The sequence below is a fragment of the Melozone crissalis genome, unplaced genomic scaffold (genome assembly GCF_028551555.1).
Source record: "Melozone crissalis strain CALT ecotype California unplaced genomic scaffold, PUWL_Pcris_2 ptg000023l_1, whole genome shotgun sequence".
Classification (NCBI taxonomy): domain Eukaryota; kingdom Metazoa; phylum Chordata; class Aves; order Passeriformes; family Passerellidae; genus Melozone; species Melozone crissalis.
In genome coordinates this window covers 16,981,038-17,085,947 of record NW_026535801.1, presented here as the reverse complement: position 1 = coordinate 17,085,947, position 104,910 = coordinate 16,981,038, and the positions used below count along the sequence as shown (strand labels likewise).

The following is a 104,910-nucleotide window of genomic DNA, read 5'->3' as shown; positions in this document are numbered from 1 at the left end:
GTTCTGCTACTTTGGAAAAAACCCCATGCATGTATTTTGTGTAATCTTCAGCCAGTGGAGGAAGAGGTTTGGGGTTTTTTTTGGTACTCTAAATGTACTAACTTTATTAGCACCTGTGTTTATTACAAGACATATTACAAGACAGTGATGGCAGCAGGGGCCTGCTGTCCAGAGGTAAGCCTACACCCAGGACCCTCCTGAACAGAGACATGGGGACCCTGCTGAAATGGGTGCAGTTAAGTTTATTCTAGTTTCTCCTTACACCTCTGAAGAATCCTACCACTACTGACTAATAGGAAGAGCTATGTACAAATTTATTTCCATTACAGCGCCTCAGTAAGTGCTGACATGTCCAAGATTTTTTTGTAAAGAACAAGTGCTTCTTTTCACATTTGAAAAAGTGTCTTTTGCAACTTGCATGGACAAGTAGTTTCTATGGATTCTCTGGAGATGTCAGTGTCTAACATGGATTTTGTCCATGCACTTTTTTTCTGAAAGCAGATTACCCCCCCCCCCACTTTGGTTTGCAGTTGGAGCAGCACACTCTGCTTTTGCTTTTGGCACTGCTGCTGCAGTGGATGGATGCAGAGCCCACTGTAAATGACCAAGCCCACAGGACTCTGGGGAGCTGTATGCCGCCAGTAACGTTTAGTGTGTGTGCCATTTGAACCACCTTCCAGTGAGTGCAAAACCCAATTTTTAAATTTTTTTAATTGTACTTGGAATTAATTGTTGCTGTGTACTAAACCCTCTTGTTATGAGCCCTAAATAAAAAGAACAAAGCACACCTCATGTGTTCTGTGAGTGTGCCACAGCGTGTCACATTTCTTGTCTTTGGCTCCACACTTCAAAGCACCAGGGCCAGGGATGGTGGCTTGTGCGTGCAGGAGCCTGTCCCCGAGGCTCTCTGAGCACAGCACTGCCCACAGCAAAGGTACAAACCTTGGCCTCTGCTGCCTTCAGCAGCTCCTTGCTCTCTGTGGGACTGCCCCTTGCCTGCACTCATTACTGTCATTCTCAAACCTCTGCTGCTGAGGGCCGCAGGCTGAGGCTGAGAGCATTTCCCAGGCAGGTTCCCACAGCCCCCAGAGCGGGGCCAGCAGCTGTTCTGTGTGAGCTGAGCTGGCCAGCACTCTGCAAGGCCGAGCAAGGAGCAGATGGGAAAGGGGAGCCTTCCCACGGGGTCCAGTTCAGCCCTGGAACTGGTGTGCAGTGCCTGGCTGCTCCAGCCAGCTCTGAGCCAGCAGAATGAACTGTGCAAAGGAACAGCAGCAGTTTCCTTGGGAGTGAGCACAGGAACGGCACACGGCTGTAGGCCATCACCTACCTGACTCACACCGAGAGGAACCACTGATGACCTGGAAACACAGTGTGGCTCTGAGCTCATGAAAAAGGAAAATTGCAAAACAGAGGATTAAAACAGAGTATTAAATTTAACTACATCTTTATTGAATTGTGCATATTCCATCGTATAATGCTCTATATTGGGTACTCTATAATGTAGTATTTCTTTTGTCCTCTCTCATGCTTAAAAAAGTATATTTATACATATATTTATATATATTTATAATATGGCAAAGCTCCCCCGAACCTGACACTATCAGTCTAAAAGAGCTTTGATTTTTTTTTTTTTTTTCCTGTTTGGAAAGGGAAGAAGAGGGGAGGCAATCCCATTGAAAGATAAAATGTGCAATCTTCTTTTTAAAGCAGTAAACATGAATGTATTTACAGCACTCAGCACAAGTTTGCTGCACAGACAAATCATCATTGCAAAGACACTTCTTACACTTGCATCTCCAGTATCATACAGAATATTCCCAGTGACTGGTAACAATTAGTGTAAGCTATGAACCAAACTGCTGCTCCAGTTCATTTCTGGTCCACTGCAGTCCACTAGGAGGCCTAAGATTTCCAATTAAAACCTATGACAAAACATTTAATTTTTCTTTTAGAAGTACAAACATTATTGTGCTGCACCAAATCAGCCAGCAGGGTGCCATGGGCACAGCTTTGTTTGCTGAACTGTCCCTTGCAAGTGTGTACCCAGTTCCCAGTGTTGGTTAAAGGCAAGGGACACACAACATCTAAGAGTGGCACCCTGTTGTCTCACCAGACATGTGCTAGAGATCAGCAGTATGAGACCCCTGGCAACAAGAGATTGGTATACACACGTCTGCATACCTGGAATTTAGCTCAGAATGCATCTTTGGCATCTTGGGAAAGGTGGAAGGAAATTATTTTCCACTGTAACAACCGGTAGAGTTTCAAAATCTCCTAAAAGACAAGCTGCCTTCAAGCATTTAAATAAGGGGGTGTAGTGTCCACAATCTGTTACTGAAGGTCCTTCTCATTCATTTCTACAGCACTAGTTCCTGTTCCTTCAAGTCTTCTACCTTCTCTACCTCCCCTTTACCCAAGATCCATCTGCTGAGCAGAGAGCTCACTGAGTCCTTGCCCCACCGACTGCCTCAGAGCACCCAGTGATCATCACCCAAGTCACTGTTTCCCCTGTGGTTGGTTAGTAGCAATCAGAGTAATTAGCCTGTGTTTTTAGTGTCTTAAACTTCTCACAACTAGACCAAGCCTGTGTCACAGTATTAGTGAGTGCTGCCCCTGCAACAACAAAACCCTGTTGGTTTGTTTTTTTTTTTTTTGCCCCTTCATGGGTGTATTTTAATTAATTGAAGGAAAGAAAGTTCAGAAAGGAAAATTACTCTGCTTAGACAAACTCAGAATTCCAAAATAACGCTTAAAACGCCATCAGCATTTGGCAAAAAAAAAATCCAAGAGAAACTATCCGTTGTAGTGTTAAAATCCTCTCTGGTCTGGAGTCTGTCCCAGTGGTACAAGGGAATAAATGCAGAGCTCGACACCAGGTGCCACAAATGGTCCCCAAAGCAGTAAGACTCACCTGCAGCTGAGGAGCACTGTGTGACTGAGTACTTAATCTACACCTTAGTAATGCTATAAGGAAAAAAAACCCAGCAACCAACCAAACTCCCATGTTCTGGCTTCATCCTCACTACCTTCTGCCAGGAATTCATACTGCTTTTCTGGCATGCAACTGATTTTAACATGACACTAGTTTAACTAATACTCATATTAGGACCCACTTATAATCTTATTTTGAATAAGAAATAAATTTACCTGCGATAGTACCACTGTAGCAAAACAATTTGGTTCTATGCTGTTTTCTGTAAAAAGCAGAAAATTTCTTTTTGCCCTTCTGCTGTTGAAATGGCACTTTTGGTTCCTTAAACTGTGGAAAAAAAAATTTAAGTGAGAGGAAGACTGGCCACACTTTATCTCTGAGCTGATATGATTTATCTGGTTACCTAAGGGCACAGGAAGAAGGAATTAGAAAACCTTTAAATGTGCAAGCCCAGAACAGTAAATGTTAAAATGCACTTGTTGAAAAAACTGCTTCCTCTCCCCTCAGACCTGAAACCAAAGAATCCAGGTACCAGCACTTTGTTTCCTTGACGTGTCCCTCACTGTTGCCCTGCAGACAAGTGCAGAGTAAGCTCAGGAGAGGAGCTCTTTGGCTTTGAGGTCATCACCAAGTCAGAGCAGTCAGGGGTGGTTTGCCACAGGAGGAAACCACTGTGCAGGGTGAAGCAGGAAACTTCCTCTTCCACAGAAAATAAGAGAATGATTCAGACACTTGTGCCTAACTTCCTATCCCAGCTTCAGATGTTAAAAGACTAAACAGCCCCAAGCATGGCCACCTGAAACGTTACCTATGGTTTGTTTAGATCCTGTGGTTTCTTTTAGTTTTAAAAGTAATTTCTCATCGAAGCTTAGTGCTGCTAGAAGAGCCTAATTTTCCCTTTCAAAGCAACTCCCCAGCACTTGAATGGTGATGTAAGCATCTGAGAATAGCTCCCTGCTTTCTACACCTGGGCTGTGGGCACAGACACCTGGCTGAGCTGGGCTTTGCTACTCAGAGGTGGATGCTACCTACGCTGCAGAGCAGAGGGGAAATGAAGACTGAATGAGGAAAAGAGTAACAAACAAGCTGAGCCCTCACAGGTGCCCCTGCAGCAGCAGGGTCCCCTGACAGCCACCTTAACAAGTGGCCACCCTGCGCTCTGCCTCATGAAATACAACTCCAGCTGTACACTCTGTGTATTTTGAGATCAAAGCACTTTTGTGTCTGGAGTATGAACACTCAGCCTTCACATGCCCATTTTAAAAGTGCCAAAAGTATTACTGCCCATATATGTAGCAGGAAGCCTCTTCCTGGGTGTCTGAAATCCAGCCCCTTAGTTTTCTGATTTAATAAATATTATGGTGCAATTATGAGATGACTGCACATGGGGGAAAACAACTTACTTGCAAAATAAGGTGTAAATATTCACTGTCACAAAATCAGTAAATATACTGGAAAAGCAAGTTACAATGGGGGGTATCTCATAACCTGAAAAGGCAATCGGGTTGTCTGAAGCACACTGTAGGCAAATTTCCATGCTCAGCTGAGAGAAAACAAGCAGCACCACTCGCTGGATCACCACTGCCTTAGGAAGGAAACCCTAACTAGAAGCAATACAGAGTGCCACCTTTGCAGACATTCATTCTTTTTGCTGCAGACTTCAGAGTTGCACAACTGTCTCCCAGCACCTGTGGGCAGCCTGCAGCCTGCAAGGATTAATTGTCTAGGGAGAGATACCAGGGAAATAAATGTGGTCACAGGAAAAAGAGAACAAAGCTGAAATGCCTCTGAAGAAACTGCACTCAGAACATTGATGTGCCAAGTCCAAAGCCCAGAGGTACCCGCACTGAATGAGCTACAGTAAAAGGGCTGGAACTGACACACACCAGTGAGGCTGTCTTGGGAAAAGAAATGCAGATGGGGCAAGCAGAATTCTCTGACTGCTCTCACCTGGGAGCACATGTTGCCAGGAGCAGGAGAATGTGCCCACCTCCCCATGATGGCTATGGGCACAGCAGTTACAGCTGCAGCGAGCACCTTTTGCCCTCTGGTGTGTTTGAGCCCCAGGAGCTGCACACAGGACACAGCAGCAGGAGGAGCAATGTGAAAATTACAGCACCCATGAACTGCAGTATAGCTTAACAACCGTCCTGTGAAGTTAGTCACCAGCTACACTGAGCATGCTTAAAATAACAATGCAAATGCTTTTAAGGACACTTTGTAAGCACAAAAATAGTAGAAACAAAACTTGGTGAACAATTTGAAAGATACAAAAAAGTGCCTTTCCATAGCAGTGCTTTAAAAATGCACATAATGGTATATACTCTTATTGCTCAAAAAATCTAGTCTGAAATATTAAAACAATTTCCAGAGGTGCTGAAACAGATTTTAAAAAAATCATATGAAACAGTTCAGCAGAGACAGCACCACTAATTTTTCTCTTTTCATGATGCACCTATTTAAAACTATATAGTTATAGATGCGTAATTTTCCAGCTCAAATTAGCAAAACTTCTTTTCCTATTCATAAAATATTCACAAAGACAATTGTTTCATTATTTGGACTTTAGAAAAAAAAGTCAATAAAAAAAATGGAATGGGGGACACTGTCACAATATTTCTTAAATGTATCATCCTGAATTACTTTAATGAAAGATTAATTTATATTGGTTTTACACATGTGAAGATACTGCCAGGTCAAGCTGCTGTCTTTGTTTCATTCTTTGGGAAATAGAAAGCATTTGAAGTTTGGTTTTGGAGAAAAAGTAGGCAAACAGTGAAATTATTTGCCCTATGAGCCTGTTGATACTACGTATTGACAATATCCCCATGCTGACAAGGGAAGCTGTAACAGCTGAGGATGGGGGTAGTTACAGTCCAAGTATTTTAGTTGTTTTACAAAGGCTGTGTCCCACCACCCGGCAAGGAATGTGCAATGATACATAGGACCACTTACACTGCCTTATCACAAGGTCTGAACATGTGGGTAAGATGGTACAATCAAGCTACTGAAGTAGCTACTGAAGAAAAAGGACTGTCATTCATGCTTGATGTGGTGACCGACTGTGAATCGGTGACTAACAAAAACCAAGCAAACCAACAGTCTACTGTCTAATCATACGGGCCCTTAGATGAAATTCTTAGCAAATGTTATTGCCTCTTCAAGGTTGTTTTTTTTCCAGTCTTCTTCCTCGACTGCTAGAAGTGCAACTTTGTAATACAGGTTAATGCACTGGTCACAGTCTCTGGCAGGCCAAAGAAAAGAGAGAGAATTCTTACTCTCCTTGTCCCAAAATTGCTGCTCCCTTCTCTCTTTCCAGAAGGGAAACTTTCCTGACAATTTCCAATCAATGACAACACTTTCTTCACACATTTCCAGACACTTGTTTTTGTGAAGACACTACATCTTACCAGGCCCAGAGCAGGTGAGACTGGACCCTGTGCATGCCTGTGTGAGCACACAGCACTTTCTACAGAAACCTACCTGTTCATTCAGGGTAAGAGTTACACGGACAGCTCACGGATCGGCGTGGGTCAGCCTTGGGGGTTGGCAGGATTTTCAATTGCAGGAGTCCTGGCAGCTTTCAGAAGGGGTTAACACAAATATATTCATCTTGAGCCATAGAAACAAATGATGGAGCCTATTATCAGTTAGAATGCATAATGGTTTGGAATAATATATATTTATCCTACTTAACTGCATGGACAAGTAAGTCTGAAATAATTTCTATCAGCGTATATTTTTAAACTATTTGAAAGGAGGGGGAGGCTCTTTATAGTATAAATATATTTCACTCCAGCCCACTATATATAAAATCTATTTCTTTCCTCTGAACATACTAATTTTCAGTAGTATTATGACCAGAATGTTTTGGTATGTTGCATCTGTACTTTTCAATCAATGGACAACATACAGTTACCAGCCGAACACCTCAGCTTTGCAGAATTTACCCACCACAAACTGCTGAGAAGTTTGTGGGTTTGGGTTTTTATTTCCTTTCTTTAAAGTGCCCCCTACATCTCCATCTTTATGGTAAGATTTGACCAGTTAGAGTCCGATTCCAGATAATATACTGACTGAAACAATAAATACGGTTCTACAAAAACATTCTGGTTATCTTCTATAATTGCGACGAAATATATCACAATATATTATATACCTACACTTATTATACATGCACAAACATGTCTCACGTGGACAGACACTACAAAAAAATTATCTCCCTCCCCCTCCCCTAAATGCAGAAAAAGTAAGAAAACGGGGGTTTGGTCCAATCCATAAGAGGGGTAAAAGAAACTGAAAGAATGAAGCCAACACCTCTCTACCCACTTTTCCCAATAAAGTATCAACACCCCTAAGCCCCCATCTTTCTTAATCTAGCCATGAAAGGGGAATGTCTTTACATTTAGCCACAGCTGCAGTTTGAGATCACCTCTTTTAAGGGGGCTATCATCCACATCCCCACATCCTCTCCACATGCACGGAATCATGGGCTGGCCGATCAGAGCAGCCCACAAGTCACGGAGAGCACTGGATCTGGGGACTGACTACCAGTCCCGTGACAGCTTGGTGTTCTGATCCCTTTTGGGGGGTGCGGGGGGCGGCCCCCTCCGTAACGTTGCATAGCCAGATATATGACTGCCCCCAAAGCTGCTGGTCTTCTGCTGGTCAGCCAGCAGCTCTGGCGGGGGGGGAGGCAGGGCCATGTCGTCCATGGTGGCCGTGGGCTCCGTTCTGGACATGCGCGCGGAGGAGAGCGAGCCGTGCCGGGTGATGGATTTCCGCTGCAGCGTCCGGTTGAGGTCTGCCAGGAATCCCGGCTGAACGCTAAGGCTGGACTTGGGTGAGGTGGGCACCTGTGGGCCAGCTGACCCCGGGGGCTCCGCAACCTCCGCCTGTGTCAGTCGGGTGCTGTCGTTCCGCTTGGGCCGTGTGGGTGGTGGCGCTTTTTTCACAGATGGTTTTGACCACGCCTGCGGCTGGGGATTGACAACAGCGACTTTTGGGGAGATGCTGCCTGAAAACACAGATGGAATTTCTACTGGAGGGGGAGGCAGATCTATTTCAGGGGGTGGTGGTGGGAAGTCTGAATCGGATGGTGGTGAAGGGAATTCAACCACAGGTTCCTTTCCAGATGCACTCGGAGCAGAAGCCTTGGCTGGCATTCCCCCTTGTGGAAGGACAATGGGCAGGCTCACACCAGAAAGGTTGAGCTTTCCTGGCTTCGGAGGGGCTGGAGGAGGCGATGACTCCTTGGAAGGAGATCCTGACGGCTCTGGGGAGTGTGCAAATTTGCTGACAAGGCGGTCCACTGAAGGCCTCTTGGACTCATGGTACTCAGCGGAGCTTGTGGACTTGATGCTGGAGTTGCGTTGAGGTGTTGGAGGTGGTTTCTTCCCTCCGGGGCTTGATGTCTTGCCGGCCTTTTTTACTGGAGACCCTGATTTGTCAGGCGGGGGAGAACCTGCAGAGGAAGCTGGGGAAGGAGGTGGAGGAGGAAACACTAAACTGCTCTCTGGTGGAGGAGGGGGGAAATCTGGTGAAGGAGCAGCAGCAGGCTGCCATTTGGGCTTTGCCTTCACTGCTGGAGGCGACTGTGGAGCCACACTCAGCGGAAGGGGTTTCAGAGGCTGGGGCTCAGTGGCAGGTGGCGTGGGAGGAGGGGGGAACTGGCTGACTATCTGCTTCACCACCGATGGCACTGGGGACTGAGGGGACGGAGGAGGCTTTACTGAGAAACTCTGCTGCTTTGGGAATGTTGCAGGGGGAGTGGGGCCAGGAGGGGCTGGGGGCAGAGGAGGCACCTGGGGAGAAGTGATACTTGGTTGTTTCTTTATTGCAAGGGGCAATGCTGCAGTCACAGGGGGAGTGACATGTGTGACCCCTGGTGATGCTGCCTTCCCGCTAGGCTGAGGGGGCAGAGCTGCCATGACAGGCTTTGGGGGTGCCTGGGGTGGTGGTGGGGCAGGCACAGGAGGAGGCGGCGGTGGCAACGAGGAGGCAACAGCGGCCTGGCTTATATTTGGTTGGACCTGATGTATCTTGGGGGGCGGCGGTGGTGGAGTGAACTGTGGCACGGACGGGGCACAAGGTGCTGGCTTCAGCTGTGCCATGGCCGAGCCCGGTGTTGGGGGCGGCGGTGGAGGCGGGGGGGGCGGCATGACCCCGTTGGGGGGCACCAGGATCTGAGGCTTTGCCGAGGGCGGGGGCGGCGGCGGCGGCTGCTGTGCAGCAGGGGCTTTGGAAAAAGGGCCGCCGTGCTGGGCCGCGTTCTGCAGCCGCGTGATGGTGCTGTACTTGACGAACATGGTGGCGGGCGAGCCCGCGGACGGGGCGGCCTGGCTGGGCAGGGGCGGGGGCGGAGGGGGCGGCGGCGGCGGGGGCGGAGGGGGCGGCGGCGGGGGCGGTGGCAGCGGCGGGGACGGCTGCGATGCTGTGTAGGGCGTCACCGCTTTCGTCTGCGGGGACACGGGGGCTGCGACAGACACGAAGGGCCGGCCTGCAGGCTCCACTCGGGCCTATGGGGAAGGGATTTTTAGTGAAAGTGGAAAGGGAGAAAAAGGAGAGAGAGGGAAGGAGGGAGAGAGAGAAAGAGACAAAGAGATTATAAAGTGAAGGTCTAAATGTGCCCAACATTAAAAATTAAGTGGCAGATTACAGCATGCAAGAATTAGTAGCAAAACACTGGAGCAAGAGACAATTCCATACACTGACAAGCCGGGACCATGCAAGGGGATGGGGCAGGCCGGGAGGAGAGCCGGCAAAAATCAGCGGAGCCAGTTCTGCTCCAAGCAAAGCTGCTGTCAGAGGGAAAATACACCAGCAGCCTTGTTAGTGCCCTGGGGCAGGCAGTGGGACCCAGTGAGAATTACCAGCCTGCTTTGGGCAAGTGTAATGACCCAAACAGAGACCCCCAGGCCATGACAGAGGCAGAGCCAGAGCCTCTGTAGACATCTCGGCGCAGTATGACTGGAATCAAACCACACACAGTCTCCAAGAGCATGTCAAATCCTTACATCTGTTAGTTCAGGCCTTACACTGTTCAGTGTTACAAAATGCAGAAATCCTGAACTGCTCTAAAACACATTGAGAGCAAGCTCTGCAGGAATAGTACTGAGATTATTTTTCCTTCACATGCTCTACTATCCATGACTGGCAAGGAAAAAATAAGGAAGAAGAACCACCAAGTTTTCCTAGAAAATTTCCCCAGAAGGAAATGTTTAGACAACTGCAAAACAAAGTAAACTTGAGAAAGGAAAGTTACACATGCAACTCATATGTTAAACAGAAAAAATAAGGAAAAACAGGGAAAAGCTGACTAATGGAAGGATCAATGGGAAAGCAGCAGGCAGTGTTTTAGTCTACTCGTGTTGTGCTCAAGTTAAGTTGTTTCTCAAAAACTGTAAGCCTACATTCCTCTTAAAATTTAAAACAACAATTGCATTACTCAAATTTATAAACATCCTCCTAATACAAAGTGTTTTGGCTACAAGCCCAGTTGTGAATTTCACAGTGCACAGCACAGAAACATGCATTAGAAATACACCACCACCATAGTGACTGACCACACTGGGTACCTATACCTCATTAGTAGATACTTTGCAATAAGTAAGCCCAGTTATGCTCATCTACACGGGAAGAGCACATTTGCACATTGCTTTGTTCTAAGCACAGGTGTGCAGTGTCTGCATGTGCAGAACTCCATCAAAAGGATTAGAGTCAGAAGCAATAAACAGCGATTTTACAACAAACATGGGGTGTGCCTCTGCCTGTCACATTAGGTCTGGAACTAAATCAAGGTGTTCACATTACAAAACAGAAATCTTGATCTCTTGCAAGTGTTAGTCTGTAAATTACCATTCTCCCAATCACCCAGGTTAATGAATTTTCAATTAGCACCACCTGACCTTAATTGTGCCCTGTATAAGGCACCATGGGTGTGCTGCCCTTAGTTGTGCTGAGCTTCACTTTTGACACCTGAGACAGCAAAAGGCAACAGGAAAAATAAAGGCGGCATAAAACAGAGAGAGAGGGAGCTGAAGGCATAACAGAATAGCTATTCCTGAATGGCAAGACCTTGGGGAATCTTGAATTTGTCCCTTAAAGCAGACACAGCAGGCATGCATTTGGATACTTGTAGCATAACGTTTGAAATAAGGTGTTCAAAATCTAACAAGCAAATGAGACTCAATGAGCTCTTCACTGCCCAACTGGGAACAAATGAAATAAAGTATTCTTTGGGCAAAGAGGAATCTTTCAAAATATGAAGCAGATGGATTATCTGCATTTTGGAAAAAGTTTTTCTTAATCTTACATATATTTGAAAGACAGTGGTGTATATTTTATACCCATTGAAGACAGTCATCTTCACAGTGAACAAATGAAACACTCAGGACAGAGAAAAGACTATTGGGCATCTCAGGAGGGGGAGCCCCTCCCATCTCCACAGAATCAAATTAATTTCAACATCCAGAAACATAGTCTGTGATACTTTCTTTACAGAAGAACCTTGAGAGAGATTCATTTGTCCTTTTTTTTTGTCCTTGTAATTATGTGATGATGTCCTTCTGTGTATCTTGACAAATTACTTGTTGCACACTGGCAATTCCTATTTGTGAACATGCATCTTCATGACTATTTGGAACGCTTAAAAATGCTATAAAAACAACAGTATCTCTTTTTATATAATCTGTGCTTTTTTTAGCTATTTTTTCCTGAGAAAACAAACTTTTGCAATTGAACTGTTTGCCATCTCTTTTCCCATGCTTTTGGCCTGGTTACCAAAAATTAAGTCAAATATGACAGATCTCTAGCAACTTCAGTATGTTTTCGACTTCAAGAAATTATTGGGAAGTTACGGGTAAATGAGGGCAAAGTGGGCAGAGCTCACCCATGATTAATTTGCTGAGGCACCAGTACAACACCCTGGCTGGAAAGCACACCAATGCCATCTGCCTGTTGAGACACAGCATGCTCTGTGTTCTGCCCTGCCTGCCCAGGGGAAGGAGCCAAGGCTGCCAAGGTGGGAGAGAGCTGTTGCACAAGGGGAAGGGACATGCAGGAAGTTCTGCCACTTGGCAGCAACCTGCCCACCTGGACTTCTTAAGCCAGCTTTGACACCAAAGCACTGTAGCAAAGCTGCCTCTGAGGTAAATGGAGACTAATCTGACTAAAAGCACATCTCAGTATCACTGGTAACACCTTCCCATGTAAATTACATTTCTTGAACACTGCTGTTGCCTTTCTTGCCACACAGTTTAACATTTTTCACTGCCAGTCTGATTTCCTGGTTATTCAAGTTCCCCGGGCCAGATTTACACTGTAGTTTCACTGAAATTAACTCAATTGTTTAAACACAGCTTCTTTAAGTTTACACAGTTCATTTCATTTGGATTCTTTGGAAGTTTTAGGGCAACCCATTTACCTGTGTTATGCATAAGGTGAAGAAATATACCTTTTCTTGGATTTGCAGAAAGGAATTCAAATTGATGAAATATTGATACATGTATAGCTTCCTCAATGCAGGAAGCATTCTGAATATTTTATTTTTACCATGGCTTTAACCATGTAGCATAAAAATTTTTGGGGTTTAAATAAGCAATTGCCAGCAGCACTACAGACTTGATAAAGAACAATAGTAACCCCAAGATAGTGAACTTCAAACTTTTGCTTAAAATCTCACAGCAAGTATATGTAGCAGCAGGATTTACACTGAACCCAAAACTTGAGGAAACGGTAACATTATCATTCTTACAGCAGTACTTTTTCACCACTGTTGGATACCTGCTAGCAAATGCCCCATCTCGTGCAGCTCACTCCTGCAGAAATGATGCATCCTATACCCACACAGAAGCCATCTGCTGATGGACATGCATCATGTGTTGCACTCGTGCAGTAGGAAAACCTGGACCACAACTTAGCAAGCTACATTCCTGGACTGAGTACCACATTACTATTAGAATCAGACAACCTCCAAGCCAGCAGGCATTGAACAACAGTTACGAATCCCAAAGGATGCAGCCATGTCAGCTTTCACACCGTCATATGCTTTCTCATTTGAAAAGGAGATGTGTTATCTTATTTTTAGTTATTTATCTGAAGCACCAGTGCCAGGTATATTGGCCTGTGGTTTTGGTTTTAAAAAGCTTCCTTCTCTAGCTTGAACCTGGGGTCTGGGGAAGATTCAGAACTGACAGAAGTAATGACAGCTTCTCATAGTGCACTTCCACATGTAGCTGCTACAGTTAATGACATCAAGGCTGTTCAGGAACCTGGAGATTCCTTCAAACCTGACAACAAACAGCTTCAGCAGAATTTCTCCTGTGCATGCAAACTCTCCCCAGGAACTACAACAGTTAACCACAGAAAGAACAGAAAACTAACCAACACACAGAAAACTAACCTCAACAGACCCGAGCCCCAGCCTCAGTGGGTTAAAGTCTTCTGTAACTCTCTACCAGCAACAGGAGATACTTCATCTGCCTTAATCCACAACTCCTGACAATGTCAGTACTTTTGTTTTGACCATATCTGAGGTTACTGGTTCCATTCCCACCTAACAGAACACTTTTGAGTAAAAAATACTGAAGTATTTCAAAACATATATACCTGCTTTCAGGCCCCAGTTATTCACATCTTTACAAAGGAAAGATGTGGCTACTTAACTGGAGAAAGATCTTAGTGAAAGAATTTCATTCAACTTGTTAACAGCTTATCTTTTTATTTTGTCTTCATTCAACATTAGTAATAGGACTCTGTGAGAGGGGCTGTATAATGCCTTCAAAGAACAAAAAGCTTCTATGCACACAAATAAAAGAAAGAACAGAAAGTTGCAGGGCTTAATTACCTGAAAAAGTGAATCCTAAAAAACAATTATATAGCAGTGTAAATTAACCACGTAAAACAGAGAAGAAATGCCACTCAAGACAGAGGTGGAAGAAGTACAACACTGTCTCATACATTTTGTTGGGCGCTGGTTCTCAAATTAAAGTCTTCTTGTTACCTTGCTGGATTCCTCCAGTTGAGTGCCTCGTTTCCAGGCCTCAGAGAACATGGAGCTGACAATGCTTTGGGAACGGACATGGCCAGCAGTCTGGGTGTCAGAAACTCCACTATCAGACTGATTAGAATGATTTGATTGAGATTCTGTTCAGAAAAAAAAGTTAAGGAACAGTTAGCATATGTTTTTGAATGTAAGAGTAATGTCAATACAATGCAACTTTGTTAAACATGTCCCCAGGGGCCACTGCTCCCAGTAAAAACTGTGTAAGCTCTAGCTCACATCCAGGCCATTACAACAGATGCCTGGTATCAACCAAACCTGAAGCTGCACAAGGATGAGAGTATGTCAGATACATTTCAAAGTAAAATCACTGCAGCTGTGTGGGTTCTGAACCATGCCACATCCCTGCACTTTGGGAAAAGCCCCATTTCATGCAGTGCATGCAGCCTGCTCTCTTCAGCACTCCCTCCCAGCACAACCTTAAAACTGTACCCTGGGCACAGGCTGTGGACAGACAAACTGCACCAGCCAAGGCAGGACACTGCTTCCAATGACCCATTCCTCAACACAAGAGAAGGGCTGGTGGGCATCCTGCAAGTAGCCAACATAAATGATGCTCTGGGTCTACATGGTGACAAGACAGCAGCAGGCACGGTCAGACCAATTTATTCAGCCTGGCACCTGCTTTCTGTGTAATCCCAAAGTGTCCTGGCACAGGCTGGAATCCAACTTTGGCAGAACATGCTTGGCTAGTGAGCTGTGGCTCAGCTCCATACAAGAATTTACACTTGATCAGAAAAATACCCATCTTGGAGATCAAGAAATTATAAGTGACCAAGAATTTACTGCTTTGCCACATAGTTGAAACAACAAGTGTCAACTTCCCAGTTAGGCTGCATTTGCTTAGCTCATTCTTACAGGCTACTTTCTGAACCTGTCCAATTCAGTAGCATTACTTCCCAATCCGTATCTCAGGCAGACAATACACCTTCACACAACAGCACACTTTCAATGAAGAACATAGCCCCTGAAGGTTCTGAATAATCCACCAAAGCATCAGTCAGCTCTGAACAATGAAATTACACTGTATAAACTATTTATCAATTTTTAAACTGTTACACGCAACAAGAAACCAGCCCCAGCTCTGCAGAGAGATAAATGGGAGCACATGAATGCAGGCATGCACAATTTGACATGGGAACAGAAACAGGATTTTCAAAGTTTTCTCTAAGGAGATTGGATCTTTGCCTTTGGGCAGGGGATGGTTCTCATTTTCCAATTTCAAATATTTCAGTCCACAAAGCAGTTTAAGAACTACATATATATGTTCTATGCATCATTATGATATAAATTTGATTTTTCAAATAGGTGAACATACAGGCATCAGGAATTTGAAAAGATGTTTCCTCCTCTCAGTATAAGAAAATCATTAGTTTCTGGAGGTGAACAAGAAACTGGTGCATATTTCAAACACAGACATCGCTGCAAGTAATACAGCAAAATGGGTTTTTACCTGTATGCATATATATATATAGATATACACATACAGAATGTTATAGATAAAGTCTGTGTTTTAGACTAAACATAGCATAAAAGACTTTGGAGAAACAGTCCATTTCCTGCAACAGTCTCTCTTGAGGCATCCAGACAGCAGATTGACAAAGACAAAGGCAATTGATTCTTTGTATCATGAGATAGATCACATTGTTACCTGGCAAACTAGATGAGCTGGAGCCTGACTTGATACTGGAGCTAGACAAGGAGGTCCAGTCATATGCTGACTCTGTTCTCTTCAATGCTTCCTGATAGTTCATGTATAGCTGCTTCCCGTACTAAGCAAAATCACAAACAAGTTTAACAACTCTATATAGGCTGTACACTCTTTTCAGACAGTTGAGCTCCACCTCTGGCTTCTCTATTATGCCGTTCCTCCTGCCAGTCCCCCCAAAGCAACACAGGCTCTATGTTAAGGAATATTAATGGTATTATGAATTGCTGAAAGAAAAACAATTTATTTGTGCTAGAAGAGACAGTGTCAAGTAAGAAATGGCCCAATGAATAAACTAAGACAAGCTGAGGGTCTTGAAAATCAACTCTATGTTCTAAATTATCTTTTCCCATAAGCCTTCTTTTCTGAAATCTGAACGGAGCTGGCTAAAATCTATCTATGATTTTCTATATTTCTGACATCTATGATGTCAGAACTGTGTCATGTGACAGGGATGCAGCAGAAACAAGAAGAAAAGGCCCAATTACTGAATTACTATAACAAAGCCTATAATAATTTTGCTGAGGAAAGAAAAATGTCAGAAGATTTAACAGTTCATGTTCAGAATTGTAAACAGAGGGAAGTTAGATTTACCCTGTATTTTGCTAAGTAACTGTAAATGGTTTTAAGCAGATGATGACAACTACTCATGACAGCAGTGTAAGAGTGCCCAGGGGTTACCTTAGCAATGCGGATGCCATTGATCCACTGGTGTAGAGTTCTTACATCATCACAGCAGAGATATTTGATATACTGGGACTTCTTCTGGATCTGAGGATGCTGCAAAAAATTGTGCATTCTCATCAATGTTTTCACAGCTAGGAATGCAAGGAAAGCATTTATTTGTTGATGTTTATACAGATAAACCTAATGCTGGAAGCTCTTCAATAGTAGTGTGTTTTTAACCCCACTTAAAAATGTTCCAGAATATTTCAGGAGGAGAATTTCAATGGAGATTGCTTGACACACACATTTGAAAGTGTGTCCAGCACAAACTGATTTCAAACACTAAGAAAGGGCTCATCTTTCACTATTCTAGGGCTGTAGTACTTTCTACCCACCAGGAGTCTTCTGTACCTACTGACTGACTCACCACTTGACAGAGACAACCAATATTTCACCTTTCTCTCACATAAAATACCCCAAACTAGAGGAAAACACACTGGTCTTCTCTGTCTTTGCAGGCGTGAGACATTCCCCAAGTGACATGCTGTTAAGCACAATTCTATTTTCACCTTGTAGAAAGCTTCAAGGTTCCCACATTACTGATACAGGGTTATCATCTTAAAAAACCCTATACTTGCTGCTCCCACATATATGTATAAAAAATGTAAAGGCACTGTATTTATCAATTCAACAGTCAAGAAACAAACACATGTTTTTCAAAAATCAGACAGTGGAAATCATTCTGGATGTGCTATCCAGTTGTTTCCTGTCCATACTATAGAAATTACAGGTTTCTCAGCTGTTGGGGTAACTGAACAGCCCAGTTCTTACCATTTCCTTTGTTAGCTTACAGCTCAGTGACACAACAGAGTTTTGCTAGAGGATTGTAGACATTTAAGTTTTACTGAAGACTGTCTGAAACATATATCAAAGAACTTCTAAGCTTTTTCAGAATATTCTATTCTGTTGCCTTCCAACACAATTATTTTAAAATGAACATAAGATGTTTATGTCCATAAAGAGAATATATACAGCATATTTTCTTATGATAGTAGATAGTTATTTTCATTTTTCTCCTACACATACATGTTGTATAACAAAGAAGAGTCTATAGAAGCAAATACAATTACTTTGCTAACAAGCCAGCTTCTTTCTGGACTTGTTCAAAACTTTTCTTATGTAGAAATAAAAGAATTTCTCAGTGTATTTAGGACCAAGGAGTTAACTTTATAAATTAGCACACAAATGTTACACTTAACAATAGCACAGCACCTGATGTGAGCACACTAAGTTTTGATATAAACAAAGGAGTGAAGATAAAGACAAATCCAGTCTGGACATTAGTAGAGAATTGGGCCTTCAGTCTGTACTTGCCATTTACCTGTCCCAAAGGAGATACTTCCTAGCTTAGTGAGCCTTTGTGGCACAAAACTCTATTTCTATTTTTAAAACTGTGTGGTTTCTATACATTAGTACTAATTGAAAATATTGATGTAACATTATAAGAACTGATGAAGGCAGAACTGAATCCTACTTAATATAATAATTTGGTGATTCATCAGTTCCACATAGAAAATACAGCCTCACTTGGTGTAAGCTACTCAACTAAAGCTACCCCATTAATTTACTTAGGGACAATTTCTACACATTTTTGTGTCTTCAGTAATGTTACCATTAAATCTGATTCTCAGAATGGCAATAATTAAAAAAAAAAATCTACTTTGTGCCGTCAAAAAGTCTGAAAATGAAATTTGCTATAACCTGTCCAAATGATATAGACAAAAGTGACATGTAAGTAGAAAAATCAATTTACTTCAAGGAATTTATATATACCTACAAATACTGACATTTTCATTTGCATTCAATGACCTATAAGAATATGGAAAATACTTCCAGTTTTAGCCATGTACTTTCTTAACTAATATCATGTCCCATATTTAATATTACTTGTCTCCTCAGTGGGCTCAAAGACATGTTGCCCTGTCCACTGGAAAATGAAATCCTTTTTCAGGCAGTGGACAGGCAGGCACACACTCCAGGCATAGTAAACAGTCTAATGTACAACACCACATGAGCTCTAGAGCAGGGAGGGGAAAAATGCAACTGAAAACATCTCTTGTTACTGGCACCATTTCAAATCCATGAAGACATGTTATTTGCCTGAACACAGAGTGAAAGTTTGTTTTTAAAATAGCTTGGTGCCTAGCTATCTTGCAGGAACTGACACCATTCTGAACACTATGTAGGACTCTCAACAGAAACTAGGAGATGCGTTGATTCAATTAAAATAACTTTATGAACTCAAGTCATTAGATGCATTTAAGATCAGGTCACTAGTTTTATAACAGTTTTTGCTACTCGTTCTTTCTACCTGTCATTTATACTCAGAAGATGCCTCCTTTGCAACATCCCTTTCTCCTCAGGTTGGTCCATAAAGGGTAGACTTGAATCTTTAATATTAATTTCTCTACTACTCTGGACCTACACTGAGAAGATAACTCCCTGCAATTAGCATTTCAAGGAGTATTATCTCTTTGAACCTAAACAGTTGTAAGGTATAGAGTTGCCAAATGGAAAAGAAGACTTTAGTGTATGTTTGAGAGTGTAGTCAACAATTAAATAGACTGGCACTCATAAGTCTGGAAATAAAACAATTCAGGGCAATATGAAAATGTTTATGAAGTCATGACCAGCTCAGAGAACAGGCAACAACTGTTCACACTGTATACAAGAACTAGAGGAAAATTAGATTAAAAGCAGCTGACGGCTGAGAACAAGTAAAGTGTATTCAAGGTATAGCCAAGTGCTGCAGTGTTACCTTTAGCACTAAACAATAGTCTGTGGGTGCCTTGTATTTGTTCCGATAGTCCTGTCCATAGTAAACACTGACATGGTCCAGCTGGAGAAAGCACACGAGATCCCGTGAGACCTAGTAAATACAAAACCAGTCATGTACAAAGTATCTTTATAAAAATCCACACACATTGGCACAATCAGCCTAATGCTATGATCCAATACTAATATAAGGTCTAGTTAAGGTCAAATATTAGTTTCAATCTGATTCAAAAACTACCAACACAAGAAGGGGATACAGCTATGCATAAACTCTTTTATCACACCTTCATTTTAAATCAAATTCAGTCTGGTTTTTGTGTTATGTCTGCATTTTGCCTTTTGACAACATTCGACACTGGATACAGCTGTTTACTCAGAGCAGGTACCAAGAGAAAGCAAGTACGATTGGTTGATCAGGAAGTTATCAGCTGCTGGATATATTTCACCCTGGTAATAATCAAGGTATCCAAATTCCAGTGTGACTGTAAGTAGAATTCTAAAAATGTTTGGCATTGAGTGTAGGGCAAAGAATTTCAACAGGCTACTTGCATACAGATTGTTTTAATGAAGCAAAAGATTGTGGAAAGAACATCTGACATGCATTCAGCTCTAAAGGGAGCTGTTGTGCTGATAGAGATTTCCTCTTCATTCCCAGATGTGGGAGGTGGACTTCCTGCACTGGGAATCATCTGATGCTGTCAAGACTGATGGATTCATGGATGACTTGAAATCACAGTAGTTCAGCCTTGAAGCTGTAATGTATCTGTAGTGTCTTTCTACATATTTTGCATTACTGATACAGGGAACAGCAGTAAGTGATCCTGTAGAAATGGAATTACCTATACCTGTTTCAAAAAACGTAGCACCAATTGGTCCAAAAAAATTCCCCATTTATATGAACTAACTAAACATAATGAAATTACGCAGACATTGTGGAGTTGGTCTGATACTTCATGATTGACATCTGCAGAGCAATTTGGTCCTCCATCCAAATTCTGCTTCAGCAAAGACCAGCTTCTTAGCTCCACCAAAAGCTTTTTCTCAAGTATTTCTGAACAACTAACCCAAGAAGCAGTTCCCTGCATTCTTGTATTTTTAAACTGGGGTTATACGCTTCATATCAAGTGCTGCCACAAAAATTCACACAGTATTTCCATGATAAAGCCAGCATTTTAATTAAGGGATATGGCACTTGGAAAGGCACAGCTAAGCCAAAAGTTGAAGTCAACTCTTGTGTGCACTGTTTACCAGCAATGAACAATTCAGAGCAACTGCTTTAAATAGCATACCTTGGCCTTCCCTTTAGGGACATAGTAGATTCCAGAAGCCCGGAGAAGGAAGTAACGTTTCTTCCAAGATTTCTTACCATCCTCTTTCAGCCACAAAACTCCCTCAATTTCTGGCACAGTTACAGAACTTCCACAGAAGCATTCCTGCCAATAAACAGAGCAGTTTGGGAAACAGACAGAACAGAAAGCATGCAGTGGTTTGTTTTGAATGACTGAAATTTTTTATCCAAGGAATGCACTCGTAGCAGGAACAGATCTTTTTTCACATGAGATATGAACTACAGATAAATTACAGAAGCAATAAGGTAATTCAGACAAGCATGATAGGATGTCTCAACATTTGCTCAGTGCAACAATGACAGAAAAATCATTAGCAGCTACTGTAAAGATTTTCTGACCATTGTTTCTCAGTAATAGATCCCCCATGGCTTTACTGGCTTTCAGGTCACAAGGTCACCTTATATAGCCTCATATGTATAAGCACACACAAACCTAACTGTGCATCCATCCGACACAGCTGCAATTCATTCAAGGAGTACTTCACTTCTTCTAACTGCCCACAATACTGCAACTTCTGCTAATGTTAGATTTATAAAGAACTAGCAGAGAAAAACAAATGCTTTAAATACACTCCAGATTAATATGCAGCAGAGACTTAGAGTTAAGCAGAATTACAATTCCCTGCATGTTGTGGCTTCAAACAATTTTTTCAACCACACATCCATACACACACACTTATATGTATATATACATACATAAGTATACCTACATACACTTATTAAAACCCATATTAACAATACATTACTAATATGCATAGCCTACTTTTAAGTTCAACTGTCTCATGTTTAACTCAAAATTAAATACTCCAAATATTTACCTTTGGGTAACTACGTAAATCATAGTCATTATTCTGGAAATCAAGTGGAACCTATGGCACTTCAGCCATGCCACAGAAGTATTTAGTTTTCAGCTTATGAAGACTATATTTACTATGTGCTTTATTTGTTCCACACTTTTATGCCCTTATTTCTGTAAACTGGTTAATGTGTTTGATAATAATTTCTGTCACGCATTTCTTAAAATTCAACAATTTGGTTTTTTTTAAATTTTAAAATGTAATTGAAAAAATTTTACTTAAAATTTTACTTAAAATTTGCTTCGCTTATTATCAAAATTTGAAATATTAACTTAAACCAGTCTCCAGACCCAGGCTCTAGAATTTTGTAGAAATGAAAGTTTGGAAAGTGCTAGTAAAAATTCTCTAGCACCACAGGTCAAAAAAATGGTCACAAAAAACAGGTCACAGGTCTGCAAATCTCAACTTGAAATTAATGGTTTTAGCCATAGCTAGAGGCAATCTCAATTTGATTATCACTGTGTATGGTATTTCAGATACTAAACTAAGTGCAGAGACTTTTTTAACTGATCACATCTGAAGCAGGGTTACATTAAAACAGCCATTTATCTCAAAGAGAACACATTCCATTCACAGAGTTCCAGAATTCCACTCTGCTCTGTCCATCAATTCCAATCACCACAACCTTTAGCGGTTTGTCTTCATGCTCCAAAATGATTACTTTGTCATTTCCGGTTTGACATTCTTACCTCTAGTAGCACCTCTTTATTTCTGTCTGCCATCTCAGAGGTTTCTTTCTTCCCCAGAAGATAGTTCTGTAACAAAATAAAGTTTAATATTTCTTTAGGCATTCTGAAATCAAGCCAAATGACGTTTCTTGTTTACTTTTCTGTAGCAGTAAGAACAAAACTTTGTAGACTAACTGAAACTGTCAGACTGCTAAATAATACACTGAAGTAACTTATAATCACCTTTACCAGAAATATCAATCAGTCCATACTCCTACCTAACAGCCTCATAACAACATCATCCTGCTTCTCTAAGGATCAAACAGCTGTTTGTTACAATGCATCCAGATATAAAAACACTATGAACTTGTAAATACCACAATAAAAATATAAAAAACCTCCTGAGATCTGTTACATACTGTCATTATTTCTGCATTCAAAGAAGCATACATCGAAGCCATTAAATAAATAATAATAAATTCTAAATAAATTACTTGTCAGCTTCTTAAAAGGAACTTAATTATGCACAGGCACCATATGTTATTTAATAAGTTTTTTACTCTTATTCAGTTTGGAAAAGACTGGGACAATGAAAAACATCTTCCTAACCCTTAGGCTAATACTGGAAAAAACCCAAATATTCATTTGGGCTTTGCCAAAGTTTTGCCAGTTCAATATTTTAAAACAAGGAGAAATATTTGGTTTATGCTGGTACCTCACTCCTGTGACAGTGCCTACTATATGTACTGAGAGTAAACCTATAATTTACAAACTTTTAAAAAGAATGTAGAGTTTTTCTGCTTCAGTGCAAAGCACTTGCATAAGACCTGGGTTTCAGATCTTGCGTAAAAAGAAATAAAATCAAGTAAACTGATGTCCCATAGGATGAACATGCAAAACTGATACCCAGCTGAAATCCAATAAATTAGCACATAGATGCCATACAGATATAAAAAAAATTTATAAACTCAAAAGGGAATACTTTAGGTAAGAGTTAAAACAGAGATCAAGTGATATTACAGACAAGAGATCAAGTGAATTTTCAATGCAAATTCTTCCAAGAGCCACCTTCTGTTTTTCTTGTTTCTTTTCCTCCACTCCCCTACAATACTGCAGCGCTGGCAGACATCAGGTCTGTAGCTACCATTTGAGAGAAGAGAGGTCTCTGAGGCCAACTGAGAGGAAGAGAAGCCTTTGTTTTCCCAGCCAGGAGCAGGAAACACAAGTGAATATAGGCAGGTCCCAACTTGCAGAGAAGGAGCACATGCTGTCTTCCCTACTCTTGTCATTTGACCACGGAGTGGCTGTTCTCTTAAGATTTTGTCTTCCCCTTCTTGCCAGCAATGCAAGAATGCACAGTGGAGAGACATTACTATTAGCAATATCTGTCAACACCTTTCTTGCATGTTTACATAATTGAGCAGCATTAAGCATGGGTGTAAATCTCTGGAAACTGCCTGCCTTCATGTGCATTAAAACTACTCACAAACTCATTAGCAAACAGATTGCTTCAGCTCATGGTTGCCTCTTAAGGATTGACTCTGTGCCAACAACACTGTGGATGTACATAGTGCTGAAGTGTAAAGTTGCCTGGCATTTTAGCACATACACAAATACCAAAATGGAAAGTATGGAAATAAATGCTATCACAAAAGTAAGAAACTGCCATCAGCCACACACACATTCAGCACAAATCTCAGGCTTACCTGTGGATTCTTGAAAAGTGCATATTTCTCTATACGTTCTACGAACATTAGTTTGTTTTGACTGTCTCTTGTCCAGTTCAAGAGATTTTCAACTAAATTTTCATGATCTTCAAAGATCCGTTCTGGAACAATAACATGTGAGCAAATACATTGGAATCTGTTGCATTTTGTGATAGAAACTAATCTGTAGTCATTTCTAAGAGACAAGGCATATATGCAGAGAAAATAGAGTTCAAGATCTACTACAGTGGAGAAGAAGTTTATGCTAAGAGACTAAAAGAACTTGGTCCACTTCCAGACATGCCTGGAAGCGGTATTTTTTTACATCCAGTCACTCAGCATGGACTTCTATCTTCAAGTTTATAGTTCCATCAATATATGGAATGTTTTAATTTTTTTTTATCTGAGAAGGCCTATCATCCTGCAGGAACACTGCAGACTCAAACGATAACATTTCAAAGTTTATGAGCACAAATAAGAAGGTTATCACATTTTTGTGTTCTCTGGTCTACATAATTCCCAGAGGAATGGATCAGGCACCTTTTTTGGCACAATACTTCTTTCTACATCCCCAATGATTATCTCACTCATAAAGTATCAAAAAGTAGTAGGCAATGATCAGAAGGAAAAGAAAATGTTTCTGAAATGCAGAATATCCATAGCTAGTACAGGTATTGTAAAGAAGTCTAAAAACTGACACATCTACTTCCTATGATCTCTGTCACTCAATAAATGACATATCAACACCTCTGAGAACTCTGGTTCTCAGTCAAACCTCTGAGCTTTGAAAAAGTTACCACTAGTGCTAGATCTTCAGAATACTGAAAATAGACAAAAGAGAACAGCATAAAGAAAAAGAGGAAAATTTACTGAAATGGTAGAAAATAGCTGAAAATCCTCATTGCAAAATAAAGAAGCAGAAATCTTTGGGAAACCACTGGACCAACTTTCTCATCCTTTTAAACACCCTGAAGCAGAATTTTCAGATCATTCTGAAACAAGTTCAATCATGAGCTTTATTACATGAATTAGCATTTACTACATTAATGAACATGATGATGAACATTATGAAGACAAGTATTTAAATAATTCTGAGAATGCAGACTACTGCTGCATCTATGAATAAGAATTAGAAATGCTTATAATTATTACTTACCCATTTGCAATTCAGAGATGGTTTCCACTAATGACCAATCTAAACTGTAGCCACAATGTGATTTATCCATCAGATTGTCTAATACTTGTCTCACTGTTTGCCTCTCATCCACCATCATTGTTTTTGAGCTGTCATCAGACATATGGACTCTGATCACCAACTGTTAAGCAGAAAAATAAGAAAACAAAAAGAAGATTAATCTGTCACATTTCAAATAAAAATAAGGTTTCTAAGATCTTGTTTATTCCTCTAAGATTTTCTTACAGTAGCATGAAATTCAATCAAAACACTCCCTGAAAATGTAAGATGTCATAAATGATGGGTAGATATTTTTACCACAGACACTTAACAAGATACTGTTCTCCTACAGCACAAGTAAATAAATATAAAGGTCTTTCCAACACAATGAGAAAGTCCTTCAGTTGTGTGTTAAGAAGGAAAAAAATCCTTCCTGCTGAAGTGTCCTGATAATAAAGTGTCTTTCAGACAATATCTAGGTGGAACAAACATAGATATAGGGCTCTGCACAAGCTTACAAAGAATCAGAATTTTTCAGATGTGCAGTTTAAGCTTTCTGCCTGCTTCCTACAGTATTTTCTAAAAATGGTTATTATGTAAACAATACAGCAATACTAAACCTTACTTTTCTGGGGAATATGAAGCAGTAGTGTGAAAAAAACCTGCTTTTAAAACACAACAGTTTTTCATAGGCAGCCGTTTTTTTAAACCAATCAAAAGACTTAAGACAACAGATTCTTTTTGCCAATCATTATTTTTTCCATTTTTCAGCTGGAAAAGATAAAACCTCTAGCTGTAATACATTGGTACAATTGACTTGTTAATTTCCATCTTCCAGCAAAGAGTTTTTCAGCTTTTGATCCAGAAACAATCAATGAAAAAGGCATTTTAAGCTACTGAAAAACTCCTGTCATAAAACAAAAATTCTAAATTTGAAGGGCATTCTGTATTCTTTGAGAGTACATCAAGTAATGGCAGCAGGCTTTCTCCATTTGGTAATCTCTGTCTTTAGTCTGGAATACTTCTCTTCCATTTAGCACTGGGAAATCCTGCTATGCATAATGAGAAAAGGCTTGTGAAGAAAAGGCTATGAAGAAAACAGGTACAAATTTTAAACATGTGACTGCAGAACATACAAGAACAGTCTCAGGAGGCTGGACCTTCATTTCAGTTCTGGGTGGAAGTTGGTAAAATCTTCCCAATGAGCACTAGCTGAAAAAGGCTTCTCCTGATTAGGTCCAGTCTAGATGCGAAAGCACATTACCACTAAAGATTAGAACACTATAGTGTTCTGATTTTATAAAGGGCAACTTAAGGCTAATAGATACAAATGAAGTTTGCCTGCATTTTCCAGGTGAAAAAAAAAATAAAATAAGGGTTTTATAAATGGGTATAACTAACTCACCTTTTTCACTTGTGCTTCTTTAATCTTCTCTAATGCAACCCTAATTTTCTCAGCTTTCAGTTTAGCAGCCTGTTCCTCCTATGGGGACACAACACACAATTCCAGTTAACACAGACTTCAGTCAGGTTTAAGTAGCTTTGAGGCTACCATGCTTTAAAAAGTGAACTGAAATGCCGATTTGCTCATCTGTAAATGTCCAACTATTTCCTAGTGATGATAAAAAGTATTACTTTTTAAGACAGAAAGTGTTCCTATATTTAGAGATACAACTGCCATTAACTCCAAAGGAACATAGTGGAGGTATATATTTTGTATAGACATTTCTCTGTTCTCCTGTACTGTAAATACCCTTATTCTACTAAATGCTTTGGCATATTATATATTTACAGTCATAGCTTGGGACGATACATATTCAGTAAGAGTATACAACGGAGTACAGCCAAGAGAGTTTTGGTTGATCAACATAAAACACAAACAGCATGCCAAGAAGTACCTGAATTTAACAGCACACAGAAAGAAGGGAAACAAATACTATAACTAGGATTTCATACTACACGCATTAGTTTGAAAGATTTTAAACTGCTAAATCCATTTGCAAAAAGAGGTTTGAATTTACTAAATCCAAGTTGTATTTCTCCTTGTTTTAAGTATTTTAAGACACAAGATGAATAAGCATTCTTTTGCTCTTCTATGTAATAGATTTTTACTACAATTGGAAAAGCATTAAAAATTCAGGTAGCTTAAATCTATTTGCTGATGCTAAAGAAAACTGTGTCTAAGACTAGCAATAAAGTTTCTTAAATTCTGGAGATTATAGATATTTCTGTTGAAATTGCATTTGAAACATGCAGCTAAAAAGCAACCATTGTTTCAAAAATGACATATGCAATTTTCAGACTTTCAAAATCCTAAACTGTGGATCTTCATGGTAATTAATATCTAAAACCATAATTAAAATCTCTAGCACAAACAAGTCTACTAAAAACCACACAAATCCCTTCCAAAATATTCAGTGTCCTTAAAAAAGAAGAATTAATATTTTCTCCAGGGCCAAAGTACCACATCTCACCATAACATTCAGCATACTATAAACAATTAGTTCTCTATTGCTTTCTTCTATGGATGTAATTCATAGTTTCTTTACCATGTGTTTATATAGTTGCTTTTATTGTAAAAGATTCAGCTATTCTGAAATCCAGAGAGCTTAAGTTGGCTTCTCAATAAATTATTAATATTCATATCAACTGCTAAAGGACATTCCCTTGTTATTTACTGCACTCTTAGTAGCTTTTGGTTCTTCACATCTGTGACCATCCTCTGCACCATTAAAAAAACATCAGCTGGACAGACTAGTATGCTGCCTTGAAATATAACTCTTTGCAATAAAATGAAGCAGTAAGTTGACATGAGCAGAAATAACGTGAGCCTGAAACCTTATCTGGGCACTGAATTACACTGGAACATTGCATTTATGAGTCTACAGGGAACTACGGCTTTTTATTCACAATAGCAATGCTGTCCTATAGCTTAGAAAGGCCAAATCATATTAGCATTCTATGAAAAACAAACCATGCCACAATAACAAGAATCTTCTATTCTTCCTATTTCTTACCATTAACAATTTCAATCTGTAGAAATAAATTGTTACTAAAAAGTGAGGCCTCACATCACCAAGCCTGCCAGAGCTCAAGAAGCACTTGGCCAATGCTCTCGGGCACATGGGGGGACTCTTGGGGTTGTCCTATGCAGGGCCAGCAGTTGGACTCAATGACCCTTGGGGGTCCCTTCCAACTGAGCTTACTCAGTGATTCTATGAAAGACTTTCCAGTTTCTAAAAGTGATGCTATGCACCTGTTCATCATGAAACAAGCAAAAGCAAAAGACTCATTTTATCATGTATTTGGAGAAACTCTAATTCATGGTTTTGAGAAGCTGCTCATTAACCCTATCAGCACAATTTTCCAGCCCATTTCACTGTACACCAGTGCAAAGCACCAGGAGCACCTGCTCACCACAGTGCACAGGCAGCAACACCAGGGCAAGCAAAAAGCAGCTGAGACCTCTCATATACCTGTGCCAATACAGCTAAAATATCTTTGGTGACCTTAAAGTTTATAATCCATCATTACCTAAAATGCTTTGGAAAATAGATAAATATGCAGACCAAAGAAGATTTTAAGGACTTACTATTTTAATATGTACCAATTACTTTTAATTTTCTACTCAATTTAATGTGGGTCCAGAGATTATGATTCCTTATACTTTATTAGTTCAACATAATCAGTTTAAATTAAAAAACCTCAAACCAAAACAGAATTACAACTATCAAAATAATAACTGGTTCCAATGAGCAAAAAATTATAAAAAGAGGTCTGAATTCACTAACTGGAAAACACAGCAAGGAAAAGAAAGCAGAATTCAGAATGTCTGAAAGCATATAGTAGTCAAAGGTTTTAAACTATTTTGAGCAGTAATAAACTAAGCTCAAGCCACTGCTGCATCACTGCTGATGTGGCAAACAATGTTTCATGGGAGAAGGATGAAAAACTATGCATTCTGATTCCTTAATAAAATAATTTAATAACTCCCCAAAACTGACAACCAGGCATTCTGTTTCTCTCCTAATGGCCCAAGAAAACAGTCCCCTGCCCATCAAAGTCATCTGAGAACAGCACTTAGACACATACACAGGTCTCTCCTCCCCCTGTACATGAGAACAACACTGCTTCTATCCAGGAGGAAGCACATGTCGTCCTTTAGCTTGTACTAATAAGCTAACAAGTCTTTTCACTGCACAGGGAGACAGGTGACAGATGGCAAAAACACCTGACTGCAACTGCAAACTATTTAAACTGTTCAGTGCCACCAACCAACAAGGCCAGCACATGCAGTCCAACCACATCTACCTTACGCATTTATTTCCCCTTTGCTAGCAAATGCTGCCAACAGTGATGGAGCTGCTGAAGGATGCCAAAGAGGCAGGTAAAGGGCAGGATGCTGTGCTGTCACAGCCTCATAGGTGGTACAGCCATCAATCCCTGCCATGGCCACATGCATGTGTCCCCTGCACTCAGCGCTGCTGGCACACGGCTCCGTCACAGACTGACCTGGAGAACTGGCACAGCGGGCAAGGTTCAAGCAGAACCCACTCCCTGCTTGGACTGCCTTACAGGCACAGGCAAGCCTTGGAAACACACCAAGGAGATGCACACACACACTTTGTAAAAACACAAAACATAATGGAGAGTCATTTCCACCTCTGGCAGGAAAATCTTATACTAGCAATATGCAACATTGTCCAGTTGTAACAAAGTCCTCACTTAACAGGACCATTCTGGGACTATTGTTACACTTCTATTTTAAAGCTTTCAGCTAAGATTACTTTTGGTTATGGAAAACATTGCACCTGATTTAAGGAATACTTGGCAACATACTTATGTATAGAATCTGTTAATCCAAAATATTCAAACTTATTGGGAACCAAAATGGAAAATGCATATGCCTGCAGTGCAATGGTCTTAAATTAATGATCTTCTTTGCATTTATATACCAGAACTAAGTTCTGTATAATTTTAGCCTACATTGAAATATCAGAAAGAAAAACACAAAAAAAAAAAATAAAATTAAGATTTCTGTAATATAATGAAAAACACTGCTTCTTGCCCCAGTTTCCAACTAAATATGCCGTTTTGCTCTGATATTCCAGCTGTGTTTTAATAATAAAGACGTGCAAGATGCATTCAGTGGCAGAGCTGACCTTGCTCAAAAATTTTTTTGCCTTGCATTTCTAGGTTGAGGTTTTATTTTTTCTTTCATTTTACCTTTTTTTAAGAGTCATTAACTAATCTCTTTTACAGAGATAACAAATGGAATGGAAACAAAATGGGAGGGGGGCATCACTTAACAAAGGTACTTAGAAAAGCCAGTAATTAAATGGTAAGAGGTAAGTAACTATGTCTACATTTCATTTAAATCAGCAAGGCAGATACACAACCTACAAAATGCATAAAATTAAGAAATTTCTTCTCTGTTTAGTATTTGCTTTTTTTCTCTGAATTTTTTCTTTGGTTGCAGATAAGAAGATAATAAATACACAAGTAGCATTGACTTCTAAAGGACTAAGATCAGGTATCTACTGTTTATTTTCCCAACTACAGTCTAGCCTTGGGTAGAAAGGCAATCATGTTTTGCAAGGAATCTCCTCCTTGCAGAGCTTGAAACAGAGGTTCCTGCTACCAGAGAACACCATATTAACATCTCCATTTGCACCAAATCACCCAAAACTTCAAGAGAGTGCGTGTGCATGGCTGTGATGCAGAAGGCATCTAGTCCATGGCCAGAATTTTTAGAATTAGTTATATTAGCAGAGGACAAAAATGGTTCTAGTTTCAATATAAGATGCAGACACACCAGAGAAGGGGAAGAAACAGAAATAGGTGAAGACAGTAAGAAACAGGTGACACACCAGAGACACCAGCACAGACCTGCAATATGATCCTACAGTCAAATGATCTAACACCTTGGTACAAGGAAATGCCCCATTTCTTGGGATTGCTTCACTCATAGAGAGCCTTATCCAATGTTACAACAAGCTGAAGAGATCTAAGCAGTAACGGGGACTTCCATTCCATCATTTTGATAAAGGTATTTCTGCTTGCAGGAGGTCAGAAGAGAACCAGTGCCATGCCAGCCTGTGTGCTCAGGAGTCAGAAGAGGAAGGCACAGCTGTACTGAAACAGTCACAAGCTGACCAACATTACCCTCAGGAAATCAGAAGACTCACCAAAACACCTGAATCAAAGAGCTGTGAAGCCTAATTAGCCAACACAAGGATTTATAAATACATTTAACTGTGGAGTGTATTAGAATACCTGAGAGGAGCTACTCCATGGACATATGACACAAAGGGATAATTTAATGTACTTTTTAAAATTAAGTTCCTCTATGGTAACTAACACTCATCCCACATATAAACAACCAGAAGGGAGGATCTGCAGACACATGGAGATGAAAGAAAATTGTGGTTTCTTTGTGCCACAGCTGTTGTTAATCTATTTACAATCAAGCCGATTGCTGTTTTGGTGGCTGTTTGTTTTGTTGGGCAGTGCAGGGGGGCCAAGAGCTATTGGGGTCAAGGCAGAGGTATGGACTCAAAATTTAAGCAAAACAATCATGAGAGCAGAAGATTACTTGCTTTTGGCTGTTTGTACTCCTCTGGAAGACAGCCTGAAAATCTCCTGTCAAGATACATGCTGAGCATCTTGAGAAGAATATTAAGATATTTTTAAAAAAGCAGTAAACCAGTACTAAACTTTTATTGCTAAATACAGACTACTTATGCCCAGTGAACATTATCCTCATTGTTTTGAGATCACCAAATTGCATTTTGTTACTTCAAGCTTCCCTGAGGTCTCTCCAGTAGAATGTCTATGAATTAAAAAAAAACCCAGACAGATATGGTTTTGGAGTATGTATTAGCATCAGCAACATCTGACACCACAGCTACATGAAACTGTCAGCCCTTCATCCCAGCCTGTATTTTCACCAGAGATTTATAGCTTGCTCCATCCCTTGTCCTCTAGTTTCAAAAGGAAATACATATAACGGATACAATTTTTAGCAAATTGAATGACAATTTGTGATCACTTAGTACATTAGTGACCTCCTTGCTGTGAAGAAGATTAATTTACAATAAAGATTTGTACATACCTGGCTCATTAGACCACTGTCTTACTACAATATTCTCCCCACATTATATTCAGTCAACATTCAAAATGTTAAAAAAAAATCCCATTACTTACTAGTTCGTCTTCAATACAGCAAGAGAACTTATTTTAAGGCTACTAACGGCTTTTTAAACTACTAAACACTCCCACATTTTTAGTAGGATCTTTTTTTAAAACTAGTGAATGGCAATAGGAACAAAAGAACTTTGAGCTCAGTACATTTCCTTTTCAACTAAGGCATTTCACCTGCTAATATGGCTATTAAGTATTTAAGAACTTGAACACTTCGATAAATCTGCAGAAACAAACAATACAATTCAATCTTTTAAAAGCCCCTGGATAATCAGGAAAATCATGTAAGTATAATGCAGAAGTTGCTGGAAAGGGCAGGAGTGGAGAAGCATAGCACACACCAAAAGCATTCCTTCTACACAGCAACAGTCACATACAGTCGAAAGAAGCATCATCACCTTGGTCAGCAAATGAGAAGGCTTTCCTGCAATGTTTCTCAGAAGAAGGGAGGTTTCCCTGTCCAAATAGGAGTGCTTGTGCAGAAAGAAAGAGAAAGAACATAAGTCAAAGGAAGTCAGTATAGTAATTTTATGGTGTCTTGATTACAGAAGATAAAGCAGAGTTTAAAAGAAAAAACCCTACATCATCACTTTTTCCCCCTCCCATAAAAACATGAACATTCCCAAATACTATGAGCCTGAATCACTGATGTAAAAGCAATTGTGCTTTTACACAAGACACTAATAAAAGACACTATTTTAATAATCTTCTGTACAAAATGTCACACAATAGAGTTAAGAGAACTTTTGCTTACCTGCCACTGGTCTCCTTTCTGCAAGAGAAAACTTATTTGTAAAGACATTTAGAACTCTAAAAGCAAGAAAACACACTCTTACAATGCTTTTCAAAATCCTGTCCAGTCCTCTAAAACGAAACATTCCACTTTCACTACACAAACATAGAGCCACTATAAATTGGTCATCTGGGAGACATCCTAGTTTTATGCTTTCTATGTGGGTTGCTGTCTCATTCTTAAAGAAGAAAGATACTTCCACAACAATAAACCAACCTAACTTAAAATTCATGCCCTTTTTTTAAAAATGACTTAAGCCACTCTTCTCTTGTATAGTCCAAATTATAAAATGACAAATCCCCGTGCTTCCCTTGGGAAGATAAATTAGCAGAAAATATATTTCCATCTGTTTTCAAAATGGGAAGCAAAATCAGTAAAGGGGAAGCAGCAAGTAGAGAAAGACAGAAATCAATTAATGACAGATCCCAGTGATTATCTTCTCCAGCACCTGCTACAGGCAACAAAACCATCATCATGCAGTGATCTGCAAAACCACACAGTCCACTCTGCTAAGGGAATTAGACTAGTACTGTGGCACTTAACAAGAGCATTTAAACAACTTAAAAGAGCATAAAGTAAACCTGTCTACCACCACCATCCTGCAAGTTTTGTCTCATGTGGTTACAATTGTCTCAGCCCTATTTGTTTCAACACTATACAGAACAAGGCATGACAACTATCATGCCTACTATACTCTTGTTTAGTAATTAGCAATACAGAATCTCACCTCTTCTTCAGTGCCAAAATAAGGTATAGTATAAAAAAAAATGAAGAGCCCATGTCCAAAACTTCCTGCAAGGCAATATCAAATACTTTGGAGAATACAGTTCCTGCAGGGAGAGTTTACTTATGTGACTGCCACATGCTGGGATGAGGAATTAGGATCTCAAGGAGGCTTTAAAAGTTACACCTCAGGGAAGACTCTACACAGCATCTGAAATTAAACCCAGGCTCCAGCCAAAGCTCCACCTGGGTGTTTAGCTACTAATATAGACACAGGTTATGTTACAGAGTAAATTATTTTTCTGCTTGCATATTAAGTACTGTCTGTATTTATATCATATGTTTTAGACACACAGCAGTGCTGCCTAGCTCAAACCACACTGAGGGTTTGTAATACCTGGTATAATTATTCACAGTCATGCTGAATTGTATCCTTTCTTACGCAGAGGCTCTAACTTCCCACAGAGTCAGTTTAGGATGGTCTCCTTACAACATACTGCTATACAACTTGCAGAATAAAATGGGCTGCCTCAGTCCAAACCCCAAAAGTATACATAAAAACCCAGTGACAAGTTCAAGGAAATTTTTTTAAGAGTTTCTTCATAGAGTTCTTGTCAGTCATCATGGACTGATTAATATGGATCACTTTCTTGGTGAATGGAGCACTGCAGTAGAAGGAATACAACAATGTACACTTGCAGCCTCTTCTTAAAGAGTTTAATAACTTTTGTCTTAGCCTGTAAGTCAACAATAGTGTCAATAAATACAGGATATTGAATCTCTCCTTAAAGGAAATGCTATTTGCTGGAGAATATTTCTCCAACAGGGAAGGTCAAGGTAGGCCAATTAACCTTCTCAGTCATCTTGGCTGCCGCTATCTTGTATTTAACAACATTATCTTCACCCCAAGGAAATTCTACCCAAAAATGGGAATGTCATATCCTTCTTACAACACAGTAGCCACTTGACACTTTGATAATGATATTTTACGGGAATAGGGGTTGGCCAGTAAAATGTGGAACACCAGTGTGATGACAACTGCCTATGTGAATTGGAGCTGCAGATCTCACATGCCTAGAAACAGGAAGGCAACAGCTCTTTTCCAGACATTTTTTGTGCATGGCTTCTTCCTACCCTATAACAAATTCTGCAGTACTGCACATACCCAAAAGTTAGAATGAGCAGAACCAGCAAAGCAACAGGAAAGCCCAAGTTCTAGAAATTATAGCCCAGCTAAACAGTAACTACACACACATAAAAATGTTTAAATATTTGGCATGCACAAAGATAAATTAAATTTCATTTTAGAACATCACAATCCAATTTTAAAGCATTTAGTCTATTTCAAAGAAAGACTTCAGCTCAAACATCAAGCTTTGAGGCAAACAGATGTTGCTCCTAGAATATTCCATTGTTTGGGGGAAAATAAATATTTTATTATTTTGTTCTAGATGGTACAATCACAATGGTTCACACAGGGGGTCCAAATAGCCCACTTTTCCTCTCTACGTAAGGACTTGAAATATGTATCAAAGCCCTGACAATATAAATGCCTGATCTTGCCAAACAAATTAACCTACTTCTCTGCCCCAGGTACTTCACTAGACTAAAAAGAACAGCAATCAAATCCAGGAAAACCAAAACATTAATTACTCCTAGGGAGACATTTCTAGTCTTCCACCATGAAAAGCATCTGTTCTTCCACCTGCTTCTGCCACAACAAGAACTCAAGCTCTAACAACAAAGTTGTCTCTCCCCCAGTGCCTCACCTAATATTCACCTAGGATATAAAACCAATTCCAGTTCTATAAACTAAACTATCACTGGATTATAGAGCATATTAGATTTATTTTTTACAGAAAAGAGCTGATGGCTGGATTTTAAGAAACGCCTTTAAGAAGAGGTGATGAGTTGAGCTGCCTAGCTAAGATCTGAAGCATGAATGCCATGTAGCCCATCTTGCCATGGCAGGAGCCCACTGGTTCACAAGTAAGATGCTGTATATGCATGGTCTCCTTTCTTCAATTCCACTTGCATATTTTTGCAAAATCTGAACACTGATCTATTTTCTTGTAATGTTTGATGATCACTTAGTACAGAAAAGTGGGATCAATTTAGAAAGACTAAATCTCATCGCTAAGAGGCTGAGCTGCATCTAATTCCTCTGATTTTATGGTAAGGGCTGAGAAAACAGGCATCCAGAATTTAAAAACAGTACAATACAGTCTCAAAGGTCTCACATACGTTATTTATACTGACAGTTTACAAATAATGATCAACAACTGGGGTGGGAATTATAAGGAAGATGACCTAGTGATCTTTTGAAGTATTTTATCTTCCTGTTCATTTGCCTTAAACATGTTAAATAAAAAACTTCCTTCCTTGTTAAGCACTATCTCACATTCAAAGACACAATTCACTCAAAGTTTGTACAGCAGAATAACTTACCTTAGTAGCAAAAAAAAGGCAGTAAGAGCACACTGAGGACTTGTGCATGTAATTATCTTGCTACGTTTCTTGCAAAACTCTAAGTTTAATAAATACACATGTTTAATTAAACCAGCTGGTGGCACTCTTGTGCCACTATTTTGGATTTAATATCAGTTGAGAAACATTACAAAATCCTTTTAAAAATGCATTCTGTCCCTAAGAAAACAAACTAAAAACCAGGGAAACTGAAGTATACAGTGTTCAATTGAAAGCTATATGCTTGCAAAACTTTGTTGAAAAGATTACTATAGCTTCCATTTCAACTACATCCCTACACTGAATTCTACAGACTCCAGCTTCAAGAATTAGAATCCACTGTTTCCAAAAGAGAACTCAAGAATTAAAGATTTAAAATTATTTTTGTCATTTTGATCCAAGGATGGAGAAGGAGCACTGAAAATGTTTTTCCAATCTCTTTATGATTATGTATTCATCTGGAACTTACTCATATGGACACAATATGATAAGCATCTAGCTAAACATATCCGTTTTCTGCTCTCCTTTGCAAAGGGGGTTGTTTAACCTAGCAAAAAAGAGGCTCAGGGGACACCTTATCACTCTCTACAACCACCTAAAAGGAGGTGTGGACAGGTGGGTGACTGTCTCTTCTTGCAAGTAACAAGAGATAAGACAAGATAAAAGGCCTCAAGTTGCACCAGAACTGGTTTAGATTAGATATTAGGAAAAAATTGTTGCAAAAGGGGTTACAGTTTACTCTTATTAAAACCTCAGAGCAGGAAAATAAGCACTGAGAAACTAAAGCAGCACCAAGATAATTCAGGAAAACAACAAATTCTTTCCTCCTCTTAAGAGTTTAATGTTCCACAACTGGTGGCTGTCTTCTTAATTTTTGTCATCTGTCCTAAATTTCTTTTTTGGCAATCTGAAACAATGACAAACAAGTAATCTGTTTCTAACTTCCTACAGCTTTAGTATTTCAGATCTCTAATCTAATCAAACATTGCAGAAAAAGAATGGTGTATCCACAAGGAAACTGGCTGTTTTAAAAGCTCCATAATTAACCATCACTAGTAGAGTGATATCTTTACTGCAAACTGCAATCAATACATACAACTCCCTTGCAGCACACTTTCAGCAAAGTTTGGTAACATCATATAAAGCAAGACTTCTGATTTCTCAATCCAAGTCTAGTGGATATTTCCAAGAGTGTGCTGCCTAGATTTATTTCGTCATTCATCTATGGTATTTTTCCTCTTGCAGACAAATCTGGAAAGAGAAAGAACCTCTGAACAACCATTTCTTGGCTTTTCTGTATTAATGGTACAATTTTTTTCCTCAAAAAACATTTCATAAACACAAGTATTTTTCTGAAGTGCTATGGAATAGGCCTAAAAACAAAGAGATTAATTTTTAAGTGTGCTTATTTACCCAGCATTTGGTATAGCAGAATGAGTCATTCAGCTGCTTGTCCACAGAAGACTCCAACCTCACAGAAAACCCCAAAGAAACAGTGCATTTAGGTGCATTCAGAGCCAATGCCTTTGGTGTTCACATTTACACTAACAAAGTACACCCTAACTGTAATTCTGAGTGAACACCAGCCTTGCCAGCCAGTGGTGTCAAAGAAGACTCAAGCATACATTACACTGTCTATTTTCCTGTTCCTTCCCAGGAGAGAACTTTAAAGCTTTTTCATCAGTGTGAGGCAAAGCTGACTGAAGAGAAACTATTCTTACATGTTTTGTGGTTTCTGCTACACTTCAATTAGTTATTTCCTATGTGGAAAAGTTAAAGGATAAATTTTGGGTCCATAGCTATAAAATAAGTCAGATACACTGAGTGGAGAATCAAGATTTACCAATGCAAGGATAGTGTTTAAATTCTTGTTTCCCTTTCATGTATTTTAAATCTATCTACCCCAATTTTTGAAACCTACCATTCCATGATGTGCAGTAAACAAAACTTTTAGAATGCCTCCTTTGGATCTCAACTGAAAATGCTTTAAAAAAATTAAAATTATCCCTTCCCATCATTTGCTTTGCAGATTCCGTAAGTATAATATGAAAAAACATTTATGTGCTGGTTTGCAGGCATTGCGAAGAGTGTATTAGCAATCCTTGAGTTCTAGTGCAATATATGGTGATTATGCATAGCCAAGCACATTTGATTATTTACTTGAAATACATAAATATTGTTTACATTTTATAAAATCATATGTTTATCTCAGAGAATGCTTTGAAAGCTTCCAAAAATCTGGCAAATGAGGAGTCATTTTACATGTATTTCAAAAACATTTGAAAAATGGATGGTTCACACTTCTTATGCCAACAAAACTGGAAGCCAAAGTAATGTTTCAGGATGACAGATAAGCACAATTTTCCCTTGCTTTTGACTTATAAAAGAACACTTTGTGACTAATAATTGGAAAAAAAAGAAAGAGGAAGAAATGGTCTAATTGTGTTTCAAATTAAGTCTTTCCATTGACTATTTTCAGCTTAGGAAAAGCGGAACTGGAAAAGCTCCAGAACAGACTTTGTTTCTAAACTAAGGACATAACACAACTGGCAGAAAATGAATTTTTTTTTAAGTCTTTAGAAGAAATACAAACCAAACCTCTGCCATGCCTTGTTTGCTGCTTATCTGTGACTACTCTCACAAGTTGGAGTCTAACATCCTTCACATCTGCTAACCACACAACATGTGGGCCATAAGGAAAAGTACTCAAACTTCAAGCTCCCAAAATACAAAAGCCAATAATGCTCTATTCCTGCAAGAGCTAAAACAGACCACAGCTCTTCTTTCAACCACCTACAAATAACAGATGAGATTCAGCAGTCCAACTCTATTTTAAGACACCGTTGCCTAACAAAGACCATGTATATCATCAGTTTGTCTGCATACATTAACAGTTAACTGCCTTTTCATACATAGCAACGTTTAGTAATCCCACATAAAACAGGACCCTCAATAATTTTAAATGGGTAGCAAAGCTTCTGTGTTACATTGCTGCACAGGCAAATGAAATGCTAGCATGTCTATGTAAGAACTATAACAAAATTGCTATGAAACACAGACTTTGTTATTCCCTTATGTCCATTTCAATTTTTTCATTTTATCCCACAGGATCTTTTAGCCAGTACAGATTTATTTATGTGTGCTGAGCTTACATGACAATTGCTACTAACTGTCATGCCTCCAAAGCTCTCTTTTTTACCCTGAAAGAAACATTAATGTTTACTCTACACTGCCTTTTCTGTCAAGTGAAGCAAAACCATGTGGCTTTATTGCACTGGTCACTCTCTCCTTCTCATGACTTTTACCCCTCATGCATCAAGTATAAATCTACAATGAGTTTAAGTAAAAGCTAAAAAATAAAATGCAATTAAATCATGTAGTGTTACCAGCTAAATTTTGCATTATCTTTGTATGAGCAGAATCTCTCAGCTGTGCAAACTGGGTTACAGACATAAAGAGGGGTGGGGGTGATGCTGAACTGTGCCAGACCAGATGGCAGACTTCAAACTTATCTGCAACCTCTTCACTGAGTGTGTGCAGGACAGTAACAATGACTGCCCATGAATGGAGCCTTTCACTCTCCAGACACACACAGCTACATAAGCATCATCAACACAGTTCTCTATTCTCTCCCCTCCACTTTCTTCTCCTTCTATTCCAGCACAGCTCACTGAAAACAGAGACAACTTCTTGCTGGCAGAGGGACCAAAGGAAGAAGAAAAAGATAATATGGGTGGAGGCAACAAGTTAGTCACAGAGACATCATTTCCCCTACCTTCAACTGATGCATGCTATTACTTCACTAATTTAGTCTACATACAAGTAAAGTAACTCCCCCACAGAAGCAACATTTTAAGGTGCATGCCACTCATTACACAAGTAAAAGCAAAGAAAACAAAATGCAATATACCAATTTCAGAAAGAATACGGTTCAAGCAAGGATCTGTGAAGTCATTGTGCCAAAGACAAACTTCAATTTAGCAAAAAATTATGAAGTTGGGGTGGGGTGGAAACAATTTTTTATTCAACAATACTTAAGGGGAGACTGAAGACAAGAACGAAGTGCAGTCAGAAAACACTTAGTACCATCAAGACAAGGTCTTAAGACTACAAAGTGATAGTCTTTGAAAACATCAACACTCACAATGTCTAAAGACATAGCGCTAAGAAAGGAAAGGAGGAAAGGAAGAAAATAAACCATGATGACAACTAATAAACCCACCACTTTAGACAACCGAGGGAACTCCAGTCAACTCCCCTGAAAGCAATCTAAAGACAAATTCAGAATGAGTACAAGGATGGTCCTGGCCAATATGACCACTGAGAGTTATCATCTGTCATCATGCTGATACATCTGCATATAGGAGATATATCTGCCCAGGAGTTGCCTAGAGCACAGGCTGCTAGGAGGAAGAGGAAGACAAGACACTAAGATGTCTGTCCAAATACTCAGGTAAGAAGTTCTGAATAATCAATTACCACCACCAAGTGAGTTCCTGCTCTCCCTTCCAGCCTCCAGTCCCTGGCTATACCCCTCCCTCATGTGCATCAGTCCTCTGAGCCTCTGCAGTTCACCTAAATAACACAGAGTGAGATGCAGAATAGAAGCACAAAGTTTTGGGGTACTAATTACCAGTTAAGTGCCACAGCTGGGACAAGGGAGGAGATGAGAGTGTAAGCAAAGAACTGTGAGGAAGGAAGGATGAGAGGAAAGTGAAGTCATATCCTCCCATTTCTGGTGGCTGTGGAATTGCAGCCTTTTCCTATAATATTGGTCCCTGTTACCAGCCAGAGTATATTAGACTACACACACCTTCAGTGGGCCAGTACATGACTGCTCTTCTACAGGATTTTCCTGCACTGCCAAGTCAGAGAGCTCTTAAATTACACAGCAGAAGTATATTTTAAGATAGAATACTGAAGTTTAATAAGTGCAAAGCCTATTATTTTTTTTTTCAGACAAGCATTTCTTCCCATCAGAACTGTCCTCCATTTTACTTAGAGCATAACATGAAGTAGCAGCAGAAAGGATGACTTTTTAAAGTACCTATACTGCCTGAAGAAGACAAAGTATCGGTCAAAAGGGTAGAGCTGCCAAGACACTGACCTCTTTCAGAAGAGCCACAGCAGTAAATAAAAATTTTAAAGGTCAGCTCACCTACAGGCAGTCTCAAGGAAGACAGGCAAAAGAAAAGAGCTAACTTGAAGCACTACATCAGAATAACAAACCTCAAAACAGATCTGCTGTGGCCATGAATAAATTGCCTCTCCCACTTTTTGCATAAAAACTGTTGAGTTTTTCCCTATATGGACATTAGGACTTCTTCAAAGGCTATTTCCTCAAATGGATGTTTTCTATTAGAAGCAGCACCATTGAGTCAACTGTGGGGGTGGGAGAGTACAATTCAGCCCTACCAGTAAAAGGTGTTTTGGTTCACAACCTAGCCAAGAGGATTAATAAACAAACTAGTTTTTGGGCACTAAATGAATGACATAGGAAATAAACATCTTTGTTGATACCCAATGATTCTTCCAAAGAATCCATTTAAAAGCTAAATTAATTTTAAAAATGCAACCACTAAATCTGTCACAAATGCAAAAACAAAGTGATTTCCCTTTCCTTGTTCACCAGTGTTGAGAAAAGAAACTTCTCTGTAAGAAGTCCCATCCCATCATATAACAACTTAAATACTGGATAGCTGAATATCAATTTTGTAAACCTAGGGACAGTTTCTCAGAATTGAACACCTTCCTCAGGCTACTGAAATGAAAAAGAATGGAGCCAAAGCAAACAGCATGGTCAATGAGTGCAGAGGTTTCTGCTCTCGAGAGGAGAGCACAATCTGGATCTCAAATTACTGACACTTTCTGGTTACCTCCTTCAAAGGAATCAATCATTCTTATCAACTTATCTGGGCAGAGAAACAATAGTCACATTCTTATATGAGAAGCAATCACTGCGTTTGTACAAAGGCAGCCCTCACATGTCTTTGAGAAAAGCTTTTGGGGATGATTTTGAGCCTTGCACTCAGCGGCCAAGCAGTCAGAAAGCAACTGAGAGAGCAAGTGCCACACTTGCAGCAATACAGATTAGCTTCCTGTGAAGACAAAGCAACTTCTTGACCTCTATCCCTTGATTCACCAATATCAAGGTAATTTAGGGCAGAAGGTGGTTTGTTGATGACTCATGGCACAAAGGATTAAAAAACTTGGGAGACAAGAAGGGCAATTTTACTGATGCCTCAAGCTTATAACCCCCAAAGGAAAAGAGAATTTAGAGGGAGACCTGAAAGATCAACTGCAGAAAACATCTTGCATTAAAAAATCAAAAAATGCAATATTCATGCTTCTCTTATGCTATGCAAGCTAGAGCAACTGATTGATAAAAGTCATATTTTCAGCCTGAGAAGAGACAAAAATGCAAGATCACCTAACTTTCTACATTAAACACAGATGTATAATCATGAATAACAGCTGGAGATGCAAAACACCCCCCCCCCCCCAAAAAAAAAGAAAAAAAAAACCAACTCCACCCAAAAACAACAACCCAAATATAAGCCTTATCATGCCATAAAAAGAAAATGATTCTCAAACAAACAATATAATCAATGACTGTCATAGGCTGGGATTGAACACTCAGGCCTACAGCAATAATGCAAAGGTTTGCACTTTAACTTTCCAAAGAGCAAAGGGCACAGTTCTATCTGTTTTTCTTCACTCAATAGGAAATCTCCAATAAAAGTATACTGAACGCTAACTTTTTATATGAAAAGAAAGTTGACCTAAACTGTCACTAATTTCTCACTATTTAAAATTAAGATTTAAATCCAAGTGTGACCTCAATGAGTTGATCATAAGACTGACAAGCCTGCATTGTTCACTTTACATCAGATGAACTTCTGTTGCAGATGTGCAGAACCATGCTTTCAGTACAGCCCATTCAGAGTAGTTTTAATTATTGATCAGAATAAACTCAGTTTGTTCCAGTTTTCTCTCATGAAAGAGAACATGCATATTAGTACAACTGACATGTTAACAGGTCAAATTTCTGTTTCAGAAAGTATTTCTACGAGAGAACTTCTAAGTTTAAGTTCTCAAAACTGACTGGAACATTTTCCACATTTTCTTTCAATTCACCAGCACTTGCAATGTTCACCAAACTGGCTGTTCTTACTGAATTTCCTCTCTCATTAATCAATCTCAAAGCATCAAAATCCCAAATTAATATCTGCTAATGCCATATTGCAGCCTAGTTATTTTTCTGCATTGTGTATTGCTTCAAAGAGCTCCTCCTGTCATACATCAAACAAGAGTATTAAACAGCAAATTACTGGTATAGTATAGCCCCAGATAGACACCTGTAGATTGCTCCATGTGTTTCAGGTATTAACTGTACTGTAAGAAGAATAGAATTTTGTCAATTGTGCTTTCTTTTTTCCACAGCTGTGCACTCCTCAGATTTAAATTAAAGGCAATATGTGATATTTACTTGGAATAAAAATATTAACTACAAAAACATTAAAATGCATGACTGGCTTGAGAGGAGGAAGAGATGGGGAAAGCTCCTAAAAATCCCAAAACCTAGACACATTCTTTATAAGAAGTTTCCTTGCAGACAGAACCAAAACCAGAGAAAGAAGTAACTACAACATGGGCAGTTCAACCAACCCCACTGCACTGCAGATGTTTACCTATGTCAGCATGGGGAAAGAGGTGTAAGTTTGAAGAGAAAGATCCAAACCAAACAAAAATGTTGAATTAGTGACATCCTACCTCGGTGATTGGTTGCCCTTGTGATGTCAAGTCCAGCTCCTGAGGTCTCGTCACCTTATCGATATCCAGGGAGTCCATGCTGGAAGCTGCTGAGGTCACGCTGGAACGGGAGGAGTTACTGATGGAGCGCACCTCAGCATCGCTCACTGTGCCAGCAGATGCTGTCCTCCTGTGCTGGGCAGTAACCACTGGCTTGGTGTCTTCTGCAACAGACTGCTGGGCTGCTTCATCCATGCTCAAAGAGGCCTTCTCTAACTGTGCAGTGATGTCATCCAGAGACACGTTGGCATGTGATGGTTTAGTCACTTTAGCAGAGGACAATCCTTTCACACTGCTGTGCTTAGTGGAAGGTCGACTAGCAGGTGGTTTCTGAGTTTTGGGCTCCGTGGCAAGGCGTTTCACTGCAGCATTGTTTGCTGAGTGAGAGCCAATGCTGCTGAGCTCCTGCTCTATGGAACAGAGATCAGCCATGAGGGCATCCAGATCCACAGTCTCCCCCTGATTCAGGGCTTCTGCAACAGATAAGAGTAGTCAGCATGTGCAGAGTTATTTTATTTGCAATGTCTCACTTTGTGTTATCAAACCTAATAGCTAAGAGAGCAAAGGAAGTAGCATTTTCTTTTCCCATCTGTAGTGCAAAATATCTGTGCACTGCCAAAACAAAATTCATTTGCACTACCCTTGACCACTGCAACTTTCACACTATTTAGGTTAAACTCATTTGTCAGCAAAAGAAGCCCATGAATGTTCAGATTACATCTGAAAAGTTTAAACTGCTTTCCTGTGAATGGAATGCAAAAACGCACAATATCATGCCTCACTTTTCGAAAAACTGTAGATGTTTTGCTAAGCATTTTTTGCTAAAGTATTGCAACAGCTTTAAAAAAACAAAATCAAAACAAAAATACTACATACATACTCAAACCTTTAAATTAAGGTTTCCTTCTGTTTATCCTGAAAGCATTCTGTAGCTATATTCCTGCATTCTGTTCCGTAAAGCAAGATGCTCTTTCTTCCTGGTTAACAGATACACATTAAGTCATTCTTTCATGAGATCAGGTCCCCAAACAGCTTTACACAGTTTTTTACACAAGTACTATGCTAAAGTTCTCAAATACTAAGTGTTGTAAAAGATAATGCTTTAGGAGACTCAAATACTTGGAAAAAAAGGACACCAAAAAGCAATGCCTTCAGCAAACATGTTCTCACCTCAGCTATAACTGTATTTAAATGTTCTTATATTTTACAATATTTTAATTTATAGTTGGAATAGTTTTTTTCTTAAACTAGTATTTTTTAAACTATATGCAGTAAATAAGTCAACAAACCATTCAAATTGTACATGGAGAAGCGATATGAAAAGTTGGCAAGATTGGTCTCCTGGCGGAGAGGTGACCTCTTCACTGGTGCCACAGGCTTGTCTGCATCCAAACTCTGAAAAAGATCAAAAAAAGGGCAAATATAATTTGACAAAGATTTGCTTGTCCAGTTCCTTAAGATGAATGAGAATTAATTTTCTCTAAGAGAAAATTTTCAGAAGTTACTGGTATATATAAAAGCACCCCTGTTTTTCAGGCTTTAGACTGAAAATAAACATCGTCATACTACAGAGATTTAACTTCAGATATGCAGTAAAAAAAAGTTGTTAAACACATTCTGCTTTTTTTCAGAATCAAAAGGATAGAAGCATTTTCCAAATGCTTTTTTGAATGGTGTTAGACACTAGCTCATTTTAAAACAGACAGCTGACTTAGCTGTAACTACCCCTCTGCATGAAACTGCATAACATTCAAACTGGGATAAGAGTCTGAAATACTGCCTAAAATATCCATCATTAGCTCATGAGCATAATCATGGCATAAGTGCTTAAAAACATTCAATGAAGAATCGTATTTTATTAACAGGGATTTAAATTCACTAAATTCAGAATTTTTTTTCATTAGTCTTTCCTGTGAATAACATTAAGTTATGAAAACCAACCCTAGCCAGTTTATGTAGGGCACATTTTTTTTAGGAAAACTAGCATAGGTTAAAAAAAGAAACTCTTTCTAACCAATACACTGAGTTGTTATGTTATGATGGCTAATATGGGTATAGTACTGTAATAAATACCAGGATTTTGTAAGTAGCAAGCAGTAGGGCACTGTGATCCAGCTGCTGAGCCAAGAAGTACAGGGTCAGGAGCTGCTGGCCCTGGACTGGAATGTGTTACATAGGGAATCCAGCTCTTGCTGTCACTGAAACTCAACAGGCCTGCAGAACATCTGAAATTAGGCAAGGCTTGTACTGATAAAAAGTTCCTGAAGATATGCTTCAACAGAAAAAAGTTTCTCACCTAAACTTTTTATGTTCGTTTTCTACACCTTTACTCAAGCCTTTGTTAAAAAGATCAAATGCACTACTTTTTCCCTAATGTTTATTCTTCCTGAGCTCCCATCTCTCCTCAGCTTGGCCTGAACAACAACAAAAAAAATTTAAAAAAATTAAAAATCTATAACCCTAGAGACCATCAGGGAAACTGGAGACAGAAGAGGCAAGTTAGGCCCCATTCCTTCAGACTGAATCCACAGACTACTACAAAACATTTCCTGTGAAGCAAATATATTCTGGTTAAAAGCACCCCAACCATGCTTTGCTGGCTTTATTCAAGTTATTGCAGATCACTGGACACACATGTGATATGCCCTCACCATTATCTGAGCACATTCTCCATAACTGCTAACCCAGCAGTTTGGAGAACTGCTAAAAACTACAACAGCACCAAAAGCTTAATTCTAAATAATCATGAGAAGCATGGTAAATTGCTTTTCATTTAACTTGCATCATATAGAATAACTTATGCAGAATAAATGTTAAGACACCAGATATTCACAGAGAAAGCCAATTTATAAACCTTTAAATATTACTGAACTGGTCACAGGCTACTGTCTGACTTGCTGCAAGTGGCAGAGTCAAGCAGTTGGTATTCAACTGAAAAGAAATGTAATATCAACAAAAAATTATTCTGTGAGATGACTGAAGCCTCCCTCACCTGTGTGAGTTTGTCCAGTTCACCCAGCCAGGCCCCAAACATCTTGTCGAGATCCTGATCTTCCTTATCACTATCTTCTTCTGCACCATGGTCAAGCTCTTCATCTGACAATTGCTCCATCTGGAAAAAAAAACAAGAAAAAAAGTTTTGATACTCAAACTTTCTTGTCACTGTCTAAGAAAAATGGTGTCAGCTACCATGTTTCTGAAACTGTTCATAAATCAAAGCAAATGTCCATCGATAAACTCCATAAAAACTCCTGCTTACTAGTAAAGACTTAGTATGGAAGTTGTGATAGATAATTGCAAAGCCATTTTTGCAGCTCACTTTTGTCAGATGATGCAGAAAATGATTAAGAACAAAGTTCACAATATGTAATATACCATCAGAAATTCATGCTAGCCTTGCATGTGCCTTCATTGCCAGTTATTGTTGGCAAAATCTATTGACATTGCATTAGAAAAATTCAACTCCTGTTCCAAGGAATTCAGCTGACCACAGTTAAGCAACACCATTCAACCACAGGAAGTGCAGCCTCACTGCACTGCAAATAGATCACTACAGATCTGTAAACAGAAATGCCTAAACAGGCCATAGAGAATGTCAGCAATACATCCCCTGAGACAGTTCAAATCTTGGACACTGACCAGATCACTTCAGTGATACTGCACAATTTTTATTCAACAAAGGAACTTCTCTCTGGAAGTAAAGAGTCACCATAGCATCTCTCAAGATCCTCCTTCATTCAACAAATTTGTGACCAAGAAAAAGACAATGTTCTCCAAAGTTTATCTGTTATTATCTCACTGAAAAATAACCTTTTTTTAAAATTTCTTTTCCAAACATATCCTCCAGCCTCTTTTATGGAGCTAAGACACACACGCCTTTCTATGTACACTCATACTGGCAAAGACAGGATCCAGCTCAGGAAGAGAATTCACATACTTGCGGGGACAAAAATCTAGGTAATAATTTGAAAGGAATCAGGCAGTACAGAAGCTAAATTTCAGAGATGTGCCACAGAATGTCCACAAACACATGAGAACAGATCCCCAGCAAGAGCTTCACAAAAAAGCAATGGTGAGTTGAACAGCTGGATTTAGGCAAGTCATGGGCTACACAGTTACTTGCTGCATAGCTTTCAGAAATCACCAGTTTACATTTTGTAGATTTAAAAATTAACTAAGTGTTTCTCTTCAGGAAAAGACAAATCTTGGTCTGAAAGACATCAGTGTCCAACATTGCACAGTCAAACTCATAAGGGATGTTAAGAAAAATGACTAAGGCGATCTCAGAGAAAAAAACTGCTCAATCCATTTTTTCTTTTATATGACAGTTTTCATGCAAAAAAACTCTCCAAGATTTAAAAATAGTCTTTTCTTATTACTATATATTGCTTTTATTTAATTTTAACTTGATAAAATAGGTCAGAGGACACTTCAGAGGTGATCTGTAATTCTGAGGTCAGCAGGAGCCAATGTCTCCCATGGATGCAAGACACTGCCACCCAATTGCTGTAGGCAAAGCTGCTTCAGTCTACTACCTGAACTTCTACTTTGGTAGGAGAGCAGAATGCATGTGCCTACCTTAAAAGAAGCAATAACATTAAAGCTAACTTTAAGGTCATGGCACACTGCACTGCAAAAACACTGAACAGATTAAATTCATCATCTGAATCTCCTTTCTTCCTCTACTTGCTTTGAGTCCTGCACTCTAAGAAATGAAAGGAAGCACTTCCTAAAATCTAAGGGTCACGATGAAATTAAAACAAAACCAATATGCTTATGTAATACTGCTGCATCCTTCCACCAAGACTGCAGCAGTTTTTAGAGTCTGTAAGCCAGGCACACCTTCCCCAGCAAGATTCCTCTCCATGATGCCTCCTGAGGCATCATGAAGTCCTCCCACACACAAAACTGGAGACAGCCTGGTAGCAGCAACTCATACTCTGCTTGAACTTCTGCAAAGCAAACCTAAGCTGTATTCCACTTTTATCCCCCTTCAAAGCTTTGCCTTACTATTTCTTAGGCTCTAATATGGACCAGAAATACTGTAAGCTCAAGACAAAACACATTATACTTAAGGTGACATGGTCAAACTGCTGTAGAAGTGCTCACACAGCATTTCTCAATGTCTAGATACATTTGAAGAAAAAATTTTTCTTTGAAATCTAAAGGAAGCTATTAAAGGGTGCCTTATGAAATATGACTATGAACTAGCAAATCAAATAAATTGAAACTGTGATATAAATCCCTCAGAGCACAGTATTTACAGAGACTTCACAATGCTAGCTTTTCCCTCTTTGAGCTGTTTCTAACACTCACTCTAGCTAGATGGACTTGTTTTGCATGCATTCATTATACTCACACTGTTCATAACTCGCCCTTTCATTAAGAGAGAAGCTTGCTCTTTTTACTAATATTTCTGAAGATCTAAGACGTGGAAGGCATTCTCAATTTCCTATAAAGTGTTACTTTAGCTATTTTAACTTGGCATCAGAGACACTGCTTTGGTTCCAGTTACTCCGAAGAAAACTTTTACAAGTGAAGTACTGTTGTGTCAGCATGTCTGGCACTGAACCCTGGAGTACTTGCCAGCTCCTTGTAGTCCCCACCCAAGCTTCCTAACGTCAGCTGCATTTCCTATGAGCCTGTCAACATTAACTTGCAAAAGGCACACAGAGGTTAGTGTCTTGCTTCAGAAACAGCTAAAATTAAGTCACAAGTTCTGTAAAAGGAAATCTTAGTACAAGTTCCACAACTGGAAGACATCCCAAAGGACACTAATTAAAGAATTAATTCAATAAATGAGGGCAGAGACAAAATGCTCAGAAAGCAGTATATGAACTTATTGGCATAAGAACTCAAAACATTAGCCGCTTCAAAAAAGAGTGCACATTCCAATTATAAACTTCAAATTTTCCTTTTTATAGCCATTTTTTTTCTCTCTGTTGTTGATCACAGTAAACATGCACTGCACTTTAGCACATTATGAGCTAAGTGGGAGTTATCACACCTTTCTATGGATACAATATCTTTATTTATAACAAGAAATAAAACCAGCATAAGGGGCGAGGGGCTGTGTGTTTTGTTTAGTTGGGTTGGAGTTTTTTTTTCTTAAAGGAGTCATTTAGAATTGAGTTAGATGTAAAAAATGGGGAAAGGATAATGGTTCTGATGTGATGCCATAAAGTAAACTGCTTACATTCCTAAAACATTTACAGGGGAACAGATTTTAAATAGCTTTTATTTCTGCCTAGCTCAAACCAGATGATATACCAAAGTAACTTCAAGATTCAAGTTATTTTTCAACACCTCACGTTCTATTCTCTTAGAGCATATGTCAAAGTGGAACATAAAGAAAATGAGCAGCATCATTCTGGGATACTGGATAAAATACAGTATCAACACAGTGTAGTCTTCTGGACGTGAGACTTCCCGCACTAAATAGTGGTGTACGTATCATTTCCTTACCCACTATGGACTGTGACAGTCTCTTCTGTCTGTCTGAAATGCTGTTCAAACACTGCACACTCATAATCACTGTAAGTCAACGATCCAGTTTCCAAAACAGTTGATTAGATTTTACCTTTAAGTGCATGGAGCACAGTATTCTAGTATAAGGTTATGAAAAATTATTAAGGCTTTCATTAGAAGTTACTAGCTGTAACATGTAATCATAACCTACTATTTTAAATTACAGTGTAAAGAAACAAAACTCACCAATACCTTAGGGGAATAAATCAGAAAGATTTACTCTTTCAAGATGATTTTTATATTCTTAGTATGCCAGGACAAGCGTGAGATATTAAAACACATGAGGAAAGATGGAAAGCCCAAGAGAAATGCTTCAGATATACCATATCAACATTTTCAAGAAAAGACACCACCACAGAATACTGAAATGAAGAAACAGTTTTCTTTATATCAACAGCTTTGGGACAGAGTTATCAAAAGTGTATCTTAAGTATCTTTTACTGAGACCCTGGCATGAGGGAAGGGTCTTTCACTGAAACCCTATCCTGCACACTTAACATGTTCAGACAGTAGTTCCTACCTTAAATTAACCAAGTTGATTGAGACAAATGAATTTTTTATTATATGGTTAATATAATAAAGAAAGAGTCTTTCCTTATAAAGAAAAGACTGCACTGAAAAAAAAAAAGCAGTTGTAAAATAATTAAGTTGCAGGTTTTCACCATAACACAATTCACTGATGATGCAAAGACTAAGAGAAAGAAAAACAGAATTCTGAGTTCAACTGGAAACACTAATGTGCATAAAGGGTTAGCAACAGAATGTGTTTATTCTCTACAATTTCAGAAGCAGTATAGTAAGGATTTTGAACTATAGATGCTTAAGTATGTTCAAAACCAACTGACAGCATAAAACCCCAAAATGAAAACATACCGTCTATCAGCCAACTGATGTTTCTACCTCCAACCTTTCTTATTATTTAAATACAAGCTTGCACAAGGTTGTGCCTGGTCCTGAAAACAGTAATTTGCCTTCTGAAAACAACTACTGAATTTGTTACAAAGCTATTTTAGGGATGCACTAGACAAGACACAAATGTTTCAAACACTATCTCAAGAAATAACTTTTTCTGCATTTTAACATCTAGCCTCAAGAACTACATAGCATGCCCTGGTTTGGGAAACACACTCTCTCTAGACCTCATCTGGACATGTAAGTTCCTTCATTAGTGATAATTCCTGTGCTATTATGCCAATACCCATTTCTGTTAAAAAGCTGTATATGATATAACACTACACTAATATACCATATGAACACATAAGCAGAGAGTGCACACATAAATATAAGATTCTAGCAGGTTTTCATCTCTAATATTCATTCACCTGACTGCTTAAAGAAACAAGGCTACTTGAACAGAAAAAAAAACCTAAAATGCTTTCACAAAACTGACAGGCAAAGCCCACATCCCTGTTCCATGTTTCTAGACATTTCCATAATTAAAGTCATGGAAACAATGACAGGTACTTTGAGCACATATATTCATTTGTATCACATTAATACTCCGTCCATGTGACAGGGACCAGTCAGACCTGGCACACTTTTCAGTCAGAGATTCTTATGCCATAACTGACATTGACACTCTTCCCTTAAATTTAATACTGCAGCACACTAAGCCAGTGACAGTGCAGATCACTTGCTTTAGTACTTCTGTGTTACTTCTTAATAAGCATAAAGTATTCTGAAAATAATTACTCCTGAAAAAAAATATTTGGAGGGGGATTAGAAAGTTATAGGAAGCCCTTTGTGCATTATCCAATGTTCTATAACCCAGTTTATGTTAAAAGTAATCTAAATGAAAACCTGAACAAAAAATTTGTTTTCTTTAAGCTTCAAATAGCATACTAATAGCTGAATACCTCCCAAGGCTTCTGCACCAGACATTCCAATGCCTCTCAAATTCAAAAACTAAGATACAAATCTGTCAGCCAAAAAATTAAAATTCAGAATGTTCCAAATGAAAAAATCTAAAAAAATCTGATTTCAAGTGAAAGTCTGTTTCAATATGCTATTTTTAGCCAACTTTGAGTTTCATTTTTGTTTTTTTTAAACCATGCTTCAGGCAATAGTTTTCCAGACTTGGCACTAACAAAACAAGGTGAAAACATGCTGAATGTCTGATAAAAGACAAATCTTCAGACACTTCATTAAAAGCAAAGAGACCTTTCACAACCAATACTCTGAAATACTGTTGGTGACCTCTTGAAATCTGTCCAATCTCGGACATCAATATATGTTTCACAAAAAAGCAGTCATATGTCAAGATACTGTAGATATAATTAAGGCGTATAAAGCATTCATTATTACTGTGACAACCTTGGATTTAAGTCTACCATCTATTTCATGTCTTTCTTCCCTTACTCTCCAGCTGATAAAGGTGGTTTTCTTCACATCAACACATTATCTGCCACAATTCAACTTATCTGTCCTTTCCAACTCAACTACATTCCAATTATTAAAGAAGAAAGGGACTCAGCATTGCTCTCGAAAATTTTTTTTATTTAATTCCAGGCTTATTTTTTAAAACAAACTAATTAGTAGCAATTTGGAAATAGCATTGGCAAAAGAGAGAAACGTTAACACATAGGGGTTCTTTAAGCTGTTCTTCAAAATTAAAATAGGTCATTGTACTTCAGCAAAAACTACTATTCTTCAAACAGAGCAAGTCAAGAGCAGAATATGCAACATACAAGATTTATTCAGAGCAACTAGGAGAACAAAGACAATTCCAGAATACACTGAAAGAGTTTAAAAGTGATGTACAGTTTGAGTATATTTCCTTTCAAGTCTTTTACTTTTTCTCAGGCAGTTGGTCTAGACTGCAGAACTCCCTCAAGTCTGAAAACCAGGCATCCTCACTTTATGGTCTTATTTTCAGGTTTAACTGGGAGATGCAAAACAGGACAGCCCACAATATTCCCTCCTTTGCCCACTGATCCGTGCAACATGCAAGAATGTACCTTTGAAACCACAGAAAAGAAATCTGCTGTCTGAAAATGCATGTTTTGAACTGCACAGGCTACAGTTTTAATAAAAGATCAACTAAGGCTGCTGAAAGTAACAGTTATTCAAACATTCACAGCGCGATTTCTAATGCTCCTCTTAAAATCAGGCACATGCCCGTGCAAGAACTTGCCTTTGCCTCTAGCTGTTTGTATTTCAAGCCCAGTCAAACAACAACCTTTTTCACTAAGCTCATAAAATATTTTTCTTTACATTATTTATGAGTTTGTTATATAAATATTTATAGCACACAAGTGAACACATAACTTACATTTTAACAACTGCTAATGAAACAATTGTTTGAAAAAGCAACTGGAAAAAGAAAAAAATCTTCATCAGATACCAGATCGTAACATCAAAGCAAGTTGTCTCACTGCTTCTGGAATCCCCCAAAACACATCAATGCTGTATACAGCAAACACAGGTTTTCTGAAACTTGGTGCTGTTCATGACAGCACTCTTACCCCTCTCACATTCTAACAGACTGTTTAACAACCGCCCCCAGAAATTCTAACCAGGAAAGTCACACATATCACAGTTGCTCCCTGGTCTTCCACAGATTTAATACCTAATCTTTAGGAAAAAGCAGACACAGATATGACAACTCAGTATTCTTCACAGACAATATGAAAGAATCGAGATCTTTTTGGCTAGCAGCATGAAGAAACAGAAAAACAATTTTCATATTCGCATCCTTTGCAGCTCCCTTTGTATTTAAGCAGAATTTGTACAGTCCCGCTCTAAGTTTAGTTCACACTAGCACATACAGTTTCCTGAAATAAACACACTGAAGATACCAGAATGTTTACTTCATCGTCTTGATTTGGGAAATCATTCTGATGTGCCACAGCAAAACCACCCACAGAATACCCACCCATCCATCCCTTCTCTGCCTGAAAGCTTTGAGAGGTAAAATGGAAAGTGCATCAAACAGAACAGTCATAGAGTTGGTTTTTGGTTTTAAGCTGCCTTTGCATTATTATTACTTTATATTGACTCTACCTTTCCATAACTGCGACCTGAAATTTTAATTTAGTCCCCAAAGTGTGCCTCCTCGTACACTGGAATACATTTATAAGGTCTTCTTTCCTGTAGAAGGGAAGCACCAAATTACAGAGATGCCACTACAAGAATCTAACTGCATTTGAAATTAGCGCTGTTGGGAAGGCACACAGTAAAACCTTTATTCCCTCCAATACATTTCAGTGCCTGACTCACATCTAGCCAGACAGATGCTGCCTTGAAAAGAAGGGGCTTTATCAATCATTGCATCCTATTTCCTGAACCAAGATTCCAGCCAGAGTACCCAAGTGGACATTAAATTAATTCCCATAAAAAGAGCACCCTAGATTACATCATGTCTCACTGAATAGTCTTTATGAAGACAACCTGAAGATGACTATAAAAAAATATTTAGATCATACAAACATACTTTAGCTAAGGCAAGTTATTTTTCAAGTAGAGAGAAAAATAACCCTGTAAAATAACACTCATTAGTTGCAGAAGCCAACATCTTAGATTCACCAGCTGAGACCAGAGAATTTTCAGTGTTTAGCCTGTCTTCAGTAGGCAGATAAATACTTAGAAACTACATTAGTGCCAATTTTCCGGAATCTTCATCATGTGGTTATTGTAACGCAAATACTGCTGCAGCATCTGTTTGCATTCAGTTTTATCTTTGGAATGATGCATAAAAAACAATAATAAATATGAACAAGCAGACTAAGAATAGGTATGAATTTTGTTGTAATATTTGGCCTTATACACAGATCTCAGGGAATACCCAAATATTGCTGTAGCTGTGGCCCAGTAATAACAATCACCAGGCTAACAGCCGCACTTTCAGGATCACCCCGCAGTTGAGAGTAAGCATTAGCCAACCAATCACTCAAAATATTCACATCCTTTTACAGACTGGTCTGTTGTGCCTGTAAAGGGTCTCTTTCCACCAGGAATAAATATTGAAAGAAACTAATTTTTACACATACACTAAGCTGTCTTTCAACGATAAGAGAGCAAAATAAAGAAAGCAACTGTCCACTACCCATAAAATTGAACATCTCAACAGTGCTTACTGTTATAAATGGTATAAATGAATGATTAAACCAACCAGAAGGGAAACGTAAGAAAATCACTTAGGTCATAGGTCAAATTACAATGCAGGTGAGAGTACCTCCTCATAAGGCTGAGCTACTCTATGCTTTAGTACAGTTAAAAACTAATTTTTGTTCAAAGGAACCCCTCAAAGGTTAAAAATAAGCATCATGCCAATGCTCACATAAGATACCACAGCAGACACTGGAAATCTGTATGATGTGGGTACTATCTAGACTCAGAAGTAGTTGCCAAATCCCTTTCCACAAGGACCTAGTGGCAGTCTATGAACCATGGCTCAAAAAACAGATGAGTAATGCTTTAGCTATGATAAATAAACAACATTCTTCACAGGTTGCTTTTATGACAGGGTATATATTTTTTATGCTAACCTCAGCTGGAACAGGCTGGAAGGCAACTTAGGTTTCCTGGTAAGAATTAAGACTACATTGTGAAGAGATGCATTTCATTATAGCCAGAACTACCGTCTCCAGAAAAAAAGGTGAAAAAAAATCCAAACCACAATTGCCTATTTTTCAGAAAACCCACAAATGAATGTTTGATGCCTCCAAAGAACATAGTTATTTCACTGTTAGCATTTATGAATCACCACATTTTGTTGTTTACAGCTAGCCATGACAAAACAGCGTGACACTGAGAGACACCACGTAGAAAAATATTTAGAGGACGAACAGGGGAATAATCTTTTGGCTGGAACATTTCTTTAAGAAGGAGTAAGTATATTCAATTTATAAGACATGTGATTCACTTTAAACCCACCTCTAACAAACTGAGCAGAACACTGCCATAAACCAAAAATAAACACATCTAAACAGGCTACCCCTGCCCAACTAGTTTTATATTTTATGCCACTAATAAGATCAGCTTTAAGTACTGCAATTGGCAGTCAACTTTCATCCTCCAACTTCATAGCAAACTGTAACATAAAACCTCCCCTCTATCCCCATTACTCTTTTGCATCACCAACCTCTGCACAGGACATGTGTTTATCAAAGTGTGAGGTAGATGACAGGGGAAAAAAAAAGAGGAAGTACATGCTGTACCATGAAGTTACCATGAGAAATGGAATTACTATGTAAGGAGAGGTTTTTTCCATGCAAGAGCTGCGTTCTTGTGGGAGGCTTGGAAGGACTGCATTGAGGGAGCAGAGGTGAGAGAGAAGGGCTCAAGAGAGCCTTGTACATCTAGAAGAAAGAGTGATGTGGGGCTCTGGACAGAGATGAGTCGCAGCAGTCAAAACTGGAAGGAAAGGCTGGAAGTCAGCAGGAACAGGGCAGCTTTCTGAGAAAGGACAGGGGAGGGGATCATTTGGCAGTAAATCAGCACTGCTCACTAGGCAGAGATGTGAGGCACACAGGCTGAAAGGATCCCTGCTACACAATGAGACTTGGCAGCAACTATGTGGCATGAAAAGGAGAAACTACAGACACGTTCTTCATTATATGGATATAGGTGAAAAAATATGTTTGTGAATGTCAAAACTGAAGCAGAATCACTGCTTCAATAGAGTATTTTATCAGCATCTTCCCTTGAGTCTTGCAGGTGATTAAGCAAAATTTCAGATACTCATAAGACTCATATGCAATAGTAAAGAAATAGAAAGCCAACATCCTGCTGCATGAACATCAATTCACCATTTTCCTTGGTGATATTTCAAGAATCCAAGTTGTATTTTGAGAATTCCACCAGCTGAGAGAAAAAAAAACAAACAACACCTGAAGGAAGTCCTACACTTGCTCAATTCTTCTTGTTTTTCTCCTCAAAAAGTAAAAGAGAAGCCATTCCAGAAGTGAAGCCAATCCACAAAGCAGTTTTTGAGCAACGTCTGGTTGAGCAAGATGCCAAAGCTGGATGCCACCACCACCTTTCTCTAGTAAAGCCTGCACAAATTCCTGAAGAAGAGAGTCTTGAGCAGATTTAGAAAGACATTCTCATCACTGATAAAAGCTGAACATACAACTTAATTCTTATTTGTCATTTTATCAGATTGTCACTGAAGAAAGAACTCTCTCCAGAGCTTCTGACCGCTCCCCCCAAAACCAAGCCCAGGAAAAGAAAACAAAATAAACAACACTCCACCCTCAAAAATTAAACCAAACAAAAAACCCAGAGAAAACTGACAATAGTTCTCCTGACAGTTTTTTCTTTTTAGTATTTTCTTCTCTTGGGATTTTTCTTCTACTGTTAATTCAACATCCTTTCTCTCAAGGGTGGTTTAATGATCTTAAAGCAAGAAGTCCACACAATAGCTCAAACCAATATCAGTAATTGGAGGTACAGAGCTATGAAATTTGTCACACACTGCCAACAGGAATCTAAACATTGCCTATTAAGCACTGACCTTAATCTCTAGCATATAAGCCTTCTGAAACTAATTAAAATTGTTTTAAAATTAATTTTGTCTACTTAAGATATTCTCTAAAGATATATGTTCATAGTGAAAGGCTGCATTACTTCAGTTTCTAAATAAATCTTGGCACCAGAAAGTGAGGGAGGGAAGCAGGGAGAAACACTACAGCTGGGTACCACTCCCTGGAAAAAAAATATTTAAAGCAAGAAAGCAGCCTCAACATAAAGGCTATGTCAAAGGTTAGAGAAGTCTAAACGCCACTTAACACCAACTGATGCATTGCACAAGACTTTATCTAGAATTTAATCGCCTCAAGATTAAGACCAAATGTAAATATTTAACACGGAATCAATATTTTAAAGTGCACATTCCCGAAAAAGTAAGGAAATTACCTTCCATAACAAAAAGGAAAAAAATACAGTGTAAGTTCTGCCACTGAGGAAGCAAACATGAAATTTTTATACAGTAAACAAATCATGAAGATGGGGCTGACAGCTGGGTTTTGTTAAAGGAGGACTTTAAACAGAAGTATTTAAACTCATGGGATTAGGCCAGCATTCCTAAGAAATGCAGTTCAGATCTTAAGCTGCAGAGACCTTGTCTAAGCAGCTCAGCAAATGAGTCACATAAACAACTACTGTAAACTCTGCTGCTACCACACTCGGTAGCTTTGTGAATGAAGCTTTTCTTGCATATGAAAACTAAAGACAGAGTGCTTTGCTACTGGAACGGGGGGGGGGGGGGGGGAGGGAGGAGGAAATAATCAAGTAAATCAGCAGACTCCATACTGCCACTTAAAATCATAAATTTCAAATTTTCTTCCCAAAAAATTATCTTTCCTCAATCACTTAAACTAATGAGGCACTTAGCATTCAATTATTCGTATCTCCTACCCAAGTCTGATGCTGTGGTAAAGATAGGGCAGATTTAGATGAAAAGTAAAAGAACAGCATAGGCTGACTAAAATAATCTTAAAGTTTATAAAAGACATTTTTAAAAGTAGCACTTCTTAGATCAGATTGATACAAAGCCATCTTAAAGTAACCACATGAACTTGTTTTATGTGTAACTTTCTTTTTTTAAATACAACAAAAATGAATGAGCTTTTTTCAACATCTTCTAAGGAAGGTTCACACTGAAAAATATTATATATTATTCTCATTTCCACACTGAGAGACACAAATTCAGAGGGACAGGAATGAGATACTTCATTCAGTTATCAGTTTGGGGACAGACCCCCTCCTCTCACTGCTGAACCATGAAGCTCAAGGGTCTGCAGCTTCCAAGCATTTAAAGATGGTACTCTGCAGGACATCTCATGGCCTTCAGCACAGAGCAGCCTCTCACAGAGTGCTCAGCAGCACAAGGCAGGATTATTTCTTTCAATAGCTGCTACTCTGACTGCCATCCTGGCAGCCAGAGAGGCTCTCCTCCACCACGCTGGATTTGGAACATGCTACTCATTGAGAAGCCACAGGTGAAGACAACTTACCTATTTCTCAAGACAGACAGGGCAGTAACTTTCAAAATAATTTCCACAGCCCACATTCAAGTTTCCCATAAAAAGCAAAGCTGGGAGCAGGCTCTGTGACATGCAAAGGTAGCAGATCATTTGTGCTTGCCCCTCCAGAAACAAATTCACCTGGAAACACACATTGGGTTGTGCATACCCAAGAGTTCCAGTCACATAGGAAAGGAGGGGCTGCAGCACATCTTCCTCCTTTTTCCTTCCTGTCCTCCCCTTGGATAAATATACCATCTGTTCAGATGAAGGAAGCCGAGCACCAAAATGTTACAGCACTCACAGTAGCAAATCCTTGCATTTGCCCTGTTCTCAGAAACATGCCAATGGCAAAGGGGCAGCCCACCTCCTACCTGCATTGCTCTGCAGGATCAATGCATTCATCAAATATACTCCAACTATTATCAGCTGACTAAATCTATACACACCGTAGCAAAGCATTTGTGAAATTCAGTCAGTTTCTTATTGGTATCAGCATTTAAGTGCTGCAAAATAGTTTTAAAAAAACCAAACAAAAAAAAATCCCACAACACATTTTGGATGGAGGTTTTCTTTGTACTTAGAAAACCCTGACACAACTGGATCAGAAGCAGTGAAATTGTGAAGTTATCTTTCTCTCTATTCCAGGGTAAACTTTCTACACTAGTTTTCAAAGGAGTTTTTGGAAGAATGTCTCTACAAACTTTCCTGATATCTTATTCTGTTTTAAGCTCCCACTCCTCCAGTTTAAAACAACAACTTACACATTAAAGCCTGAGCCAGGCTAACCCCTCCTTGCTGTTGTGAAAAGGAAGGAATCTCTTTCCATCCATTATCATGTTGCTCCAGATCACTGAGCCTGCTTAACCTTCTAAACTATCAGAAAACCCACTCAACACTCCAAACACCAAAACAGTCTTCTGCTGAGGTCACAAGCAGCAATAGATTGCTCTGTGACTGGACAAATATTAGAGTCAATACTTTGTTTTGGGTTATACCAGACAGCTGGGAGAAGGGACAGGGAAACAAGTGGGACTTCCCCTTTCTGGAAGCAGCAAGTTCACCTGTATCAGGCTCACTTGTAACCTGCAGCTCCACTTGTAGCTCAGAGTGTACCGTAAGATTCAAGCATTTGTTTTATGTTCTTAAGCTCATAAGAAACAGAAAAGCCTACCTTTGCCATTAATACAGAGAAATTTTCAAATGCTACCTGCTGTAGAGCACATGCAATCACATACATATGACACTGAAAAACCAGTATAATTTTGCAAAATCTGTATTTATGTTAAATTTAGATCAGTTTTATCAAATGAGTAAAATTACAAGTCTTAATGAATTACTTTCTCTACAGACATGTTTAAAGCTCGTACTTTTTATTACAAGCACTTAATGTTTCAGTACTTTTGAGATATCAAGTTAATCCCCAGAGAAGACCACATTTAAACAGAAGCAGGAACAAGGAAAAAAACCCACAAAACATTACCATCCATAAATACATTTATAATTCTGAACTCAGAAAACTTCCAGTTTAAACTCTGTAGCACGGAAAACAGAAGCACAAGAAAACACAGAATGCCCATGCCATTAGCTTTCAAATTAGTGGCTAAACACAAAAACAGCATCTTACCTTTTGCACTTTTTCATTTAATGCTTACACAGGTCAGACAGACATTTCTGCAAACTAAAAATTTATCCCACAAGCACAGAACCTTGCTTGTATCTGTGGAATTGTCTCAGAACCAACAGAAAGGCAACATGTCTGCTTGAAAATATGTCTGTATAGATACATGTAATTTAAATATATATATTATTTATATAATAAAAGTCCTGTCAATGTAAGCTAATCACTAGAGTAGTCTTTAGGTATTTATAACATCTGAATGTTTGTGCATGAGCAAAGGCATAGCTCTGTTAAAAGCATCACAGAACTGATGACAGGAAGGTACAATTGAATAGCTGCTGCAACACAAATTCCACTGAATGGAACAGCTGGAAGGGGCTTAGTTTACCAGGCCTGTCTTTGTAGCACTGTTTTCCCAAGTTAGCAGGAACAAACAAGGCCTCCTTCCCTTGGATGCAAACATTCCTTTGCCATGTGAAAAGGTATGAAGTGGCATGAAGCTGCACCAGGGGAAGTTCAGACTAAACATGAGGAAAAGATTCTTCACTGAAAGAGTGGTTGGGCACTGGACCAGGCTTCCCAGGGCCATGGTCACAGCACCAAGCCTGCCAGAGTTCAAGGAGCATCTGGATGATACTCTTAAGTCATGTCATATGGTTTTGGTTTAGGTAGTCCTGTGAGGAACAGAGAGTTGGATTTGATCATCCTTACTGGGTCCCTTCCAACTTGAGATAAACTGTGATTCTATGAATATCTCCTCTGGATGCAGCTACAACCGTGCAGTTTACTACTAAGTGCATGAAGTTAAAGCCACTTAATTCCTTGCAGTCTGAACCACACACATTAACCAGCTGACAGAGGCTGCTTCTCCTGGCAACACAAGAAATATTCTGCAGCCTTCATACAAAAATGATTACATCATGATACCTGAGTGCACATTTGTATTAATGTCTGTATGTGGCTTCACTGAGATGAGCATCCACAATCAGCTGGCACCACCAGCACGCAGCTGAGCGCCCCTGCGTGCAGTAAGCAATGAGAAACGGGGCGAGCAGCCTCAGGCAGAAGCAGCACAGCACCCATTCTCCTACACTTCTTCACAGCCCTCCAGACTACAACACGTGCTTCGGAACCCCCTACATGCCAGTAAAACTCCATCTAGTTTGGGGGGCGGAGGGAGTGGGGAAGCAGGGGGGAGAGCATGAAAAGTTAATGCTATACTGTAGTATTTTCAAAAACAGCTAAATTCTAATACTTTCATAAGAATACTAGGATCACTCATAATCCCAGGCAAGGAACAGTAAGGGCTCACAAAATTCTGTGAAATGACCAGAAATTAAAAGTGCCAAACTAAGCCTGGAGTAACTCTCACAAAGTAAAAATTTTTTATTCTTTTCACCACATTGCCAGAGGCAAGACTGGAAAATTCCTTTGGAATGACATTTTGAAAGTATCTTCTGCTACACCTTTACTTGGTGTAAAAAGTACTCACAAGAACCCTGCTACTCTGCTGTACTCTCCCTAACACCTTAATTCTAAGTTTTTTAAGAGAACTCTAATTGCAACCACACAAAAGTTTTGTTTTTCAATGTTTGCAATTATTTTTCTCTTACAGAAAGATGAAAAAACAGCCTTATATTCTGCTTTCTGGAAAAGGGAGAATGACTACTTTCCATTGTCCTTTTCCAGTGGAGACATATCTTTCTAGGACACTCTTAAGTTTTTCTAATGCATAAGGTATCTTAGAAATTTTTGGTTTCAAGAGGTATGCAGAGCTCAGTAATCAAAGCTAGCAGCCAACTACCAGTACTCTCGGCTATGGCTAGAGTTCCTCATGATACTCTGCATAAACAGAGGTTGCTATTGAAATAATCTGGCTCTAAATAGCATTGCAAGATATATATATACACTGTATTTATTATTATTCTGTTGTACAAGTCAGAATCCAACACAAATTTCAGAAAATTTCAAGTAACAGCTTGTCAAGAAAGAAATATCCCTGCTTTTTTTTGCCATTACATCTTAAGATCAGATGTCATTGAGGCTGAATCTTTCCTGAACTCAATGGGAAAATGGGAAGTTTGCAGGAAGTCTAAATAGATGACTTTTTAACTAGCCAGACATTTTATTCATTTTTCCCTGATAGAAATGTAACTATATTACCAAGATATGGCTTAAACAAAAAAAATTAACAAAACATAATACCTTTTACAGACACTGATACTACAAGACTGTTTAAAAGCCTCAACATTTTTGTAGATGTGTTATATTATTACTAACACAATTGCATTTTTTTCTATAGAACATAAAAATTCATGTCTTCATAGGAATACAATTTCAAGCGTTACAATTGAGTTAGAAAACCAGGGCTAAAATGAGCTTAATACCGTATTGCATACTGAGTTTGCATCATGCTCCAAGAGCCATGCCCCTTCCTAAGGCAAATACAGCCTCAGTTTACATCATTGGTGCAGCCACGCTCAGCTCCTTTCCAGAATACTTAAGCCTGCGTCCACAAGGCTGACGGGCAGTGCTGTCATTTCCTTCAGTGTATGCAGCAGGAAACGTGGCTCACAACAAAGGCAGGAATGAATACTGGACACACACAACCGAAACAGAACCTACCATCCACTCTGAGCCTGTCTGAGACCAAATCTGCAAGTTAACCTTAGTGAACACCTCTCAGGATTAAGGGTATTCTGGTCATGAATTCTCACAGCTGAAGAGTTTTCTGCTATATAAAACCAGGACAAACTCTTATCTAGACATACATTCTTTTGGCAGGACTATGGGAGGAGGTTATATCTAGCTCACAGAAAATTAGGTCGCCCATTTTATAAGCAAATATAAACTGCATGTTGAAGTCTGTAAGCATTTCATAGATACTCTCACTCAACAGAAATTTGGAAGAGATTTATCACAAATTCTGCATAGAGCTAGAATAATTATAAATGCAGGAGGAAGGAAGTTCATATTTACAATCTTAGTCAAACAAGAAAAACATTATATCATCTTAGCAGCTGTGTAAGAATTTGGCAAGCCTCTGAGTAAAGTTTTTTTCCGAACATCCCAAAAGAACAATTATTTTTGTTTCCTGGAACATATCTTCTTTGGTATAAAGACCTCTCTAAGGATTGAGCCAGATGAATAAACTACAGAATACAACACTGAAAGTGGAATGTGTACCACAATGACTATTTTTACTGCTAAAGCAGCTGAGCTGACCACACTGTATAAGGAATGTAATTTGTGACACTAGAAATGCTAATTATTTGGACCACATTCGCGTCTTCATAAGGACAAGGGTTGGCAAGAAAGAACTGATCTGGCATTAACTTGATGTAGTCCAAATGAGCCACAAAGCAGCAAGAGTAGCTATTTAAAATGTAGGTGACAGATTAGTTAAAAAGCCATGTAACAATTAATCTCTTAATTCAGTACCACCTCCATATTTAAAATGAAAATAATTTCCTAGTTGTGTTCGTCTACCGCTCTATGAAAAAGTTTACGCAGATGCAGAAGTTTGTCGCACGTCCCATTAGCCCCCAGTCTCATTTCCTCGACTGCTAACAGTACAGTGTGAAGTGCCTGGAAGATTTTTATAGTTTCATTTCTTGCAGAAAAAATTTTTACGCTTGAATCTGAGATCTCTATCTCACACTGAATCAAATCAAAGCAGCAGCACCATGAAAGAATTTACAACGAAGCTTAAAAAAGAAGAATTATTTCATGGCTTTTACCATTTTTCTATCTTCCTTCAGACCTTTAAATGCCCATTCAGGTCTAAGTCTTGCTGAGACATTCTTCCTAATACCTTTCCAAAGGATTTATAAAGTTTTGCTGATAGCAGCTACAGCCTAGCATACTCTGAAGGGCCAACTTGTTACAAATCAGAACAGGTTTAAAAGCCAAAAAAGAAAATCAAAAATAATTTTTGTAGAGTTATAAATTTCATTCCACAGGGAGTTCTCTGCATATTCTCCCTTCAACCCAACACATCTATGCAGTAAAAGTAGCTTATAACGACTCAAACATATAGCTGAATTCCTTGTGTATACTTATTTATAAGAAACTTATGCCAGGGTCCAGGTCCAGACTGTAAAGGAATTTTGCATTTGAGAGCGCCATACATCTGCTTCCACCAGTGGAAGAGGAACATTGGAAAATACTGGTGAGGGCCTTCAACCATCTTCACCCTTCAGAACTGGAGACAGTACCCCATCACAAAAATGAGGTGTTACTGCTCTTCCTATTAAATCATCACCACCTTCTTCGCTCCCTTTCCTCCACAAGAAGCATGCTGAAGTGCATTCATACAGGTCAGAGTATCTCGTCTTGTTCATTTACACCACAGCAGGCAGTTCCCTTACTAACTCTAGAACACAGAAGAGGGATGGGTAGAAGGCATGGTCCAGCTGCCAGAAATGAAGCTCTTCTGCCATATTTGTCATGACATTAATCTCCCCTCTTCTTCTATTCAGTAGCAGAAACAGAATTAAAACTAACAAAATCTTTTGGCTCCCAACTGTAAGAACAAACAAGGTTCTTTTAAAAAAGCTGGAAAATTAGGACAAGGTAGAAAGCTCTTCAACTGGTATGACACATCAGAGTAAAGCTAACAAACAATGAAATCCAATTTTAAAATGAGTAGTATAACTTCAGTAAAACATGATCAGTGCTTTCTGATTCTACGTCTGGCATCCAAGAACACTTTCTTCAATGCTTTCCAGGGAGATTTCTAGTAATGTGACAGGAATTGTGCCACATTAGACTTCAGATGTAAATCTTTAATGAGAAAAGATTTTTTTTTAGACCACAGCCTGACAGAAGACAAGTTAGCTGTGTCTAGCATAAAGGAGGGAAGTATGTTTGGGCCTTTAAAGTAATAGATGACCACAAGAGACACCAGAAACAGACAAGACATTTGAATTTCATAGCACATAGGTGTGTTAGGAAACAAGACTAAATCATGTTATTTGTGACTCAGTGGCTAAAAAGATTTTACATAAGTCAAAGCAACAGTTTTTTAAACAGGTGATACGCTCACAAGCCATTTTATGAAACATAAAAACATCCACATCATCTGAGTTAGGTATCTAGGCTCAAAAGCAGAGTGCATGTAGACTCTATATACATTTGTGCAGAATGGAAGATCAAGAAGTTAAATGCCAAATTGATTTTGCAGGCTGCAGTGGCACAAAAATCTGACTTAAACTCAGATCAAGGACAACCCAAACATTTAATAAAGTACAAAGGGAAAGGCAGGTTTTTCGTAGGAAAAAACTCTAAGCTTTTTGACATGACTATGCAAAATATTTCAGATGCTGTATCCAAAATAACCTCAGGGTACAGATAATGAAAACAACAAAACAAAAAATAATTAACAATGTCATGAATAACACAGAAATCATCCAGAAGTTCAGTTCACAGGTCATGCTGTAAAAAAGTAAGATGGAAGATACTAATAAAACAGTTTAAAAATTACTAATTCCAATCCCTTCATTATGCTACTGGAGATTTCTTGATGCAAAGCTCCCACACAAGTATGAATAAATCATCACTCCCTTCTCATAATCTAGTACTGAGTGAAGCAGGAAGACCTCTCCTTCCCTGTATAAGAAAAAGGTTAAAACTAAACTACCTGTAGGGGACAGCAGACAACTCAAGCAACTTGTCTATGCAAAGCCAGAAAGTCCAAGTTTCTCTACATAGATCTTCTGATTAACTTTAAGTAAGGTCTTTTTCTTTGCAAGAGGGAGTGATAGCAAAAAGAAGAAAGACAGCATTACTAAGTCAAGAAAGGTTAGTGTACTTGGGACTGGACAATGGTACACATACCAAAAAGAGCAGATACCATTTAAATAATAATTTCACAAGTCACAGACTGGAAGCAATACCTCAAAGCTTTGTCTTAAAAAAGCCAAGAGGCCACAAACAAACACCAAAAAAACCCCCAACCACGAGACTCTCCACCCCTTTGCAAATAAAGGAAAGCAAATGAGTTAAGTCCCCTTTCTTAGGAAAAAGAAATACATGTCCAAAAATCAATAGAAGAAAGTTGGGAATGATTTCTACACAGTGCTGTTGTTGCAATGCTAAACACTGGAGCATGGACCAAGAATGCATTCCCAGTACTCACTGCTATCATTTTCTAGCTGCAAATGTATTAAAAAGTTCAGAAAGTCAGAAAAGAAAAAACCCTTTGATTTACACCAATATACTTTTTGCACACTTGCTCATAAACAGCACTAGTAAACAGGCTCATATTCCATTGCTAGACTTCTCAGATATTTAAGTCCCACTAAAGTCTTTAAGACACAGTTAGATTTTAGGGTTGGTTTGGGCTTTTTTTTACTGAACTATTTATACACAAGGTAGATATTATTGTGCAGGTGAAGTTGAACTCTGTTTTCATACAGCTGGATTTGACACCCAACTGAAAATGCTCTTCTGCATTTAACAGAAATCATGCAACACACTTTGAAGGATGATACACAGAAATAGAATAGATAAGGAAGCAACTACCTGGGCAATTTCCCCATAATATTGAAGGAAATCTTAAAAATAATTATATTGTACTAAACTTACAGAAAGTCAAACGGATGGATCATACTGTTTTGTTGTCTTTTTATTGTTTAACAGAATTCTAGAATCTTAACCTCTGACACAGCAGTATAGCAAAAGCCTGACATAACTGTGACCAGTGAAAAGTTAGTGCAATAACCACTCTTTGAAAGCCTGGCCATGAACAAACATGCACTTGGCAATTTTAGTCAAGCAAGTAGCCAAAACTCGTTATTTAATGGACAGTAGCTAGAACAATCAGCAGCGAATGACTCACCAACGAGGTGCTACTATGCTACAAGTAGCATTTGCTGTCAGAGCTGCCAGTGGACTCATGCTTATTTAGGAAACTGCCTGGCTGTGGTCCCATGGCAATGCCACTGAGAATGCCTACCAGGAATCCATGCCTGACTGCCAGCACTGTTTCAATGGCACCATCTCTTTCTATTCAGTGCAACCACTTACGAGCTCTGGAAATTAAACAGCTCAACCACAAGCCAGAGCGCGCCCCACAACATCACTAAAGAAGCAATACCTGTAAAAACCAAATGGGATGCATCCTAAGACCTTGTTTGTTCCTGGTCTCAACTTGACATCTGATGCCACAACCTTCTCTCAGAAGGAAACCAGTGAAAGAGCAGTACATCTGCGGAATCATTCACAGCCTTTGTGATAAAGCAGTAAAGTCAATTCTAGCAGCACCTCTTTCCAGCTCTATTATTCCTAACAGTTAAAAAACTCTATTTTAAAAAATTCAATCAAGTCACAGAAACCAAGTTCTCAGCCCCTTTTTCAATTCCTCTGCATAATCTAAGAACTCATCCCAGTTGAGGAGAATATGCACAAAGCACAGGACTAACACAGCTCATAAACCCTATCCAACCTCCCACCGTGTGCATTTTGAGGTGGGGAATACCAACAAAAATATCCTGCCCAGTTCTCAGTGGACAGAGTATCTCCTGTGGGACAGTTCTAGCCAACAACATCTAAGTGCATGCATACAAACATAATCCCAAGTGCAGGAAGCAACTGGGCACAGAAAAAAGTATTTTTCTACCTATCCAGTTTCAAATCAAGAAGTATTTCAGAAGCAAACATTCCAAGATCAATTCCCAAAAAGAGGACAAGAGAGCTACAGAGAATTTTCAAAACTACTCGTTGTTTGTAACTCCACTAATGAACTGTAAGACTGTATGAAGGGAAAAAAAGATGAATGTAACACGAGAGCAGAAAAAGTGTGTTTCAAAGATGACAAGGACAGCATTTAATCCATAATATAATGCTTCCTCTGTGGCAGACCTAACTTCCTCTCTTAAAATAATGTCCTGCTCCTCAAGACACTATAAATGCTCAGCAATATAGAGAGGGCACAAATCAATTTTTTACAGAATGCAAAGTCATGGATATTATTTCAGTGATTATTTTGATCACCTTTAAAAAATGATATATCAGTTATTTACAAACATACTTTCTAAATACAATCTTTAACCTATATTGGCAGTACCGTGGCAATAAAAATATGAAAACTGCACAGTTATCTATCTGCATGCCATTCAGTATCAGAGTTCTGCATGCACATCTAATGACAGAAAGATCATCACTATTTGCTACTGTTGAAATACAAGCCTCAAACTAGTTCCACATAGCTACACAGACGATTCTTGATGCACACAGAACCAGACTGCTGCTACTCTCCCCAGGGAAATGTCACCCACTGCATTATGGATGCAAGCAGAACTTCAGAAATTATGGCAGAAATATCAAGGAAACTAAGAGTGTCTTTTACTGGACCTTCAATTACCTCACAGAGCAGTGCTCTTCAGTTTAATAGACAATTCCATCACAGTATTACATCTCTCCATAATGAGTCATGTCAGGCAAAATTTTAAGTTTTCTTTTCAAAAAGTGAACTAATTATATAATATTTTAAATAGTTAACCATCCACATATTCCAAATTCTACTAAAAAACCAAAACAACTTCATATTCTACTTACCACCATTTCAAACAATGGCTATTACTATACTCCAAAAAGTTTGATACTTCACTATGAGTGTCTTGAAATAAACAGACATAATACAAGGCAATGATTTATGATGCATAGTATCCAGATACTAAATATTTAGTCATATTGCAAAAATAAGAAAGGCCCTACTTTTGTAGATATGTTAGTTCAATATTCCTGTCAATTATACTGCCTGAATCATGCTAAAATACCAAGAGTTCATTGCAATCCAGCAGAAGTAATTTTAGGAATGAAGCAGCAGCTGCTGAATCTATCAGTAGGCTCTGCCTTCTCAACTCCTACTGGTGCTTTGTAATATAGTGAAGGCATGCGCAGTTGTAAACTCAAATATTTAACTCCACGCTGTAAGGCAAAAAGAATGCAGACAACATAAGGCCAGCTGCAATTTTTACACTTTCATAAGAGAACAACTGATCTTTTATCTTGTTTTCCAACTCACTCTGAAATAGAAAAAAAAAAGTATTTAGGCAGCTTTAACTAGAACAATGTACTACACAAGACACATCAATATCTTGTAGCATTTTATCATGTTTCATCAGATCATGCGTATAGAAATGTTGTTCTCAAATGCTCAAGAGTTGTATTACAGAGCACACCAGATTAACCTTATCTCAGAAAGTTAATAATGAGCATTATCACACCAAAAAAAAATTTGGTCTCCTAGTTTCAGGTGATAATACATTCTAAACAAAAGGAAGACTACGTATCTTCAGGATTAGAAAAATAATGTTGGTAGAATTCAACATCAGAAGGGGTTACATTAACCTATACAAAAAAAAGACACTAGATAGTGTTGGGAAGACATTGCTTTAAAGCACATTCTCCTGTTTTACAAATACAGTTCTGTTTTACTACTGGTTAATGCATCTTTTACACTGAAGTGTAAAAGATGCAAGGCTGGCCCATGGTCACATTATACAGGACAAAATTTACATTGTCATCTTCAAAATTAGAAAGTATACACTTCACAATAATTACTGGAAAACATGACTCATCAGAAGTACTAAATAATGAGGAATAATTTTAAAAGTGAAGGATAACACCATAACTTGTCTTATGCAGTACACTCAGATCAGTCTTTAGACCACAAAGCAAGCAACAATAGGCTCAATTTAAACTCTTTTCCGAAAAGGATAGCAAAACAGCACATACATTAAATCCAAGTCATTTGCATCAAGTGAATGTTTTTTTCCATACACTATGTGTATTTTAAATCTAAAGGCCACACAAGGCTAACATACTTTTAAATTATCTGGAAAAATAATAAACACATAAAATCACTTCCTAAGCTTTCAGGCCTCACAGTCCATCAAAGCTAACTTTGTATATGATATCTGTAAATTTATTAACTACCTGATCCTTCAGGAGAATGAAGATTGACACCTCTTTGCAAAAAGAGAGGCATCCAATCATTAAGGTTCAAAAATGAAACACCATTGACGTTGAAAGTGCATAGTCTGAAAATACTTTGTTTACTCTGTGCTGGACTTTCAACTTCAGAATATGGGCCAGTCATTCCAGAAATATTCCATTCCAGCTGATAAAAGTTAATTTAAGATTCGGTATACTGTAGTAATAACTAATCTCAAGGATTTTTTTTTAACCTGTTGGTTTTGAGAACTTTCTGAAGTTTTTGTGCACATTCAAGCTGAACAGATATAAACGGTATCAAAATACAAAGTTTCATTCCAATGGCACCAATTACAAGGACAGTGCTTTTGGAGGTTTGCTTTCTCTTTTATTTTCAACTAGAACATCTCTGATTTTCACTTACTGGGATAGGAAGCACAAAAGGTTAAGCTGAATGCTGCACTATCAACTGAATAGCTGTTGACAGAGCATTCCTCATAAAGACAGTATATGTTTCACTTTAACAACTGTGATGTGGCTAGTGGTTCCTCTTGAAAATTTCACTCATTTCCCTATTTCTATTTTATGCTCTGCAAGCTGCCAGAAAGGAAAAAACACTCTCACTTTTCTATGGGACCCTTCTCCTTCCATGCAATTGCTGAAAATGAGACTTCTCAATTTTGCTGTGCTTCTTAGAAAGTATCTCAGGTCTCTAATCCAGAACTGAACATTTCTTCATGAAGATAATTCTTTCCTTCTACAATAGGCTGTAATTTATTTGTGGCAGTCACGTCAATCTAACAGCCTTTCAGTTCCAGAGAACGGATCATGCCACTAAGTTACTTATTAATAGACACAACAGGGTAGAGGTGAAAGAAGAAGTGATCTTCTCTTACCCAGCTTCAGTAGAACTGTTCTCCTGACCTGTGACATGCTCAGAGATGGATAAAGTTTCAGCCAGTATTATTGCTTTGCAAGGTTACTAGTGACTGAAAACTACTGACTTCCCTCCTCCACCCCTAAATGAAATGCCTCCATTTAATAGATAGAAGAACTATCTATTAGAAGACACAAGTACTACTGACTAAACTCCAGAGTACCAAAAGGTGCACTGATACACACAACCTGCAGAATGCTTCACCAGGAACACAGCGTGCAGCCACCCATGTTTCTGTCACAGCCACTCAGATCTACATGTTCAAGTAAAAGGTCATGCTCTTGAGTCATGCATTAAAGATCTAAGTGACAACTTCCTTTGAGAACAGAGATTTGTATGGCATTTTTATTTAAAGGCTTAGAACAACCTAATGAGATTTTTCACGATGGGGAGATTTTTAAAAATGCACTATAAACCACATTTGTGCTAAGTCTTTAGTCACCTCTGAAGGAGAATGATTACTGACACCTTGGAAATCCAAACTTGCATTGGTGTATTGAAACAAATTCTAACAATGATTAACTCGATTTTAAGTGGTGAAACAAGTTCACAGTGATCCTTCCAGCAAGGAGCAGAGCAAGAAGCAAAATCAGTAAGGTAAGGACAAGTAGGTGTTTGGCATGTTTGGGGATTTTGTGTGTGTTTTTCTTACATCTAGTCTCCAGTGATCTTTACATACACAAAATCAACTCAAGCATAGTTTAGTGGTAGACTTGGCAGTACTAAGTTATTGGCTGGACTCGATCTTAAAGGTCTTTTCTAACCTAAACGATTCTATAAATAAAGACAGCTTGGAATGCTTGGCTTCTGGCATACAATCAAAAATCCTATGCAAGATGCCTCATCACTACACAGGCATGAACCAGGCAAGTCAGGATGAAATCAAGAGCCATACACAAGTGAGAAACTGCTGAGGAACAGCCAACAGTGCAATACCAAAGACTGAGGCTTTAAGTCCAGACACAATCCACAAGTACTGTACCTCCCACAAAACAACTGGGAGAAATCTCCCTGGGCAGCAAACACTGTCCTTGCTTCTGCAGGAATCCAGAGTAGATACTGCATTTATTACAATGTTCTTGTAGACACAGATTCTCAAAGTTAACACAGTTTAAGAACTTCAGATCTTATCTTTATGTACTCTCTGGCAACAATATGAGAAAACCTGAGGGAACACTGTCATAGTCATAATGAAATGGTTTCACATTTGTTAGAGTACATCTCTTCTTACCTAATTCAATACTTCTTGTTCTAAATTATAAAAGAGTAGCAAGCAATGAGCTCAGACAAAAGTAGAAAAAAATCCCATGGGATTAAATTTAAGACAATTAGTATGCAAGCAGAGTATTTCTGCAAAGCTAATAAGCTTCCCATGCCAATTTCACCTCTGGAAGATCATCATTGGGCTGCAAAAATCAGTCTTGCTCCTAAGATGCTTGAAAACATGCTGAAAACTTGCTATTTTCAATACTGAGCTAGAACTCATCCCAGTTTTGTAAAGCAGCTCATCTTAATAAGTATAGATAACATTAGTCATCTAGATATTAAAATTAAACTATTTACAAAATCATGGGGCAAAGTATTTCCTACAACAAATTCTGAAAGCCTTGACAGATGCCTTTTCATATCTGTAAGATGCAAAGAGCAACCTGGAAAGGTATTTCTCCTTATTTTTAAAAAATGACTTTACATCCCAGAAGTAAAATAATAAAATAACCTAGAATTCTGCAAAACAATATATAATCAGGATCTAGGAAGATGTATAGAAGGGTGTAGCTTCTCTTCCTTTAGCAGCTCCCAACACATCACCTCTTCAATTTTATCATTTTGGCATGCTGTGGATTATGCTGTTAACTGGATCACACAATTTACATGGATTTAATATTGTCTGTCTCTGTTTTTTTTATGAGTATTTTTAATGCACAATAGGTTAGTGATCTCTAAAGCTACCAAAGAATAATTCTGTCAAGAAAAGTGTAAGGAAGGAAAAAGTTCTCTGGGCTCCACTGCTCTTCTCCTCTTACTAATACCATCTCTTTAAGGGACCTACAAGAAAGGAAAAAAAGCCCACTGAGTGAAAGATACGGTTCTTGAGTCTGGATCAGCTCTGTCAGAGATGCAAACAGGGACTATTCCAGGCTCAGCAAATGCATCTGTACAGAGATTAATGACCTGAACAAGTATATACACAGCACACGGGGAACTTTATTTCTTTCAAAGAATCTGCACAACTGTTTGGCTAACGCTAGCTTCTACAGCAACTCCAAGCCTGTAACAACATCACATCTTTTCAATACTGCTGTACCACAAGATTAATTCAGCAACTTCACATATAAACGTAAGAATACCTCTCCAAATCTATAGGACTTTTGACAGAGAGAAAAATCTGTCAAACATAGTTTCAATATACTTTCCCAGTGATTAAACCAATCAAATCAGCATTTTAGAGAGATTATTTTACCCTAACAATCAATGGAACTATTTAAAAGAAATCCACAGACATCAAAAAAGCACTAGGCTTTTTTCATCACTGATTGAAACAATACAGTTGAGCAAAACCATCTTAGCATAATGTCTAAATTGCAAGAAGAATAAAATTCTACATGCACAAAAAAAGCCATATTATGAATTTCATGTTGTAAAGTTAGCATTTTTCACATTATGCAATGATTTATTCAACATTTACTGTTGCACTTAGCAGGCAATTTAATTACATATGTTGAAAGGATTTAACTATAAAGAGGATATAATAGTAAGAATTTAACCATTTGAGATAGGACTATTTTATCATCAATGCCTGATACATACTCATTATTTGCACTTCTAACACTACTCAGTGATACAGCCTTTAAAATACAATTTTACAAGCAGGTAATGGAACATTTGCCAATTACAGTTTAAGTAACGTTTGCAATTAAGTCTTTTGGACACTTCCAAAAACATTTTTCCTTTTACCATGACCAACTGGATTTCAGAAAATGAAGTGTAAGTTTGTGCAGAGTAACCCTTGACAAGTTTACAGTACTTCCTCAAATAATCAGCAGAATTTTTCACATGTCACTGATACACAACTGCTCAACAGCAGAAGACACTACTAGCTCAACAACAGCTTTAAATGGGGGAGCAATTTTACCAGGCACCTATAACCAAGTTCACACACTAAGACCATGATGACAGAATAAACTACCTTTTCTGCACTACAGATGGCTGTTCTTAAAGCAGAAAAGTGGGAACATCGAGATGAAATCGACCCATGTATCGAGCAACAAGCTCTACTTGGAGCTTTGGGAGTAAACTGTTCCTTCCTACTGGAAGAGCCAAGAAGGCAATGATTAAAGTAACTACAAGAAGTAACTTACTGCACATGCTGACTGTAAGCACAGCACAGTTTCAGCCTTTTAAAATTTACTTTAACCAGGACAAAAGGACACCAGGAATACCACAAGTCCTACCAACGCAGCGAACTGCTGCTAAGTCTCTGGGAAAAGGGAAGGACAATGAGACAATCACAGCCCTGGCAGCAGCCAAGGACCCTGTGCCAGCAGTAGGCAGTGGACTTCAGCTCTCACTATCATATGAACAAAGGTTTCTGCCAGGCCACTACAACTGCTCCCGAAACTTTCTGAAAGGTGAAGTTTTCAGAGAGGATGAAGGATGCCAATGAGCTTCCCTCCAGCCCTCTTCTGTATGTGTGTTTTAGACAGCATATTTTTCAAATCAGATCTACATTTGAGAAAAATGATCGGGAGGTTCTGTACTTCTCCAAGACTTTTCTACATGAAAGTCCAATACTGACACAAGTAATAAAACTTAGCAGTCACAAAACTGGAAAGTGATGTCACTTCTTGCTCCTGTTTCTTTCTAATCCTGATCTGCCAGAAATCAGCTATTCTGTTGTAATAAATAGTGGAAAAGAGTGAGGTGTTTGTATGTGAACACAACTTGGCATTCTAAACACTTGACAGTACCCTCACACCGCACACGACTACTTCAGCAGATGTCAAATACAATAATTAGAAAAACACAATGTAAACATTGCAATAAGGGATGATAATTCAGATAATTTTCACAGAAGATAAGAACAATCTACATGCAGTTTACCATTTATGCTATGCAAGATCAGTGCAATTTTACCAGCAACCCGAGTTCTTGAACACTGTAATGTTTGCTTAAGTAAATAAAACAGTTTTACTACTGTGGATAGTAATTCCCTCACCAGACTCCCTATAATATTTCCGTATAAGAACTTTCACCTTACACACTGGTGTCTTGAAAAGACCAGAGGCAAGGAAGATTCAACCACCTTTTAAATTACATTTGTTAAAATTATTTTGATGGATTTTTGAGACTAGAAATTCAGTAATGGGTAAAAATTATGTTCTGTGACTATTTTTGTACCATCCCTTGAATTCCTTCCCCACCTGCAGGCCTCCCTCCCCTGACACCTCCTAAAATCCAACTAATTAAGATTTAGGATGGCAACAAATTATTTTCCTAATATTTAACGTCAGGACAACTTCAAATCCTTATGTACAGAATCTTCCTCCATAAAATACAAGTACAGAGGTAGCTTGCAGACCAAGACATTTCAAGAGCTCTTCACTAACAGATGGATTTTAAAATACAAGTTCAACAATCAATCTATTTAACATCTTACATGAAACACTTTGCTAAAGCTGGACATAGAAAATAACTAAAAATCCTACTTGGAACAAAACAGAGAAGTGACTTTAATTCACTAAAATGTCAGAAAATATCAGTCAATATATCTGGATCAAGTTGCACACAAATATTCTACAGATACTTTTCTTAGTCTTTATACAATTTTTCTATATGAAGGAACCTCTATCATTATTGAATTTCAGCTCTTTCTCAGAGGGACTCATTTGATTAATTGGGTAATTATTTCTAATTTCTAGTATTAACATATAAAAACTAATATACCATTTTCAATGGACACTTTCTTTCAATGGACACTTGGGAGATCAACAACAGAAATTTAAATCCCTTGCTGATCTGAAGAACAACTATAAAGGGCAATTACAGTGCAAGTTTCCTTATTGGCATTACCTAACCTAGTAGACATTCCTAAAGGCAGAAAACATTCCGTGTGTGTGCTCACTCAAAATCTGTGACTGCCAATTATCAAAGGTATTTTTTGAATTCTTAAGAGGACTTACACAATATGTCAACTTTTGTTTCATAATTTACATTTTTTGAAACAAAATTAACACTCCACATAGAAACAGGTAAAACCTGACTTCTCAGCCGTCTGGTGTCATTTCAATGTAATATTAACTCTTAGCAATAAAACAGATCTGGATTGCATCTTTTTATAAGGCTTGTTTATCTGACATTGCCTGATTCCACTGTAAACCAACACATTTTCTTCCAGCAATTGCAGAGAAAGAGTGTGAAATGTGGCAAAATGGCTTATTGTTGGGGCCAGAAACAGAAATTGGACATTTCTGGCTTTGGTAAGTGTTTTAACAAGTTCTAGATTTAATCAGCAGGATCCTCAGTGTGAATAGATGTTAATGGGAAGTTATGAATTACATTATTTCAGTTCTATCTGCAAATTCCATAATAAAACTATTGTTTAACATAACAGAAAAGGCAGAGTGTGATTATTTTGCAACCTTTGGCTTCATTTGAAACACAAGTGATTTGGAGTCTTCTTCTATTAAGAAGGTGATATAAATTACTTAATGGCTGAAATCTTCAGTACCATTCTTCCTAGTATTTACCTAACTGGCTTAGTCACTCAGATTTAACTCTGTCACACTTTGATAGGTTTTTACTTCCCTCTCCAGCAGCTGAAAAACATTTGAAGAAGGAAGGCAAGTATGACCAGTAAAGATGAGACTAACACAGGATAAAGATCTACAATTTAAAGCACAAAGAATTAACTGTTTCTAGCTAGAAAAGCCAGTTGATTCTATTGAAAAACTTAATGCTGAAGGAATAGACAGAGGACCAAATTCAAATAAAGAAGCAACACTAAAGAAGATTCGTGGTTTGGGGTAAACAAGGCAATACCCACATATTGTGACAGCCAGAACTCTGAGACCTCCTTTTGAAAAACAATGCCTCTTAAAACCCACCCAAGAGAACCATTACCTACACAGGGCATCGCAGCAGTTCCACACAATACTTTAAACCAACAGGTGCTCTCTGCACCCAGGCTTACTGCACCAGGAAAGGAACAGACTCCAACACACAGAAAGCTGCAAACAGTTCATGTCAATACACTACTCCACTGTGAAAAAACTACGCTAAATTCAAACCTGAAGGCAGTAGTCTCAAGATACTGTGCAAGGAAGGCAGATTGAAGATTTTATAAAATTTGTCAGTGTTCTCTTTCGCATTTTTTTTATACCCTTTCAAGAAATTAATAGCCTGTACACTGCACTGCTTTCCTTAACTGTGGTTTATCTCTTACTAATACTTTTCTCACTGCCACCACATGCTGAGTCAGAGAATCAGTGGTAGAAGAATTTCTCATTGCATGTCATCTGACCATAAAAATGAAGCCATTTTAAGGAAATATCTATCTGAAAATGAAAATTGTACGAGGACAATAAATAAATTCTTTGGTGCCACTTACCTTTCTGTTGTATGAAAACAAAAATCTTCCATAACACAGATTTCTGTACGGTAATTTATCATCCAGTGATACAAAAAATCACATACCAACTTAGGTGCAGAAAACCAGTTCTGTGTTCCACTATCCACCACACCCACCAAGAATGATATCAGCGTATTAAATATGGACGTGTTTAGATCTTTATAGATCTAATGTGGAAAGTATTCCCTCGATTATGACCAAGACTTTTGTTCTTCAAGATGATTTATCAAGTAATTTTACCATTCCTCTGTTTCAACAGGATACTTCTCAGTAGAGAAAAGCTGATTAAAGACAATAAAACTGGAGGATTTGTTGTTCTAGACATAATGTTTCAATAAACATCCAGAATTAATCAATTAATTCTTCTTCTCTAAGGTATTTAACAAGCTAATATATCCATGTCTGAAGGGCACTAGGCGGAACAGACAAAAAGAGACAATTTGTTCAAAATGGAGTGGGTGTGATTCTACAGTCTCACAAAACATCCACCCTCACATGAATGGTAATGTAAAGATACTAGCCATATGAAATAGTTTACATTTGCCAAATGGAGTGTACCTGTAATCCACCAGTAAAAAATAAATTGTACTACACAGACCGCTGTTCATCTCTTCCTAAACACCTCTAGCCCAGTAAAAATATAAAATGCTAGTAAAATTATAAAATCCAGAGACAGTGTTCAAACACGCAGGTGATTATTTTCTGCCCTACAAGATAACAAATCCAAAAGAAACAAAATCTTCCAAAATGAACAGGTAAGTCAGTGCCTTCTTAAATTAACCAGCATTAGTGCAGGAGAAAAATAAGTATAGCCATATGAATTTTACAAGGTCATGTGACACTCGTGTATACAGACACTCCTCCTTTCCCTTCCACCATCAATGATTTTCCCCATGCAGAAAAAATAATATACCACACTCCCAGTTTCATTAAAACCAACGCAGGCATCAAGCTCGCTTGGGAGGCTCTTTGCAAACCAGTCTGCCTACAGTAGGTCGTATGGCTAAAAAGCTTAACAGATCTCAGGTTTGGCGTTGGGTTTTCAATCCACCATTCCTTCTTGCAGCAGGAACGCGGATTTGCGCGTTTTGTTCCGCGGGTGGCAGCGCGCCTCGGCGATGCCTGCGCCGGGGACCCGGCTGCCTGCGGCTGCACAGGGTGGAGACTCACCCAAGCTGACATTGTCTGCATGCCACACACTACATCCCTCGCGCATCCCCGGCTGACTGCCCAGCCTCTCCCGAGGCATGCCTCATTCGGGGGAAAACCCGGGGGGCACACACATACCAGAATCCTTCACCAGTCACCACAGCCTCTCCAGACAAACACACCCGATGGTGCCTGGGGCGTGGAGGGGCGCAGGGCAGACGCGCGGGCCGGTAAACGCGCGCCCCTCCCGCACCCTTCGCTCCGCGCCTCCCGCCCAGCCCCGGCGGTGGCTCGGGGGCCGAGGGGACGCGGCAGGAAACGCCGCCCGTCGGCTCTGCCACCGCCGCCCCCAGAAAAGAGCGAAACGAAGGCGTCTCCGCCACTCACCTCGCCCCGGCTCCGGGGGAGCCCCGGCGGGCAGCGGCGACGCCCCACAGAACAGAGGGGCGAGGCGCCGGTTTCGCTCCTGCTCGCTGCCGGCGGCGGCACCCGGGTCCGCTCCGCCTGCAGACCCCCTCGGCAGCGGCTGCTGCTGCTGCTGCTCCTCCTGCCTCCACTAATGGTGGCGGCCGATACCGGTTCCTTTCGCCGCTCCCTTCCTTTCCCGTTCCTTGTTTCCGCCGAGCGCGGAACCGCCTCCGCCCGGCAGCCGAGGCACGTCCCTGCCCAGCAGCGGAGACGCCGCTCCCCACACGCCGCTGCCGCCCCAGCACCGCCACCGCTCCGGGCTCCCCCCGCCGCTCACTTCCGGCGCGCGGGCCGCGCCTCGCCCCGCCCTGCCGGGACCGGCGCCAGCCACGGGGGGCGGCGACGGACCCGCAGCGCCGGAGCTGCCGTTGGGCGCGCGAGCGGCCGTTGGGCACGCAGGGGACGGTTGGGCGCGCTAGCGGCCGTTGGGCTCGCGGGGGGCCGTTGGGCGCGCGAGGGGCGGCTGGCGCGCGTGGAGCCCATCGATCTCCGCGGTGCCGGTCCCCACGGAGCCCATCGATCCCCGCGGTGCCGGTCCCCACGGAGCCCATCGATCTCCGCGGTACCGATCGATCCCTGCGGTGCCATTGCCCGCTGGGCGGATCTGCCCGCACCGGGCGGTGGCCGGCGCGCTCTCGGCGGGCGCTGCCCGCGCTCCAGGCAGTTTGGGGCTGCGGTTCCGTCCGCAGGTAAAGGAGCTGCGGGACGTTCCCTGTTCGGATCACCGAAGGTGTCTGTTGTCAGCAAATTACCAGATCCTACCGAAATCCTCGCTCGTGTGTTCCGCTGACCCTGGGCCAGCCGCGGACCACGCCGCCTTGGCTACGCTCTGGCCCGGCGGAGAGTTTGCCCCCGTTTCTCATTCTACCACAGCTTCACCATGATAAAAATCACAATTTTTAAAGTTATTTACAAAATGGGATAAACACATTGCTTGCAACTGCAGGTAGTGCTGTAGGAGGGGAGATTCGCTTAAATACAGTTGATTGCCTTGGGGCTCCAGGCTACAGCGCAGGAGAAGTGGCATGCACGCTGCCTTCCGCCGGGAACGCGCTTCTCCCCTGTGCTACCGCCGCTGTCTATCGTGACACAGCACAGGCGTGTTTTACATCAGCCTTTATTTGTCAGTATTTGACAGGCACAAACTTCAGTCAGTGAAAGTACAGTATTTTCCATAAATGTGAACACTTATGCAAAATGACGCTTGTTCTACTGCTGTAAGTACTAATTTAACAATGAGATTACAAGCTAGGTCAACTGCAACATGAAGATCTGTTTAAAATACAAGCTAGTACATGGAGAAAATTATTTTAATGTGTACATACAATTAAGTAGTTTGAAAAAACAAAGTTCACCCATTTAATTCTAAGATCTAAAATCTTTTGCTATCTAAATTTACCTTAACATGTACTCACTTAAAAATTCTGGACAACATAATAAAATGTTGCAAATTAACAACATCCCAGACAAGTTAAGATCAAAGTTATGGATGCGGAGATATATAAATTATCAATATGGAATAAAATACATGCATTCATCACCAAGAGACTACAGTAGTCTTCTGGAGTTGCAAATAAAATATTTTTAATCCAACTGTTCCAAATTCTAGACTGCTATTGATACATTGCTTCATGGTTTGTGAAGTTCCACAATTAAGAGGTGTCTGGGATCACATTATTTAATAAAAGTGATAAGTTTTCAGTGTTGTTCTGCACTTGCTGCATATCAGCAGTGAGAGTGAGCTGGCAGAGCCTACGAATCTGATGTTATCAGCAGGTTAAACTTCGTCTGGAGGTTGTATTAATCCCACCACGCTTTCCTACTGATCCTTCGTGACCCTGAAGGGATTAGAATGACAACACCTCCCCCAGAAGCAGGCTTGAGATGGCCAGAGGAAGCACGGGGAGTGCACGGGCAATGCAAGGAGCAGCTTGGGCGTGCCATGGCCAGGTTCCTTATGGCAGCTGACCCAGAACAGAAGCGCTGCCAAGTCTCACGTTCTGCACCACTGCAGCTCAGGAACTGCACGGCCATGGAGTGTGCAAAGCTTCATACCCTCAGCTATGAAATGCTCTCAAAAGGAAAAGGAGGCTGCAGCTGACTACTGCAGACTCTGTTTTTGGCATGTGGAAATATTGTTCCCTTATATCAAACTTGCTAAGTTGTCCCTGAACCCGAGCAGACAATAGACAGCAGAGTTGATTTAATGCAGGGTAGAGATCAGAGCTAGACCATTTGAAGCTTGAGGACCAGACTGGATCTGTGTGCATCCTACAGAACCACTATCCAACTGCAGACCTACCTAAGTTACTAATGTAAAATCATCCCCCAGGCCAAGGAAAGAATGCATACCTGCAGCAGATGTTGGGTAAGGTTTTCAAAGTAGTACAGGAAATTTAGTCATACATCTGCCAATGAAATTAACAGGTAATGAATTAAAAAAATAGGTGAAACCTTTTGAGAAGGTTAAAAGGTTGATTTAAATGTATATCTGCATTGAAATAAAAAAGGAAAAAACTGATCATTTTTTTATTCAGAGCAATAATTCCATGGCTATTGACTCTTTTCCTTCTCCCAAATGCTGCCTATCAGTCTCAATTTTACTTATAGCTAAGAACTGTTGGCAGCTGAACTTAATTTTGAATCCTTCAAAATTTTCATTTTCTGTATTTAAATAATCCTGAATAAGAAAACATAAATAAGCAAAGGTTACATAGGCTTCTGGATCATTAGACAGTTGGGAGAATTTCCACAAAGGACACACCAAGCAAGGGGTAGAAATATGAGAGTTCAAAATTAACAAAAAACTCTCATCTTGATTGCTTGGTTGGACCTAAGAAAACTCAATGACTTGTGCAGTAGAAATTTCGTGTTTTGGTGAAGACCTGCTGGGTCTGACCTAGACAAAACTATGTGTGTGCATGTGTAGGTCCATGCAACTATACCATCATGGAACCTCAAGCACCTGTGGTGCCTGCCAGCTCTAGCAAGGAGAAGAGCAGTCTGACTCTTTTCACCGGCTTCTTTTGAATTTCTTTTGCCAGCTACAGGGCTCAAGGCACAAAATCCTTAAATAGCCTTTCCTGTTCATCAATAGCTTGCTCAATCTATACTGTATCTATTGCTGCTCCCCTAGCTTTAATGGCATTTCCAAATGGGAATTCTGACAAAGTAGTACAGTATTTCTTAGTAACAGGCATAGCACCCATAGCCATTTACATCAATAATTCAGTTCATCCAGACTTCCCTTAAAAATGTCTTCTCTCAGATCTTATCTACTGTTCATAAACAAGGATGTCTTGAAGGGTATGATGACAGCAGTAGCCTGTCATAGGAATGCAGACTTGGGCAGGAGCTTCTGGGGTTGCAAGCCAGCCAGCATGATACATAATCCATTGTAGAAACTCCTCATGTTCTAGGTAAAGGCCACTAAGCTTCCTCAGGGCTACTGTTTGGTGGGAAGGCTGCTGCTATTTGCAGGGGGAAAAGGTTCAGAGGAGCACCAGCACAAACACTGGAATGAAAATACCATTTTCTGGACTCATTTAATCAATGTAAATGAGAAAAAATCTTGGCTATTTCCAGCTGAAGTACTCCTGAATTACAGAGGGATGACAGCTCTGAATCCAAAGCATAGAATGTCTGTGGATGAAAATATAACCACTCTTTTCTTTATGCACTTTCCCTTCATCCCACCTCTAAGAACTAGAGAAGCAGTCATTGTCTTTCTCAGGTGATGAGAGAATAAGCTACTTCCTTAGAGCCAGAAAGAAAGCCTTGTTCATAGCCAAGGTCTGAATCCTGCTCTCATCAGTGCCAAATCAGTCCCTCACTTGGGAGGAGACTTCAGACTTACTATTGATACTCTTTTAATGGAAATGTCAGCATTGCAGACTAGCAAGTAATCTATCTTTAGCATTCATTATCATTATCAGTCCTTTTAATGAAGACTCAAACCACCCCATCACACATTTCAATAAATCAGCATGGCTAACACATGCCAAAAAACCATTTCTTCTCGACCCTCAAAGCAATCAGCTTATGCTGCTGAAGCAGGAAGCTTGTTTGTCCCCTGCATTGTTGTAATCTGGTGCATACAGCTGCAAATGTTGTCTTTGCTCACAAAGCTTCTTAAATCCCTTTTTTAATTCTACTAAACTCTTTGCCTTGATGACTGCCCACGACAATTGGATTCCGTAGACAGAAAATATACTGTGTGAAATCATATTGAAAACGTGTTCTGGAAGGTTTTGCTCTATGAATTGGGGCATAGAGGCTACAATTAGCTGACTTCAGTACACACTTGATGAAATTTCATTTTATGTGAAGCTCCTCTTGCCTCCATGATCTCTGCTACCCTCCATTACTCTTTATTCTGCACAGTTAATTTTCTGGTTCCTTTTCAAGTCCTCTGAGGCAAACTCTGCCCCTCGTGAATGTATCAGACGACCTGTGCAGCCATGCACATAAAAATAGGGAAGGAACAACACACACACAGATTAGCATCTTCCAACATACAGGGCACCACAGGGACTCTCTGGACTCTCCTCCCAGGCTGAAGTCAGTAATTGATTTTAATGGGAGCAGGGCTGAGCTAATGCTGGCACTTTGGAAAATCCCACCCAAGGGATTCAGTGATATTGAAAGTGCTTGAGGCAGGTTAACTGCAGGCATTTCCACTAATGGGGAATGGCGCAGTTGTCTTTATTAATTTTCCTTCTCCAAAGTGCAATTAGAATGTATATATTTTTATATCCTTAGGAACAAAATAATGTAAAATGCTTCTATTTCTAGAGACTCTTACTGAAAGGCAAGAAAATGAGTGATTTTCTGCAGCACAGTTACAGGCCTTAATATCTATCACACTCCACAAGAATCTATTAATACTCTCTTACTGCCCTTCTTTTTCCTTCAGCTCACTCAATATGATTACAAGGGAAAATAAAGTCAACATGGGTCCAAGTCACAGCAGATGCACTGGCAATTTGTAAAGCAAGGTTTTTCATCATCTTCCTGGAGACAGGAGAACCAATACTTTTCTATCTGACTGTACCTTCAAAACCAAGAGGAAAAAAGTTCACTGGTGAAGATGAATTGGAAAATGACCATTACAATGGGGAAGAAAAGGTGGCATGAACTGGAATGTGGTGTAAACAACAGGAAGAGGGATGATGCAAACAAATGCTAGTGGACATTGTCTCTGTTATGGTCAGTTTTTGGAAAAGTCACTGCAGGGAAAGTGCAGACTAAAAAAATGAACCAAAGCTATGGCAACCATTTTGCAAACAACTCTACAAATAAATACAGTCTTAACTGTCTCTGAAAACTATGAGGTTACTCATTCATAAAAATGCTGAGGTTCTGGCACATTATTCACTTAAAATACAAATAGTGGTTCTTTTCCATACATTTATTCAAACAATACTAGAATTTTAAGCACAGTGGCAAACATTACCACTTCAAAAGATCCCATTGCTATAGTGTAATGACAGAAGCTTGGTCTTCAACATCACAGTGAAATGACAGCAGAGTATGAAATGTTTTGCAGTCTTGAGAGCAGCTGCTTTACATAAAAGAATCAAGACCACGATATGTTTAAAATACTGAGGGAGGTGAGTGGCAGAGTGAGGTGGGAAAAGAAACTCAGTTTGTTTCCTTTTGCTACTTGTCCTTTTTGATTCTGATTTTTCCTGAAAAGTTCTCTTCTTGCAATGACCTTCTCGATATGACTATACTGACTCTTCAGGTATAAATGCTGTGCTTGATACCAAACAGGAAGAGCCCCAGGATGACCCAGGGGGCTGCATCAGGCATTTCTCTGGGTCAGGCTGGAACGTACTTCTCAGATCTTTGGAGTTCATGTTATCTACTTTACAGAGTGAGGCATAAAAAAGCAACAAGTAGTCACTTACCTTTCAGATTATTTTTAACCTATATTTACTTCATCCATGACAACATTTCTCATTTTACACTGAAAATTCAGCTCATTTCAGAAGTGACATCTTTTGCTTACTGAGACAGAAAAGGAGCATTTTAATGTAAATATTGAAAATGTTGAAATGTCCTTCCACACCTAATACTCTATATGCAGTTAATGCTCATTACAGAATAACTACCTGCTAGATCTGATTTAATAATTCTTAAAGCGTAAATGTTTTCATCAATGTTTGTTGCCTGAGAGAGAACTGAATTTTGGATCTTCAAAAATGATCACTGTGAAAATCCAAAAGACTACATTTAGTTTCCTTTCTTTACAGAGGGAAATTCAGTCAAACCCGTTTGTGCACTGGCCATAATTGCAGGGGGAGCTTTGTGTGGATGCACTGCAGCAATGTGACACAGTTTCTGGAGCTGCAGAGATAGAGTGACACATCTCTGGTATACTCACTACTGGCAGTGGTTAGTTTTTCCAGTCACTATTAGCTGTTCTTCCCCAAATATCTTCAGCCACATCTTGTCCTAAGATCTCATCCTGGAAAGTGACTTGCTCAAATAGACTTTTCATTTCAGGAGACCCCTGGCACTAATTTATTTGCAAGACCAGGTAGAAGGTACAGCTATCTCCAGAAGTTCTGTTATTTAACTGCAGCAAATGTTTACAGAGCAGAACTATTTTTTCCTGTCATTTTATGCATATATGAAGTATTTGACATATATATTTTAATTATACATTAGGATTTGCTGGAATTTCTGTCTTGACCGCTTAAGTGATATTGGCTGGACCATCAACATTTTTTAAAAGAAGTAGTTTAAATCGGTGCAGTTGTTCTTTCAGTGAGTGACTGAAAATAGTTGTGGTAAGTTTCAGATTCTTTTTTTTGAACAGCTGTAGATAACTGGACAGTAGATTTTTGAAGAGTAAATTTCAGCATTTTTATCATTGTACTTTGAAGCATCTATAATTTATTTTAAATTTCCCATTCTGAATGGAAAAGTGGAAAATAAATATTTTGGCACATTTAATGTGGTTTGCATGGCATGTCTGGGCTTATCAGAGAGAGCTCTCATGATTTTTTGAATAATTTTAGTGATGAGGTAGGAAAAATTAAATTACTTAAGAATAACTGAAGATTTTTATTCAAGATTTGATGAGCAAAAATCCAAGCAATCCTCATTAGTAATTCCTTCAGAGAAAATTTCTTTCTTGAATCTTAATGTGTACTTTTGAGATGGAAGACTTGGGAGCATCTGTATAGGAAAATTCAACTGCCTTAGCTATCAGTGGGATTTCTCTTAGTCCAAGACACATGTGCAGTTATATACAGATCACCTATCCATACACATAATGTATGTTTGCATGTAATTTGTTCTCAAGTACTCAGGGATTACCTTTTACTAAATGAAGAGTGGGATTAAATGAACATATGGTGTTAAGAAAGCTGAAAATAAAATCCCCCTCCATCGAGCTCTACCACACTTATATTGCTCATTAGGGGATTACTTCTAAGTCTGTGTGGACAAGCTTTCTGAGGAAGGAACTGAAAGGCATGAAATTTCAAGGGTTATGAGACAAATCCTGCAAAATTATACTGCCTAAGTGAAAAGTACCTTGTCTTTTATTCAAATCTTGAAATTCATTTTTCTCTTGTACTGTATCAATTTGTACATACAGAGAAAGAGAAGACCAAGTGGATTCTTTTGACTCATGTTATCTCAGGCAGGTTTTCTGTAAGTCACACTACAATCAGAACTGGATGCTGCCTTCTTGTTAAACATCTTTTTATAAATGCAACTGAAAAGCTCATAAGCCTACACTGAAGTGACAGATTTTCAATCAGAAAAATCTATGCATTTATTTTAAAAAGTTATTTGTGAAATTAGATTCAAACCCCATGATTTTCCAGATTATTTACCTGACAACTAAGCTTAAAACAGATATGAAAAAACTTGCAACATCTATTGTATAAGCCAACTAGTAACAAACTGGATATCACAGTGTGAAAATAACATCAAAGGACAGAGACCATGGTCCCCCAGCAACTCCATGGTTTTGTATTTAACTAGTGTTGTCCAGTTCCTGCTTACCAACCTCAGTGAGTCCTTCCCCTCACCTTGGAAGCACCTTACTGGCACTTCTCTTTCTTGAGCTGTGTGTATGTTTGTATGCTAGGTGATTCTGCTAGTCTGTTACTCCCTCCAGAACCTCCAGATCCTCCAAAGGTCCATTCATGTTAACCAATTTGCCCAGCCCAGAACACCCTCATCACATGAGCTTCAAATTCTTGTAAAACTCATCAAAATCTATCTATCTCTTCCACTTCTACTGATGAGTTGCCCTCCTGTAACTGCAAGCTATCTTCTTTGAAGAAGGAATAATAAATTCTCAAATAAACTCTCTGGAGTAACCTATGAGGCCACTGCTCAGTCCCTCACAAACCTCTCCCATGTGCACTCCATTTGGATATGTGTAAAGTAGACAGCACCACCAAAGCAGCCAGTAGGAATACAAATGTCTTACAGTAGCAATCTGCCAATGCTTACAGTGCACAAAATCTATGTGTGCAACTGCCTGTTTCTATTTTTGCTATTCTTGTCCTTCCTTTCCCATTTCCTCCACAGGATATTTTTCCACTTTTTTCATTGTGTCAAAACTCATTTCAGCTCTTTAGTAAAACATATGTCCCCTGTCAAATATGTGTGAGTATCTGGCATAAACAAGAACTGAGAGCAGAGGCAGGACCTGGGTTACCACACCCCTGCTGCTGCTTGTGCTGTCAATTCTGACTCAGGCAGCAGGCAGCAAATCCCACAGATCCAGGCTGCATCAGCTGTGTGTGAGCAGTACACCTGGTGGGCAGCTGGGCTGGCTGAAGTGGCCAGCCTGGAGACCCTCAGCTACCGAGCTACCTGGCCAGAGTGACAGCTCCTACAGGGCTGCTTCAGCAGCTCCAAATATCTCCATCCATCTTATTCCATCAGGACAATTTTTTTGCACAGGATCCTGAGTTCTGTTTCAGTACAATAATAAATAGAACATAATAATAAAAGAAGCCTTTTAGGGGCTTACCCCTGCTGATTTCCAAATGCATTGGGGAACATTCAAGGTGACAGGCTGTGCTCAAGTGTCACCAGAAATGGGATGTGGGCTGCAGCTGCAGGCCCGTCCCCAGGGCACGTTACGTTGTGGTAGCGGGGGGGTCACAGCTCTGTAAGCTGGGCTGCATGTCTGCTGTAGCATGGCTGCATGTCTCCTCTGCTGGGACTCTGGAGCAGGGCATTGGGGCCAGGCCCCTCAGTCTGCAGGAGGATGTGGAGGGCTCTTAATGCACTGGATGTGGCAAGGTTCTTAATGCTCTGGCTGCTTCCTGGGAAACTCTCCTCTATCACAGCCAAAAACCAGTGGTAATTAGGGTCTGTGCAGCTGGGCCAGGCTGGGGAAGTGAAGATTCAAACTGCATCTGTGTCTCCTTTAAATAGTTTATGAGTGGTGCTCACTTTGGGTTTTGTTTTACAACCAAGCAGAAACCAACCCTAGCAGCACCCCATATGTTCCTTGTCTTTTGTTTGTTTGGGCATGTTTGTTGTACAGGTTTACTTAGGATCTAGCTATGACTATGTCATGGGTTTGTTGTGTACATTGTCCAAGACATGAGACTGAGCCCAACACCTGTGTTTAAAACATTATGGCTGTCTGAAAAGTCAGAAAAATGGGCATTCTGAGCTATTCTTACACCACTGTAAACAATTTTAGCTAGCTAAATAGAAATCCTGCCACTAAATACAAGTGTCAGATTGCAACCAGATTCTCAGCATGCCAAGCCCACATCACTGTTGTTCTAGACTTCCTTTTCACTAAGTAACCTGGCAATGCCTTGTGTTAAGCAGCTGATGGCAGAACTGCTGTTACTTACTCACTGCTCACCTGTCTGCTCCTGTGCAGTTCCACCTTTCAGAGTGTGACAGTGGACTCACAAATCTTCAGTATGCCTGGGGCATACTGAAGGAAGAGGCATAACTTCTCTTCCAGATAAGAATGCACCCAGAGCCTGAATTACTGCTGCTCAGAAAGTTGTCTGCAGAGCAGTGAATGTATTGAAGCTCAGACTTATCCCTTGGAAACAAATGTCTTCCTTTCAAAACAGATAATTCTCCTTCTACCACATCCTTTGGTACAATATCCCTAACCCCACCTCTCTGTCCCCATCTTACCCTTGCCCTCTGTAAGCTATGTCTAATCAATTTGCTGTTTCTGTTGACCCATTTTTGGACAGGTTAATTACACATCATTCAATCCACTGTGAAGGTTCAGCCTACTTGCAACCTTCTATAGGTGCTTCCCACTTTAGGGTTTCAAGATCCAAATGTCTCCCTAAGTGTTGATGTATTTTCTGCTCCTTTGAACCTAAAGAATCCACAGGTGGACATAAGATTTATGCAAGCAACACGTGCTGCTAATTCACTAGTCTAGTGGAAAGTCTAAGGCTAGTTCCACTGAAAGCCTGTGCCACTATATGAGTATCAGTCAGAGAAAGGAAATTTTAACAGCCTTTATAACTCTAACATATAAGTGAGTGTCCTTGGAGGAAAGTATTTTGGTCACTGTGGCTGTGCTGAGCTAGTGTAAGCGACACGGGTTAAGCATATTTATTTTCCTTTGCATTAGTTGTCCCTGCAGTAGGACTGTGTTTGAACAGTTGGTAGATTCAATCTAGCACAGACCTGGCACATAGTTTCCTGCTACATCCATTCCTGCTCCTTTTTGGTCAAGTGTCATGTGGGATTAGCACAATAAATCTAGACTACAGCAGAGAAACAGTGTTCATTTTAAATTTTCTAGAATTATTATTTTGTGATGCAGACCAAATATAGCTGGAACCCAGTGTTTGTATTCAACTTGACTATGTATTTAACTTTGCCTTTCCCACTGCAATGTGTAGCCTGTACTAAAGAGAATACTTCTACAGCACAAATTCCTTTCTGTCTCAGTATTAATTGCTGTATAAAAATAAGGTCACTGAAGTAGTATTTTAAATTTAGGTGGTGCTGTTGTTTGCTTCTGCAAAATCAGTCTTGGGTGAATACTTACCACTTACCACAGCATTGAGACAGGACTGGAAGGGGGTAAGCCAAGGGTGCTTAAGGTTTCACTTCATGAAACTTGAGTTTCTGCTGAAGCTGAAGTGGAACCACATAAAACTAGAAAAGATTTCAAACCTGGCTGCTTAAAGTTAGGAATCTATGTATCAATGACTAAATGCAATGGCCTGGTTTTCTAAAATGGCTGACATTCTCATTGAAATCAATAGGCATTGCATATGCTTAACACCCTGGAAACCAGGCCGCTTATATTTAGAGATTTAAATATTTGGAGCTTAAATTTCAACTACTAGAATTAAAAGTCAGAGTATCTAAAGCCTATTTTTACGTAGGATGTCTGATCTAGTGCTAGAGGTTACAGTTAACTAAGATAAATGGTTCCTTTGCTGACCCCCCACTGCCTCCAAAAACATTACCCTTATTACTGAGATACCTTAGGTGTAGCCTAGGCCGCTAACCAAGAAACTTGGTTTGAGAACTCTTCTTGGAAACCCTTGCTACAACAAGGGACTGTTAGCCCTAATAGTCAGCATTTCCATTCAATTTGAATGCAATTGTTATCAAAGTGCTGTTTGGTCTGTTTGGTTTAAAAGAAAGAATCAAGAAAAAGTGGCTGCACAGTTTCCATCCTGGGCAGAGGTACCATTGTTCTCTGCAAAGAGCTGGGTGCCTGGAGCCCCAGTGCTCCAAAGCTCTGCTGTCTGGACTTCCAAATGGGGGAAGGCTGAGGGTATGGGGAAAATGACCTAGAGCAGCTGCTGACAGGCAGGACTGAACTGGCATAGTCATTCAATCACATTGCCCAAGCCCTTTGCCAGTAAAGGCCTAGCCAAAAGCAAACACAGATAAAGGAGTTTCCCTGCTTCTAATCCATGAAATTGAAACCTTATTTTCTTCTCACTGCTTGGCCTGGGAGGCTAAACAGGTGATCTGCTTTCTTGGTTAACCATTACTATAGCAGTTGGCTCCTCTTGAGGGTATGGAGGCACTGGTTCATATTTCCCACTCAGCTCTGAAAAAGGGCCAAGGACTGCTTTGCTTCAGTCATTGGGTTTTTTGTGCCTGCATTTGCACCAGGAAAAAATCATTATAGCACAGGGTGGAACTTGGCTTCATCTTTCTGTTTGTCACACGGGGCATTAGAAGACAAGTGCTACTTTGCAGTCACCGCCACAGAGTCCATTCTCGCACCATTAAGGAAGAATATTGGGTTATTGCCTCAAACATTCATCAAAGCATCACACACAGCTCTGCTCATAACTACCAGTTTTATGGATGCAGAAACCAATCTTAGCTTGATACTTTGGCCTGTTTTTAATAATGTAGTGTAGGTACCAGCAGTGTAGGACCCAGGCAAGTCTCTGCAGTGTTGTGTAGCTGGCCCACGGCCCAGCAGAAGCACAGCCCCAGGGATGTGGAGATTGTCATTGGGTGCTAGTTAAAATCACAGTCACAGTGTTTCTGGAGTCTCAGTGATACTCCTGCATCTGCACAACTATCTTTAGTATGAAGCATGTAGCCCATTATTTTGCATGCTAGAATAGGAAAGGTCCCTTAAACAAATACAAGTTCTTTCAAATAATTTACTTCGTCACCAATCATTATTTTGAAATGTTCTTGTAAGCATGGGATTCCTACACAACAACATTTTCTGTTTCTGTTTATTTCTGCCCCAACATCCAGACCTGGTGATCACAGCCTGCTCTCCCTGATTTGTCTTGTGGAAGGAATCTGAAGAAAATCACTACAATGCAGGGTCTATTTCTGCAGGGTTTGAAAAATTATTTAAATAGCAAGTACTGCCAAGAGATTGCAGGAGTCTGAACCCTATTTTTAATCATTTGGACAGTGCCTATGGTATGGTCCTTTATGTTCTAGAGGCCAAGACTTCCCCAGTTGTGTAAAACGAGCTCTCAGAAAGTAGTTGTGTGTTAGGTCATCACTGTACTATTCAGAAGTGGGGAAAGCTGGTGCTCCTGCATCCTGCAAAGCCCTGACTCCAACCCACCTAACACAGGAAAGACTCTTTCTGATTTTAATGGGTTTTGGATCAGATCTTACCCATGGGTAGTAATGAATGTTGGTGTGACCCAGATCCAAGAATGAGGTCTGCTGGGTACTGAGTAAATACTGAGCACTAGTGGGGACGATGATAACAATGCAGGCTCCCTAGAGCAAGCTCAGAGCACTCTGCATGACTGAATCTGCCTCGAGCCATGATCTGCATCTTCAGAAATCTTTCTGACATTGGGTAATTTATTCTTTCAATACATCTGCAGGGAAAACTCTATGACTAGGTTATAGGAAAAGAAGTAGCAAGAGAAGCAGGTGTGCATTTGTGCCAAAGAGCTGGAACTTTTGATGAGTGTGAAAAAAGCTGAGGATGCACCTTCTCTGTCAAAAAATTACAAAAAAGCAAAACCAGGCCTCTATTTTCTTTTATCCACAAAGAGATTTTGTCTGAAAGCCAGAATTAAAACTCAGGAGTTCCTGGCTTAGACCAAAACCCTGCTGTGGGATAGTGTTTCATTATAGAAGTTACTTATCTACCAAAACTATTTAAAGACAGGAAGTGTTATCTGTGGTTAGGACTAATCTTCTCTGTCACAAAGCCTGTCTCCCAAATGAGAGATTAATGCAGAGTATAGCTTCCTGACAGGCAAGAAGCATCGTATGGATTTTGTTAATTTCTGTGGGAAGAAGCAAAGCCAAGTAAATTGCGCCATGCGTTGCACGTTGGAACGCTGTCAGCTAAAAATACCTCAGCTCAAGACTGCTCATTGTGCCAGACCTGATAGAAATGCAAAGAAACCTCTATCACACCCCAATGTCCATGTCTACCTTGCCAAAAAGGGAGAGTGACCAAAATACCGGACGTACAGCAGTAAGTAGGCAGCTTCCACTTGTCCTGACAAACTTCAGAAACTTCAGTGCTCCTTCAAGAAAAAATGAGAGTGCAAGAAAAGCAGGGCTCAACAGAGAGGTGGAGCAAACACATGGAATGTCAACATGGAATAGCAACATCAGAGATTCTGGTTGAGGAGCAGAGACAGAATAGAAGAAAATGTGACAGCTTTAACTGGCACCTGCTGCTTTGTGTCCTCAGTCAGCCATTGGCACCTTGACCACACACACACAGAAGGCACACAGATAGGGCACAGTGAGACCTGACTGCAAAACATCCTCTCTGGGCTCTTGTCATGCTGCCAAGTTGCAGATATAGTGCACTCCCCTTTGTGCACATTCACAGAGGAGAGGAACTTGTGACAATAACCCAGGATAAGATTTTACTTGTTGAACTTGAAGGAAGGAGGTCATCACATACATCTTTTGTCTTCCCAGATGGGGCTGCCTTGTCTGCTTTTCTATTTGTATAGCCGTCTACACAGCTGAAATATTTGCTTTTTTTCCTCTGCCCTGCAGCCAGTGCAACACTATTTGAGCTGGTAAAATGCCAGACTCTTAGTAGTAAGACTGAGCTGGTGATCTAGTCAGCTTTGTTATGTTATTGTCGGCCACAGCAGCAAGATAGAAGACATCACCACCAAGATCATCAAAGAGAGCATTCACTCTTAAGGGAAAAAACAAAACAAAACTGGATCATAAATTACAGCATAAATCTATTTCTAGCCTAAAATAATATCTACTATTATCAAAACATGTACCCTAGAAAAAGGTCAGGGCTTGACATGCTTGTTTTGGATGATATGATGTGCTGCTGTTGGTAATGATATGATTGGAGCCATATGGGATCTCCAGAAAATTGTGTGCATTAATGTGATCAGTTCATGTGTACCTAATGCCTGACTTTCCAGTGCTGATCAACTACATGTGAGAACTTCAGGGATAAACACAGGAAATCATTACTTGAAGACAAAGGAATCTGTGGTGTGACTCCTTTTCTATTCACCTTAAAATGATGATGGGATTGTAAATTTCAAATTAGAATTATTCCTATTTTAGTGTAGGAGATGGTTTTTGAAGTATAAGACAATAGAATAGTGTCTTGTGTGCTACAGCCTGAGTGTAACACAACAGGATCAGCCTAGTGCAAACATCTCCTGTTTATCTTAGCAGGACACGCAAAGATTATTTTTAATCCTTTGAGTGCTTTGTACCTTTAAGATGGTATTTCTGAAACCATGAAAAGCTCATTGTGACATTAAGTATTGATTACTTACAACACAGCTCACAAAATGTTTTTGTGCTATACTACTGAACTAATACAGTTCGTATTTTCACTCTTATTTAAAGATCTCAAGTTTCAATGATCCGATGGGCAGCTTAGAGCTCTGACACACTTCTTGTCCTCAGTTATCCTTACATGCAGCTTGGAAGGGCTGGGCAGTGGCCAACATCCCTTCCAGTCCCCAATGACACAGACTCAGACATGAGAGCTGCATCAGATAGCACTGTTCCCTGCCTTTGAAGAGCCCTCATGTTGTGGTTTGCTCTTTTCTTTATTCCTTCCCATGTAAATAGAGGGGCAAGTACTTTATAGATAAGGGCTGGGAAATGGCTGAATGTGTGTCTATGAAACATAATCAAACAAAATGAAAGCTGGGGCTGACCCTTGAAATTTCACTGCAAACATTTTCATGCATACAAGTGGCTTAGTTGACTTCAGATGGGCTGCTAGTTTCATAAAGGCTATCTGTGTGGAAGAGAAAGCAAGATGGACACTTTGTTTATTGATTTGATAATGCAGCTAGCTTGAGGCTGCTACACTGAGACTGTGATAAAGGAAAGATAGCAAGTTCATAAAGTGTTTCATTTTAAAGCTTGTACAGTATTATTAGCAGAGCAGCTGTAGCTTTTTATATCATTTCATAATGCATGTGATTTGGCATTTTGAAATTAAAACCCTTTTTATGGCTGTCTTTTGTCCCGTACATCGTGGCCAAGAGCTCTCCTTTTCCAAGGCATTCTCTAACCGAGCGTGCACTAAGACTCTGACACCTTTGAAGGGTAAGGACCTTTAAAGCACAAAACCATTTTCCCAGAAGAAAATTAAGTGAGTTTAGCAGATTGAACTAACTAGCACTAAGGAAGAGGCAGCCTCTGTTTTTGCATCCCTGCAGTGGAAGAGCTGAGACATTCCAAGGCGTGGCCCTGGCAAAGTCCAGTGCCCACGTATTTCTGGAATGAAGGCCAGCTGCCTCCACCTCTTCTCACTCACACATTGAAACACTGTACAGTCCGAGCCATCAGGACTTGCAGAGAGCCCTGCAAATAATCTCAAGGGAAAGTAATCTAGGACCTTTTGCTCCTAAAAAAAGAGACCCCAGAAACTGGACTTGCATTACTAGAGGATAAGAGAGCCTTTTGAATGAAGAACAGAACCTGAAAATTCTTTATGCTTTCACTCCTGAAGGACCTCCTGGGCATTCCACCTCAGCCATTAGTTCTTCCAAACAAAATCAATGCACATTTAGAACTCATCCTGATTGCTTTAAACAAAAGAATGGGCTCATGGAAGTACATAACTGTAATATAATTCCTAAGTCACAGAAAGGGTAAAGGTCTCCTGCCACTAGGTTCAGCCACAAAACCTGCCATCTTCCACCAGAAATATGAAGTAGGTTCCAGATCATTCTGTAAACTTGAAAAAATCACTGAATCATTTCTTGGTTCAGTTTTCTCATCTCTGAATAAGGAAATCTTTATGCAGAGACAGATTTAGCTTACAGAAACACAGAAAGCTCTTTCTAGTCTGAAGGAAAATATGACAAGTATATGACAATGTTGTGGCATGCACAAAAAAAGCAGCACTCAACCCAGCTTCCCTGTAACAGTCTTGTAAACAATCAGCACCTTCCAGTGGATATGCTAAAATCAATGACATCTTCACATATACAGGTCCTTTCGAGGCTCAGCTACCAAACATGACCTTGCAAAAACATTACATTCCTATGAAAAACAAGTCTGGACACTGATAAGCAGTACTGGAAAATTACACTTGATCTGGTAGATGGAGAAGCATTAGATTGTTAATCTCTTATCCCTTCAAAGATCTTGTCCACTTAGAAATGAAAACCCATTGTTACCTTCTCACTGGATTAACTGTTGACTACCTAATGTCTTTCATTCATATGCCAAAGCCTGTGCTGCATTGTGCCTTCTCTTCTCCCACCTAAATTACTGCTGAAGATAAAGCAGCAACTGCTCCCTGTAAGCTTCTACTGCCTGCAGGCCATCCTCTCTGAGCCACCTGTGAAACCAGTCCTTTTGCCTTCTCTTCCTGCAGCAGAAGGCAGGTTCATACAGGCTCCCCCAGTCTGTCCCTGCATATCTCTCTCTCCCCCTCCAACTGCAGTAATACCTTTGCCTGCTGTGTTTGTTTGGGGGGGCTACAAACCAGCACGACCCTGCCCAGGATGGCATCACCAGGTGCAGGCATCACCCTGCATTGGTCCCTATTCTGCTGCTTGCCTGTGTAGTTCAGGGACACCATCTGTCCCTTCCCTCACCTCTCCCAGGCTCATTCCAATCCCCACCCACCTGCACCCTAATCTAGTATCTGGCATTTAGGTTTGACTGACTTTCAAAGTATAAATGGGTCAGGTCATTTCGCATAGGCTGATAGGTTGTGATTGCAGCTCTTCGTGTGCTGAATCACCCTGGCAGCAGATGTCATCTGCTTCTCGTTTGAGGGAGAGGCACACAGTAAATTAAAAATGCAATATGCACTGCTAAAATCTTATACAGCTGTATTCAGTAGAGATGAGTGGGAGTTCAAGACAGTAAAATTACAGGGGGTTCTACTACGAAGGCAAAAATTCAGGGGAAAAGCTTTTGTATAAGCACTTAGTTCAGTTACCCACATGTGCTTCAGTAACTGGCTAAATATAGAACACCCAAACTATTGGAAAAGCAAAGAAAATGAAGACCTAGGAAAAATAAGCCACTGATGGTGATGCAGGAAATACTTCTGAATTAAACCATTCCGCTGCAGCCTTTGTAATAGTCTCAGAAGATCACAGTTGTAAAAAGTGAGTCATTCCTGGGCTCGAGTGTAACATCAGCTTGACATTATTGACGAGGGATTGCAAAGGATCTGTGTGGTAGTAGGGTAAACTGTGTTTGTTTTACAGACATGTATAAAAATACACATCACTAGAAAATCAAAGCAACAACCACAACATACCAAAGAGTTTCCATAGGAGACAGAGAGCCTAATTCTCTGAGAGCTGGTGACCCCAGCTGCTCTCAGAGCTGAGAACGTCACTCGCTGTCAAGACCTGACCCAGAAGAAAGGAAATCAGGGCTGCATTTCATTATTTTGGCACAACAGACTTCAACAGCTGCAACTAAGGTTAACGAACTGCGAGTCAACTTCCAGAGGCACAAACCACATCAGCCTTCCCTCAGAATCAGACACACTCGTTTCCCTGAAAATCTATCAAAATCATTGCAAAAACAAGGTCCTTTGTATGTGGCTCAAGCTGCTGGAGTGGAAAAGACACCCTGAGTAAGCATAGGTCAAATGGGGTTAAGCTTGCTTTCTTCCAGGAGTTATCTGGAAAGGATTAGAATCCAGCAGCACCACTGGCCACCAAATATACTCAGACATCTCAGCTGAACTCTTGGTATCTTCCAGCAAAATGATTGGTTTTTGTTCCTCTATTTATTCTCATGTATGTTTACAGTACTTACTGGCAGTTGACATTGGAAAAAAACCCCATACTTCTAGATTTGTATTTGTTAGAAAAAGGGATGTTTTTGCTGAAATAATTGCCTCTTTTTCATAGGAAAGAAATCAGTAGATTTTACTGGACTGTGCGGCTTGTTGGCTGACTAGCTGGGTTCATGGTTACAACCCGGTTGCGCTGCCATGCTGCAAATTCTCAAAGCAGTTTTTAACCTTTAAACAGTCATGATTGTAACTGTAAATGTCCTGTCTTCTTCCTCTCCCTTTAAATCACCTTCAGCCTGGTATCTCACTCCAAATGCAACAGGATTTCAGGAGAGAGCAGCTGAGCACTGTTCTGTCTTTTACAGCCTTTAAGACAAAGATTTTAGAAGTTTTTACAAGATTAAGGATTTGTTGGGCTAAGTAGTGGATTTGAAATACCTAGTTCCAATGAACAAGATTCAAGGCAGTAAGTTCCCAGAAGGTGGCTCGGAAATGCCCTCCATGTGACAAAGAATCCCCTCCACCCCTCCCCAAAAACCTGGGACACTCACATGGAAAGCACTTCAGATCCTACCATGAGATTTGGATTATTTTAATTTTGTAGGGCTTTTTTTCTACTGAGATCTATTAATTAGCACATTTGACTAGACTGGAGGAAAAAAAAAAATTTAAAAAATAGACTCCAGGGAGCCATCTCACATTAGAGCTCATGGATGACTTCTGTCTTCTTTTCCAATGATATTTGCTCTTTGAAGGCTTGGGACTCTGTTTCAAGTTTACCAAAGTGAAAGCTATTATATTACTGAAATCAAAGTCCTTGTAAGTAATTTAAGAAGGTGAGCAATAGTTTTCTTCAAATGGTCATGGATTGCATGGTCTTGTCTGTGAAATTTCTCTGGAGAGAATGTCATGTCCTGCAAACTTGCCCTAAATTTCCACCATTTTATTCTGCCAAGAAGATTGGCCACAGGGCCCTCCTCCTGCTGTGGTTGCTGTCACCTCCACAGCCTGGACAGAGCCCTGGAATAGAGTCCTTTTCTCCAGTGGTCCTAAATCAAGCTTTGTACAGCAGACAGGAGGTATTCACATCCAGCAATTTGGTTTGAGGCCTATCCTGAATTCAAAGATTTTTCTTTAAAATACAGTATTTGAATTTGGTAGTGAACAGAACACGTTGAAAATGACCATGCCAGTTTGCAATACCCTCCCTGTACTGTATTGTCAGGGAGGAAGTGCCCAGGAAACAAAAACCTGAGCTATATTGAATCCTGGTTTTAGCTCTTGCATCCATTTTATCTCATTATTTATTTTGCAGCCCAGAGTACAAGCCTAATCAGAGCTCCCTATCCTCACTGCTTACATAACAACTTTCTCTGCTCCCCCTCTCCTTCTGTAAGCTTTACTCTGAAAAAAAAAGAAAATTAGAGGATACAAATATTCTCCTAAAAATGCAAGTTGCTTGATCCTTGCTACCTTTTAAAGGATCTGGGTCTGTGGGAGACCATGCTTCTAGCAATCAGGGCAAGTAAACAGGAGTTTAGGGCATGCAATTCTGTCTGATGGCACTAAGTCTGTCTTTTGGCTTAGTTAAATCAACATGAAATGTGTTTGGCACAGTATTTGTTGTGATTTTCTCTCCTCTTCCTTGCTATTTAGACTCACTGCCTCTATGTATCTGACTGTTTTTAAAGAGCCAATGGGTGATTTTTCCACATTTTTTCAGCTCTCAAAGTTATATCACTGAAGCTATTTTCCTTGGATGAGTTTCATGAATACAGACTGTTAGCTACCTTCTTGATCTGGTCTTCTGCCAGTGTGAATATTTTTGTCCAGGGATCTCACTTCTGTTGTAGTGCAGGCATTGCAGGTGGGTGCTGGGAGGTGTCCAGCTGACTTTTGTGAAGTAACCAGAGGTGTCAAAAAAGAGAAATTCAGGCTATTCTGGAAACAGCTTGCACTCTCAGTAGCAAATGTGAGAAAAAGAAAAGGTCAATTTTCTGCTTTCTTGCAAAAGGTCTTAAAAAGAATATAGAAATTCAGTCAGTGAAGAGCTGAGAGAGCCCCTGGTGTCAGCAAACTGGGGAGGCTTATACAATGTGGCTCAGTCATTCTTGATCTCTCATGTTAGAGAGCTTACAGTTTTGCAAGAGTCCTAGGAGTTTATGTAGTTCTCAACAAATTAAAACATCCAGTAAATTAGCCCTAACTACTGCTTTCAGAGACAGCTTCCTTCTCCTCCTTCTCGTCTCCTTCTGACAAAACCAACATGGTCAAATTTATGATTTGTAGCTGGAGGCCCTATTTTAAATTTAGAGCCATAGGAAGCCATTTAAACCTTTAGCACAAGAAAAACTGGCTGACAGTCATGGGTTTATAGGGCAGCATCAGAGCTAGCTCACAAAGTATCCAGCATTTCAAACAGCTCATTCACAAAAATCTGTGTACTGCTTTCTGGAGGGAGTCAAATCCTATTTGCCTTTTGGGAGTTGTCACACTGGAGCCAATTGGATTACTCATTTGTTTGAGGCACGCAGGATTTAACCCTCCAAGAAACAAAATGGATTTGCTAAATGAAAGGGATTCGTTTTTTCAATGTAATACTGCGATAACAAAATAAAAACCAATAAAAAGAAAACAAAAGGCATCTCTCCTCATTCTTTTTCTTGGCCCAATATGAAGCAAGAAGTAGAAAAGGACTCATCTGTGCCCTATGCATCTTAATTTTAGTTAATCGACATCTAGATTTCGTTTAAATCAGCATGCAAGTGACAGAGTATGCTTTTCAGTATGTAGGTCATAACAAGCTAAATTGGTTTAGGAGGGTGGAGCTCCTCTCTTGTGTTTGGGACAGGTTTGGTCTTAGGCCCAGAGTAATCTGTAGTGGATTTAAAGTTGGACATAGTTTCTGATCTGTCAGTGCTAGAGGCTGGCAAATCAACTGCCAGTACTTGCCATTCGTGGGATGTGCTGATGCTGGAAAAGAGGCTGCCTATGATGATGGCTTACAACACAACAGATCCAGTCTTTGACCCTTTCTGGAAAGTGAAATAAAGTTTACATTCAAGGTATTAGTCTGAGTTAGCACTGCATATGGATTCATTCAGCACAGGAGGAAAAGGTAAAAAAAATAGGCAACAGGTCCTTTTGTACTGGAGGAAATTTCATCTACTGAATCAGCACACATGAGAGGAATGGTGCTGTTCTATGAATGAACAGTCTCTGCATGGCTGGAGTTAAAGAATTTGCAGCCACACTGCACTACAACTCTCACCTTTTGTCAGCCTTCCCCAACACCCAAGACTGAAGTCACTGAGCATTCCTAGACTTCCATGGTGTTCCTGGAAGATGCATATGCTTCCAGATGCATCCTGTTTCATGGTCAGTGCATACTGGGCATCCTCTCGTGAGCTCTGCTGCAGTGCCAGCAGCCCCAAATTTGATAAGCTGGGCTCTGACAGGTGGTAGGAGACAGATCCAGTCCTTCCCCTCTCTGCTTTTACAGAAGTGGCAGTCTCTACAGCAAGCCTCATGGGCAGGGTGATACCATCCATGCTGAAAGGAACCACCAGATTCAGCCTGTGGTCTGCCTGGTAGTCTCTGCATTTATACCCTTCTGTGGCTCAATGATTCCTTTTTGTGCTAGATCTGTGTTCTATCATGAAGCTTTTTCTCTTAGCACTTAGGGTCTGTTCTGAAATCTTGAAACCCCAAGTATAAAAGTGGAGCAGCACCTGTATCACGTGTAATGAAAATTCTTTACAGGATTGGAATAAGCCTTTACAGCAAATTGAAATTTATGCTTCTTCTCAAGACAAGGGGCAATATTCAAATGAGTGAGATGGGAACCTGGCAGAATTATAAGGACCTCTGCTTGGAAGATCCCATACAGATTAAAAGTTCTTATCCTCCATCAATTTATGTAACAGCCTTTAGGCAGAGAGAGAACAGTCTGCAGCCTTTCAAGATGAAAGTTTCTTAATCTGATCAGTATGAATCTGTTACTGATTACAATGCTATCTTTGAATTAGTTTTTATTCCTCCCCCAATCGAGGGAGACCCAAAAGAAGAGCTGCTTCACAGAGGGCAGTGCCTTCCATCAATGCTAAAAAGTTCTGTTGTATCAGTTCATACCAAGTCCAAGATTCAACACAGGAGAAGGCAGTATATATGGGGAAAAGATGTATATGTACATTAGTTCTCTACATAAATCTTTCTCCCTCCTGAAAAACAGCTGTGAGTTGCACAGACTCAGAGTAACTGTATGACACAGAGGATGGAAGATTTATTATTTCTTTTAAAACTTTAGCAATGATGCTATTCATCTGCCAAATGACAGATCTCTTGGTGGCAAGGATTTCATGTTCAACCAGACTGCTATTTGAAGTAGCCCAAAAAGTTTGCAGTCTGCTATGCAAATAAGAGAAGGAGAGAAAAGTTTGCTCAGGAGCAGCTGTAACCCATGAAAAGCAGAACAAATTCCACTCTGGCAAGGGGCTGCCCCTCTAAGTCCAGCTACTACAGTCTGCACAGCAGATTAGGGACCTCTGTTTTTCCCTTCCAGAAGGCTTCTGTTTTACTCCTGCTGGTACAAAGGAGGAGCAGAAGGCATTAACTGAGAAGCATGTGAGGTCAAAGGTGGGTATTTCCCATCAGTTGAATGATCAAACGTTGCTGCAAGCTAAATTCAGGCTGGTGTAATAGATCCCTCAAACTACCTCACTTTTCCTGTTGCTGCTCAGGCAACCAAAGCCTAAGGCCTCTGTTGCTGAGGAACAGACAATGCAGGATTGCTTATATCTCTGCTGTACTAATTATTTTTCCCCAGCTGCTGCAGAAAACATCTGCCCTGTGATGATAGTCCAGGTTGTTGCATCATCAGACAAGGTATCAGGAAAAGGCAGCTCTCTTCCCATCTCTAACACCTCAGAAAGATATAAAGAAGTTCAGCCAGGAGAAGAGCTCCTGTCTTGCAATGGCTAGTGTAATGTTGGCTTATGGATTTCCCACCATTACTGGGAGGAGGAGGAAAAGCTTGTCCTTGCCTCAGAGGAACAAGGAAAGCACTGTGTGTGAGGGGATGCAGCAGCTGGTGGGAAGCAAGAACAGAGGCTCAATAAAACATGAGAGATGCTTTGCTGTGCTGGGTGCTGTACCCAGTCCTCAGTCTGTTACATGAGGAGAGAGCTTTGCCCACCCACAGCCAGCATTGAGTGTTCTTACCCAGCTGAGCACTGACCCTCAGGCATTTACCCCTGTAGTGTTTCCCTTCTCTGCTCTGTTGCCCTAAGGCACAGAGGCACCAGCCACTGTACAAGCAAAGCCTTCTTCAAGGTTGGTTTCACTGATATTTTAAGTCAGATGCGGGTGATGGTGCCTGGGTACTGCATTAAAACTGCTTATTTTTTCTTCTAATCTATCAGAAGACTTTGCTAAGGTATCTTCAAATGCAGCAGAAATGCCTGTTATTCTTGGGCTTTCCTGGTGTCCTGTGCTCCTATAAATTACAGGAAGGGCGACCCACACAGAATGTGCATTATCTTCTAAAGGAGGCTTTTTATTATTACAGTGCCAAGCAAGGAGAGAGCATGAAAAGAGCAAAGCAGGCAGTGACTATTTGAGTTGTTGTGCTCTTCAAGGCTTGAAAAGGGTTTCTCTGAGCTGTTGTCAAATAACCCTTGCTTTTGGTGCAGCTGGGTGGCTGCTCCCTAGTACAGGGCTGGTGGGCTGAATCCAGCCCCAAGGCTTTGAGAGCAGGGCTGCTGCAAAGAGTGACACACAGCTTTTTCCTACATGGGAATATCAAGACAGGAGTAGCATTAAATAAACCTGGTCAGAGTATTTCTATTTAAAGTACTTGTCAAGAAATAAAAAGGTGCATGGTTTTTCTGGTTTGCATTTCAACATTTGTGAGGACTGTGATTGCGCCAGAGCTGAACTGGCAGCCTCAAGTCCAGGACACCTTTGACGGGGTGAGGCTGCCCAAGGCCACCGTGTGATACCACCTGCAGCCCAGCCACTTGCAGGCTGCTGTGCCTGGGGAGTAACAGG

At 39.8% G+C, this 104,910-nt stretch overlaps 1 protein-coding gene across 1 annotated transcript; it reads right to left on the bottom strand.

The window, feature by feature from the left end:
• Nucleotides 1–5,796: 5,796 nt before the first annotated feature.
• RAPH1 (Ras association (RalGDS/AF-6) and pleckstrin homology domains 1) lies at nt 5,797–80,440 on the bottom strand. Its single transcript, XM_054277815.1, has 15 exons — nt 80,109–80,440; nt 46,946–47,065; nt 45,243–45,348; nt 43,915–44,426; nt 32,558–32,632; nt 26,362–26,439; nt 24,939–25,098; nt 23,783–23,904; nt 22,098–22,163; nt 20,493–20,636; nt 19,187–19,297; nt 16,384–16,482; nt 15,646–15,766; nt 13,935–14,077; nt 5,797–9,450 (listed from the first exon to the last, which is right to left on the bottom strand). Exons 2-15 carry the CDS (start codon nt 47,063–47,065, stop codon nt 7,480–7,482), a joined length of 3,828 nt encoding a protein of 1,275 aa, XP_054133790.1. The 5' UTR covers nt 80,109–80,440; the 3' UTR covers nt 5,797–7,479.
• Between the last annotated feature and the right edge of the window lie 24,470 nt (nt 80,441–104,910).

Coding starts and splice junctions, on each gene's coding strand:
- RAPH1 (XM_054277815.1), bottom strand. CDS start 47,065: ATGGAGCAATTGTCAGATGAAGAGCTTGACCATGGTGCAGAAGAAGAT. Junction 44,427..45,242: donor CTCCATGTACAATTTGAATG/GTTTGTTGACTT, acceptor TATCTGTTGCAG/AAGCCCTGAATCAGGGGGAG. Junction 22,164..23,782: donor CACTTTTCAAGAATCCACAG/GTAAGCCTGAGA, acceptor ATTTTGTTACAG/AACTATCTTCTGGGGAAGAA.